Source organism: Patella vulgata, chromosome 8, assembly GCF_932274485.2.
Source record: "Patella vulgata chromosome 8, xgPatVulg1.2, whole genome shotgun sequence".
Classification (NCBI taxonomy): domain Eukaryota; kingdom Metazoa; phylum Mollusca; class Gastropoda; family Patellidae; genus Patella; species Patella vulgata.
In genome coordinates this window covers 6,036,707-6,177,500 of record NC_065886.2, presented here as the reverse complement: position 1 = coordinate 6,177,500, position 140,794 = coordinate 6,036,707, and the positions used below count along the sequence as shown (strand labels likewise).

Genomic DNA, 140,794 nt, shown 5'->3' with positions numbered 1-140,794 from the left:
GTTTGTCTGTTTGTGTTTTCCTAAGTATGATGTCTTGTCCGTGTATTTGTTTTTGTGTAAATGTTGTGTGGTGCAGTCCCCCTGCACTTACTATTAATGTTTTCGACTAGAATCGTCGAATTAGGACTTGAATGACCTGCGTGGCCAATACATCCGGGAATACAAACTAGAAACTGATATGTATATACATATAAGTATTGTTTAATGGTCGAGAGCGAGACATTAAGTAATATATTGTAACAACAAGAGGACCGTCAGGTCCGAGTGTTTTTACAATATATTACGCAATGTCTCAGCTCGAGACCATTAAACATCTTAAAATACAGACACTCCACACGTGCGTTTACAGTGAAATACGTCACTCGAGAGAGATGGGGTTTAACGTCCACTCGACACAAACTAGGTCATTTCGAGACTAACATATGGTTTAATTTTATTTCAATAATTCGCTTGCGCGTAGGAGTCTTTCGCAGTGGGAGGAAACCGGAGGTCCCGGAGAAAACCCACGAGGTTGGACAGGCGACCCTACTCCTTTTTACGTACAACCGGGGATTCGAAACCACGCCAGTTGACTCAATGACAGGCCTTATGATGCAGCACGCACGTGCTAACCATTTGGCCATCCACCCCCCTCCACGTGGTTGGACAGGTGACACTAATCCTAGTCACGTACAAGCAAGGAATCGAAACCACGCAAATGGACCCAATGGCAGACCTTGTGATCTAAGGCGCACGTGTTAAACCAATCGGCCTCCTCCCCCCCACTCCCCACACCAATATATTTAAAATACCGGCAATTTATTGGCCAAGAGCTAAGATTTGTATTATGGTTTTAACGCTCAACCAATGAAATGGTTGCATTCTGCCCCAGACCCTGTAGACTATTATAACCCTCCATTAGACTATCTTAAGATCAATCTGGTTAAAACACAGAGACTATTTCGTTTCGTTTTTATAGTTCAAAATTTCGTTTTACTTATCTTTACTACACTTGGATCTGGAAAAGACTTGTTATTTAACTTGTGTTCTGCTTGAAATGAGGGGTCAGACAATCAAATGGTCTGTCGAATCGAGTGTTTGACCTTTTTTGCCCGGAACTGTGGGTAATCCACTAGTAACATAAATGCTGATTGGTTATCAAATGTCTGACGTCATAGGTCAAAAGTCAGTCTTTTGACCCCTGACGTGACCTATCGCTACAACTTGTCAGATCTTCATGTAGTGTTGGCCATCGAAAGTATAAAAAAAAGAAACGAAATATAGATCTGTATTTTAATCTGATTGCCATAAGACAAAGATTATTGAAACTGCATTAACACAAATATGACGTCAAGTGTACAAAGACGCCATCTTTGGTCCCAAGTATTTGTTACTCACTAACTATTTTATGTCCTATCATACTGTTGTCGTAACTTTTCCTATACAGGGCTTTGCATTAACATACATTATGACGTCACATTAATAATGACGTCATTGTATTAATCATATTAAACATACATTATGCAAGAGCTAAATCTGCCTATTGCAGGTCTTTCTTTAGGCCTGAAATGTTATCTAAATTATTAATTAGACATTATGGGAGATTCGATAACGAGCTGGCAGTTCTCACTATAATAGTTAAAAACTAGAAAATGTAAAGGCAATTTGCTGAAAATTTCATTCAAATTGATCCACTATGAACCGAGAACTAAGCGATTGAAATTTCCACCCAGCCTCGATCATCATTACTAAAGTCAGTACGATAAACAACATAGTCTCGATTATCCATTTAATCGTTAAATCGTGAAGGAAAGTGATGCAGTAAATCGACTCATAATCCACTAAAGATCGCAGGCTAGCGATGCCATCTAGAGTTGATTATGGTCTGGATAAGTTAATTAATGTCTAAGTAATAATTTAGAAAACATTTCAGGCCTAAAGAAAGACCTGCAATAGACAGATTTAGCTCTTGCATAATGCATGTTTAATAAGACGTTAATTAACTTATCCAAACCATAATCAACTCTCGATACCATAATGGATTTGAATACGTTTTAGATAATTTAACGTAAAAATGGATAATCGAGACTTTGTTTATTACCATACCAACGGTAGTAATGACGATCGCGGCTATCCTTAAATTGGATCGCTAATATCTCGGTTCAGAGTGAAGCAATCTGACTGAAAATTTCAGCATATTCTGTTTTCATCCTCACTTTTTTAACTATTACAACAAGAACACTCAGCTATTAATCTAAATCTTACATAATGCATTTTTAATACTAAATGATAAATACAATAGCAAAAGACTGCAAATGCATTTCTCAAAACAAAAAAACAAAAAAAAAAATCAAAAAAAAGAATAAAAAAAAAAAGATTAAAAAAAAAATAGTAAATAAATTTAAAAAAAACAATTTGGTGTCAGGTTTTTTTTAATATTTATTTTGCTTGTGAAGTGGTTTCAGAAATGCAAACATAGTTTTAATTGACTCGCGAAATCCGTTTAGGGGATGGGTAAGGACCCTATCGTCACGTCAACGTAGTACTTGAAAGGGACATTTTTTCCGGATATTTTTTACGCGCTCGGTAATGTTTATAAGTGGTGTTAATAGAAAGGGAGTGAACCGGACAGCTGTACACTGAAGTGAAATAAATTCAAATTGGCTTTAACGTCCTACTTATTGGATCCGACTGGGCTAATGAAGACCGACATACGCCAACCCATCCCAACCCTAACTATGCCCAGAGAAAATGTTCCCGGCCAGTCGGTGCAGAACTGTGGGACGTTAAGCCTTATTTCATTTCTGATAAGGACAGCTGTCTAGTCGTTCGGATGGGACGAAAAACCGGGGTCCCATGCATACTTTGGCGTGCACGTAAAATATCCCTTGGCAGTTGGAATTCGATATAAAAGTAGCCCGTAGCGCCACTGTTCTGGGAAAATTTCTCTCATAACACACTGTATGGCGTATTGCCCGTCTTCATTAGCCTGTCGGAGCAGAACAGTCGAACGTTAAACCCCATTTCATTTCATTTCCCATTGCTGAAAAATTACACCACCGCTTTGTAAAACTGAAAATAAAATCACGTGGTTTCTATTTCCTGCTTGAACGTGACCAGGAGTAGGAACGCTTGTCCAACCTCGTGGGTTTTTCTCCGTGGGCTTTTCTCCGGCTCCTCGTACTGCCAAAGACCCCTACGCGCAAGCGAATTATTGAAATAAAATTGAACCATATGTTAGTCCCGAAATGACCTAGTTTGTGTCGAGTGGATGTTAAACCCCATTTCCCTGTCTCCATTTTATGTGTTAAACTTTAGGATTTATATCACGTAGTCATACAACTATAAAGTTGATAAATTTTTCTGACAAATAGACGACACTGTAATCCTTGGACCTGACACATCTACGATATAATAATAATACAAAATAAGATAAGATGTTTATTGCATCAAAACGTCCATTAAACATGCATTATGCAAGAGCAAAATCTGCTTATTACAAGTCTTTCTTTAGGCCTGAAATGTTATCTAAATTATCAATTAGACATTAATTAACTTATCCAGACCATAATAAACTCTCGATGTCAAGGCTAGCCTTCGATGTTGGCTGGATTAGATTACCATATGCCGTTACGGACTTCGCTACTTTAACTTATTGTTTAGAAGTTTTATCTCGTCTATTACAACAATTTCAATTAAATATCTATGTTTAGAATAGGTGGACACCTATCTTCCTGGTTCACATGTGATTTCCAAGTATCTATGTATAAAACGTCTTTTTAATTGTAGGAGTCGCGGTGATTCAGTGAGTAAAACGTTGGCTCACTAACCTGGAGGTCCCGTGTTCGGTCCGTGTGTTGGTCGAGAAAATTCGTCGGGGGTCTGGTAAGGCACAAGGTATAGTCGTTCGGATGGGACGAAAAACCGAGTGAGTGCACATTGACATGCACTCATTATTGCACACGTCGTGTCAAACTTTCAAAGACTAATATCTTCGCTCACAATAGAGTAATTTGGATGAAATTTTCAAATTATTCATTTTACATTATCTATGTTCGAACTATTATAGCAAGAATGACTAGCTCTTTATCTAAATCTTACATAATGTATCTTTAAAATTAACACTAGTGTTATAGATGGGGTTTTTTCCACCAATGTTAACACTGGTATTAAACTAGTTTAGACACTAATGTCAACACTAGTGCTAAATTGAGAGACTAGGGTTAAGGCACTACAAAGAACTCCAGTTATACACCACAACAACACAACCTTAACACAAGCCAGTCAACTGGCGTGGTTTCGATTCCCTGGTTGTACGTGACAAGGAGTAGTGTTGCCTGTCCAACCTCGTGGGTTTCCTCCCGGTTCCCCGGTATTCTCCCACTGCTAAAGACCCCTACTCGCAAGCGATTTATTGAAATAAAATTGAACCATATGCCCCCCCCCCCGTCTCTATCTCTGTCTGTCTGTCTCCCTCTCTCTCTCTCTCTCTGTAACACTATCGTTAGTGATAACAGTAGACCAGTTTAGTAAATACAGCATTTATTTACAACGGGAACAGAATATCAAACGTCTACATAAATACATCAACACTACAAAAACTAGACTATACTGGAACTATTACTACGACAGGAATACATCTAACCATATTGAATCTACCATTCCGCCCGTCTGCCAAGGCAGCGGCTGAACTCAGGTGAGTCCATACACTCGTCCAAGCCTTTCTTCTCCGCCCGGCTCCTCTCTGCTAACTGTCAGTGAACTCCTCAATATATACCCTTGCACACATGGTCATACATGCAATTGTCTATTTTATCTCGTCACGGCATGCCTACTGACCAATGCATATTCCTTTGAAGTAAAGCGGAGCGTGCACAAAGACCACACGTAGTTTGTAAAGATCATACTGAATCAATTACATGTTTAATAAGTTCGTGCTTAACAGAAGTTTATATAGAGGTGAAAGTCAAAATTCATATATTGTTCAAACTAGCAGAGTTCATTAAGTTCTATGTACCTAAATGATACTGTTCAATTTGGTGAGAAATATAAATCACTTTGTCACATCTCTCTCTCTCTCTCTCTCTCTCTCTCTAACTACATGAAAGACCTATCACAAATGTTCTACTTCTGTAAATCCAAACAAAGAATTTCGCAAAATATGCCAGAAGATACGACCTTTGGACTCCTCCACCGTTCGTTCACATCCTGGTACAGTGAAAGGTGATTCCCCCGTCGATTTCGGGAAATTAACCTAATGGTAATATAACAATAAATGATATGCGCTTTATCTTCAGTGTATAAAGTTGACTGATATAGTATCTTTGTATATATTTGATTATTATTTCATTGTAGCTAAAGTAACAATTGACCAATGGCCGAATTTATATGATATTTTACTAATCTTTTAAGTCGTTTAGCTGTTTTGGGGTTTATCATTACGGCATTATATAGTTACCATCCTATTTTTGCTATGTCCATATCTTCTGTATTTAAACATATGTTTCCTATGTGTAATTTTGTCATTTTCGCCAAATATTATTATATAATTATTTTAATCCGAAGAGGGTTAGCGTCCATTCGACACAAACTATGTCACTGAGGTTCTAACATATGATTCAATTACATTTCAAATATGTACTTCTCGTCACGTACAAGTTGGGCATCGGAATCACTGACAATGACAGGACACCCCCCCCCCCCACCTTCGAAATAAAGAAACACTGACATAAAACCTTGTGTAAACAGGGCTAGCACTAATCCCAACCCTAACTCTAACCCTTAACCTAGCCCTAACACCTACCCCAAAGAAATTTATAATTGCGATAGCTCAGTGGTAGAGCGCTGGACCGGCAACTGCGAGGCGAATGGGTGCCGTCATGGGTTCGATTCCCGTATGGGTTAGGAAACGTTAGACCCACGGCCCGTGCTTTCTGTGGGGGGATCTGTAAAGAACCCTCACCTCCCGATAACCCTAACCCTTAGTAAATAAAATCAACTAGATATAGGAATCCCTAGCCCTAACCCTGTGATGTGAAACAAACACATTTTAAGAAAATCCAATGTGTAGTAGATAACACACAATGTGGTTCTCCCCCGATAGCCTCAAATTTATTCTTTTTTCTTCAGAAACAAAAATACCATAATACTAAAAGCACCATCTAAGGAAGACCATCAGCGTCACCACCAACAAAAACAGTGAAATCGCCTTTGTTTGTGTATAAATCTAATGTATTGTATGTATTTTTTAATAAAACTAGGAAATATCACGAACTAATTTTTCATAATCCTAGGTCAGTGCTCTCCCCCAAATTATCCCCCAAATTCTTAAACCTAACCTACAATCTCGCCAACAATAAATAAACATCTCAGCGACCTTGACGAAATCTTGACAGCAAGTAAAACTGTGAATCACAGCCAAATGTCGAGTTAACCGTCCTTGAGCGCAGTTTTCATGTTGACAAGTTGACCAACATGCGATGGGTTTAATTTTAGAACGTCATACATAGGTACCACCCATCTATTTAAATCTGAACACCATTTAATATCCGGGTGTAAATATAGATATTACATCGTTTACTTTCATTATCTAATGAGGAAATATTCTGAGAGTGAGAGAGAGAGAGAGAGAGAGAGAGAGAGAGAGAGAGAGATTAACGCCCACTCAACACAAACCAGGTCATTTCGGGACTAACAATAGGTTCAATATTATTTCAATAATTCTCTTGCGCGTAGGGGGTCTTTTAGCAGTTGGAGGAAATCGGAGGACCCTGAGAAAACCCACGAGGTTGGAGAGGTCACTTGCACGAATCATTTGGGGGATCAAATTTGGGACCTTACGGTAAGCGAGTCTGAACGTTACTCACTGAGAGGGGATGGGTGGGGGGGGGGCGCAAACTGGGTCATTTCGGGACTAACATATAACACAATTCCATTTCACTAATTCGCTTGTTTACCAATGGGGGCGAAAGCCGGGTAAATTGGGTCAGTGCTAGGTCAGTGCTGATGTGGAGACTTAACCTCTCCCCCAAATTCTTTAACCTAACCCTGGACCTATTCCCATTGCTTACCCTAACCGTAACCTACAATCTCGCTAACAATCACGTGCCTTGACCTTATTTTCATCTGAACGAACTTGACAAAATTGAGCTGGCCTTAACAACTAGATTTAGCCATTAAATCAGAGATTGACCAACGTGGTTGGGGTATTTTGGGATAGAGATGATCTTTTCGTCAAGGTTAAAACAATCCCAAAATAAATACACAAAAAAAGATTGTATATGTTAAATATAGACATTGTGTATGTGAGAAAGAGAGAAATGGGTTTAACGTCCACTCGACACAAACGAGGTCATTTCGGGACTAACATATGGTTTAATTTTATTTCAATAATTCGCTTGCGCGTAGGGGTGTTTAGCAGTGGGAGGAAACCGGAGGACCCGGAGAAAACCCACGAGGTTGGACAGGCGACCCTACTCCTTGTCACGTACAACCGGGGATTCGAAACCACGCCAGTTGACTCAATGACAGGCCAGGCCTTATGATAAAGCACGTACGTGCTAACCGTTCGCCCCCCCCCCACTGTGTCGGTACATATATATCAGCAGTTTGTCTTTATCTGAAATGAAATGGGGTTTAACGACTGTTCTGCTCCGACTGGGCTAATGACGACAGGCATACACATACAGTGTGGTGCGAGGGAAATTTTGCCTGGGCTGGGCAGCGGCTCTTTGGCCAACACTTACATCGAATTCCAACTGCCAAGGGAGCCTTTACGTGCACATCAATGTATACACGGAACTTATCTAAAATTTTACATAAGTGTCACCTTTTGTTTTAAAATATTACAACTGGGGGGGGGGGGGGTCTACTATGAACTTAAACCTCCGTTACCCTGGAAGAGTTCCACGAGGGCGGCGACCGACAGGTACTGACCTATGATCCAAATTGCCGACTTCGCTCCGATCTAGTAGTGACATGGCCGTCTTAAAAGCATTACGCCCCGACACAGCAGTGCAAACCACTCACATTATATTAAAAAGTAAATGGTCGCTAAAAATAAATAATCTGCTTTCATTGAAATAGCAAGTGCATAAAGGGTGACATTTATATTTTGTTTTTGTCTGTCGTGCAGTCTGCACGTTTAGTCTGCTGTTGATGTAAGAGTACTCTAGTCTCGGTTGTACTTTAGATCTCATTATATCTGTCATTGAGTTTGGACGTTGGATGGCCGAATTGTTAGCACGTGCGCGTTGTATCATAAGGTCTGCCATTGAGTCAACTGGCGTGGTTTCGATTCCCCGGTTGTACGTGACAAGCTAATTATTGAAATAAAACTGAACCATGAGTTAGTCCCGAAATGACCCGGTTTGTGTCGAGTGGTCGTAAAACCTCATTTATAAGAGTAGGCCATAGTGCCGCTGCCCGGGCAAAAGTTCACTCATGGCGTATGTCCGTCTTTATTAGCCCAGTATAGCAACAAATCAGTAGGACATTAAAATCCATTTCATTTCATTGCATGTCATGGAGTTAGTTTTATTGTATTTATCGTGTCGATCCCAGGCGCCCAAAGCTAAAACTTAACTAAAGTTACAACAAATTATGTCCTGCAATGACCTTATTTGTGTCGTGTGGACGTTAAACCCGGTGTCTCTCTCTCGGATGGCCGAATGGTATCATAAGAACCCGGTTGTACGTGACAAGGAGTAGGGTTGCCTGTCCAACCTCATGGGTTTTCTCCGGGTCCTCCGGTTTCCTCCCACATCTAAAGACCCCACCGTGCGCAAGCGAATTATTGAAATAAAATTGAAGTATATGTTAGTCCAGGAATGACCTAGTTTGTGTCGTGCGGACGTTAAACCCTCTGTCTCTCTCTCTTTTGTCTATAAAAGAACAGATGGTTACCATCCACCTGATACAGGGTAGAAGTTTTACATACATGAATATACTTGGCTTAATTTACACATTGTCTACTACCACATGTGAACGTCTGACAAACCGCTATGGGGAACAGATTTCGGCTTAATTAAATAAGGATAAAAAAAACCCCAAAAAACAACAACCAATACCATATTTAGTCGTGGAATATTTGGGCCATTGATAATTCGCAATATCATTCAAATTTATGTCTCCATTGTGACACACGTACGTCTATATTCTAAGACAATATCCCTTAAACGAAATAATTGAACTCACGAATACAGGTCAACAGGTCAAGGACCCCACCCGCGAGTCCTGTAGTTATTTATGGAAATTTATAAATCGGAGCTGATCCACACCTTCATTACATTCACTATAGGCGAAACCGGTACAAATACGTAGCCTATTTTTTTTTTCTTAGAAACACCATTGCTAATGTCTATAATAGTAAGTGAAAACGAGGCGATTCCAACACTATGAATGAAATAATATCACGTGACTACAACTGCCATGCAATGGGAAGCGTGTATGGTTGAATCGAGAATTATATATAAATGTATCATACATTTCTGGTGAAAGACAGTTTAAATTGTTACTCAATAAGACAAGGCTGTTTGCTGGACTTGTTATATTGGTGCGGTGTTTGTGTGTGTGTGACTTGCCATATTAGATGTGTATTCACTACCTTAGTTAGACTATAATATATACGCGTATATATACCACAGTTGCCAGATATCTTTGTTAAACTATATATAATATATAATTGTATATACCACACTTACCAGAAAAATAAAGCACAGTTATTGATATATAACAAGGTAAGAATCTAAAAGTTTGAATTTCAATGCTAGGATATTTTTTTTTTTTTAAATAAAAACTTTTGTTATATTCCGTTAATAAACAACATGGTTTAAAGCATACTCGTTAAATCACAAGGTCTGTCGTTGAGTCGAGTGGTGCGGTTTCGACTCCCCGCTTCTACGTGACTAGGAGTAGGGGCGCCTGTCCAACCTTGCGTGATTACTCCGGGTCCTCCGGTTTCCTCCAACTGCTAAAGACCCCTACGCGCAAGCGAATTATTGTAATAAAATGGAACCATATGTTAGTCCCGAAACTCTATGTCTCCCTCAGCTGGGCGAGGATATTTATGAAAAAAAAATTTTTCTTGTGTTTAAAAAAGTAAAAGAATTCTGGTGACACCCTTTTGAAGCCGGCCCTCCAATTTAACTTACTGTCAAAGTATATTTGTTAGGACGGTCAAAGGCAATGAAAAGACCGAAAGGGAAAATACCCGACCCGAACCCACGCAACACTAAACAGTCATTGCCAGTTCCTCGGACAGTTACTGTCAAGCATACGTATGCAGTCACTGTTAAGCAGGGCCCATGAAAGCAGGGGGGCAGCTGGGACACTTGTCCAGGGGCCCGGGGGCTAGAGGAGCCCGAATGTATGCAGAGTAATCTTTTAAATATTAAATTTTGGTATAAATTAATAAAAAAAAAAAAAAAATACAATGTTACTTGATCGTGAAGTAGAAATAAACCGGTGACTTTTCTGAATGTGTGTACCTAGTGGCATGGGTAAGAATAGAATCGGATTCGGTCAGTTCACTTTTTTTGGGGGAAAAATTGGTCCGGGCCTGTAGAACTTCACAATGATTGCTCTAGGTAGGCTGACTGGTATTAGATCGTGTCATTAGGCGCTACAAAATCTCGATGTTTTGCGATATTTTGCCAGTTGCGGACCCGAACAATGCGTTTTTGCAAAGTGATCTTCAGTTACCTTAGATATACGCCAAATGACGCTAAGGACTATATAAGTCTCTCAAAACTTTCCTAGCCCGTACGGAGAGAACTATACTCCCTCGCCGAGTTATACCCAGGGCCCGTATATCTTTGTCGCGGACCCTGTTGTTACATGTAAGTAACCAGATAAAATTGTAAAGCCCAATCGAACAAGATATTAACATGATCAATCATTTTAAATACTGATTATGTAAGCTGTTTACAGATAGACCTTGGTATCAGACAAGGAGAATCCTTAACCCCATTCAACATATTTATATCAATAAAAATTTCAACGAAGGATGTCAACCAGTAAAATTATGCAATATATCATTATTCACGATGTTAAGTTCATAAATTTCAAAATTGTAATTTATAATTTCAAAATTGTAATTTATAATTTCAAAATTGTAATTTATAATTTCAAAATTGTAATTTATAATTTCAAAATTGTAATTTATAATTTCAAAATTGTAATTTATAATTTCAAAATTGTAATTTATAATTATTATACGCCCACATAGAAATGTGGACGTATATTGCCATCGTCCCCGTCCGTCCGTCCGTCCATCGTCCACAATTTCTTGTGAACGCTCTAACGCCAAAAGTTATCATCCAATTGTTTTAAAATTGATATATGTTGTTAACATTAGTGAGATGAAGAAGCCTTTTTAATTTCAATAATTTCCGTTTATAACGTCTAGAGTTATGGCCCTTGTTTCACTTTGTTGAACTTTGTGAACGCTCTAAAGCCAAAAGTTAACATCCGATTTTTGTGAAATTTATATGCAATAAATTTCAGCAATTTCCGTTTATTACTTCTAGAGTTATGGCCCTTGTTTCACTTTGTTTAAACTTGTGAACGCTTTAACCTCAAAAGTTATCATCTTATATTTCTGAAATGTATATGCATTATTTACATTAGTGAAACAAAGAAGCCTATTGAATTTCAACAATTTCTGTATATTACTTCTAGAGTTATTGCCCTTGTTTCACTTTATTGAACCCTGTGAACGCTCTAAGGCCAAAAGTTATCATTCGATCTTTGTGAAATTTATATGCATTATTTAAATTAGTGAAACGAAGAATCTTATTGAATTTCAGCAATTTACGTTTATAACGTCTAGAGTTATGGCCCTTGTTTCACTTTATTGAACCTTGGGAACGCTCTAATGCCAAAATTTATTATCCGATCTTTCATAATTTATATGCATTATTTAAATTAATGAAACGTAGAAGCCTTTTAAATTCCGGCGTTTACTACGTTTAGAGTTATGGCCCTTTTTTCACTTTATTGAACGTTGCGAACGCTCTAACGCCGAAAGTTATCATCCGATCTTTGTGTAATTTATATGCATTATTTAAATTAGTGAAACCACGAAGCCTATTGAATTTCAACAATTTACAATAATTACTTCTAAAGTTATGGCCCTTGTTTGGTGAAAGTTATCATCCGATATGTATGAAATTTATATGCATCATTAAAATTTGTGAAACAAAGGTCTATTGAATTTCAGAAATTTCCGTCAATTTTTTCTCGAGTTTTGGCCCTTGTTTTACTTTGTGAACCCTGTGAATGTTTGAATGACAAAATTGATCATCCGATCTGTATGAAATTTATGTACATTTTTTAAATTAATTAAACGAAAAAGCCTGTCAAGTTTCAACAATTTCTATAAACTACTTCCAAAGTTGTGAACCCTCAAACGACAAAATTTATAATCTGATCTGTATGGAACTGTCTTGTAAAGGCCCCCAATTACCTACAATGGAATAAATATGCGACAACCCTTGTCGAACGCCGGACGATTTAGCTGCTGTGGGCGTAAGTTTCGTTGCCTGGCAACCTATCTTACTTAAATGAACAGTATTATTTGTCGAATGCTCCAGTAGGCTATATATAAACATTATTTTTGACACTGTTTTGAATGTTTCTAATGCTCTTATGACCCGGTAAATGTCTTGAGGGCTTTTGTCTGAATTCAGTACATTATGTATACCGCCGTATCAGTCGTACAGACACGTGCCTCGATTGTACAGATTCACTGTTGGTTGATGCAGAAATTGTTTATCTGCAGATATAATAATATATAATATTTATTGTTTTAAAGAGAGAGTAAAATTGGGTTTAACGTCCACTCGACAAAACTAGGACATTTCGGGACTAACACATGGTTCAATTGTATTTCAACAATTCGCTTGCGGGTAGGGGTCTTTAGCTATGACAGGAAACCAGGAGATCCGGAGAAAACCCACGAGGTTGGACAGGCGACCCTACTCCTTGTCACGTACAACCGGGGAATCGAAACCACTCCAGTTGACTCAATGACAGACCTTATAATACAGCGTACGTGCTAACCAATCGGCCATCCAACCCCCAAATTGTTTTAAGACCATTGCACAATGGTCTCAGTAGTCTGTAAATATAACCTCCAGTATTATAAAAGGTAATTTATATAAAACATAAAAAACAATTTTAACAGCAAAAATGATTTTTAAAAATATAAGTTTTCAGGTTTGATTTAAAGGCGCTATATAAATCGCTAATATTTGGGTCGCAACACATATAATAATGTAATATGAATGTATATACACTGATTTACATTCAAACGTTTCTGTTTTTACTATAATTTCAAATCAGTTATGTTCGGCGAAATACGCCAAAAGTCTCAATTGAATGGCAATCTCTAGAATCTGGTTATTCCATTCTACACCGATAGTATTTATATAAGAATATGGTGTCATCGTTTGATATGACTTGTGGAATATGTCTAACCTCGTTCTTCGAGTCCCTTGTTACAGATGGAGCTGGAACGCATTATGGTTCACGATTCGTGTACCTATGGTAAAATGTTTATTATGTCTTAAATATTGGATATTAGAAGCCCATCTTTTGCCTGTAAGATCACAACATCAATGTTGATTTAAATTGACAAATAATTCGCGTTTTCAATGTTGAAGATTTTGGATGATATTGAGTAAGCGACTTGGCTATTTTAAAAGAGAAAGTTTCGTATAAGATCTCGTATCTGATGGTAAACTTGGCTACTCCATTTAATTGCTACTCCTAATACGATGTCATCCTTATCAGTGATTGTAGCGGCCTAGCGAATATTCACCGTTAGTCAGTATGTGCTACCCTAGTACGATCTGTCCAACCTCGTAAGTTTTGTCCAGGCCCTCCAGTTTCCTCCCACTGCTAAAGACCCCTACGCGCAAGCGAATTATTGAAATAAAATTTAACCATATGTTAGTCCTGAAATGACCTAGTCTGTGTCGAATGGACATTACCCCCCCCCCCCTCTCTCTCTCACTCTCTCTCTCTCTCAGTGATTGTAGCGGCCTAGCGAATATTCACCGCTAATCAGTGTGTGTTACTCCTAGTGCGATGTCATCCTTATCAGAGAGGGGAATCGGTGGCTAAATGGGTAAGACGCTGGCTCGCTAGCCTGGAGGTCGGATGTTCGATCCCTGCATTGGCCGAGAAAGTTTATCCAGGTTATTGCAGTGTGGTTCCCCCTTGTCAGTGATGCAGGACGGAGGGCCTGACAAGGATAGCTGTCTAGTCGTTCGGATGGGACGAAAATCCGGGCTACCGTGTACACAGTTGGAATTCGATCCGGGCAAAATTTACCTCATAGCACACTGTATTGCGTGTGCCCGTCTTCATTAGCCCAGTTCGCAGCACAACATTAGGACGTTAAACCCCATTTCATTTCATTTCATTTCATTTCCTTATCATTGAGTGTAGCGGCCTAGATATACTGGTTTACAAACATTAATAATGTCGGTGAGACAGATTTCTTGTTGATTTATATGGAGTGATCAAAACTTTGATATATTTTTTGACGATTGATCATGTGACACCTTAAATGACAACAGTAATATTTTAAACTTGATATCTGCTATCATGTCATTGCAATCAGGGTAGGTTTTTATTATATATATTTCCCATAAATTTCTATTTCGATTGCTGAGCATGGTTCTGGAAGAGAATGCCGAACCATACCGAACCGAGATGTAAGTGTTGGAAACGGGTGAGGGGGATATCTTCGGCCATATTTTGGGATAAAAATATTAAGCGTAAACATTGGTATTTTTTAAAACGTAAAATGGAATGCACGTAAATTGTATCGGAAGTTATTCGTTATGAAAGAATAAAAAATACCCATAAAAAAAAAAACTTTCAACCTAAAACTTCACCAGAATTGTATTCAAAGAAAATGAAAATGTGCACGCAGGGGAGCGCGTGGGATCTAAAGCTTTAACTTAATATTTTCCATAATATTTGAAATTAAAACACAAATTAAAGGTCAATATTGATCAATTTCAATCAATATTTATGTTGTTATCTTGCCGTGAACTATAGCATCCTAATATCCAATATTTAAGACACAATTAACATTTTATAATCAGTACACGAGTCGTGTATTCTGTGGTTTCGGGCGCCATTTGTAATGAACAAAGAAAGCATATTCTACAAGACAATGCTGAAGCAATTAGTAATTTCTGCTTCACGAACGACAAGATAATCCCAAGAAACTCTCTCGGTCAACCCCAGGAGCGAACCAGAGAATTCCAGGCTAGCAAGCCAACGTCTTTGTTTTCCCTTGAGAAACGTCTTACCCACTGAGCCACCGCAGCGCCTTTCTCAGTTAAGAGTCCTACAGAACATTAAGCTGTTTTAACTGAATGTACCCAAGCATTGTCCGCATAAATTTCAGCTTTTGCCGACAAAACAATAAAAAACGTGACTGCCGGGGCGATTAAGCTGCTATGTGCGTATGTTTTGTTGCCTGGCAATCTGTCTTGAACGAAAATGGTCCCTTTCTCGTCTCCATGGTTCCTCGTGATATTGGTGCAATTTGATAGACGGTTTATGAATTTTAACGACTTTACTCGCCTGAATGTGAGGACATTTATTTTAAATAATTTGAATAAAACTCTAGCTACCAATCAGTCCGTCTTAGAGGGTAAATTTCCATGAACATGACAACAACATTCACGTAATTTTTACGAGCGAGAAGACAATGAATTGTGTAGAGAAGCCTATTAAACTGTAAGTAATGTCTTTAGCTGTTTTGTATATTAAACTTTCTGTACTGTGACAAACACTTGCACATATTTTATTTAAAGAAAATGTTTTAAAGTGAATTCCGAAGTGTCAGTGGCTTTGCCAAGCATGCTCCTCGCAGTGTTTCGTTTGATTATACCTAATCCCACGAAACACTGCTTTAACGAAAGCAAATTTCTGTTCCAAATTATGACTGGTAAATGGTCCACCTAACAACCAATAGCTAACTGCGTTACAAAAGCATTACGCTTAAAACAGAGATTCAAATTGGACCAAATATGTTTACATAACGTTACGTCATGACTCACTATTTTATTATTGCCAATTAACCAGTGCATAGCAGAATATTGCAAAACAAACTAATTGCGTGACAAACGAGGCTATCAAATCGAAAAAAATGTAAACAATACTGTTTGGAAACGAACATACTTTCACTTTTTTTAATACCTTTAATCATTGTCCAAAGTTTTAGAGAAGACCCAGATTAAACGAAGGGCTGTCATGTTGCTGTGCTTGGGGATAGATTTGATTGAACGGGGAGAATACACGCACTCCCTCAAAAGCTCAAGTATCAGAAGCCAATCCAGCAATGGCCAGAGAGGGATTTTATCGGGCCATTGTTTCAGGAATATGTTGGCAAGAGGAGTGGATCCTTTCTTTATGAGCACAATTTCTAAGAGTAGCATCTTCCCAACAACTGTTTTAAACGACGTGAACTATTGTTTAACGTCCTACCTTTTTGCACCAACCGGGCGGGCTAATGAAGACGGGTATAAGTCATAACCACCAACAACTATTCGTAGAATTCCCACCAACTGTCAGGTTTTTTTGTTTCGTCCCACCCGAGCGACTAGACGGTGTTCCTTACCAGGAATGAAATGAAATAGGGTTTAACGTCCAACTGTTCTGCTCCTATGCTCCTATGAGGGAAATGTTGCCCGGATAGCGAGGTCACGGCCTACTGTTATATCGAATTCCAACTGTCAAGGTGTTTTTTTTTTACGCGCACGCCCATGTGTACATGGGACCTCGGTTTTCTGACCCATCCGAATGACTAGACAGCTGCTCTTTTCAGACCCTCCGTTCCTCGCCACTGAAAAGACGCCACCGAAAAATCCCAATGAACTATTGTTTCTTACCGGACCCACCGTCCTGCATCACTGACAGGGGGAGACCAATCTAGGGAATCCAGGGACACATCCTTGGCGTACCCTGCTACTCCTAGCAAGTGGCGCAACGCTTTAACTCACTGAGTTACTGTGACCACAAACCATTTTTCCCAAAATAAAAATTGGGTCAGGTCGCTTTAACATATATATATATATATATATATATATATATATATATATATATATATATATATATATATATATATGCTGCACACTTGTTTTTTGTTTCATTCATTTGTCAAGGTCGGTATGAGTGAGCACGCAACATAAAAACCAATTCAGTATTTTTTGTAAACCGTCATGGTGGATGGCACTACACCCTTAGGGGAAAGACATGTACTGGGACTGGTGTTGATTGAAATGGGGTTTAACGTCCTACTGTTTTGATCTGAATTGAGCTAATGAAGACGGGCATGCGCCACACAGTGTGCTATGAGGGAAATTTTGCCCGGACAGCGGCACTTTGGCCTACCCTTATGTCGAATTCCAACTATCAAGGAATCTTTTACGTGCACGCCAATATGTACACGAGACCTCGGTTGTCGTCCCATCTGAACGACTAGACAGCTGTCCTTGTCGGGCCCTCCGTTAATTAGACATAAATTAATTTAGCCAGACCATAATCAACTCTGGATGGCATCGCTAGCCTGCGATATTTACTGGATTAGGATCCCATTTGCTGCTCAACTTTCATTCATGATTTAATCATGAAATGGATAGTCGAGACTATGTTTTTTGTTGTACCGACCTTAGTAATGATGATGGAGACTAGGCCGAAAATTCAATCGCTAAAATTTCGGTTCGGAGTGGACCAATTTGACTGAAATTTTCAGCAAATTGCCTTTACATTATCTAGTTTGTAACTATTATAGTGAGAACTGCCAACTCTTTATCTAATCTCCTATAGTGTATCTTTAATATAATTGTTTGCGCTGTGAGCAAGCCCTAGTGCATGTGGTACTGGCGCTATATATAAATGTACATATTATTATTATTATTATATTGTGTTCTCAAGGTTTCTCTTGTGTAATTGTTTATGTGTGCTGGGGCGGGGGATGGTTAACACGTGCGCGTTGCATCATAATGTCTGCCATAAAGTATGGTGGCGTGGTTTCGATTCCCCGGTTTTCTCCGGGTCATCCAGTTTCCTCCCATTGCTAAAGACCACTACGCACAACCAACCTGTTTCCAAAAACCAAAAAGGAACTAGCCGATTGTTATTTTCCAAGTAATGATGAAATAAAATTGAACTATGTGTTAGTCCCGAAATGACCTAGTTTGTGTCGAGTGGACATCGTTAAACTCTCTCTCTCTCTCTCTCTCTCTCTGCACTTATTTAAAATGGGAACAATTTGAGCTGGTCTGACGAAGACTACAGACAACACTGAAGAGATCGAGACTACCAATAAATCTTTATTTTATTTTTTATCTGGTTGCTTCCTTGTTGCGGGGCAATCGCATTATTTTACCTTTGATCGACACCACCAATAAATCTCACATTTTTTAATTATGCGAAAATATGATTTTAATTGCGATCTATTTGACAGGTACAAGCATAGGCGGACGAGCCGGGGGGGGGGGGGGCGTCAGCTACCCACTAACTTTTCGGGCAGACGAATAAAGTGAGAGAAAAAATCTAGTTGGCAAAATAAAGTGCCCGAAATCTAATAAAACTAATTTTACTCTCTTTTTTAACTGAACACAACGAATTTGTACTGAATTGGTTATGGATTACAACATTTTGCTCAAAATATCATCTAGTTGACAAAATAAAAAGCCCGAAATCCAATACAACACTAGTCATTAAAACATTTTGTGATGAGTCTCACTGCTTTGTGCGAAATGTTTTTGGGCATTGATTATTATTTGTGAATGCAGCTCCAAGAGTCTGGCCTAGACTGTCGCGCTTTGAGCTCTATCTGGTCGGTCACCAATGGCTTCCCAGGTGTCAGCGTATGTGGCACCTTCTCAGCCTCGTGGGTTTACTCCGGGTACTCAGGTTCCCTCCTACAGGAAACACCCCTGCGCAAGCGCTCAGATAATAAAAAAAGACAATGTGTCTGCGATATCACCTACGGTGGAAGCGGAAATTAAACACTAATAGAAGAAGAAAAAGCGTGATCATAAAATTAAATCAGTGTCACCTTTTCAGCTATTTCAGCAACTTTTATTGAGTTCGCCTGGAGCGATAAAAAAATCGAATTGACATAGTTTTTTTTTTTTAAAAATGTTTTATTTAAATTTGTCATATCGGCCTCTTTACTGCCGCAGCGCATTGATTAAGTGCTCGACATATCTAATTTTAGAAAATAAAATATTTCAAAGTCGCAATATCCGATACAAGGTCAAGCAGCGTCCGTGAAAAGCGGGGTGGGGGAGGGGGCAGCTGGGACACTTGTCCAAAGACTCGGAGCCTAGAGTGGCCCGGAGGTATGTCGAGTGACGTAATGAAATTAAATCGGTTTTCGTCCCATCCTAACAACAAGACAGCTGTCCTTGACACGCCCACCCGTCCTACATCACTGACAAGGGAGAACCACGCCGGAAAAATCTGGATGAACCTTTTCGGCTAATGCAGGGATCGAACACCCGACCTTCAGGCTTGCGAGCCAGCGTCTTACCCACTTAGCCACCATGATCCTTGACCTAGAATGATGAAGATTCAGTTCGTGATAGTTCGTGGCTCGAGGGCGCGTGCATTGTTTACATAACGTCAACTAGTCCGGACAGAATGGCGCCTTTTACTATTTTATACTAAATTGGAAATATTTCTATCCAGATATACTTCAAAGTACCTTTTATGGTTTCGAATCCCCGGTTGTACGTGACAAGGAGTAGGGTCGCCTGTCCAACCTCGTGGGTTTTCTCCGGGTCCTCCGGTTTCCTCCCACTGCTAAAGACCCCTACGCGGAAGCGAATTATTGAAATAAAATTAAACCATATGTTAGTCCCGAAGTGACCTAGTTTGTGTCGAGTGGACGTTAAACCCCATTTCTCTCTCTCTCTCTCTCTAAAGTACCTTTATTTATTTTTCTAATACTTCAGATTTTTTAAAATAGAATTTAATTGGCAGAAAAAAGGGTGTAAATTTTGTGAGCTAATTAATCCGCACCGATGTCACTCCTCTCAGTGATTGTATCGGCCAGCGAATACTCGGAACACTGCTGATCTGTGTGGAACTTAAATTTCAAGATTTGTTTCGTGGTGAAGGGTAGACAACTCATTTATAGGTTGGATACAGACCACCAAATATCTCCCATAGACTCGTTAATTCTTCCTTCTTCGATCGGCTATAGCTTTTATACAAATGTTCGATAGGATAAACTTTCTCTGTCATAGACACAGAACAATTAATTACTCCATAAATTGCATGGGGTTGACCTTAGAAATTTTGAGATACACATTTTATAACAATCCGATGTGCACTCATCGTTTTCAACCCGTTGGCTCTTAAATATAGACTGGTTAACCTGCTCTAAATGACGGCAGACTTGTTCTATGCTGACCATAGAGGTGTATATATCAATATATACACCTCTATGATGCTGACTTCTATGCGAGTCAGAAAAGGAGTGACGTGGGAGCGAGTCTGACGTATTAGAGCAGGTTATCCAGTTTAGCTCTTATTTGGCTATTCCCGAACATCCAGACTATATATCTATGACGAAAATGAAATAGTTTAACGTCCTACTTTTCTGCTCCGACTGGGCTAATGAAGACGGACATCTATCGTACAGTGTGCTATGAGGGACATTTTGCCCGGACAGCTGTCTACAATCATATCGAATTCCGTCTGCCAAGGGATTTTGTACGTGCACGTCAGTGTGTAGGCCCTACAAAGGAAGTCGGTTTTTCGTCCCATCCGAACGACTATACGTTGTTCGTTGCCAGGACCCCTGTCCTGCACCACTTACAAGAATGATCACTGAAATGGATATCAGTCCAAAAATAAAATGCGTGAGTTCGATTCTCCGGTTGTACGTGACAAGGAGTAGGGTCACCTGTCCAACCTCGTGGGTTTTCTTCGGGTCCTCCGATTTCCTCCCACTGCTAAAGACACCTACGCGCAAGCGAATTATTAAAATAAAATTGAACCATAGTTTGTGTCGAGTGGATAATATTGGCATTAAAAGCTATTTTACGGTATGGCCGAATGGTATCATAAGAACCCGGTTGTACGTGACAAGGAGTAGGGTCGCCTGTCCAACCTCGTGGGTTTTCTCTGGGTCCTCCGGTTTCATCCCACTGCTAAAAAACCCTCCGTGCGCAAGCGAATTATTGAAATAAAATTAAACCATATGTTAGTCCAGAAATAACCTAGTTTGTGTCGAGTGGACGTTACCCCCCCCCCCCCTCTCTCTCTCTCTGTCTCTCTCTCATATAAGCTAGCTGTCGATCAAATCCAATAACCAGGGGACATAACTTGTAAATAGAATAAAATCAATACAAACAAAACCAGAAATTTAATCAAAATCATAGCGAAAAAGTACTTAAAATGCGCCATTTTCATTTTTCAGAAAATATTACATTTTCCACGACTGAATCCACGCGAAGTTGTACTCAAATGCATTATGTAAGATTTTAAAAAAAAAGCTGGCAGTTCTCGCTATAATAGATAACGTTAGTCGCTCTCTGTATACATGAATAACCATGACCTAAATACCATTATCTGCGATATCACCTCGATGGAAGCGGACGTTAAATAATACTATTTCACACACAACTAAATACCAGTTTTTAAATAGTCCCTGGGTGAAAGGAAATGAAATGAAATGGGGTTTAACGTCCTACTGTTCATCTCAGACTGATCTATATTGAAGGCGGGTGTTCCTGGAATGGCCACGTGGTGCAGAAAGAAGGGCCTGACAAGGACAGCTGTCTAGTCGTTCAGTTGGGACAAAAAAACGAGGTCCAGTGTGTACATTGGCGTGCACATAAAAGATCCCTTGGCATTTGGAATTCGATATTAGAGTAGGTCATAGTGCCGCCGCCCGGGCAAAATTTCCCTCATAGCACACTGTATGGCGCAGTCCAATCGGACGTACGTTTCCTGGAATAGCGAAATCATCAATATGGTGTTATTTATTTTCATATCAGTCACAGCACAAATTTTTTGCCCAACTTTACCGGCTAGATTTTGTAATTGTATAAATATATTTTACATTTTACATATTTATTTGTCAAACCGGCTAGATTGTTTATTCGTATGTTCTGTTTTACTTTACATATTTATAAGCATATATTTCACCATACGTTTTGTTCAATAAACATCGGTTGGTGCGGGCGTGCCATTAAACAACATGTGTTGCATTCGTTTTATTAAACATACATTATGCCAGAGCTAAATCTGTCTATTGCAAGTCTTTCTTTAGGCCTGAAATGTTATCTAAATTATTAATTAGACATTAATTTACTTACCCAGACCATAATCAACTTTCGATGGCATCGCTAGCATGTGATATTTAGTGGATTGGACTACATTTCGTGAAGCATGATAAAACGTAAAAATAGATGATCAAGACTTTTTTTTTTTTTGTCGTACCGACTTTAGTAATGATGCCCTAAAATTCAATAGCTAATAACTCGGTTAGCTGAAATTTTCAGCATATTCTATTTATGTTATCTATTTTTTACTATTATAACGAGAACTGTCAACTGTTTATCTGATGTCTCATAATAACCCTTTAATAATGAATTATCTTGCATTAATTCATGTAGCGTATTGTTGATCACACTGATCAGAGGTGAATATTCGCTTGCCGCTACAATCACTGATAAGGATGACATCGATGCGACTTAATGAGTCCCAAATATTAACATTTTTCTTCCGTCAAATTAAATTCTAAAACATTTTTTTCATTTATTAGAAAATTAAATAAAGATGCTTGAATTATTTGTAGGTCAAAATCATTTCCTAATTAGTGTAAATGTGTATTAAAATAAGTAAAATTCACCATTTAGCCCGAATCAGTAACGTCTTATGTAAACAATGCACGCGCTATTGAGCCAATGATTGACGCCGCGTGATGTGACGTCACGTGTCGAGACAGTCATCTGTTACAGAGAGATATTAGAAGATCTCTGTGAAACAGATTGATTGTTGATAGTTTGTGTCGAGTGGACGCTAAACCCCATCTCTCTATCTCTCTCTCTCTCTCTCTCTCACAACCATCACACATAAACATTACAATTTTAAATATGAAAGTCAATCAATAAAATATACAATATAATTTAAATTAGCGTAACAGGTGAAGCACATAAATAAATACATTATGAATCATATCAACGTAGCATTGAATACAAAATGAGAAAACAATCATTCAGTGATTCGTGAAAATGCAATGTGATTTGTAGTCCTTCTTTTCAGTCAGAGGGATGTACGTGACAAGGAGTAGGATCGCCTGTCCAACCCCGTGGGTTTTCTCCAGGTCATCCGGTTTCCTCCCACTGCTAAAGATCCCTACGAGCATGCGAAATATTGAAATAAAATTGAACCATGTGTTAGTCCCGAAATGACCTGGTTTGTGTCGATTGAACGTTAAACCCCATCTCTCTCTCTCTCTCTCTCTCTCTCTCTCTTTTCAGTCAGAACTCCAGATAGTGGGGGTGGGAGTAGGGGGTCTTTGTCCTGCATCACTGAAAAAGGGAAACTTCGCCAAGAAACCCGAGGAACTTTCTTCCGGCAAACAACGGGGTGGATCGATCCAGAGACTTCGCGGAGAGTCACTGCCTTACTCGCCGAGCCACTGAGGCTCCTGTCCCAGTCTTTCAACAACAAAAAAAAATAAAAATAAAAAATAAAACACAAAAAAACCCCATAAAATCGCTGAGCCACCGATGCATTCAGATCACTTATTGGACTGTTAAAAACTGGCATATAAATAATAACTGGGCTATATAGCACGGCAAACGCCAATGTCGATCTCAGAGATAAATTTACTCTTTCAAGCTAGCTTAAAAGTCTACAAATTTTCTCCTATATGGTATCAATTCATGCCAGGTATCTGGTGGTGTATGAACTTCGTACAGCAGTGTACCGTGCATCTTCGGGTATTACAAAAACACTCTGACAGACATTTCTAGTGGTGGGGTACTCCTGACAGAGCTTTGTAATTGCCAGACATTTGTACTGGTGGAGTATCCCTGACAAGAGTTATTTAATTTCCAGACCACAGCTAGGCAATAGATTAGCTGAAATCTGTCCCACCAAAAACAGCTTTGGAGTTGTACAGTACCACCGCGGGAATCATGAATGAGCACTGCCAGACGGTTTGTCCGGTGGGTTACCCCTAACAGACACGCCCAAAGATGGCACGGCCCCCAACTAATTTTTTTCTTGAATGGTTGCTGTTGATAGCCTTTTAGGACTCGGGTCATCGCCAAGGCTCACTCCACCACGCTTAAATTCCACAGCCCACTTCTTAAATGTGGAAAGGGAAGGGGCATCATCCCCCAGCGTGGAGACCATGTCGGCATGCATTTGTGTTGGGGTTAGTCCGTTCAGATGCAGGTACTAAATGACTGCTCTATTCCATTTCTTGTGATTTCAATGGGTAGGTTCACAAGATGATCTGGTACGAAGACAACAATAACACGAGCAGAACAGTAGGACGTTAAACCCAATTTCATTTCTTATGTCTATGATGCATTCAATGATTGTACTTGTTGGTGGCAAAAGTTTGTTTCAACCGAATCGATCTATCTTTTTCAGGCTTAGAACTTTCAGCCAGCCTTCGTGCTTTTCATGAAAACATTACATTCAAAACATGCAGAGTAGTCCGCCGTGACCCCAACTCCGAGGTTGGGAAGCCATGATACAGACAGAACACAAGTATTGACTTTAATTAAACCGGTTTTGCGTTAACGATTGGTTGTTCAGTCGGTTGTGTGTATCATGATGAAGTTGTTTAAAGAGGCAACGGTGTGCGTGTGTGTGTGATAATTTTATTTCACCGATTTTACTGTTAAAGTGGCACTATAATAGTTAAAAACTAGATAATGAAATGGGAATAATCTGAAAATTTCAATCAAATTGCTCCACTCTGAACCGAGATATTAGCATTTGAATTTTAGGCCTAGCCTCGATCATCATTACCATAGACTCGATTATGGGCATTGAGCAGCAAATCGGATTCAAATTCCAGTGAAAATCCGACACATAAGATGGCATTGAGAGTTGATTAAGGTCTTTTCATGTTAATTAATGTTTATTTAATACATAAGGTCTGTCATTGAATCAAGTGGGGTAGTTTAGATTTCCCGGTGATACCTGGCAAGGAGTTGGGTCGTCTGTCGTTTGTCCCCCAGTTACCTCCCACTTCTATAAACTCCCACGCGCAAGCGAGTTATTGAAATAAAATTTAGCCATGTGTTAGTCCCGAAATGACCTAGTTTGTGTCGAGTGGACATGAAACCCTATTTCTCTCTCAGTCGCTTTTTAACCGATTTTTGTCCATTTTTGGTATCAAAGAATGAAGCTTTAGCTTTTTTAAGGCGATTAATCCTCACGTTGTCCAATCTGATTAAACACAGATCCTATTTCGTTTCGATTTTTATAGTTCAAAATTTCGTTTTACTTGTCTTCACTACAACAGGATCTGCATTCTGAACATCTGAGACACGCTACTTGCGGAGAAGTATCTCAGACACAGTCAGTAGCCATGATATCCATATCACGTGATCGACACATCACAGGTCATGACATTGGCGTCAATGGGTCATGAGGTCAACATTGTAAACAATCGGTTTATCTTCAGCATTGTGTCCGTTGCACCCATAAAGACTCTATAATTCGTAGAGTCCTAACATGTTTCCTCTTCTTCCAATGATTTTTCACAAAAATAACATCTACAACTCATAGAATTGACGTTGTCTTCAATGACAGCGTCTGCGAGGGTTGTTCATAGAGGCCGCCATATTGCACTATTTTGTGCGTCGGTCGGGTCTATTTCAGATATACACAATCAATTCTGTTGATGTTTTTAGCGTTGGGATTGACTAATAGTTAAAGTGTTTCAGTTCTAAAACAAATATTTTAAACTTAAACGCAAATTTAGAAAATAGCCAAATTCTGGCTGGGATTACTGAGCAAAATGGCCATTCACTGTATACGTGCGAAAAAAAAGCTAGCCACCAATTAATTTTCGTACGTTAGTTACGTACGCAGGATCTGGAGAGACCAGTATAAAAAAAAAACGAAACGAAATATAAATCTGTATTTTAATCAGATTGGGTGTTATCTAATTATTCGCCATAATGTTTTTTGCATTGATTTACATCAAATGAAATGAAATGGGGTTTAACGTCCTACTGTTCTGCTCCTAACCCGGGCAAATGAAGACGGGCATACGCCATTCAGTGTACTATGAGGGAAATTTCGCCCGGGCAGCGGCACTATTGCCTACTCTTATATCGAATTCCAACTGCCAAGGGATCTTTTACGTGCATTCCAATGTATACACGGGACCTCGGTTTTTCGTCTCGTCCGAAGGACTAGACAGCTGTCTTTGGATTTACATCAAGTAAAACATGAAGTCCTAATTGCAATATCGATTGGGGATTTGATTACATTTTTCAGAAAACACCCTGATTATTCCAGTAACAGGTCGACACTGTGTCATCGCAACACAGGCCCACTATGGATTGAAAATCCGACTTTGAAAATCCGATGGGTGGCCTCGGAGGGCCTTGGAACGCCCGATCACTACCACTCTATAGCAGATGGAGTCCTCAGCTCACATCGCTTTTTGCGCAGCTGAGATTTTTCGTTGGGATCCCCCTTATCTGGTGTGTGTGTGTGGGGGGGGGGGGGGGGTCTGGGCGCCGTGGGTAATCCGGTGCTGTTGATAAATCACCTATTGTAGTTCTCTGTGAAAGCATAAATTATAACTTCTTTGTACAATTTTATGGAAACACAATTTCTGAGTTGAATACTACGCATCCAACCTCGTGGTATTTCTCCGTGTCCTCCGACTTCCTCCCACTGCTAAAGACCCCTACGCGCAAGCGAATTATTAAAATAAAATTGAAACAAACGTTAGCACCAAAATGACCTAGTTTGTGTCGAGTGGACGTTAAACCCCATTTCTAAACATATGTTAGTCCTGAAATGACCTAGTTTGTGTCGAGTGGACGTTACCGCGCCCCCTCCCTCTTTTTAATACTATGCAAGGTTTCCACGGAGATAGGCCTACTCATCTTTATCATTTGGATGACAAAGACGAGAATATTCTTGTCGAAACGTCGCATAGTATTAAACTCGGTAGGCCTATCCTTAAAATTGTACTTTGTGTTCAGGAATAAATACCTCAGAACTTATGATTTACTCTACATCCCCTCAAGTCATCCGCTATTAACCTTTTTAATATGATAACATCGCCCGAGGACATGTTTATATAACACGATCATATTGTTTATTTTTACAAAACGAAGAGCTGACGGCAAGATGCCACAGGGCCATTTTTGTCTGTTATTCATCATTATGTAAGATTTAGATAAAGACCTGGCCGTTCTCGCTATAGTATTTCAAAAATAGATAATGCAAAATAAATATACTGACAATTTCATTCAAATTATTTTATTTTGAGCGAAGTTATCAATGGTTGTAGTCTGGACAAGATGTGTGCTTTGGTCGTAATCACCGTACTGGTCATTCGAGTCTCAGTCTCGCTTTTCCACTTTTAAATTAAATCATTAAATCGTCGAACCGTTTTAATCTACTTAAATATCATTTAAAGCCCAAACATAGACCTGCAATAGGCAGATTTAGCTCATACATAATGCCATTTTAAATAAATTAATGAAGACGGATACGCCACACGTGTGCTATGGGGAAAAGCGGCAAGAATTATTTTACGTTCAACCCATACACGTGAACTCGGTGTTTCGTATCATCCTAATAACTAGACAATGTGCCTTGTTAGGTCCATGTGTTCAACTGTTGGTTTGGCATTGTGAGGCGAAACGGTTTTGGTCCGATGCATGAATATTTTACGTTTAGTCAGATAAAATGGGTAGCCTATCACCCATATGGAATCGGATACCCCACCTCTTTCTCTTTCTTCTATTTTTTTTTTAAATATTGTCACATAATTGTGGTAAATGTTATATCCCGTACTTGGTGGATAATTCAATAAAGAGGTTGAAAAATATTCAAAATATAAATTCAAATTATGAGATTTTATTCTAGAAATTGAAAATTAACGAAAGTATTTAGATAGTGGGATTCGGGGGAGCTTGATCCACAATCTATTTGATATGGCCAACTTCAAATTTGGTCAAAGGTCACGAGATGTAGGCTAAACGGGGCTAGCGTTAATCTCAATCCTAACCCTGGACCCAGCCCTAACGGTTACCCTAACCCTAATCTACAATCTTGCCCAGTTATTACGGGCAACCTTATTTACACCCAAGCGACCTTGACGAAATCTTGAGTTGGCCTTAAGCAATAGATCTCTAGGCCTAGTCATTCAAAATTCGGGTACTACTGTCGTCGATCATTAAAGGCTCAATACCACTCTTGTTGTAACTGAATAATATGTCCCAATCTTTATTCTGGTCAACAAATTGTACTATTTTACAATATTCCAATTAATTGATGATACAAATTTCATCTTAACACACCTTATTTAAAATTTTTGAAAAATTCAACATAATGGTTTGAAACGTCTAACGTAAACCTTTTCAAATGAAACTTCGATTTAAAAATATTTTCGAACCCTCTGGACAAGTAAAATAGGATGTAATGGATAATTTACACAACAGGTAGGACACTTAAACATCTAGTACTTAGATAGAGATATTATTTATTTTCTGGGGCTTTCAAGCCAGCAAGAGTGTTATTGTCCCTTTAATGCAGATTAGATCAACATACGGACCGTAATTTATTTATAGCCTACGGCTATAAAAATTCAAAATAAATCAAAACAATATGTTTTATAATTCTAATCAGCTTTATTAGATACATTTATAAACTATCGTAGTTATTTACCATATGACATCAACTTCATATAACAGGTGGTTTTGTGGGGGGGGGGGGGGGGCGAATGGTGAGCACATGCGCGCTGTTTCATAAGGCCTGTCGAATTGAGTCAACTGGCGTGGTTCGATTCCCCCGGTTGTACGTGAGAAGAAGTAGGTTCGTCTGTTCAACCTCGTGGGTTTTCTCCGGTTCCTCCGGTTTCCTAGACCTCACTGCTAAAAACCCCTACGCGCAATTAAGCGAATTATTGAAAAGAAAAAAAAAATTAAACCATATGTTAGTCCCGAAATGACCTAGTTTGTTTCGAGTGGACGTTAAACCCCATTTCTCGCTCTCTCATATAGCAGGCTATCTATCGCAGTTATTTACAATAACATCACAGAGATTTATCTAGGTTAAAACGACCTAATTCTAGAAAATACTTTCAGTTTGGAAAAATAGAAACGAAGTACGCATGCTCTGTAAAATAACTTCTCACACCTAGCTCGAGACACAAACAACAATGTCGGACGCCTGTCATCGTAGTGTAGTTTATCAGACGTTTGTGTTAAGTTCTTACCGTTAATTAACGATGACATCAGTCATGCTTTGTCCAGGTGCATTGGAGTAGGTTGGGAATCGATAAATTCGTTGACACTGTGATCAAATTATCGGGTTTTAAATGGAAAATGATCAGTTTAAGTTGTGCTTACACTAATGCTACTTACTCTGTGTCGCTATCTTTATCAAGTTATGGAATCGAATGCAAATGTGATAGTTAATTTATACGGAGCAGCATCATGTCTGAATTCTTCGCTGTCGCATTAGTTTAAAACAACAATAATCAAGTTAACGCGACGACGAATTCACTCATCCATTCGTTATTCTCTCAGCTATCATTCGGATCTTAGTCCCCTTCACCTCCAGCGACTGTAATAATAATAGGTGTCGCTAGTTATGACGAGGTGGCTATTTTTAGATTTACCGTAGATTCTAATCGGGAGTAGAATTGGGTTAGTCTTGTTCTGACATGGTCGCTGGATACCGCTGTTAACTGTTTTGTGACATAGATTCTTAGATGTTAATACATTACTGTGTCAAGGTGTCGAGTAAAATGGAGCACGATAGAAATATTAGAAATGGATTAATAGCGATGCCGCAGAAGAAGTAAGTGACTCAATTAAATTTCTTTGACAATAATTATTATTTTGTATTATATTAAATCTAGGACAAATAGTTTTTAAGAGAGAGAGAAAGAGAGAGAGATGGTGGGAGGGTTTAACGTCCACTCGACACAAACTAGGGCATTTCGAGACTATATATAACATATATGCTTCAATTTTTATTTCAATAATTCGCTTATGCTCGTAGGGGTCTTTAGCTGTAGAAGGAAACCAAGAGGACCCGGAGAAAACCCACGAGGTTGGTCAGGCGACCCTTCTTGTCAGGCGACCCTACTCCTGCAATCATTGACAAGTAGTGAAGTACAACCGGGAATCGAAAACACTCCAGTATACCAAATGACAGATCTTATGATCATTTGGCCATCCCCCCCACCCCCTCGTAAAATAGCTTTTAATAGCAAAGTATTTATATTGAAAGTCTCAATCAAATTTATTTTGTACATAAAAGTACGTATGATTTTGCTCATTAATTTATTTTTTTATGATTTTGCTCAATATTTTTTTTTTTTATTGTTATAATAATATTTAGATAAATATTACATGTACTTAATTTGTCAGAGGAGATTGTTCACCTGTTTTTTTTGCCAATGAAAAGCCTGTAATAGTGTCATAGAATGTAATAGTGGGCAACATGTATAACATTTTTGCAGGGTGCTGAGTGGACCTACATTTTTGAAGTCGTAAAATTGTTTATTTTAGAATGGATGTTTTTTAAGAGTGGGTGTGGCATGGTAGTTAAAGGGCCATCCATGTACAGTACAGTGCTGGAGTTTGGGAATAGAATCGCGGATTCTAGTTGGAGGGGAAGGGGGAATCTTGGCGAAGAATGCCAGTTAACTTGCCCACAAACAAACCCGTCCACACGAAAAGTCTATAATTGAGTTGTCCACTAGGCATTGGTTGAGTCGTCAACACGACATAGTTTAATTTCAGGATAATCTTCCCTGTGCTCAACAGCTACATTGAAGATGTCTGCCTAAAAAGTGATATTTATCTGTTTAAAGTCAATGCTCGTGTTTAAGATCATGCATGCTATTTTGTAAATGTGGTGTATTTAGTAAAACAGTTTTGGATTTTAGCAGTTTTGGATCATTTCATTTTCACTCTTATTAAAGCTCTTGTGAATGTGTTTAAATCAATTCTTGTGAATGTGTTTAAATCAATTCTTGTGAATGTGTTTAAATCAATTCTTTGGAATGTGTTTAAATCAATTTATTCTGACACTTCATCCAGTTATTTATAATAACTCTTAGATTTCTATACTCGCCAGCGATCCACCCTTCGTTCTTCAAGTGGTCCTAACATATTGAGGATTCCTAAATATAATAAACGTTCCCTGTTGAATATGCTTTCTACGTACATGTACATGTAAGAGCAGCTAAAATGTGAAATAATCTTCCAAAAACTATACGAGAGTCCTCTTCCATTTAGAGTTTTAAGACTAACTTAAAAACATTTATTTCAAAAATGTTTTTGAACTGTTTTGTTGTGAATACGCTTAGAAACACTCATGTGTAATGAAGCACTGTATAAATCAAACAATAATATTTGTGAACATTCTTCAATGAAAAGATAGTCATACCAGTGTTGGGGGGTTGGATGGCTGAATGGTTAGCGTGCGCGCGCTGTATCATAAAGTCTGTCATTGAGTCGACTGGCGTGGTTTCGAATCCCCGGTTGTACGTGGCAAGGAGTAGGGTCGCCTGTCCAACCTCGTGGGTTTTCTCCGGGTCCTCCGGTTTCCTCCCACTGCTAAAGACCCCTACGCGCAACCTAATTATGCAAATAAAATTAAACCATATGTTAGTCCCGAAATGACCTAGTTTGTGTCGAGTGGACGTTAAACCCCATTTCTCTCTCTCTCTCATACCAGTGTCATTGAACCATAATCGTGACAAGTTAGTTTAAGCAATGGTGATTATAGATTACCAACTCAACTATTCAACAGAGAGAGAGAGAGAGAGAGAGAGACTTAACTAGCTTGATTCACCTTGATTCACATTTTCCTCGCCTACTCATATGTATATATATAGAGAGAGAGGGTTTAACGTCTACTTGACACAAACTAGGTCATTTCGGGACTAACATATGGTTCAATCTTATTTCATTAATTCGCGTGCGCGTATGGGTCTTTAGCAGTGGGAGGAAATCGGAGGACCCAGAGAAAACCCACAAGGTTGGACAGCAGGTGACCCTACTCCTTGTCACGTACAAAGTGATAATGACAGAGTTTATGATTCAATGCACTCGCGCTATCCATTCGGTCATCCACTCAAAGCCCCCCCCCCCCCCCCCCCCCCCCCGCGTTAACTTGATGCTTGCATAATGTATGTTTAATAACAAGAAATATTGGATCTATTAGAAAATTGTTAAAGGAGCTAAATCGCTAACAATTGGGACCTAGAAATTGACAAAAGTGGGTCGCAACGCATATAATACTGTAATATGAATGTATATAAACTGATTTACATTCAATGGTTTCCATTTTTACTCCAATTTCAAATCAGTTATGTTTGGCGAAATAAGCCAGCAGTCTCAAGCGAGTGCAAATTTCTAGCATCTGGTTATTCCAGTCTACATACGCCGTTGGATTTGGTGCAATGTGTCTAGCCTCCTCCCTCGAGTCTCTTGATACAACTGGGGCTGAAGCGCATTATAGTACACGATTCGTGTACCAATGATAAAATGTTTATTTTGTCTTAAATATTGGATATCAAAAGCCCATCTTTTTCCTAGTAAAATCAATAAATGAATGTTGATTTAATTTGACAAAGAAATCGTGTTTTCAATGTTGAAGATTTTAGATGATGTTGAGTTAGAGACCTAGCTACTTTAATTACAGAATCATCTTTAATAATAACCTGCACATTATTACAGTACCAGTCTGGGGGGGGGGGGCACAGTGGGTGGCTGGAGGTCGGGTGTTCAATACCTGCATTGGCCGAGAATGTTCATCAGGATTTTTCGGCATGGTTTCCCCTTGTCAGTGGTGCAGGACGAAGGGCCTGACAAGTACAGCTGTCTAGTCATTCGGATGGGATGAAAAACCGAGGACCTGTGTATACATTGATGTGCACATAAAAGATCCCTTGGAATTCGATACAAGAGTAGACCACAGTGCCGCTGCCTGGGCAAAATTTCCCTCATGCCCGTCTTCATTAGCCCAGTATTAGCAGAACAGTAGGACGTTAAACCCCATTTCATTTCATGCCGCGATGCTCAAAACGGTGCGTTAAGTGGTCAAAAAACGCACCAAAACATTGAGTTGTTGGTGTCAACATGGGGACTACATTTATATTCTTACGCTGTGATACTTCGCAAAAAGTATTTAACAATTCTTGACAATTATCGGTGTATGATAATAATGTATTATGACGCATTAAAAGTTGTAAACTTGTAAGAAAGTCTACACGTTAGTTTTGTGATTGATACTGTCAAATAAATGAGCATATGTATTTTAAAATTAAAGTAATTAAGTCTCTAACTCAATATCATCCAAATATTAGCGATTTAGTTTCTTTAATACGAGTACAAATTATCAGCAAATGTTCTCTGATTCTAATTACTCCGATTTATGTTATATAAAACAAACGCTAATACTTCTCAACTACCAAGCTAACAGACAAAGGCTTTTGACAAATCTGCAGGAAGCCATTTCGCTCGATAAGGTTGACCAATTAACTTACCGTGTAATCTTCTTCTATCGTATACAATATGAATGTTCAGCAAGTTATTCTGTATAAAAACATAGTCGGCCTCCCTAATAAAACATATTTTTCCATAGTAACAGGCCTGCATAGTAATAAGGAGTAAATACAATTTAACACAAATGCTTTACTTTACTATTTCATAATTTAGTAAAAACTGAATCATGTTGCGTAGTGCTTTATTAATTAAAAATAGATTAATTAAATACGATGGGCTTTAAAGAGAGAGAGAGATGGGGTTTAACGTCCACTCGACACAAACTAGGTCATTTCGGGACAAACATATGGTTTTAATTTTATTTCAATAATTTGCATGCGCGTAGGGGTCTTTAGCAGTGGGAGGAAACCGGAGGACCCGGAGAAAACCCACAAGGTTGGACAGGCGACCCTACTCCTTGTCATGTACAACCGGGGATTAGAAACCACGCCAGTTGACTCAATGACAGGCTTTATGATACAGCACGCCCGTGCTAACCATTCAGCCATCCAACCCCCCAACGATGGGCTTTAAGATAATACAACGTTACACTCTTTATTTAAACAATTCACATCAAACATTACCCTGTATCATAAATCACAGGGGACATGTACATGTACATATGTGTGTCACCTGTCATATCAATCAAGAGTAAATAGAATTAAAAAACAAACTTGATAATTCCATAAATATAATCTCCCTCCCTAAGAAAATGTCCTTTTCCATAAATGAAATGAAATGAAATGAAATGGAGTTTAACGTCCTACTGTTCTGCTCCTAACCTGGGCTAATGAAGACGGGCATACGCCATACAGTGTGCTATGAGGGAAATTTTGCCCGGACAGCGGCACTATGGCCTACTCTTATATCGAATTCCAACTGCCAAGGGATCTTTTACGTGCACGCCAATGTGTACACGGGACCTCGGTTTTTCGTCCCATCCGAACGACTAGACAGCTTTCTTTGTCAGCCCCTCCGTCCTGCATCACTGACAAGGGAGAACCACGCCGGAAAATCTGGATGAACTTTCTCTGCCAATGCAGGGATCGAACACCCGACCTCCAGGCTAGCGAGCCAGCGTCTTACCCACTTAGCCACGTGATCTCCTCCTTTTCCATATTAGCCTATAATAAAGAGTAAATATATAATTAATCCCAGACTTTATTATTTCATAATTTAGCCTCAATTGATTAAATACGATGGGCTTGAATGTATTACTAAATTACACTCTTTATTTAAAGATAGATTATGGGAGATTACATAAAGAGCTGGCAGTTCTCACTATAATAGTTAAAACTTAGATAATGTAAAGGGAATTTGCTGAAAATTTCAATCAAATTGATCCACTATGAACCGAGAATTAAGCGATTGAAATTTGGGCCTAGCCTCGATCATCATTACTAAATGTCGGTACAATAAAAAACATAAGTCTCGATTATCCATTTGATGATTAAATTATGAATGGAAGACGAACAAGAGTTGATTATGGTCTGGATAAGTTAATTAATGCCTAATTAATAATTTAGATAACATTTCAGGCCTAAAGAAAGACCTGCTTTAGCTTTTGCATAATGCATGTTTAAAAAAAAAATTTGGGACTAACTGCTAGCGCTAATTTATGTTAATACTAACCCATAATTAATTCAACCATACATTGTACAGTGTAATATGATAGTCTCCAAATCACTTAATTTGTGTTTGTGGGGGTTAAATCCGGTTTCCCACATCCTACATTGTATACATGTATATATATATAGCTCGGTTGGCCAGATTCCTGCTTTCATCATATAATAATAGTTTAATAATAGTTTGTTTTTATGCTTCACTGGACTTAATACAGAAACAATTCTGGATGTAACAGGATTTAAATCGTGTTACATACATATACATGTACATGTACCTACATCAGTACATGTAGCCCAGCTTAAATGAGTGGGCCCAGGGTCAGACTAGAATCATGACAGCTATGAAAAGATTATTCGTAATTAGGTAACCTGATCAGCCACGTTCGCTTTGTGTAGTAGGGGGGTTGGATGGAGGAATGGTTAGCACATGTGCGCTGTATCATAAGGTCTGTCATTGAATCAACTGGCATGGTTTCGATTCCCTGGTTGTAGTGACAAGGAGTAGGGTCGTCTGTCCAATCTCATGGGTTTTCTCCGGTTTCCTCCCACTGATAAAGACCCCTACGCACAAGGGAATTATTGAAATAAAATTGAACCATATGTTAGTCCCGAAGTGACCTAGTGTGTGTTGAGTTGACGTTAAACCCCATTTCTCTCTCTCTCTCTCCCTTTTTTTTTAATACTATGCAAGGTTTCCACGGAGATAGGCCTACTCATCTTTATCATTTGGATGACAAAGACGAGAATATTCTTGTTGAAACGTCGCATAGTATTAAACTCGGTAGGCCTATCCTTAAAATTGTACTTTGTGTTCAGGAATAAATACATGTACCTTAGAACTTATGATTTAATCTACATCCCCTCAAGTCATCCGCTATTAACCTTTTTAATATGATAGCATTGCCTGAGGACATTTTTATATAACATGATCATATTGTTTATTTTTACAAAACGAAGAGCTGACGGCAAGATGCCACAGGGCTTTAGAATTAGAGTGGCCATATTTGTCTGTTTTTCATCATCTCTCTCTCTCTCTCTCTCTCTCTCTCTCTCTCTCTCTTCACCTACCCAAGTTATACTTGTACATGACAGGAGTAGGGTCGCGTCTGTCCACTCCAGGTCTTCCGATTTTCCTTCCACCGCTAAAGACCTCCACATACACATAGCAAATTATTGAAATAAAATTGACCCACACATTTGTCCCGGAATGACCCACATGTAGTTTTTCTCAAGTTGACAAGTCCTAGGATGGAGGGTCTGGCAAGGACAATGTACATATATAGTCCTTTGGATGGTACAAAAAAACGAGGTCCCATGTAAACTTTGGTGTGCCCGAAATAGAACCCTTAACTGTTGGAATTCGAAATAAGAGTAGGTCGTAGTGCCGCTTTACGGGCATGGTCTATTCCTTTTTTCATTAGCCAAGTAGGAGCAGAATAGTAGGAGGTTAAATCCCATTTCATACCATATGAGAACCTTGTCAGCTACATGTACTTATACATACATGTACAAAGTTGAATCTCTGATAGAAATATCGGCCTAAATCAAAATATTGTTCAATTATGTTTACAAAGGTATAATTAAAAATTTTGCGAGATTCACCACATGCCACATCCTTTGATGTGCATCTTTTTAATCTGATTTCTTCAAAGTGAGGAAATAATCTGCTGTTGTAATTATTGATTAAATGTTAAAGTATATGGCAGTGTATCTAGAGATTATCTGCTCTTTATATTTAATGCCTAATTAAATTTTCGATAATGAATTTGAGTCATGAAAAAATGGTTATGGAGAAAAAGGGAGAAAGACGGTGTAGGCGATAAGGGGAGGAGGGAGGGAAAAAGTCAAGAGGGCCTAGAGGGTTTAAGAGAGATGAGAGGGGGTAGAAAGATAGTGTGATGAGGGTGTAGGGAGAGGGGGGAGGAAGAGAGGGTGGAGGAAGAAAGGGCAGAGAGAGTGTAGAAAGAAAGGGTGGAGAGGATATACACGTAGGAAGAAAGGGTGGGAGGGTGTAGGAAGCGAGGGTATAGAACGAAATGGTGGAGAGGATATATGACAAAAGGGTGGAGAAGGTGGCAGAAGATAGGGTGTAGGAGGAGAGGGTTTAGGAAAAAAGTGTGGAGATGATGGAGGAAGAAAGGGTGGTGAGGGTGTGTAGGAGGCGAGGGTGGAGAGGTGTGTAGGAAGAAAGGGGAGAGAGGGTGGAGGAAGATAGGGTGGAGGTGTAGGAAGAAAGGGTAGAGAAAGAAAGGGTATAGAAAAAAAGAGTAGAGAAAGAAAGGGTGGAGAGGGTGTAGGAAGAAAGGGTGACGAGGGTGTAGGAAGAAAGGGTGGAGAGGGTTTAAGAAGACAGGGTGGAGAGGGTGTAGGAAGAAAGGGTGGAGAGGGTTTAAGAAGAAAGGGTGGAGAGGGTTTAAGAAGAAAGGGTGTAGGAAGAAAGGGTATAGAAAGATAGGGAGTAGTAAGAAAGTGTAGGCCTCTAGTGGTAGCTAACAAATTTTTATACTATCATATCTACATGTATGTGACCTAATCTGGTATGTGATTAATGTGAGATTAAGGTGTGATTTATGATGACAGTTGTCAATGTTTACATGATTTTACGCCTCACCTAAATTACTATCTATATTCAAGGAGCTAAATAGCTAATCTCATTAAAATACAGGGGCCTGTTTCACGAAATTTGAACTAAAGATAAAATCCAAATTTTAGTAGAAACTTCAATTTTGATTGGCTAAGCACTAAAATCTAAGTTAAAATTTCGTGAAACAGGCCCCAGATCTATATTTTGTTTCGGTTTTTTTATACCTTTGATGGCCTACACTACATGAAGATCTGACTAGTTGTATTGGGAGGTCACATCAGGGTTTGTATGACACTATGACATCAGACATTGATTAATCAATCAGCGTTGGCATTTCCAGTGGTTTACCCATAGTTCTGTTATAACACACGCCAAGAAGTCACTGTAACAGATGGTTTCATTGGCTTATCCTTCACGCCATCCAGAACCCCGGTAATATAACAACTCTTCCAGATCTTAGTCTAGTACAGACAAAATAAAACGAAATTTTGAACTGTAAAAAAAAAAACGAAACGAAGGATCTGTGATTTAATCAGATTGCTAAATTGCTAATATTTGGGACCTAAAAATGGACACAAATGGGTCGCAGCGCATATAATAATGTAATATGGTAATATATAAACTGATTTACGTTCAATCGTTTCCATTTTTACTGTAATTTCAAATCAGTTATGTTCAGCAAAATACTCCAGAAGTCTCAATCAAATGGCAAGGTCTGGTTATTCCAGTCTAAACTGATAGTATTTATTGCGCATGTTCTCCAGATAAGAATATGGTGTCACTGACATGACTTGTGGAATATGTCTAGCCTCGTTCTTCGAGTCCCATGATACAAATGGTGCTGAAACGCAGTCTGGTATATGATTCGTGTACCGATGGTAAAATCTTTATTTTGTATTAAATATTGGATATCAGAAGCCCATATTTTCCTGTTAAGATCACAACATCAATGTTGATTTAAATTGACAAAGAATTCGTGTTTGCAATGTCAAAGATTTTGAATGATATTGAGTTAGAGACTTACATGTAGCTACATGTACTTTAAACGCACTGGGGGTGGATGGCTGAATGGTTAGCGTGTGCGCTTTGTATCATATTAAGATTTGACATTGCGTCAACTGGCATGGTTTCGTTTCCCGGTTGTACGTGACAAGGAGTAGTGTCACCTGTCCAACCTCATGGGTTTTCTCCGGGTCCTCCGGTTTCATCCTACTGCTAAGACCCCTACACGCAAGCAAATTATTGAAATAAAATTGAACCATGCTAGTCCCAAAATGACCTAGTATGTGTCGAGTGGATCTCTGTTGTATAGAGAATCTACTACTCGTCTTTTTTCATATCAAAAAATATCAACACAAGACTTTTATTTTATCGATGAGTGTTGATATTTTTTTGATATAAAAGAAGACAAGTAGGAGATTTTATTTATCACACAACCCTTTTTTACATGCACAAATAAATAAATATAATTCTCTGCTATAGATTTAATTGTCGTAAACCTGATACATCATTTTTTAACAGCAAGTCAACCGTTGCAAAGTCCTATATAGTGACCCAGTGTTTCCTTTAAAGTTACGTTCCCAGAAAAGTATTTATAATCTATTACACATCTATTGTAGTAGCAATGATCATTGTGATAAAATTATACTTGGAATGTGTTTAACCAGTTCTATCACATCTATGATAATGACCGACACCAATATAGTGTCCTTTAAGATATCAAAATCAATGTTGATTTAAATTGACCAATAAGTCATGTTTGCTATGTCGAAGACTGTGGATGATAAAGAGTTAAGAGACCTACCTCCTTTAACCCACATTTATAAATGGGTTATGATATGACCAATGTCTAGGTCATTTGTTAATTTATTATTTTTTATTCTGTTTTCAATTCCAAATCTATATTTTGATATTTATGTAGTAGTTATGAATCATATTCTGTTCATAGATTCCATTTTTTATGCTTGGTTAGCCATTAGAGACTGACAGTACATGCAATTAACCTGTTAATTTCAATTATGACAGGCTGGCAAGTAAATTGATTTATCTGGGACGTATGTTTCTTTAACTATGTATTGTTTTATATACTGTCTTAAGACGGCTAAATCTATTTGTTAAGGCCAGCTCAATTTTTGTCCCGGTCGCTGAGATGTAAATACATGTAATGTTAGGGCACGTGATTGTTAGCGAGATTATAGGTTAGGCTTAGGTTAAGGATTGGGGCTAAGTCCAGGCTTAGGATAAGGTTTGGGATTAGCGCTAGCCTTGTTTACATCTTGTGACCGATGAAGAAAAATTGAGCTGGCCTTATTATTTAGCACTAACCGTCTTAAGACATAAAGTAGCTACATGTAAGTCTCTAACTTAGTATCACCCAAAGTCTTCAACATTGAAAACACAAATTATTTGTCAATTTAAATCAACATTGATGTTGTGATCTTACCGGGAAAAGATGGGGGTCTGATATCCAATATTTAAGACAAAATAAACATTTTATCATTGGTACACGATTCGTGTACCATAATGCGTTTCAGGCTAAATATATTCCACATGTCATGTCAAACGGTCACATCATATTCTTATCTGAGGAGCATGCGCAATAAATACTATCGGTGTAGACTGGAATAATCAGACGCTAGAGACTGCCATTCAATTGAGACGTCTGGCGTATTACGCCGAACATAACTGATTAGAAATTACAGTAAAAACAGAAATGATTGAATGTAAATCAGTTAATATACATTCATATAACATTATTATATGTGTTAATTGCGACCCATTTGTGTCAATTTCTAGGTCCCAAATATTAGCGAATTAGCTCCTTTAATCCTTAAATAATTATATGTTCATGTCAACACTTTCTTAGTAACTAATTTGATTCAAAAGACAAATTTATGTTAAACTATTACTCATTCAGATGTGAATATTTCGATTTCCCGTTTGTACGTGACAAGGAGTAGGGTCGTGACAAGGAGTAGGGTCGCCTGTCCAAACTCAGTAGTTTTCTCCGGGTCCTACGCGCAAATGAATTATTAAAATAAAATTGAACCATATGTTAGTTCCGAAATGACATAGTTTGCATTGAGTGGAGTTAAACTCTCTCTCTCTCTCTCTCTCTCTCTCAGATGTAAATAACTTAATTAAAACAACCTGTACATAATGTAATGTATATTGAACGTTGTAATTTGTAATAAACACCAACAACAATTAAATAAAGCATTAGTAATTCGAGAGACCAGCTTAAGGAACCATTATGACATTATAATATAATTATTATAATTGGCTCCAGAAATAAAGTGTTGAGTATCCATTCCAAGAATCTGTTTTCATTTCTGATACTTACAGAAGATATGTGGACGAGCTACAATCCCTGAAAGTCAAATGTAATAATATATATGTGAAATCGAATACACGTCTATCAAAGATCGACAAGTTAAATGAGTGTAATGATAAAAGTAATATGAAAACATGGCACGACTTAAATTTTATATTTTACGATACATAACAACGATACATACATGTGCTTGAAATGTAGGGGGGGGGGGTTGGATGGCCAATAGGTTAGCATGGTTGTACGTGACAAGAAGTAGGGTCGACTGTCCAACTTCGTGGGCTTTCTCCAGGTCGTCTGGTTTCCTCCCACTTCTAAAGACCCCTACGCGCAAGCGAATTATTGAAATAAAATAGAACCTTATGTTAGTCCTGAATTTACCTAGTTTGTGTCGAGTGGACGTTAACCCCACTTCCCTCGCTTTCTCTTGAAATGTATAATTAATGTCGTAAGAATATGATTAAAGATGCATTATGTTAGAGCTAAATCTACCTATTTATACATTGTATACATGTAGGTTTTTATTTTGACTTCAAATGTTATATAAACTTTTATTTAGACATTTATTCACATAACACTTTATAAAGGGCCAATCTTGATTATACATGTATTTTAGATCCTCTACCTTAGAGTCAAGCAACGAACTCAATATACATGTACATGATACCCTGTTTTCAAACAACTTAAACCTGTCAGTCTTCGTCTGAAAATGGAGACCGTTGTCCCAAGGGTATTATACAGTGTCTGTATAAAACCAGACTTTTATTTTATAAAAATAACGTGTAGGTGGAATTTACCATTTGTTATCAAGTACATCACTTGGATCATGCACTGTTTTGACCCCCAAAGGAACGGCAATAGATTATCAGGTCACACAATGAAAAAATTGACACGAAATCCTAAAAGGGTTATGTGTCTGGATAAGCGGTTTTGATGTTCACATTCAAACGAATCAATATTTTGAGATGAAATTTTGAGACAAGGTAAATACACCTTTCCCCTGTATTTTGGCACTTAAATTTCATACATCGACAGCCTTTTATTTATGAGACTTTGTTCAAATCGGGAAAGTCCCTTTAACTTTAAGCCTATGATCAACTCTCTAGGGTTATTGGAAGACGCAGATGTAAATGGATTAAAATACGATTGCCATTTAATGATTTAATTTAAAAATGGAGAAGCGAGACTGAGTCACAATTAACAAAAAAAATTTCTGCAATAAGAAACAATCTATGTCAAAACTTGAAGTTATAAAGTCGCTCAGAATAGAGTAATTTGAACGAAATTTTCAAACAGAATTTTAATTAGTAGATTTGAGTGACTGATAAATAGTACAGGTGCTTCAATGTAGAGAGTAAAAATAACAATGTGCCATTTGTATCAAATTTCCCATGACTTAAAGGAGCTAAATCGCTAATATTTGGGATATAGAATTTGACACAAATGGGTCGCAACACATATAATAATGTAATATGAATCAACGCCAATTAAATAAAAAATAATTCCTTTTTAATAAGAAAGAAGTTACTTTTAATAAAAAATGAACTGTTTTTTGAAAAAAAAAAGTAGTTCTTTTTTGATTGACCAATCAAATTCATGTAAGGAGATATCGCAGTAGATTATGAAATTTATCACACAAGCGATATATAGTAGAATGTATTATTGAGTGATAAGGCGCTATAATGGGGCATCACAACTTTAATTGAACATTAAAGTTCATATGTTAACTTATTATTGGATAGAAACCAGGAAGTGTCTCACGCCATTTAAACTGTCAATAAGTCCTCAAATTGTTATTAGTGTATATATACAATATTCAGTGTATATTTATTCTAAACGTAACGGGGCCCTTATTCACGAAAACTTAACTGAGATAAAATCCAAATTTTAGTAATTTGATTGGATAATATTAGATTGATTTTAGTGCTCAGCCAATCAAAATTGAGGTACATGTATCTACTAAAATTTGGATTTTATCTTAAGTTAAAATTTCGTGAATCAGGGCCCTGGTATATTAATTTAGACATTTAACTTCAGTACTTGAAAGGGGTGGAGGGGGAGGGGGATGGCCGAATGGATATCATGTGTGCGCTGTATCATAAGGTCTGTTAATGATGTAACTGCCGTGGTTTCGAATCCCCGGTTGTACGTGGCAAGGAGTAGGGTTGCCTGTCCAACCTCGTGGGTTTTCTCCGGATCCTCTGGTTTCCTCCCACTGCTAAAGACTCCTACGCGCAAGCAAATTATTGAAATAAATTTAATAGTCCCGAAATTACCTAGTTTGTGTCAAGTAGATTTTAAACCCCATCTCTCTCTCTCTCTCTCTCTCTCTCTCTCTCTCTGTAGAATCGTCCAGGTTTTTTCCCCATACATATTAGTCTGGAACAATATGCTCTTTATCTTCCTTTTTTAAAGAAATGTGGATGTTGTATTTTCAGATTGTCACGGAATGTATGTGAAAAGATTCGGAGAGATCGACTCAACGCGCTGATACAAGAGTTAGCGAAAGAAGTTCCTATTATTGCCTCCTGTCAGAAAAAACTTGACAAATCCAGTATTCTTCGTCTAACAGTGGCTCATTTAAAAATACATTTTGGTAAGTAGCCTTTTATGTGGTTTATACAGTTCTTCGGGCCTAAAATGAAAAAAATACAATATCAGTAAGTAGCCTTTTGTGGTGTTTTTAGAAATCATCAGGCTTAAAATTAGAAATACATTTCGGTCAGTGGCCTTTTATGCAAGTTTGTACAGTTCATCAGGCCTAAAATCAAAAATACAATGTCAGTAAGTAGCCTATTGTGTTGTTTGTAGAGTTCATCAGGCCTATAAAGGTAACAGCAAGAATGGTTGATATAATTGACATTAAAACCTTGCGCTGGATGAACAATAAAAAAAATGAAAATAACAAAACCTGAGACGGACAAGAAATGAAATGAAAATGAAATGGGGTTTAACGTCCTACTGTTCTGCTCCTAACCTGGACTAATGAAGACGGGCATACGCCATACAGTGTGCTATACACTGGATTCCAACTGCCTAGGGATCTTTACGTGCACGCCAATGTGTACATGGGACCTCTTTTTTTTTGTCCCATCCAAATGACTACACATTGTCCCTAGCCAGGCCCTCAGTCTTGCACCTCTGACAAAGGGGGACCACAGCAGAGAATCCTGATAAACATCCTCAGCCAACTCAGGGATCAAACACGGAACCTACAGAGAGAGAGAAATGGGGTTTAACGTCCACTTGACACAAACTAGGTCATTTCGGGACTAACATATGGTTTAATTTTAATTCAATAATTCGCTTGCGCATAGGGGTCTTTAGCAGTGGGAGGAAACCAGAGGACCCGGACAAAACCCACGAGGTTGGACGGAACCTACAGGTTAGCTAGCCAGCGTCTTACTCACTTTGTCACTGTTGGAAGATGTGCATTAAGGGCACATATGATCCCTTGGAGCTAGCCAGCGTCTTACTCACTTTGCCACTGTTGGAAGATGTGCATTAAGGGCACATATGATCCCTTGGAGCTAGCCAGCGTCTTACTCACTTTGCCACTGTTGGAAGATGGGCATTAAGGGCACATATGATCCCTTGGCAGTTGGAATTCGATATATGAGTAGGCAGCAGCGCCGCTGTCCCAGCAAATTTTCGTTCATGCTATAGCACACTGTATGCACGTCTTAATTATCCCATTCGGAGCAGAACAGTAGGACATTAAACTACATTTATTACGAATTAGGATTTCCATGCTGGTGTTGTGGAGTTTGAGATTGCACTAGAGAAACAATTGACCTTTTACAAATTACTATTTATATATCAGGTTGGTGGGTTGGATGGCCGAATGGTTAGCGCGTGCGTGCTGTATCATAAAGTCTGTCATTGAGTCAACTGGCGTGGTTCCAATTCCCCGGTTGTATGTGACAAGGAGTAGGGTCGCCTGTCCAACTTTGTGAGTTTTCTCCGAGTCCCCCCCGGTTTCCTCCCACTGCTAAAGACCCCTATGCGTAAACGAATTATTGAAATAAAATTAAACCACCTGTTAGTCCCGAAATGACCTAGTTTGTGTTCAGTGGAATTTAAACCTTATTTCTCTCTTATCTCTTGTATTTATATTATATAATTTTTTAGGTCTGAAAAAAATGAAAATGTCCCAAAATTCTTGGAGACCAGATACACAGGGAACGGATAACTGGGGTCAAGTCTTAGAGGAGGTAATTACATTAATTAATTTCCTCATGATTTATCTTACATACATCTCACTCTCTCATTGTGTATATAGACTATAATATGTTACTTATGGTTGGTGGGGAGTCAAAAGGTTGTATCTGGCATGATTTATCTTACAAACATCTCCCTCTCTCATTGTGTATATAGACTATAATATCTTACTTATGGTTGATGGGCAGTCAAAAGGTTGTATCTGGCATGATTTATCTTAAATACATCTCTCTCTTTCATTGTGTATATAGACTATAATATGTTACATACATCTCTCTCTCTCATTGTGTATATAGACTATAATATGTTACTTATGGTTGGTGGGCAGTCAAAAGGTTGTATCTGGCATGATTTATGAAATTCACTTTTGGGAATTTTCTTGTGCATCTTTTCATCTGGTTGTTGTATTTCTAAGCCAATAAAAAGAGGTTTTATATATTTTGTTTCAAAACATCAAATATGGGGTGTTCCAAAAAAACAAAAAAAAACATTAAGAGCGAAAATGTCACATTTCCTTGAAAAAAAAAACAACTTTGCGTCTAACCAAAGCATTACAATCAAACGAAATATAGCTAGTATTGTTTTATGGTTGAATACATATTATTGAAATTATTGTTGAGCCTCTACTGTGTGAAATCTATGAAACTGAAGCAGGTAAACAAGAATTTTTTCCAGAGATACGTCTTTGCTGTATAAAATTGCAAATAACTAGCTTTCACTTCTTATTTCTGCACTAGAGGTTTAGCTTTCTTGATACATGTATGTGCGGATAGTTACATACACAAACATTTTGTACAGAAATATTTGAGAAAATCTTCACAAATACGACATTTTACATATGACATTTTGACATGACGTTTTGATTCTTAACCTCGGACAATTTTTCAATACCCAGATACGACCTTTTAACACCAAACCAACGTTATGATGTTAGTCTATAATGATGTGATTCTATTGTCTATATAGATGGCGTGACAAAGATATATAAGGTGATTATTTAGTCTGGATGGAATTTCAGTTTCTCATCTTTAGTTTATTGATCTAATAATGAGTAAATTATGGTGTCAAGAGACACAATATTCTATTGACCTGGATATAACTAGAGTACACTTGAGGGAGAGGGAGAGAGAGAGAGAGGGAGAGAGAGAGTTTAACATCCACTGACACAAACTAGGTCATTTTGGGACTAACATATGGTTCAATTTTATTTCAATAATTCGCTTGTGCGTAGGGGTCTTTAGCAGTGGGAGGAAACCGGAGGACCCGGAGAAAACCCACGAGGCTGGACATGCGAGCCTACTCCTTGTCACGTACAATCGCGGAATCGAAACTTTCGTCATTCCTAACTCGGCAATAACGTGCTCCTCTCATGAGAGATGTGCACAACACTGGCAATATGTCGAACACCATGTCATGCACTTGGGTAATGTTTTCTTGAATGGTTGCTGTTGATGGCCTTCCAGGGCGTGGGTCATCATCGTCAAGGCTCTCTCTGTCACGCTTAAATTCCGCAGCCCACTTGTTAATGTTCTGTTAAATTTCATTATCCGTTAGCTAATGGACAGATTAAAGTTAATCCAAGGCTGAATTTTAATTATTCTAATTCAATGTACATGTATAACAACCTCGAGCTTATAGAAGTTAGTATTGACAAGAAACCGAAGACAGTGGGACAACTGTGCAATCTGTTCACAAAACTTGATTAAAGACAAAAAGATAACTGTAGAATTTACTACAGAAACCACTATAGAATAGTAGTAAAAATTATGGGATTTACACTGGTAATCTATGACTATTTGTTAAGGGTATACTTCGACTGACAGCTCACTAATGCCATCGTTAAACAGATAATGGAGCCTAACACTGCTGTTAAATGTACATGTAACAGCAAGTTAACAGGACTTCCATCAACAGACTTTTTCTCTGTTATAGATCACGATAACTCCATGTTAACGAGTCATTAAAAGTTAACAGAGCCTTGAGCAACCGGCCTCTGGGGTTTCTCCCGGATCCGCCACTTTCCTCCTTAGCTAATGGCCCTACGCGGAAGCGAATTATTGAAATATATAAATCTAACAATTGATATATCTCAATATATAGTACTTGGAGATATTCCCCCCTGCATAATTATAAACACATCTTCAGTCTCACCAAGAAAATTAATATTATTATAAATGTTATTATTGAAATCATACCCAAAATAGCATTAGATTCAACTAATTAGGGGGTTGAATGGCCGAATGGATAGTGCGTGAGCGTTTTATCTTAAGGTCTGTCATTGAGTCAACTGACGTGGTTTCAATTTTCCGGTCGTACATGACAAGGAGTAGGGTTGCCTGTCCAACCTCCTGGGTTTTATCTGGGTCCTCTGGTTTCCTCCCACTGCTAACACTGTAACCCAGGTATCATTTAATCTTGTGTATCTAGCACTAATTTTTTTCACATTTGTTTAATATCAAATCTTTCTTTAAAAATTCGTAGAAATTGTTTAAAATCACCAAAAATCATCTAATTTGTACTTGTGTCCAGTTTAAAGCTGACTGATTAATTTTGATAATGAGTATCCAATTTACAAGTATTTAATTTCCTGACCACTGTCCAAACATTAATTATTATACATCATTAATCAATTGAGTTGTTTATTTTTCAACAGTGATTGAGAAATTAAACACTTGTAAATTGGACACTCATTATCAAAATTGAATGGTCAGCTTTAAACTGGACACGAGTACAAATTAAATGATTTATGGTGATTTTAAACGTTTTTAAACATATGTGAAAGAAATTAGTACTAGATACACAAGATTAAATAATACCTGGGTTACAGTGTAAAGAACCCTACATGTATGTCCAAGCGAATTATTGAAATATATGTATATGTATATATACATGTATATCCAAAATTATTAGCACAACCACAAAGCTGCACTACTTTGTTTCACGATGAAAAGATAAAAGGTATGCCGACACAAATGGATTTCAACACTGGTTTAATAACATTTTAACATTTTAAAGTACTTTTCGTGGGTCTTGGGACTATTCATAAATAATGTCATTGTATAAAGATGGACAGTATACATGTAGTATATTTATACATATTTACATAGTTACACTCTGGTTTTAATTGGCTATAGTTACCGTTGTCTATGGTTACATAGTATATAGGTAACGAACAGAAAACATGTATACACGTGTGTTAATCTGTTGTATATTGGTACAATACAATTTAGAAACAATCAATGGAAGATAATAAAGGGATAGATTCAGAAAATTAATTAAATGAAATTAATGGTCAATTGTTGCTTATTTACTATTAAGTCGAGGAACGTATTTTTTAATAAAATGGTTCTTCATTAATTTTCTTTTCGCAATGTCATTGACTTTCATTTTATAAAAAGGGAAAATTGGAAATTTAACTTGTAGGTGTTTCGCACATCTGAAGATGTATCTACATGCATTTAAAAATAAGGGCCCATATTCATATTCAATATTACAAACACTTTTTATACGCCCACATTGAAATGTGGTCGTATATTGTCGTCGCCCCTGTCCGTCCGTCCGTCCGTCGGTCCGGCGTCCACAATTGCTTGTGGACGCTCTAGAGGCTAAAGTTAATATCTGATTGACTTTAAATTTATACACAGTGTTTAAGGTCTTGAGACAAAGAATCCTATTGATTTTCAGCGATTTCTGATAATTACTGCCAGAGTTATGGCCCTTGATCACTTTGAAAAATCTTGTGGACGCTCTAGAGGCCAAAGTTAATATCCAATTGACCTTAAATTTATACACAGTGTTTGAGATCATGAGACGAAGAAGCCTATTGATTTTCAACGATTTCCGGTAATTACTGCCAGAGTTATGCCCTTGATCACTTCAAAAAATCTTGTGGACGCTCTAGAAGCAAAAGTTAATATTCGATTGACTTTAAATTTATACACAGTGTTTAAGGTCATTAGACGAAGAAGCCTATTGATTTTCAGCGATTTCCAATATTTGCTGCCAGAGTTATGGCCCTTGATCACTTTGAAAAATCTTGTGGATGCTCTAGAGGCCAAAGTTAATATCCGATTGACTTTCAATTTATACACAGTGTTTAAGGTCATGAGACAAAGAAGCCTATTGATTTTCAGCGATTTCCGATAATTACTGCCAGAGTTATGGCCCTTGATCACTTCAAAGAATCTTATGGATGCTCTAGAGGCTAAAGTTAATATCCGATTGAGTTTAAATTTATACACAGTGTTTGAGGTCATGAGACGAAGATTCCTATTGATTTTCAACGATTTCCGATAATTACTGTTAAAGTTATGGCCCTTGATCACTTTGCAAAATCTTGTGATGCTCTAAAGGCTAAAGTTATAATCCGATTGACTTCAGATTGATACACAGAGTTTAAGATCTTGAGACGAACAAGTTAAATCCATGATATTAAAAGCTTTGCATACAAAACGTTAGCATGGGGCAGAACTTTATAAAAACCAAACAAATTCTAATAGTTTTCTGATAATTACTTCGTGAGTTGTTGCTCTTGATAAGATTTTAGTGTATTATAAATGTTTCATTACCGAAAAAAGTAAAAATATGCGACAACCCTTGTTGACTGCCCGGACGATTTAGTTGCTGTGGGCGTATGTTTCGTTGCCTGGCAACCTATCTTTGAAATGTTGGATATGTTTGTACGTCTGTATATTGTACCGCAGGACTGGTTTAGGAGATTCTCGTCAAGTGTATTGTAATATAATTATTTCACAATACAGTTTTTATTTGATTAGCCAGCAGTAAGAACAATTTTACATAAATTTTTTAACTTTTGTGAAAAGAAATAATGTAATTAGAATTCTCGATTATTTGCTATAAGGGAAGTTTTGGTACATTTAGTTATAACAAAATAGTCAGGTTGAAGATAAAGTGAATCAACCGATTTTATATTGCGATAAGAGACATCCATAGCAGCATATTAATTTTTTAAACAAACCTTATTATTTCATATAATATGATAGTTGAACAACACATTTTGTTCTAAATATTAAAAGAGACATACATCACAGCATAGTAATTTTGTAAACAGACCTTATTATTTCATATACTATGATAGGTGAACAACACATTTTGTCCCAAATATATAAAGTGGGGTATATTGTTATCTAGATATTTATCTTAGTGCACAAAGGACAACCTTGTTTACAGTGTAGTAACACTAACAATATTATCACACACTTGCACATTTTTGAATGTACAACCACTTACATGTAAGTGAGTGTGAGCTTTAACTTTATTTTTTTTTTCAATAAAAACAAAACGGTTTGTGAAATTGTCTAAGAATCCGTTTAGTACATTTGTCTACAAATTTTTATGTACATTTGTTTACATATTGGCGATCACGTGGCTAAGTGGGTAAGACGCTGGCTCGCTAGCCTGGAGGTCGGGTGTTCGATCCCTGCATTGACCGAGAAAGTTCATCCAGATTTTCTGGGGTGGTTTCACCATGTCAGTGATGCAGGACAGAGGGCCTGACAAGGACAGCTGTCTAGTCGTTCGGATGGGACAAAAACCGAGGTCCCGTGTACACATTGGCGGGCACGTAAAAGATCCCTTGGCAGTTGGTATTTGATATAAGAGTAGGCCGTAGCGCCGCTGCCCGGGCAAAATTTCCCTCATAGCACACTGTATGGCGTATGCCTGTCTTCATTAGCCCAGGTTAGGAGTAGGACGTTAAACCCCATTTAATTTCATTTCATTTCATTTGTTTACATATTGTTCTGTACATTTGTCTACAGGCTAATCTGTACAACCAGTCTGTACATTTGTCTGTAAACTAGTATGTGCATTTGTCAACGAACCGGTGTGCTGATTAGTGCATCTGCGGGAAATTCCTCCATAGTACAAAACATGATGTGGCTTAGTTGGGGTGGAATATAGAGTAGGATGTTACACTGTAACCAGGGTATCATTTAATCTTGTGTATCTAGCACTAATTTCTTTAACATTCGTTTAATATCAAATCTTTGTTTAAAAATTTGTAAATATCGTTTAAAATCACCAAATATCATCTAATTTGTACTTGTGTCCATTTTAAAGCTGACTGATTAATTTTGATAATGAGTGTCCAATTTACAAGTGTTTAATTTCCTGACCACTGTTTAAAAATTAATCATTATACCTCATTAATCAATTGGGTTATTTATTTTTTAACAGTGATTGATAAATTAAACACTTTTAAATTGGACACTCATTATCAAAATTGAATGGTCAGCTTTAAACTGGACACAAGTACAAATTAGATGATATTTGGTGATTTTAAATGATTTTTACAAATTTTTAAACATAGATTTGATATTAAACGAATGTTAAAGAAATTATGGTGATGTTAAACAGTTTTTATGAATTTTTAAACAAATATTGGATATTAAACGAATGTGAAAGAAATTAGTGCTAGATACACAAGATTAAACGATACCTGGGTTACAGTGAGTTGGGGTGGAATATAGAGTAGGAGGTTAAATACCATTTTATTTTATTTTTCTTGTCAACTACATATAAACAATTCTGTCAAGGACAGTGTCTAGTTGTTCGAATGGGACGAAAGTCCGAGGTCTGTGTACACATTGATTGGCGACTGGTGTGCAGGTAACACAAAACCTTGACAGATGGTATTCGAAATAACAGTAGGTTGTACTGCTGCTGTCTGGGCAAAATGTCTTATGTCTGTCTTAGGCCGCGGGGGGGGGGGGGGGGGGGGGGAATGGCTGAATGGTTAGCGTGCGCGCGCTGTATCATAAAGTCTGTCATTGAGTCGACTGGCGTGGTTTTGAATACCCGGTTGTATGTGACAAGGAGTAGGGTCGCCTGTCAAACCTCATGGGTTTTCTCCGGGTCCTTCGGTTTCCTCCCACTGCTAAAGACCCCTATGCGCAAGCGAATTATTGAAATAAAATTAAACCATATGTTAGTCCCGAAATGACCTAGTTTGTGTTGAGTGGAAGGTAAACCCCATTTCTTTCTCTCTCTGTCTTATGGCTGTCTGGGTAAAATGTTGCTCATAGCATACTGCCTGTCTTATGCCTGTCTTCCAGTCGGAGCAGAAAAGTAGGACGTTAAAAATCATTTCATTTCATCCTATTCTTAAAGGAAATGTGAATTACATGTATGTAAGGTTGAATCACTTCACATGACTTCAGTGCATGTGATTAGACTGACCTTGACACGTCTAGATTAAATATCAGGTTTACTGGTGCATGGATGAAATATTTCAAACAACCTTCTGACAAAACATCTAAAAACTGTCTCATAAACTCTATTTCATTTCTCATAAAAAAATTATATTAAAAAAATGTCAAAAGAGCTTGTCCTTAACTTAGTATTTTTTGTCGTCCTTAATAAGAATACTGCTAGTCTTCAAAAAGACGTATCAATCAAAAGTGGAGTTTTTTAACAATTTAATTTTATACACCCACATAGAAATGTAGTTGAATATTGCTGTCGTCCCCACCCGCACTTCCGTTCATACGTCCATACGTCCGTGCATACATATTTCTGCTAATCAAATTTGAAAATTTATCCGAGACCCTTGGCTTTAATGCATTTAAAAGTAGGGTATTGTCACCATGATCTGTCAAGACTTTATAATTACCTTTCTATAGTTGAGTTAATTATAGGTTACCTTAACATTGATATGACATCTTAGAGCATAGTCCTCTTAAAGATACATTATGGGAGATCAGATAAAGAGATGGCAGTTCTCACTATAATATTTAAAAGCTAGATGTGTAAAGGTAATTTGCTGAAAATTTCAGTCAAATTGATCCACTATGAGCCGAGAAAGAAGCCGGTGAAATTTTTGCATAGTCTCGGTCATCATTACTAAAATCATTAATATAAACAGCATAGTCTCGATTATCCACTTTTTCTGATTTAATTATCAATGGCCGTTAGCGGCATATAGGAATCTAATCCAGCCAACATCGAAGGCTAGCCTTGACATCGAGAGTTTATTATGGTCTGGATAAGTTAATTAATGTCTAATTAATAATTTAGATAACATTTCAGGCCTAAAGAAAGACCTGCAATAAACAGATTTTGCTCTTGCATAATGTATGTTTAACTAATAAGAATGAGACTGAATGGAATAATGTGTGCTAATAGTAACCCATAATTAATTCAACCATACATGTAATTATAAGGTCTTGTCCTTCAACAATTAGGTTGTAAACATGATGTAGGCTACAGTTTTTTAGAGATATATTTCAAATTTGATGTGAAGCACAGGGGACATGTATAATACGAAAAAACTGTAGATGCTACAGGTTTTAACACGTTTTTTTCAATCCAGTAAACACGCCAGCAATCAGATTTTTTAAAGTCATCTTTTTTTGAAAATTTGATCAAAATCTCAAGTTTCCGGATAAGCTGCATTGTAGACATAGCTGCTATGTGGACGTATTTTCGCACTTTACGTGGTGGCTATCTTATTATATTTTTAAATGTTTGTATTTTTTTCAGGCTGTTGATGGGTTTTTATTAGTAGTATGTAAAAAAGGAACTATTATATTATTATCAGAGGCTGTAGGACAGTTACTAGGCCATAATCAGGTAGGGTATTATTAATAATAATTATAACAATATTAATATGTCCATTTATAAAGCGCTATATCCACATGGTGCATATACTGGTAATTGTTCTATATTATTATCGAACAGGAAGCTATTCAAGCTAATGGCCGAGTGAAGGATTGTTTATGACACAAGGATTATTAATAAAAATATGAAAATAGAATGAGCAACAAGACTATGTACAGTTTCTGGTTTACCATATTCAAATGAAGAGCCCCGAGGGAAGAACGATCTAAGTCACTTTTTCAATGAAGCCCAGTTAATGGCGCCATCTGGCAGCTAATTGTATAGGCTTTCTGTGGCAATCAATTTCAGGTAGAAACGATCGGGGGTCACATCGAACCAAGGCCCTTCTGAAATGGCCTCCCGGACAAATACGTCCATTGTACCCGTTATTTGACCTTAATTTGGCTAAAAAGTGGAAGTCAGTTGTTGTACTGGTAATTATGAATCGTATGAAGCATCATTTTGAAGTTGTAATTAAACCCCCTCGAAGTTCTGTTCATGTCGAGCATTCTGCGAAAAGACAAAATTGTGACTTGGATCCTTCTTCCCCTGGACTCTTCATATTTTTAGATAATTTTAATTGATGTCTAGAAACTTATCGACTTGATGAAAAATTGTAGTAGAAGTATAATTACCGTCTGTGTCCTTTAATAATTGCTCAAACCTAGAATCTTGTCGCTTAACATTATATAATTACCGTCTGTGTCCTTTAATAATGGCTCAAACCTAGAATCTTGTCGCTTAACATTATATAATTACCGTCTGTGTCCTTTAATAATGGCTCAAACCTAGAATCTTGTCGCTTAACATTATATAATTACCGTCTGTGTCCTTTAATAATGGCGTAAACCTAGAATCTTGTCGCTTAACAATATGTAATGCGTGCAAGATCGGGGAAAGTCTGAAAGTTGTGGGTTAATATAAGAACAATAAATGTATCTGTCGGAAGAGATTATAACGTTCCTTTCAAACTAGCGTAGAATCCACACTATATGTCACTGTTAAAAATCATTTGATTTTTGGTTGTCACATGGGACGGGATGATTTATGTTGTGCTGATTTATAATGTCGTCATCAAAATCTGATCTATCTTTTTTTTTGCTAGTCTCAGGAGACAGAATTAACTGCTTTAAGAAATAAAAAAAATGAAATGAAATGGGGTTTAATTTCATATTGTTCTGCTCCTACTTGGCTAATGAAGATGGGTATACGCCATACAGTGCACTATGAGGGAAATTGTGCCCAGACAGCTGCGCTGCGACCTACTCTTATAATATCAAATTCCAACTGCCAAGGGATTTTTTACTTGCCTGCCAATGTGTACATTGGACCTTGGTTTTTCATCCCATCCAAATGAATAGACAGCTGCCCTTGTCAGGGCCTCCGTCCTGCACCACTGACAAGGGGGAAACTGCTTTAAAGAGGTAGGGAGGTTGGACGGCCAAATGGTTAGCGTGCGCGTACTGTATCATGAGGTCTGCCATCGAGTCAACTGGCATGGTTTCGATTCATCGGTTCTACTTGACAAGAAGTAGGGTCGTCTGTTTAACCTTGTGGGTTTTCTCCGGGTCCTCCAGTTTCCTCCCACTGCTAAAGACGGGCTGATGATATTAAAGTCAGCCATATTGACTATATAAATATAGAATTAAGAAATAAATTATGCATTCTTTAAATAAAATTTGAAAAAGAAATTAAAATATATATATCACTAGAAATTATATATGCTATCATATTTAATGTTAAAGTAAGGATGCATGACTTGCATTTTTCAGAAAATATCAAATTCCTGTCCATTCTGGTATTATGTAGATAAGTAGGATGTCGACCCCACTTCAAATGTCATTAAAAATTTTTATTTTTTTTTCAGTTTGATTTGATTGGAAAAGACATCGAGAGTATCATTCATCCAGACGACCGCAAATTATTTTTAGCTCAATTTTCTCCACGCTGCTCTTCCTCAGGTGAGTAAAATAATAAACCCGCTTAAAACTCTAGACATATCGACCATCCATTCTACATCGCCACACCCATCGAAACATAGGGGGGGGGGGGTGGATGGCCAAATGGTTAGCACATGTGCGCTGTATATAATAATTCGCTTGCGCGTAGGGGTCTTTAGCAGTGGGAGGAAACCGGAGGACCCGGAGAAAACCCACGAGGTTGGACAGGCAACCCTACTCCTTGTCACATACAACCAGGGATTCGAAACCACGCCAGTCGACTCAATAACAGACTTTATGATACAGCGCGCGCACACTAACCATTCAGCCATCCAACCCCCCAATACATAAAAGAACCGATAGCAGTTTGAATTCCATCACAACACACTGCCCTATCTTCATTAGCCCACGTGGTGCATAAAACCGTGACAATAAACCCTGAGAACACGTTCATACATATACTTAATATAAAAAGTCTGTGAGAAAGGCACATTGAACATTAATTACATATAATTGGTTTATTGATTGTGGATTATTTCTGTACTTACACTAGGTGTGGTCATCAGTATTCTTCTCGCGTCTCTTTCCTTTCACAGTTTATACCATCATCATATCTAGCATCGTTTTCTCCTAAAGGCAGCAGGCTTATTAATCGATTTCTAATAATTATTTAATGGATTTACTCTTAATCAGATTTTAGTGTGTTGTACATGTTTTCATTACGGACCAAGCATCCCTAGTTGACTTCATGATTGACTTTAATTGGCTGCTATGGGCGTTTATTTTGTTGCCTGACAATTTATCTTTTTTCTGTGACTGAAAATAGGGTGATACATGTTTTGACTTTACACTAACTTTCTAAAGAATTGATTTTAAAAAATATTAAATTCTGATTTTTTCTTTTCTTAAAGATACCTTCCCGCGTACAAACTGTGTGATTTGATGATATATTTGGACTAAAATCGTAATCAGACTAATTAATCTATCAATATTTTGTTTGGAATCTTTCTTAAAACTCTTCTCAACATTGTACTTGTGAAGGAATACTCCTGCTATAAATCACTGTACATTTATCATAAATATCGAAGCATGGCTTTTATCTCAGAAACTGTTGTACGTTTAAGCTCAAGATCAGGAATTTTCGTGTGCAACCTTTGACATCACTCGGGCAGACATCCCTAATTGTCGGGTTGCCGGTTAGGAAAACCCTTACACTTTTGTCCTGTATGCGCTCCATGGGTGTTTTTCAGGGAATCCCATATTTTTCTAGTAAGATTGGATGTTTCTACTTTCCGTATATACATGTACCAAAATTTGCATGCTTTTATTGGAAATGACCACCTAATAAATACTTTTGTTGGAACGTATCTTTAATAAATGGATTGAGCAATCTATCATTTATATCTGGTTTGACTTAAAGCTACATTCTCAGAAAAGTATTTATCGGGTCGTTATTTCCAATAAAAGTATGGCAATTTTGGTATATTATATATGGAAAGTAGAAATATCCAATCTTACTAGAAAAATAATGGATTCCCTGAAAAACACTCATGGAGCACATACAGGACAAAAATGTACGTGTTTCCCTAATCGACAGCCCGACGATTCGGAATGTCTGCACGCGTGACGTTGAAGGTTCCAACAGAGATTGAGTGCTTGATGTACATGTTGATAAACTTTATGAAGAGTTAGACGTACAACACTTTCTGAGATAAAAATCACAGAAAAAGACGCGGACAGTGGATAATCCAAGAATTTAATTATGCTTCAATATTTGTAATAAATAGTCAGCGATAAAGGCAACATCATCTTGTGTATGCAATGAATTCTCCTCCGACCTCGCACCCATTGTGTCACGTGACACAAACATGAACACATTTGATCGCTTTTTTATAGCTGGCTATTCCCTGACAATTGCAATGTTTTGAAAAGGATTTGAAGCAAAATTATAATAAATTAATTAGTTTGAATATGTTTTTAGTCCTAATATATCATCAAACACCCAGTTTGTACCCAAGAATGTATCTTTAAAGTCTGAAGTATTGATTTTAAACACCCATATTTTTCTAGTTTCAGATAATGGAGTGAGAACTTCATCATTTTGTGTTTGTTTGAACTTCACATTAAAGATATATACATGTATGACCATTTTCTTTACTAGGTTCAGATAATGGAGTTAGTACTCGATCGTTTTATGTACGTTTTTTAAACGTCAACTGTCGAGATGATGCTTCGTATACCATGATACACATCAAAGGGCAGTTACAGGAAATGTCATTATTAGCACGAGATTCAAGCACAGGTAAAACTAATCAATTCTTTTGGGTGAAGTGTAAATTAGTGTTATTATGTTGTAAGAGCCATTTATAAGATGGCACATGGCACGCAGGTAGACTAATTTCCGGAATATAAAGGAATACACAGATATGAAATTAAATGCAATGGGGTTTAAAGTCCTACTAAAGGACACTTCAATATCTGCGAAATATACCTCATGTCAATATATATATCGTATGTTAATGGAACTTTAGTAAATGACCTTTTGAGCATTTTATTATCTATATTGAATGAAATGAAATGAAATGGAGTTTAACGTCCTACTGTTCTGCTCCGACTGGACTAATGAAGACGGGCATACGCCATACAGTGTGCTATGAGGGAAATTTTGCTCGGGCACCGGCACTATCGCCTACTCTTATGTCGAATTCCAACTGCAAGGGGATCCTTTACATGCATGCCAATGTGTACACGGGTCCTCTATATTGAATGAGGTATTGTTTGAACTCATACACTTTAATGTATGTGAAATATACTTGAAATCAATAGAAATATCGCATGTAATGGAACTTTAGTAAATGATCTTTCAAGCGTTTCTGTATTGATTGAGGTGTTCTTTGATCTCATTTAGGTATATTCCCGTAATTACACTTATTGGAAATCAAATTTACAACAAGAAAAAATAAATGATCCAAAAAGAAAAAAATAAATTTTGATGCTTTTTAAGTGGATTTTGGTATTCTATTGGGAATAGTATGAGTAATGTTGTTTTGTGACGTGACTGGTATAAGTAATGTTGTTTTGTGACTTGACTGGTATAAGTAATGTTGTTTTGAGGGTTGACTGGTATAAGTAATGTTGTTTTGTGAATTAGATGGTATAAGTAATGTTGTTTTGTGAATTTGATGGTATAAGTAATGTTGTTTTGTGAATTAGGTGGTATAAGTAATGTTTTTTTGAGCGTTGAATGTTAAAAGTAATGTTTTTAATGTGTTGAATGGCACAAGTAATGTTGTTTTGTGAAATTTGTTGAATGGTATAAGTAATGTTGTTTTGAGCGTTGGATGGTATAAGTAACGTGGTTTGGTGTTGTTTTGTGAGTATATTTGAATTTTATAAATAATGTTATTTTGGGAGTTGAATGTTACAAGTAATGTTGTTGTCTTATATTTTATTAGGTAACGAGAAAGATGTGTGGTTAACAGGTTGCGGACGTTTAGTAAAAAACGAAACCATAACAAACATATCATTGATGGATCCCGCGAAAGATGAGTGGATAACTCAACATGCCTTAGATGGTAAAATACTGTACACTGATCCAAGGTTTGTATATGATGTTATTGTTTTAATCTAGGGAGAGAGTAATGGGGTTTAATATCCAATCTACACAAACTAGGTCATTTCGGGACTAACATACGGTTTCATTTTATTTCAATAATTCGCTTACACATATTGATCTTTAGCTGTGGGAGGGACCCAGAGAAAACCCATGAGGTTGGACAGACAACCCTACTCCTTGTCACGTACAAGTAGGGAATCAAAACCATGACAGATCTTATGGTTTCATGCACCTGCGTTAAACCACTAGACCACCCAACCCCGCTTTAAATCTTAGGGGGTGCTTGATAAAATACTTTACACAATCCGAGTGTGTTAAGGGAAATTTGACCTACTCTTATTTCGAATTCCAACTGGCGAGTTTTTTTTTTATCCCATTCGAACAACTAGACACTCTACTTAATTCATGTCTCAGAAGTGGAAACCACTGCTAAAGACCCTTACGTGCACCTGTCCAACCTCCTGGGTTTTCTCTTGGTCATAATCAGGTAGGGCATTATTATTAATAATAATAACAACTATAATATGTCCATTTATAAAGCACCTCGTGGGTTTTCTCCCGGTCCTCCAATTTCCTCCCACTGCTAAAGACCCCTACCTGCAAGCAAATTATTGAAATAAAATTGAACCATATGTTAGTCCCAAAATGACCTAGTTTGTGTCAAGTGGACCTTAAACTCCATTCTTTCTCTCTCTCTCCATTTGTATCAATTTCTAGGTCCCTAATATTGTTGATTTAGCTACTTTAAAATCTATTTATACTACTGTTGAGCAGGGATTTTTATATTTTTATTTATCAATAATATTAGTGGTGTGTTTTATACTTATATCTACTTTATCATGTCACGATTAGAATCATGAAATCCATAAACAAAAGATCAACACTTATCTATAATTGATCTAGGTGAAGCCATTTGGTTATGTACACAGGTATAAGTAGAGTTATTGACATTCTGTTTAAAGATGCCTACCCTCGTAAAAACTTGGAGAGTAGAAACAAAATCAAACTAATCTGTGTATCAATAGTTTGCTTCAAATAGTTTGCTTCAAATTTCCTGTCTGCATTAGTCCAGTCGGAGCAGAATAGTAGGACGTTGACCCCATTTCATTTCATTCCATTGCTTCAAATCCCCTACAAAACATTAAAATCTCAAGTAAACTACCACAAGCTGTAAAAGTCTATTTTCGTCATAGGATTTTATTGAGAGAGAATCCATTCAGCTTGTATATGTTGTTACTAGCTAATTCTGTCCATTTGTCATAAATAATGAAGAATAAGTAAATTCTTGGATTGCGGCAATTGATTTTTCCGCTGTCCAATGATATAGCCATTCGATCAATACATACGAAGCACGCAGTACGTCACTCAAGCCAGGCAACAAGCTGTTAGTTAGTGATACGGTGGCTGGATCGCCGATTGGTTAGTGCAAGTGCGTTGAATCATAAGATCTGTCATTGAGTCAAGTGGCATGGTTTCGATTCCCCAGTTGTACGTGACAAGGAGTAGGGTCACCTATCCAACCACATGGTTGTTCTCCGGGCTCTCTCTCTCTCTCTCTCTCTCTGTCTCTCTCTGGCGTGGTTTCCATTCCCCAGTTGTACGTGACAAGGAGTAGGGTCACCAATCCAACCACATGGTTGTTTTCCGGGCTCTCTCTCTCTCTTTTTCTCTCTCTCTCTCTCTCTCTCTGGCGTGGTTTCCATTCCCCAGTTGTACATGACAAGGAGTAGGGTCACCTATCCAACCACATGGTTGTTCTCCGGGCTCTCTCTCTCTCTCTCTCTCTCTGGCGTGGTTTCCATTCCCCAGTTGTACGTGACAAGGAGTAGGGTCATCTATCCAACCACATGGCTTTTCTCTGGTCTCTCTCTCTCTCTCTCTCTCTCTCTCTCTCTCTCTCTCTCTCTCTTTTCATTTACCCAATTGGTGGAGAGAAGTTAATCCCCATTTTATTTCATTTCACTTTAAATTTGTAATTTTATGTGTCATGTGTCAGTTATTAAAAAAGTTGAAATCTGGCAGTTGACAGCTGAAGATTTTATTAATTTGAGATTTCTAATTGTGGGGGGTTGGATGGCTGAATGGTTAGCGTGCGCGCGCTGTATCATAAAGTCTGTCATTGAGTCGACTGGCGTGGTTTTACGAATCCCCGGTTGTACGTGACAAGGAGTAGGGTCTCCTGTCGAACCTCGTGGGTTTTCTCTGGGTCCTCCGGTTTCCTCCCACTGCTAAAGACCCCTACGCGCAAGCGAATTATTGAAATAAAATTAAAACCATATGTTAGTCCCAAAATGACCTAGTTTGTGTCGAGTGGACGTTAAACCCCATTTGTCTCTCTCTCTCCTTGTTAAAACTATGTTTTCAGGGTGGAGTGACTTTAACGAAGGTTGTCCTTGTCATATTTATCAGTTTAATATCACCAGTAAAATGGTTCACATGCTATGACCCCTGTTTAATCTTTCTGGGTTGACACACCATTTATCTTACCACCCGATGTTAAAGGAGAATTGGCCGAGAAAAAGTTCATTCAGATTTACTGGCGTGGTTCCCCACTTGCAGTGATGCAGGACGGAGGGCCTGACAAGGACAGCTGTCTAGTCGTTCGGATGGTACGAAAAACCAAGGTCCCGTGTATACATTGGTGTGCACGTAAAAGATCCCTTGACAGTTGGAATTCGATATAAGAGTAAGCCGAAGTGCCCCTGTCTGGGCGAAATTTCCCTCATAGCACACTGTCATGTACAACCGGGGAATCGAAACCACACCAGCCAGTTGATTAAATGACTGATCTTATCATACAATGCGCACGTGCTAACCATTTGGCCACCCCACCCCCCCTTTATTCAATAAGATATATCATGAGTGTTATTCAGTAAAATATACATGTATCACTTTCCGCTCTTTTAAATGTTTGCAATCTCATTTCCTTTCGGTTTTTTTATAGTTCAAAATTTTGTTTTACTTGTCTTTACTACACTAGGATCTGGAAGAGTTGTTATATAACCCTCATTTCTGTTGATGTGAGGGATTAGGCAATGAAACGGTAAATAAAATAAAACCAAGTATGAACAATCCAAACTATTAGACAAAATTCGAAGTCCTAAAAAAACGGTATAGGTAAAATAGTGTAAAAAGGCAAAATAGTGTAATCAGCATATGGACTGTTCACCATATACAAAATACACGACAAACAGTGGTAACAGGTGTCCGGAAGAGTAAGCTTACGCTGCCTGTCGCCACACCCGCCATTGCTACATCCAAATTATTAGACGAAATCTCGGTAAAATAGCGTGATTGGCCAATGGACTATCCGTATGCAAAATGCGCGTGATGAACATTATTAACGATGTAGTAGACAGACACTATCAGGGAGATAGTATACGCGTCAATTAAATATATCTAGAATAATAACCGAGAGAGACATGTTATATTTACCAATCAAGTCAATATGACGGCCATAAAACTTTTTAAAGGTTTTAATAATTTTAGTTCGCAAGTAACCCTGTAGTTGAAGCTTAGATGACAAATGCCTCGATCTACTTAAAAAGTCAGAATAAAAGGAACAAGCTCTCGCGTAACGAATTAGCGGAGACACAAACACTCCATAAGCTGGTGATATTGGAATGTTGCTACTAATAAATGGAAAGTTAACAGGTCTGTTACGGCAAGTTTTTGGCGTGAGGTGCACAGAACTGTGGGTAACCCACAAAAATGCTGATTGGTTACTCAAATGTCTGACGTTATAGTGTCAAAAGCAACTCGTCTGACCTCTGATGCAACCTACCACTACAACTGGTCAGATCTTCATGTAGTAGAGACCATCGAAAGTATAAAAAAACGAAACGAAATATAGATCTGTATTTTAATCAGATTGAGCTTGGTGTTATAAGGTCATTTTCCATGTGCGTGTTTTTGTGGCATTTTCGCCAGCAAAAAAGTTGGTCTAATACAATTGTAATCTGATCGTTTCCATGTAACCGGCGAAATGTGCACGAAAAGAAGACAATTTTATTTTTAAAAAATATATCAAGGACCACTCCTTTAAATATTTGCTAGCTCAGTGCACTAGAAGTAAGTTATATTTATAGCACAGCTTTCATTCATTAACAGCTTTAACCACAGAGGACGTAGGCCGGGGTGTTAAACCTTTTAACGAATGAAACATGCTATAAATGACTTGTAACATTGACACCTGTTCAACAGGTGTTAAACCTGTTAATGAATTAAGCGTGCTATAAATGACTTGTAACATTGACACCTGTTCAACATGCTCGTTGTTATTACACAGAAAACCCACCCCACTCTATATGATTTTTACTAAAACTAGCGTAAACCAGCAAAAGTGTGCAATATAACATTAAAAATGTCTAGTTATTGCACGGTTAATCTCCACCCAATCTACTTGAGGAAAAACAATCTGCTTATTCAACGAAAATAACAAAGGAAGATTTCCTGTCCATGTTACAAAGAGTTTTATTCAATAAAATCAGAGGTATAGCTCCTTTAATGTTTGCTAACTCAGTGCACATAAATAATGAGTTCTAATGAGCTCCTTTAAATGTTTGCTGACTCATTGCACATAAATAATGAGTTCTATCAGAGCTACAGATCCTTTAAATGTTTGCTAACTCAGTGCAGAAAGTATGATAAGAGAAAATAGATCAGCCACCCAATAAATCAACAGTTACAAGTAGATTAAAGAGATTCTCTTTGTCTAAAGATATGTGATCATATTTTTATCTCTCCACCTGTAATTTGAACGATAGGATTGATCTTATCACTTATATATCTCTAGGTGTACGTACATCTAAAGATTTTTTGATCTGAGGCCAAAGAAATAAGGCATCTGTTTACACTTACATGGTAGTTGGCCTCACCAAATTAGAATTGAATTATTTATTCTGTGACGTTTGTGGCCTTAGGTTGGATAGAACTAATCAATTAATCTATTAATAACCTACATCGAAACCTACATTCTAAAGCTTTTGTCATGTCATTTCAAATACAGTATGGGATTTTTTTGTCAGTGTAGAATCTCAGGAACATCAAATTAAATGAAATGGGGTTAACGTCATATTGTTCTGCTCCAAACTGGGCTAATGAGGACGGGCATATGCCATACAGTGTGCTATGAGGGAAAGTTTGCCCGGACAGCGGCAATACGGCCTACTCTTATATCAAATTCCAACTTCCAAGGTATCTTTACGTGCACACCAATGTGTATATGGAACCTCGTTTTTTTTTGTCCCATCCAAACAACTATGCATTGTTTCTTGCCAGGCCCTCCGTCCTGCACCGTTGGCAAGGAGGGACCACGCCGGAAGATCTTGATGATCTTTCTTGGCCAACGAAGGGATTAAACATGGGACTTCCAGGTTAGCAAGCCAATGTCTTACTCACCGTGCCACCGTGGCCCCAGATGTCACAGACAGTCTGAATTATATAATGTGTGATTAGAGAAAATAAATTAATAAGTTTTATTTATATCTTTTTGTGGGGTAAATTAATCTTTAAATAATTTACATAATACTTTATTCTAATAATGTTGATTGGACTTTTGGTGTTGGAATTGTCTGCAGAAACTCACAGAAACACCGATTAAAAGGACTTTCTAAATGAGATTAGGGTCCGCGATTTGGGCTACTAAAACCTAATATAATACCTTTTTATTGTGGTATTTTCATAAATGTTTGATTGTTGTTTGTTTTAATAAAGGAAATAGAAATAGAAAGGTCTTAGATCATAGTCATTCATATTCGTAAACTTCAATGGACACACAGTCTCAGTAGATCCTGGTTGTGAGAGAGAGAGAGAGATTCTCACAAACTAGGTCATTTCGGGACTAACATACATATGGTTCAATTTTATTTCAATGATTCGCTAGTGCGTTGGAGTCTTTCGCAGTGGGAGGAAACCAGAGGTCCCGGAGAAAACCAACACTAGGTTGACTCTATGACAGCTACCCTTCTGATCAAATGTGCACATGTTAACCATTTGGCCACCCAACCCCCTGTCATGTTATTTAATTTCTCATCATTAATTATTCATCTTTATTTGTGTTTAATAAGGGGATCACGTGGCTAAGTGGTTAAGACGCTGGCTCGCTAGCCTGGAGGTCGGGTGTTCGATCCCTGCATTGGCCGAGAAAGTTCATCCAGATTTTCCGGCGTTGTCCCTCCTTGTCAGTGATGCAGGATGGAGGGCCTGACAAGGACAGCTGTCTAGTCCTTCAGATGAGACAAAAAACTGAGGTCCCGTGTATACATTGGAATGCACGTAAAAGATCCCTTAGTAGGTGGAATTCGATATAAGTAGGCGATAGTGCCGCTGCCCGGGCAAAATTTCCCTCATAGCACAGTGTATGGCGTATGCCCGTCTTCATTAGCCCAGTATAGGAGCAGAACAGTAGGACGTTAAACCTCATTTCATTTCATTTCATTTCATTTCATTTGCGTTTAATAACATTAAGAGAATATGTGAGTTGCTCCCACAAAACCAGACTCTTGGTTATTTTTATGAAAAATAGAGCTGGCAGTATAAGCTTCCTAAAAATGCAATTCTTTTTAAATTTGTCGTATCATCTGGAGTTCGGATCATTCACAGCAACAAGAAGGCATACGGTTCATGCTTTTGTGTAGGCAGTATAAAATGAAGATGTGAAGTTCACATACTTGTTGAAACGTCGTGCTATATGTATATAAACCAGTGATTGTATCCCATTTAAATTGTGTTGTGTTTTTTAATGTGCTCAATCTCTAAATGCCACTCAAGAGATGTACTTATAAATCATCTGCTAGACATCATTTGTTCTTGATAATGATAAGAGAATACTTGTCGAGGCATCATGGTAGTGATGGTTCCCCATATAAATTGTGTTTTTTTAATGTGCTCAATCGTTAAATGTCACTCAAGGATGATTATTTTATATTTGCAGAATTAGCCAAGTGACGGGATTAATGCCTGATGAACATTTTGGATCATCAGTTTACGTTCATATATTACCCGATGATCTCGATATAGTTGGACGTAGTCATCAGAAAAGTAAGTGTGGATGTTTACTTCTGTAATATTGAATTAGAGACAGATAAAATTATATTATATTTATCATGAAGCAAAATTTCCGTGCTACAAATAAATTCATTATCAATCTCATTATAACACAGATCCTATTTCGCTTCGTTTTTTATAGTTCAAAATTTTTATTTGACTGTACTACACTAGGATCTGGAAGAGTTGTTATATAACTTGCGTTTTGGATGGCGTGAGGGATTAGCCAGTGAAACTATCTGTTACGGCGAAAAGCGATAGAAATGTCAACGCTGATTGATTAATCAATGTCTGGCGTCAATGGGTCAAAAGCCGTTTGTATGACCTTAGACGCGACTTTCCAGTATAACTAGTCAGATGTTCATGTAGTGTAAGCCATGGAAAGTATAAAACACGAAACGAAATATAGATCTGTATTTTAAGGAGTTTGATTCATTGTTGAATTTACTCAACAATCATTCTTATTATGTTGGCTATTTGATCACAAACTGTTTAATACACACACCCTTTCTCTTCTTCTGGTGAGCCACAGTGGCTAAGTGTGTAGGACACTGACTCGCTAGGAATCCCCGGTTGTACGTGACAAGGAGTAGGGTCGCCTGTCCAACCTCGTGGGTTTTCTCCGGGTCCTCCGGTTTCCTCCCACTGCTAAAGACCCCTATGCGCAGGTGAATTATTGAAATGACCTAGTTGTGTCGAGTGGACGTTAAACCCCATTTCTCTCTCTCTCTCTGACTTGCTAGCCTAAAGGTCGCGTGTTTGATCCCTGCATTGGCAGAGAAAGTTTATCAGGATTTTCCAACGTGTTTTCCCTTGTCAGTAGTGCAGGACGGAGGGCCTGACAAAGACAGCTGTCTAGTCATTCGGATGGGACAAAAAACCAAGGTCCTGTGTATATATTGGCGTGCACGTGAAAGATCCCTTGGCAGTTGGAATGCGATATTATAAGAGTAAGCCATAGTCCCGCTGCCCGGGCAAAATTTTCATCATAGCACACTTTATAGCATATGCTCAGTATAGGAGAAGAACAGCAGGACGTTAAACTCCCATCCGATTAAAACACAGATCCTATTTTCAGCATACAACCAGTCATAGTGGAGTCCATCAAAAGAATAAATGAAATGAAATGGGGTTTAACGTCCTACAGTTTTGCTCCGAACTGGGCTAATAAAATGAAATGAAATGAAATGAAATGGAGTTTAACGTCCTACTGTTCTGCTCCTAACCTGGGCTAATGAAGACGGGCATACGCCATACAGTGTGCTATGAGGGAAATTTTTCCCAGACAGCGGCACTACGGCCTACTCTTATATCGAATTCCAACTGTCAAGGGATCTTTTACGTGCACGCCAATGTGTACACGGGACATAGGTTTTTCGTCTCATCCGAATGACGAGACAGCTGTCTTGTCAGGCCCTCCATCCTGCGTCATTGACAGGGGAAACCATGCCGGAAAATCTGGATGAACTTTCTCGGCCAATGCAGGGATCGAACACCCGACCTCCAGGCTAGCGAGCCAGCGCCTTACCCACTTAGCCACCGTGATCCCCCATCGAAAGAATTAAAAAAAAAAAAAATGAAATATAAATGTGTATCTTAATCAGATTGATTTGGTCACCAAGAGAACATCTCGTATTTTTTGTATTGTAGTTATGATAGAGGGGGAAATACCGAGTACTGTCTTCCGTCTCCATACCAAGTCTCAAGCAATAGAGTATGTTGAATCAAAGTCGTGTATGGCTCGGGATAAGTGGACCAATCAACCAAAGTTCATCGTCAGTCTTAACACTAAATTAAGGTAAGAAACAAAGAATACTTGTCCTCGTAATTTGAGGGCAGCAGTGGTGGAGAAAGTTCATCAGGAATTTCCCGGCGTGGTTTGCCCTTGTCATTGATGCAGAATGGAATGTTGGTATGTACACGGTGGTGTCCATGTAAAAGATCCCTTGACAGTTGATATGTGGCGTTGTTTCGAATCCCCGCTTGAATGTGACCAGGTTTATAGTCGCCTGTCCGACCTCATGGGTTTTCTCTGGCTCCCAGTTTTCCTCCCATTGCTGAAGTACGAGCGTATTATTACAATAAATTTAAACTATATGTTAGCCCCGAAATTACCCCGTTTTTCTCTCACTCTCTTATATTAAAAATGTGTTTAATTTTTATTTTCAGTCTGGAAGAAGGAATTCAGAAATTAGAAAGACAAAGACAGGCCTGTCCAGCGATAAGTTCCAGTGAAGCCGAGGAACTGTTGTCCGACATCATAAAAAATGCTTCTGATCTGACAAACGGTGATGCGACAAAGGAGGCAATCAGTGCATCGGCTTCGGACAATGTTAATTCCTTCGCGTTCACTGATCACGGTGATGTCTTAATGGGAACTATGAACCTGAATCAACCATATTTTAGCGAATATAATAGCGTAGATAGTCCAAATATGGCGCAAAATACCTCCTCCAATCAGCAGGATTCTGATCTAGTCCATCATCAAACCACGAACATGTCTTCAACTAGTTTAGTAGAATTTCCCGATCTCAGCAATATACGTTTAGCGACGATCAACGCGACAACACACATGGATATTACTACTCACAACGAATCAAACATGACCACATTTAACAACAACTCTTCATTTTTCCCCATCGACGAGTCCACTGATTTTTTGGACTGTGATCTAACAGACGTGTCTGTCGACAATATCTCAACCGATACCAGCATGCACAGCGCACCAGAAGACTTTCATATCGTGAAAAACTCAGTGGTTTCTAACTCTAGTGATATATATGCCACACCGCATTCTTTATCGTCAAATCAAAGGACCATGAGTAGCTTTTATCAAGCACCTGACGTACCTCCTATGAACTCTAGTCCTACATTTCAAGGTCGACCATCAATTTTGGCAGAAATTTTGAATAGAAAACCAGCGTCCCAACATTCCAGCATGGATTACACAACCGGTTCTTCTTCTTCATCTTACAACACGACAGGTTCATCTTCATCTTACAACACGACAGGTTCATCTTCATCTTACAACACGACTGGTTCATCTTCATCATACAACACGACTGGTTCAGCGACGATGTTTGGGTATCCCCAATCAGGTAATACCTGTGACACCCAATATTCTGGAGGTGCCTACTCGTCTGTTTGGTCCGACAGCAGTAGTTCAGGTGAGTGATTATAAATAATCTCTTAAACTAGATATCGAGAATGCCAAATGAAATGAAAATTGGGGAACAGGGACTTGCAGGGGCTTGGTGGGTTGGGACTTGCAGGGGCTTGGTGAGTTGGGACTTACAGGGGCTTGGTGATTTGGGACTTACAGGAGTTTGGTAGGTTGCAGAAGCTTGGTGAGTTGGGACTTGCAGGAGCTTGGTGAGTTGGGACTTACTGGAGCTTGGTGAGTTGGGACTTACAGGGGCTTGGTGGGTTGGGACTTACTGGAGCTTGGTGGGTTGGGACTTACTAGAGAGATTTCCTGGCGTGGTTTCGCTTGGTCAGTGGTGCAGGACGGAGAGCTGTCTAGTCATTCGGATGGAACGAAAATATGAGTAAGGGTAGGCCATAGTGGGGTTGGTCGGATGGGTTGAAAACGCTTACATGGGACATGGCCTAAAGTAATGTTATTTTATTCTACTTTCAGTTTCAGCTGGTTCACCTCAACCCAGTCTATATACAGTCTGTAGTTCACCATCCGTTTATACCATGGAAGTAAGTATATTTCTTATTGTATTATATTAGGGGGTTGGATGTATTTCTTATTGTATCATAAGTCGTCAACTGGCATGGTTTCGATTCTCCGGTTGTACATGACAAGGAATAGTGTCACCTATCCAACCTCGTGGGTTTTCTCTGGGTCCTCCGGGTTCCTCCCACTGCTTAAGACCCCTACACGCAAGCGAATTATTGAAATAAAATTGAACCATATGTTAGTCCCAATATGGCCCAGTTTGTGCCGAGTGGACGTTAAATCTCATTTCTCTTTCAAACCTTGCCATGTTAATATGTGTTCTAACATACATTATGCAAGAACTAAATCTGCCTATTGCAGGTCTTTCTTTAGGCCTGAAATGTTATCTAAATTATTAATTAGACATTAATTAACTTATCCAGACCATAATCAACCCTTGATGCCATCTTATGTGTCCAATTTTCATTGGATTTGAATCCGATCTGCTGTTCAAAGCCCATTGATGATTAACTGCAAAAATGGATAATCGAGACTTTGTTAATTATCGTGACGGCGGTAACAATGACAATCAAAACAACAGTGATTTTAAAATGAGGTTTCTCAGCTTAGTCTGAAGCAATTTGACTGAAATTTTCAGCATATTCCCTTAACATTACCTATTTTATAACTGTTATAGTGAGAACTGCCAGCTCTTGTATACTATTCCATAATGTATCTTTAAATGCCTATCAAAGAAATAATATTTTGTGATTTTAGCAATCACCCAGTGAGTCAGGCGACACCAATACCAGTAATGGACATTTTGATGAATTCCGAGTTTTTTCTGATCAATTACAACGTAAGCACGAAGAAATTGAGCATTGTTTGTTGATTCAAGCAGCAGAAATAACAAAGTTAGACACAATTCTACGAAACACAGCTCAGTATAAAGATTCCCCACCATATCAGAAATTACAGCAGCGCTTAATAGAAATCAAGGTAATGGATTATAATATACCTATCCGAGTCGTTTCAGTAAAGGGTCAACTTCTCCCTAGGTAATGTTTGACTCTGGATTCAGTTTCTCGTTTGTGGTGACCTGAGTTATGAAATTCTTAGCTGGTAAGGTTACTCCGCAGTGAGTGTAAAGAAAATTGGCAAGTAGCCGTCCTAGAGTAGTCACTCATAGATTTCTAATTGAAGCTAAGCATTAGATTTCTAATTGAAGCTAAGCAGAGATTAGCAATTTGATTAGTGGAGACTTTAGAATGCAATAACTCTGCTTCCAATTGTGGGTCGAGCGATGAAACTGAAGAGATCAGGGGAAGAACGATCTAAGTCACATTTTTGTCTTTTTGCATAAAAGGCAAAACAGACTTTTGGACGAGAATGCTTGACGCGAACAGAACAACGAGTGGGTTTAATTACAGCTTCAAAATGATGTTTGATACGAATCATAATTACCAGTACAACAACTGACTTCCACTTTTTAGCCAAATTAAGGTCAAATAAATACAATGGACTTGTATTTGTCCGGGAGGCCATTTAAGAAGGGCCTTGGTTCGATGTGACCTCGATCTTTTTTACCTGAAATTTATTGTTCCACAGAAAGCTTATACAGTTTGCTACCAGATGGCGCCATTAACTGAGGTTCATTAGATCGTTTTTCCCAGGTGCTCTTCATGTATGACTGTCATGTATTTATATTGAGATCAGCCTCACTGTTGGCTTTGGGGGGGTTGGATGGCTGAATGGTTAGCGTGTGCGCGCTGTATCATACAGTCTGTCATTGAGTCGACTGGCGTGGTTTCGAATCCCCGGTTGTACGTGGCAAGGAGTAGGGTCGCCTGTCCAACCTCGTGGGTTTTCTCCGGGTCCTCCGGTTTCCTCCCACTGCTCAAGACCCCTACGCGCAAGCGAATTATGTAAATAAAATTAAACCATATGTTAGTCCCGAAATGACCTAGTTTGTGTCGAGTGGACGTTAAACCCCATTTCTCTCTCTCTCTCTCACTGTTGGCTTTGGGTTTTTTTTGCGAGGAACTAATTTTATGATATATATATATATGTATATTTACAGGCTAATCAACGTGCTATGGAGATTGAACTTCTACAGTTGAAAAGGGATGTTAATGAAACTAACGAGCATTTACCACATTCCACCAATCAACATCTAGCACCCTTGTCTCCTGACAGCACCTCATTGATGTCAATCAGCGAATCAAATTCTATAAATGGTCACATGATTTCGTCGCCACGCACTCCAAGTAGTCCAGATTCCCTTCAATCGATCCCAAAAGGCAGCTCATCATCGTCAGATATACAGTGTGTTCCAGATGACCCGATATCGGCAGTGTGTGATGGATATCGTAAATTAACCGCTAAGGAGCGAGTCGAGCGTATTAAAAAAGCAATGGAAAAAATCCCCGCACCCGTGGAAGGCATTCAACCAAAACATAAACTGTTTTCATTGTGATTCATTGAAACATAGTGTGATACAACCGTTTTATACAGAGTTATGGCCCTTGAGTATTGAGCGTAATACAACTATTTTATACATAGTTATGACCCTTGATTAGATATTGAGTGTGAAGTGTGATATAATGGTTATACAGAGTTATGGCCCTTGATTAAGTAGATTCGAGTAAGATGTAGCTAGCTGTTTATTACAGAGTTGTGGCCCTTGATGTAGTAGTTTTGGGCAAAATGCGCTGTTTATTACAGAGTTGCAGCCCTTGATTAGGTAGTGACACAGCTGATTAATACAGTAGCATGAGTGTGATGTGACAGTTTACTACAATTGTGACTCTTGATTAAGTAGTGATACAGAGTAATGGCCCTTGATAAAGTAGTGATACAGTTGTGTTATACAGAGTTATGGCCCTTGATTAAACAGTGATACAACTGTTTTATACAGAGTTATGGCCCTTGATTAAGTAGTGATAAAGCTGTGTTATACAGAGTTACAACCCTTGATTTTGTAGTTTGAACAGATAATAAAAGTTTCAGTTGACTTGAAACAAAGAACAGGACCAAAATATAAACATGTGTTTTCAGTGTTTTGTATCTGTTTTAGTAAGAGTTACAGCCCTTGAAACAATAAAAGAAGTGACTGAAGTCCAGGACCAAAATATAAACTGTGTATATTCAGTGTGATATGACTGTTTTGTGCAGAGTTGCGGTTCTTGATTAAGTATTATAAGACTTATTATGAATGAAATAGTACCAGAACTAATACTTATTCACTATTCATAGATTGTTTTTTTTTTCATTAACTGTGGGCTCATTTGGAATAACTTCCATGACACTTTAATTATGAACAATCCCTGTGAAAAAAATATTTATTTGTGTTCGTGACAGAACTTTTGACCACAGAAGTAGGTCAGCCAAATGATTTAATGAAATGGGACGAAGGACAGAGTTTCCAATATCAGGGACATGCCTGGAAGTTTTAAAATTTGCGAGAGTGGTGTTTTGCTCTTGAGAAAGCTCAGATAATACTTGTGGAAGTTCTAGAGGCTGAAGTTGTCTCATCATACTGACTTTAAGTGGATGCACAGTGTCTATGTTAATGAGAGGTAGAATCCTATTGATTTTCAACAATGTTTGTAATTAACTATTTCTCATAATTACTTGATGGATTATTGCCCTTGACAGGTTTTAATGTCTTGTAAATGCTCCCATTACCTACAAAAGAAAAGAAAAGGGAGACAACATTGCTCAAATCACTTGTGTGTAATTTTTGTTGCCGGACAACCTATATTTTATATAAGCTGTGAATATTTACAGGGGTCAAAATCAAAATATTAAAAAAAACCTTAAATACCCATTTTGAATATCAAACCACATTTAATCAATGATTAAATACAATAGATCACATGTATTTATTAAAATTTGAAGAGCCCCGGGGAAGAACGATCTAAGTCACTTTTTCAACGAACTTCAGTTAATGGCGCCATCTGATAGCAAATTGTATAAGCTTTCTGTGGAACAATCAATTTCAGGTAAAAACGATCAGAGTCACATCAAACCAAGGCCCTTCTGAAATGGCCTCCCGGACAAATACAAGTCCATCGTATTTATTTGACCTTAATTTGGCTGAAAAGTGTAAGTCAGTTGTTGTACTGGTAATTATGATTCGTATTAAACATCATTTTGAAGTTGTAACTAAACCCACTCGTTGTTCTGTTCGCATCAAGCATTCTCGTCCAAAAGTCTGTTTTGCCTTTTATGCAAAAAGACAAAAATGTGACTTAGATCGTTCTTCCCCTGGACTCTTCATTTGTTTTTAAAATTTAATTTAATCTGAGAATAATAAAATTAAGGTCTTTATAAAGTTTAACTATAATAATTACCTACTTATAAGGTAAACATTTTTTTGTTTTTTTTAATTCTGAGAATCAAGGTCTTTTTATAATTTTAAACCAGTTCTTAAATTTAACCAGGATCTTATAATGGGGTCGATTTTCTAATCCACAAATATTTACTTAATCAGATTAAAATACAGATGTATATTTCGTTTCGTTTGTTTATACTTTAGATGGCCTACACTACATCAAGATCTGACCAGTTGTACTGGGAGGTCGTGTCAGGGAATCATACGGGTGGCGTTTTGCCCTTTGACGTCAGACATTTGTTTAACCAATTAGCATTGATGTTACTAGTGGATTTATCAGTTTCTTGCAAAACATGCCTGTAACTCGCTGTAGCAGACCATTTCATTGGCTAATCCCTCACACCATCCAGAACACGTCAATGATAACAACTCTTCCAGATCCTAGTGTAGTAAAGACAAGTAAAACGAAATTTTGAACTATAAAAACGAAACGAAATAGGATCTATATCTTGCTAATATTATTCTAAACATCACCCAAATAAATAAGTATGTGTTATAGTTTATTGCTCTTTCCAATTACTTAATGTCTTTATAATATTATTGATTAATTTACATCAAGTTTCATATTGATGCCTACACAAAAAGTTCTGGGTGCCTTAATCCAACAGAAAGAGCGTAATGGATGCCTTGAAACCAAAAGCCTTACCTGATATGGTTTTATAGCCAATGGTAGCCTTGAACACAAAATATTCCTTGTTTATATGATAACTACGGCCTTATAACCATATCTTAACGATACATTATAGGCGATTAGATAAAAAGAGCTGGTAGTTCTCACTATTATAGTTAAAAACTAAATAATGTAAGGGGAATTTGCTGAAAATTTCAGTCAAACTTATCCACTCTGAACCGAGTATTTAGCTATTGAATTTTTGGCCTAACCTCGATCATCATTACTAAAGTCGTTACGATAGAAAAACATAGTCTCGATTATCCATTTTTTGATTCAATCAGAAGTAGCAGACCACGTTCCAATCCAGTAAATATCGCAGGCTAGCGATGCCATCGAGAGATGCTTATGGTCTGGATAATTTAATAAATATCTAATTAATAATTTAGATAACATTTTAGACCTAAAGTTAGACCTGCAATTGTCAGATTTAGCTCTTGCATAATGTATGTTTAAAGATACATTATGGGAGATTAGATAAAGAGCTGACAGTTTTCACTATAATAGTTAAAAACTAGATGGTGTAAATGAATCATGCTGAAAATGTCAGTCAAATTGCTTCACTCTAAGCCGAGAAAACCCTATTTTAAAATCCTGTAGCCTCGATTGTCATTGTTACTGCTGTTACGATAATTAACAAAGTCTCGTCTCGATTATCCATTTTTGCGTTTAATCAATAACAGAAGTTGAGCAGCAGATCGGATTCAAATCCAAAGAAAATACGACACATAAGATGACAGGGAGATTTGATTATGGTCTTGTTTTGTTAATAAATGTCTAATTAATAGTTTATATATCATTTCCAGCCTAAAGAAAGACCTGCAATAGGCAGATTTACATCTTGCATAATATATGTTTAATATTTGAACAATAATTCAACATTTTCATTGGCCAAGAATTTAAATACTAATACAAGTTATACCTTTTAACCAATGAAAAGGCATCATTTGTTAAATATTTCAGTTGTAAATTTTGTGAGTATAGGGTTAATAAAGTGACTTCTTGGGTAAGTGTTCGCTCAATCCATTAATTTTCAGTGCACACTTCAAGGCACTATCCTAAATGATAAGGCCAGCTTAATGTTTCGTCATAGGTCACGAGATGTAAACAGGGCTATAGCGCTAATCCCAAACCTTATCCTAACCCTGGACTTAGCCCCAATGCTTACTTACATTGTACATGAACTCAAACCCTAACCTACAATCTCGCCAACAATCACGTTCCCTAACCTTATTTACATCTCAGTGACCTTGACAAAAATTGAACTGGCCTTAACAAATAGATTTAGCTGAAAAAGGACGTTACTCAGTTGTTGTCGTCGTTGAAGATGACGGATCCACGCCACCCGATTCTGAAATAACCTCGAGTCGAATCGGGAGTAATTACTGACAGCCCTAAACATCGTAACCACCTGTTATTATTAATATATATGTTGTTGATTAATATATAATAATGTCTCTTTGTTGTTAATTATAAGTGGCCTTAATGTTTGTCAAAATTTTTAAATGTTGTTTTTGTTGATTGTTTACTTTAAATTCTATAAATTGTATTAAAATATTCTATTTTATTTAATGAAATGTATCTTGTCTATCTCAGGCTATATCACGTAAACAAGTTTCACAAATTCTATAAATTTTATGTGAAATATTAAATCTAGTGTGTCTGAAAATCAATTATTTTAATTATTAAATGTTGATCGTTTAAAATTAATAGAGACTTTGGGCAATAGTAAATTCCTGGTCCGTATCATGTATCCATATCGATATTGTGTGTGACGTCATCAATACGTGTGTATTTCTCATACGTCATTCGACAGCACGTATCGAACAGCATTTATACAGAAAAGGTCCGTATAACATCGTCGTCTTTTTACCGTATTTTTGCTACTTTTAGAAGTTGAAATGTTGTATCATAGCGTTTGTATGAACCTATGTGTATCCAAGAACACGAAGGGTTATATTTTATATGATTTTAACCATGATAAAGACTGGAAGTTAATCATTATTTTTACGGAATTATCATATTTTTCTAGTTTGTCTACATGCTGGTTGATCAACATGCTAAATTTAGGGAGGTGGGACCTTGCAAATCTGTAAAAGGGGTATGTATATACTTTCTGAAATGATACATTAGTGAAACCAAAAGTTGCTGTCGAATGGAAGTCGACAATTTTTAATAAGATTCGACACTCCTTTCAGGAATTTGTAGGCTAGGCACTTGACTACTACTGATGTTGATCTTGGTAGATAACTGCCATAATGCTGTAATAGAACCATAAAGCTCAGCTCAGCTACCCATACGTATGCGACGCAAAAATCTGCCAATACTCAAAAAATACATTGACGCAACGTATCCATGACGATACGGATACGTGATATGGATGGGAAAAATTCCGCTTGCGAAAAGTCCCTAAGATCTCGTCTATCTCAGGCTGTTGCGTAAACAAGTTTCGTATTGAATTCTGTAAAATTTAATAAATATATTTAAGTCAATTATAATAATATTTAAATATTGAATTTATTTTAGTAATATATATATATTATCTTTTTATCAGGCTGAAAAATGTCTGCGATACCAGAGTTTAATCAGCCTAGAACCGATATTGCTGTAAGAGAGAGCGAAAGAGAAATGGGGTTGAAGGTCCATTCGACACAAACTAGATCATTTTGAGACTAACCTATGGTTCAGTTTTATTTCAATAATTCGCTTGCACGTGGTTTCTAATCCCCGGTTGTACGTGACAAGGAGTAGGGTCGCCTGTCCAACCTCGTGGGTTTTCTCCTGATCCTCCCACTGCTAAAGATCCCTACGCACAAGCGAATTATTGAAATAATTAGTCCCGAAATGACCGGGTTTGTGTCCAATGAAGGTTAAACCCATCTCTCTCTCTCTCTCTACCTCTCTCTTGCGCCATTTTGTTAATTTGCATAATATTTTGGATTTAGGCCCAAAACGGGTAGTTTTCTTGGAGACATAGTCTGTAATCCAGAATCTGACTATGGTTCTGTAGAAATGTTTGAGTTGGGAGAATTTTTTTGTAGAAATGTTTAGTGGGCGCCGAAGTAAATATTTTGAACTTTTAGAGCTTTTTTCGTGTTGTCACTTAAAAATTTGGTATTATTTTCATGAAAAATTAATAAAAGTTTAATAATAAATATATTTTTTGCTTTAGTACGCATAGACAGCTTCATTCTGACCTTTATTTCATAAACATTGATAGAAAACTAACAGGTAGAATAAAATTGAAATAACGTTGGTGGCCATCTTTGATGAAGTCAAAGGGGAATAACCTACGACGTGGTGAGTGTCCACTCAAGTCCAAATTACTGACTAAAGCCACCTACTATACATTTTTTCAAAAAAATTCTCCTTACTCAAACTTTCCTACATATCCATTGTCAGATCCAGGACTATTGGTCTATTAAGATACATGTATTAATTGGCTGTTTGTTTTGAATAGGGAGTGGGGTGGTCGAAGATCTTATATCAAATAAAATTTTACGTGGGGGATTTCGCGGATATTTTTTTGTTCAGGTAGATTTATATTTGCCAAAAAAGTTTACAAAATGAACTACGACAGATGATCAAGAATCAGATTTCCTATTTAAATAACAGTTGAAGGGTTCTTGTATTTTTTGCCTTGTAATTTAGACCAATAAAACAAAAAGAATATAGCTAGTTTACCTGTTCCTAGAGAGAAATGGCAGGAAATTAAAAATCATTGTTTGAAAAAAATAAAAAAGCCTTGTGAATTGATCAATTTTAACTAAGATTTTATTGTAAATGCTCTGAAAGTCTGTCATTGCCATCTATGATATACGCTCTGAAAGTCTGTCTTTACCATCTATGCTAGAGTATTGTATACGCTCTGAAAGTCTGTCATTGCCATCTATTCTAGAGCATTGTATATCCGCCGAAAGTCTATCTTTGCCATATATCCTCTGAAAGCCTGTCTGTCACATCGATTTTAGACTTTTGTGTTCGATCTGAAAGTCTGTCTTTGCCATCTATTCTAGAGTATTGTGTTTGGTCTGAAAGTCAGTTATTGCCCTCTATTCTAGAGTAATGGGCCTTTAAGTATTGTCATATGGTTTCTATGGTTACCACGTCATAATAATCTTGTATAAATCATACCAGAGACATTATAATTCATCATGAAATGTGATCATACATTGGGTAATTTATCCACATTCTGTTGTAAGTTATAAATATATTTAAAATATAAAAATAAAATCATTGTTTTTCTTTTATTGTGTTTGATTTGTCTGGATCAATGAAGAGAGAGAGAGGGAGGGGGTTCCATTCGGCACATACTAGGTCATTTCGGGACTAAAATACGGTTCAATTTTATTTCAATAATTCGCATTTGCTTGTAGGGGTCTTTAGATATGGGGGGGGGATCTGATAACCCAGAGAAGACCCCCGACGTGAGGCAGTTGACCCTACTCCGTGTCACGTTCATCCGGGCAATCAAAACCAGGCCACTTGACTCATTGGCAGACCTTCTGATCCAACGCGCACGCATTAACCATTCGGCCATCCAACTCCTCTGAGTATGAAGTATAAGATCATATCTGAACATCATACCAGTGCTTGTCAAAAAAGGACCAGTGATTAAGGCACTGGTTTGCTAACCTAGAGTTCCCTAACCTTTTGACCTCGGGATTTTCCGGCTTGGCTTCCCCTTGTCAGTGGTGGGGTTGGATGGCTGAATGGTTAGCGTGCGCACGCTGTATCATAAAGTCTGTCATTGAGTCGACTGGCGTGGTTTCGAATCCCCGGTTGTACGTGGCAAGGAGTAGGGTCGCCTGTCCAACCTCGTGGGTTTTCTCCGGGTCCTCCAGTTTCCTCCCACTGCTAAAGACCCCTACGCGCAAGCGAATTATGTAAATAAAATTAAACCATATGTTGGTCCCGAAATGACCTAGTTTGTGTCGAGTGGACGTTAAACCCCATTTCTCTCTCTCCCTTGTTAGTGCAGGACGGAGTGCTCGGTAAGGAACGTCTAGCCGTGTGGATGGGAAGGAAAATGGAGGTATCGTGCACACGTTAGCGTGTACTAAAAAGAACCCTTGACAGATGGAATACATGATTAGGCCTAGCTCCGCTGTCCGGGCACAATTTCCATCATAGCTCACGGTATGCCGCCCGTCTCCATTAGCCTTGTCAACAAATCTAGAGAGGACGCAAAAAATTTCGAACCCATGATGCTAAGCGTGTCATTTAGTCCCATTCACTTAGCCTCTGATTTAGCCCATTAGAATGAGATCATGAATTTGAGCCTACTTGATCTGTGATTTCGACAGGTGAAAACAGTGGCAAGCAGTGCCTGATTAAAGCTATGTTGAGCTCATTGCCAAAAGGAATTAAGTTAAATTTAGCAACAGAAAATTTATTACAAACAAATTCAGAATATTGACAGTACTTTATTTACTATAAGTAGCATACATATTCCCATTCACTGCCTAGCTAGATTACGACTTTGCTTGCTTTTGTGACTGCAAATTCGTCAGTTAGTTTTTTAAAGTCAATTTTATGAAGTAAATCACTTTCAATGCAGAGAAATGCCAGTATATCAAGACGTTTTTGACCCATCGTTGATCGTTTAACATCTTTAATTCTTTTTAGTTGCGAAAGAGAGCGTTCCCCTGAGCAGTTCGTAGCCATTAAAGATAAATAAATTTGGATGAAATTACTGTTAGTTAAAAGTGACATTAAACATACATTATACAAGAGCCAAATCTGCCTATCGCAGGTCTTTCTTTATTCCTCAGATGTTATAGAAATTATTAATTAGACCTTTATATACAGGACAAGCTCAAAATTAACTCTGTATAACCACGGACGGCTTGGGGGAATATCTGACAACTCATCCCAAAGACAACTCATCCCAAGATAGAAGACAACTCATCCCAAGATAAAAGACAACTCATCCCAACTTATTTTTGTTTGGTTTAATACACGAGTCGAGATATCAACAATTTATTAAATACATTTTATTACATCAACACATAATACATTTATGTGGATTTTTTTCATCATTTTCTTATTAAGTTTGTTCTTCAGTCAGTTTGTCGGTCCATAGATTCCCCCGCATCTTTTTAATAACTGGTTGTTGCTAACAGTTTGGTTTCTATAAGAATTCCACAGTTGGAATAGCTTGAACTGTGTGGATCTGGTCTGCTTCCTCTCAGACACCATTTTGGATTTAAACAGTTGTCCATTTAATAATTAAATCAATAAATGGCTGCCGATGAAAGGCCTGTTAATGGAGGGCACCGTAGCCATTCAGAATGTTACTTGATAATCGAGAATACTTTTGAATTATTATAGCAAGAATGGCCAACTCTTTACTTAACTCTTAAGTTATGTATTTTTAAATCTTGAGCTGATTGTATAGTAAAGTTTTCTTATATATAAATATTGGGTAGGGACGCCTGTACAACCTCGTGGGTTTTCCCTTGGTCCTCCGGTTTCCTCACACTAGACGCAAGCGAATTATTGAAATAAAGTTGAACCATGTGTTAGTCCCGAAATGATCTAGTTTGTGTCGAGTTGACGTTACTTAAACCCCATTTCTCTCTCTCTCCACGGGGGGTTGGATGGCTGAATGGTTAGCGTGCGCGTGCTGTATCATAAAGTCTGTCATTGAGTCGACTGGCGTGGTTTCGAATCCCCGGTTGTACGTGGCAAGGAGTAGGGTCGCCTGTCCAACCTCGTGGGTTTTCTCCGGGTCCTCCGGTTTCCTCCCACTGCTAAAGACACCTACGGTGCATTAATTCCTGGGTCGGTTCTAAGACTTGATCAGCTACTCACTCAATCAGATTTAAATACACATCTATATTTCGTTTCTTTTTTTTTATACTTTCGATGGCCTACACTACATGAAGATCTGACCGGTTGTAGTGATATGTCGTGTAAGAGGTCGTTCAAGCGGCTTTTGACCTATGACGTCAGACATTTGATTAACCAATCAGCATTGATGTTTCTAGTGGATTACCCACAGTTCCGTGCACCACAAGCCCAAATCTCGCTGTAACAGACTGTTTTATTTGCTAAACCCACACATCATCCAGAAGATGTCAATGGTAACATCTCTTCCAGTTCCTAATGTAGTAAAGACAAGTAAAACAACATTTTGAACTATAAACACGAAACGAAATAAGATCTGCAGTGTTTAAAACTTTTAACCAGATTGCTTCTGACTGTATCTCAACATTGGCTCAATCTATGAGCCTAAAACTTGAAATGTAAAGAGATATCAAAATTACAAAACAAATTAACATGTGAAAGTTTAATTGAAAGTTTTATTGCTTTAACCAAAACAGAGATCTATTGATGTTATAACTATTATGTTTCAAACAGAACCTTGACCAATATACCTTTCTCGTCACCACGGATACGGGTGTACGTGACAAGGAGTAGGGTCGCCTGTCCAACCTCGTGGGTTTTCACCAGGTCCTCTCTCTCTCTCTCTCTCTCTCTCTCTCTCTCTCTCTCTCCACGGATATCCGATTTTCTGGGAATAAACTTTACAACCCCATGAACACAATAGCCCAATCTGATTATTTTAAAGAAAGATTGTTTTGTGTCTGCGGCACATGCTCGATTTCAATTTCAATGGCGTTAAAACTACCGAAAATATATCAGACCTTAGGACTGTAGGGGTAATGCGGGTCAGTTATGTCATTCGCTAGATGCAGGATAGTTAAAACTCCATGGATTTAGGTGCCTTTAAAGATTGATACTAACCCAATGGGATTGATCCCCTGCCACCAACCAAGTGGTCCGTATTATAGAGTTCATTATTCACATTAATGTCTATCCATTAGCTCTGTTGTTAAACACCGTATTAGGCACCAGTAAACTAAATCAGTAATAAAGAATTTCTCGGTTTAAATCTGTAATTTTTATAGAGGAAAATCTTTCAGGTACATCCTTCAATGGGATTAATGTAAACCACGTGAGTTAATATTGTCAATTAAAATGATCAATACCAGATTGTTACGTCATTCATTTCTATTGGTTTTGACGTCAGCCTAGCTATAACGTCAATCTATTATTGCGAATGTTACGTCAATCTGGCTATAACGTCGCTCTATTATTGCGCGTTACGTCAATCTGGCTATAACGTCGCTCTACTCTTGCGTGTGTAACGTAACTCTAGTCTTGGTTGTAACGTCACTATGGCGATAACGTCAGCCTACCCATCTACTCTTGGTCGTAACGCCAGTCTGTCTATAACGTTACTCGCCCGTCTAACCTCGGGTTTTCTCCGGGTCCTCCGGTTTCCTCCCACTGCTAAAGACCCCTACAGCGAAGCGAATTATTGAAATAAAATTGAACCGTATGTTAGTCCCGAAATGAACTAGTTTGTTTCAAGTGGACGTTAAACTCTCTCTCTCTCTCTCTCTCTCTCTCTCTCTCTCTCTCTCTCTCTTCAATGTAATTCAAACATTATTTTTCGAGTTATCACCGGGCGGTCTCACAAACAGTATTTGACATGGAATCCTTAATTCTCCTGACACCCACCATGTTTCGTGTTTCGCACAATTAACAGGAAACATTTAAGACAAGAACATCATTAAAACAAATTCATTTTCCACTTCAAAATAGTTTTTAAAAAAATGTTTTGTCTTTGAGTAGTTCAATTTTTTAGTTTTTAGTGGATTATTGTATCTAAATGGTGTTTTACAAATCACTATATCCGCCGCCATTATTTTCTGTTTACTTCCCATCATGCACTTGGCGGTCTGTGGCCATTTTGAATTGGAGACGCTAGAACGGTTATGGATGTTTGAAGAGGGACGAGTCTTTTATAAACGATACCCATACCAATCAGGGCTAAAACCAAAACTCCACAGCAAGCACTGAAGGTCACCCTAGGTCCATAACCATCGTATATCTGAGTAACAAATATTGGTCCTACAGCCCTAGCAGCACTACCTGCTGCCGTTAACCATCCCATCCACACCGCCTGTAAATATACATTATATACAAGGTAATCAAGGAACATTTAATCCAGTCAATACATGGCTGGACATTAGAGAGAGAGAGAGAGAGAGAGAGAGAGAGAGAAAGAAAGAAATGGGGTTTAACATCCACTCGCACAAACTATGTCATTTTGGGACTAATTCATGGTTAAATTTTATTTCAATAATTCGCTTGCGCGTAGGGGTCTTTAGCCGTGGGAGGAAACCGGAGGACCCGGAAAAAACCCACGAGGTTGGAGGCTCGACATTAAACAAATTGCAATAAAAATAATTATTCGTTTTGTCTACACACAACACATTCCTTAAAGATACATTATAGGAGATTAGATAAATAGCTGGTAGTTCTCGCTATAATAGTTAAAAATTAGATAATGTAAAGGGAATATACTGAAAATCATTACTAAAGTCGGTACGATAAAAAAACAAAGTCTCGATTATTCACTTTTTGATTTAATTATCAATGAGCGTTGAGCAGCAGATAGGATTCTAATCCAGAAAATAGCGCAGGCTAGCGATGACATTGAGAGTTGATTATGGTCTGGATAAGTTCATTAATGTCTAATTAATTTAGAAAACATTTCAGGCCTAAAGAAAGACCTGCAATTGGCAGATTTAGCGCTTGCATAATGTATGTTTAATAAAATATTAAAAGTATAGAAACATCCACTAAACAAAAATTCGAATGTTATAAACAGATTCGAATAAAACGTAACTCGAATTCTGACGCGAATGGGTCACCGTAGATGAAACTAACGTCAACATGGCGGAATGACGTTTTTTTTTCTAATTATCGACAATGCGAGACACTAATCCTAAAACATCTTCGCCCATAGTCTTCATTATCCCGATTCATGCCCAACAGTAAGACGTTAAACCCCATTTCATTTTCAGATCACTTCAATCCAATACGCCATACACTCAAATATAATAAAAATGAAATGAAATGGAGTTTAATGTCCTACTGTTCAGCTCCGACTGGGCTGGGCTAATGAAGACAGACATACGCCATACAGTGTGCTATGAGGGAAATGTTGCCCGGACAGCAGCACTACGCCTACTCAAACTGCCAACTTATCTTTTACGTGCACGCCAATGTGTACACGGGACCTTGGTTTTTCGTGCCATCTGAACGACTAGACATTTTGTCAGTCCCTTCGTGGTGCACCCCTGACAAGGGGAAACCACGACGTAACATCACGATGAACTTTCTCAGCCAATGCAGGGATCGAACCCGCGACCTTCAGGCTAGCAAGCCTGCGTCTTACTCACTTAGCCACCGTGACTCCCTCGAATATAATAGAAGATCTCTATTTTATATTTGTTTTGTAAGTAATTAATACCACAAGCAATTTAAATCCCTGAGTATATCAATGGCCTAGGGGGGTTGGATGGCTGAATGGTTAGCGTGCGCGCGCTGTATCATACAGTCTGTCATTGAGTCGACTGGCGTGGTTTCGAATCCCCGGTTGTACGTGACAAGGAGTAGGGTCGCCTGTCCAACCTCGTGGGTTTTCTCCGGGTCCTCCGGTTTCCTCCCACTGCTAAAGACCCCTACGCGCAAGCGAATTATGTAAATAAAATTAAACCATATGTTAGTCCCGAAATGACCTAGTTTGTGTCGAGTGGACGTTAAACCCCATTTCTCTCTCTCTCTCTCTCATATCAATGGCCTACATCTGCAGCTAAAATGAAAATATTAGCATCTATTTTCACAATGTCTTATTTTTAGTATTAGTGTTTTATGAACTATTTTTTACCTGTGAAATATAACCAATTAGGCTTATTACCTGGATATTCGTGTTAACAAAGATATTTATATCATTAATTATTACATTAAAAAAAACCCAGTTATTTATATTAAATTATCAGAGTATATTCCCCGTGGGAGAGGACGACTTCCTTTTCGGTGTATGTTTTTATTTATTAAAGATACTTTATGGAAGATTAGATCCTATGATTAGATAAAGAGCTGGCAGTTCTCATTATAATAGTTAAAAACTAGATAATGTGAAGGGAATTTGCTGATTATCCATTTTTTGATGTAATCATGAATGAGCGTTAAGCAGCAGATCAGATTCCAATCCAGTAAATTTCGCAGGCTAACGATGGCATCGATAGTAGATTATGGTCTGGATAAGTTAAAAATACATTATGCAAGAGCTAAGTCTGCCTATTGCGTGTCTTTCTTTAGGCCTGAAATGTTTTCCAAATTATTAATTAGACAGGCTATAATCAACCCTTGATGGCATCGGATTTCTCCGATATTAAATAGATTAGAACAGTTAAGCCATAATTTTGTTTTAAGCTAAAAATGGAGGAGCGAGACTTAGCTTTGAACAACCAGTACGGCGGTTGAAATTATTGCACACGTCTTGTCAAACCTTCAAAGGCTAATATCTTCGCTCACAATAGAGTAATTTGAATGAAATTTTCAAATTATTCATTCTACATTATCTATGTTCGAACTATTATAGCAAGAATGGCTAGCTCTTTATCTAAATCTTACATAATGTATCTTTAATCAATGTCTAATTAATAATTTCTATAACATCTGAAGCCTAAATAAAGACTTGTAAAAGGCAGATTTAGCTCGTACATAATGTATGTTTATAGATAAAAAAATAGTTATTTATATTAGATTATTAGAGAAGCCATCTCGTGGGAAAAGAAGACGTTGTTTACTTCTTTTAGTTTTAAAACTACAATTGGTATTTATTTGGAGAATCCCGTAGAGAGTAAAACAAATGGATTGCAGTGACAATAAAAAATTGGTAATTATCTGGTGAATACGTTTAGGTTAGATTGGGACGTGGGCTATATTTATCATATTGCGAGCGTGCTCGGTTTGTAATACCTTGACGTATATTAGAACTTCTTATGCTGGGGTGCGTAGCTCTAATACGTCGAAGCACAGCACTCTCCTTGTCAGCGCTCAATGACTAAGATTTATGTTAAGTAATATTAAATTATTTTAAGATAGATGTTCAGAAAAGGTCAATAGATAAGACAGTGCGTTCATATTAGAACGATCAGGGCTTGGAGTAAAGATTAACTTTCCCACTTTAAATAAAAACAAAATGGCTATTTTTACAAAACCGTGATGAATATCATGTAGGCTATTTCTACGGACTTTCTGTCACACCTGCACAAAGGGAAAATATTCGACTTTGGGCGATTTGTAGGCTAGTCTCGGTCTCCCAGAACCTCCTGGGACCGTTGTCAATATTTGACGAAAAGTTTCATTGGCCATGCGTAACCGGGGGTTTGTAATTTTATGTGGTTGATTATCCAGTATCTTTAGCCAAGTCAAGTAAGAGTTGCACCCCTTCCCGCAATAAATCCCATTATTCTTGCATTATTATAAACAACAACATAGATATGGCCCTTAAAGGGGGACATTTCACAATATTTTTTTTAAGAATGTTGGATATTGAAATGGCAATGCAATTAAATGGATTTTCTGAAATTGCATTCTTAAATTAATTTTATCTTGTTTTAGGACCAGTTACCTCCCTTACACTTTGTTTATGGGGATGCTCGATTCAAAGTCCAGAACGTCCCGAATTGACAGAATTGCAATCGAGTAACGCGGAATTCAGTCCTGTAACAGTTCTGTCAGTCCTGACAACTGAGGTGGCGGGAGTAGAATCGTGACGTATTTTAAGTAACACATGTATATGTTTCAGCTGCCATGATTGGTTGAGATATTTTTTATACAGTCGGCACATGCGTTGTACTCCAAAATTCCCCTTTTCACTCGATTGACACTATTTTCTGAATTGAGAGAATTTCATTCTGGAACGTTCAATCGAGTATGCCCTATTGCTCTATAGCGAGAATTGGATGGGAGAATGGTATCATTATTTTTGATGATTTCGGATTCCGAATGACACGATCGTGACATGAGAATTGATTCGTGTCTTCTGTCTTCCAACCAACCACAAACGAGTGAAATACTGGTATAGAGCTCTTTGGCCATATTAAATTAATACCAATAGATTTAGTCCTACCTGTGGCATTGGTCCAAGTATTTTTGAATACAGTGTGTAGCTCATAATCTGAGATATAGGGTAACCTACTCCTATACATGCAACACCCGCTAAATACTGCTGGAAATAAACAACAGGCGTATACGAACACCAATCGTAATATTCTGGACATCCTTCCGGTTCCACCGTCGTCGTCACGTTGGTAACCATGGGAACTTGAGTTGACGTGGAATTAACGACGGTCCAATCATAAGACAGGAATCGGGTGTCGTCTCCCGTGCTAATATTTTTTAAAATGTATTCAGGTGTGACGCTGTTCAGACCTAAAGATGTGGTAACATTAAAAGATGGATTTAGAGCTGAAAAAATAAAAAGCGATGTATGAGAAAGATTTAGAGAGGGGCGGGGTTGTTTGATACTAATATGCATTATGTAAGAGATATTTTGACTTCAAATAGTATATAAACTACTATTTAGACATTTATTAACCTCCCAAACCGGTGTAACTTTATATAGAACATTCTAGAGGGTTGGGCGATGGCGTGCTATTCCATTTTCTATAGGATGAAATTCTATAGTATTCGACAGAATTTTGGGGGTCTGTAGGAGATAATGGCCAGAAATATTCAACAGTTTTTGTAGTGCAAATCCCATCATTTTTCCTACATATTTATGCTGAAACTCTAAAGGAAAATCTAAAGTATTCTATAGCTTTTTAATAGTGTTTTCGGTAGTAAATTCTACTGTTATCGTTTTGTCTTTAATCAAGTTTTGTGAGCAGACTGCACAGTTGTCCCACTGTCTTTAGTTTCTTGTTAATACTAACTTCTATGAAGTTTTAAAATTTTAAAATTCAGCCAATGAACAAACATTCTCTCGGATTAAATTTAATCAGTCCGTTACGGATAATGAAATTGACTTTCCAGCAACAGAAATTTAACAGACCGTTAACAAACGACACGTTAGCAAGATAAGGATCCGTAAGTGTTTAACAGATGGTTAAAATAACTTAGTTTTGAGAGAGAGAGAAAGAGAGAGCGAGAGAGATGGGGTTTAACGTTCACTCGACACAAACTAGGTCATTTCGGGACTAACACGTTGTTCAATTTTATTTTAATTTAATAATTCGTTTGCGCGTAGGGGTTGTTAGCAGTGGGACCCAGAGAAAACCTACGAGGTTGAACAGGCGACCCAACTCCTTGTCACGTAGAACCGGGGAATCGACACCACAACAGTCGACTCAATAACAGACATTATGATACAATGCGCACGTGCTAACCATTCGGCCATCCAACTCACCCCAGGATGTTAAACTCCATGTCATCATAATTTACAGTTTATTCTACAAGTATTGGACTTGGAAGATAAAAGTCGAACATCGCCTTCATTAATCGATTTACATTTACCAAATAATCCATAGCTTTCAGTAATGGAAAACCCCAGCCCATTTATTCTTAAGGGTGTATGGGGTGGAACTGGTGAATTAGTTCTATTCTAGATATCGTCCAGAAGTACTTCAGTCCAGAGTCATATGCGTCGCCATTTTGATACCCTTTGGCCTGACTCCATCTCTATATTTGGCCTGTCCCAGGGGTGGACCGAGAAGTGGATGTGGATATGGTAGACATCGACAAGGCTTGATGCATAATTTCCTCAAGGTCACGAGATGTAAACAGGGCTAGCGATACCTAACCCACAATCCTCGTCAAAAATCATGTGCCCTAACCCTATTCACATCTCGTGAACTCGTGAAATATGCATTTGGCCATGTCAAATAGATCTAGATCTAAAGAGGTTACGGTACCGAACACAAGCAAGCGACGCGTAAGTTTCACACACGAGTTTACCTAACATTTCCTCGGATTTTCGTACCATCCGAACGACTAGACAGCTGGCCTTGTCAGACCCTCCGTTCTGTATTACTGACAAGGGCGAAGTACGCCGAAAAAATCTGGATGAACTTTCTCGGTCAATGCAAGGATCGAACACGCGACCTCCAGGCTAGCGAGTCAGCGTCTTACCCACCGTGACCCCCAATAGACTTTAACAACAGTTTTAACTATAATGTATTCACTAGAACTTGTACACACACTTTAAAACATTGAAAAACATCGGTGAATAGATGTGACTTCTTACACACAAAAACACGAATTCAGTGCAGCCTGATCAATTAACGCGCCAGTCATCCATCTATTGACGACTGTTTGAATTTGATTTCGAACAATTAGTGCAGTGGGGATCGATTATATAATTTAACCGATCAATACAAACATACCTACATAACATCAAACGTTTTTCTTCAGATTTCTTCAGAATGTCATTATTCAAAAATAATCCCTATAGAATTTTATCGACAGGCATAACAATGGCGCTAACGGTTCTTTTGTACTGGGTTTCTGAGAAGTAAAACATGAAGCCATGCCCTACATCCTGGCCGCGGTGGCTCAGTGAGTAGGTCCGAGTGTTGGTCGAGAAAGTTCCAAGTTCCAAAGTATTTTCCAGTGTGGTTGATGCTAGGTTCCCACTATGACGATTCGCGCAACGATTGAAATCGTGGTTTTAATCGTGGTGTTCCTATCGGGTCTTATCATATATTGAGGTCAGTCGTAGCAATTGTATTCGAACGTATCTCCACGTAGCAGATCGTGAACTCAATAAGGTCAATCGTATCGTCCCGGATCGTAAGATAGTGGGAACCTAGTGGGAACCAAGTGGTCTTTAGTAGTGGGAGGAAACCGGAGGACACTCAGGAAACCCACGATGTTGGACAGGCAACCCTACTCCTTGTCACGTACAACCGGGGATTCGAAAACACGCCAGATGACTCAATGACAGGCCTTATGATACAGCGCGCACGTGCTAACCATTCGGCCATCCAACTCCCCATTCGTTTTAGAGATTTGCTGTTGACAATATTGTAGCTTACGAGGAATGATGTTGAGAAACATTTAACCTCGCCTAGCAAACCCACATTAAAGGCACCATCTCGAATTTTTACACAGTCTCAGAAATAAAAGTCCGTGTATGTGAATTTTAACCGCCAAATTATAAAGGTATGGTGTTTTTTCCTTGTCACAAAATTCCAGCTCAAAATATTAAGTCGTTTGGGCCTGAACGTCAAACCCGCTTACCATGACACGTAACCATTTTAAGACTTCGGGTCATTATTTTCGTTGGGTGAGCCGATAATCTATTGCCGTTCCTTTACAGTGCATGATCCCCCACGTGCTGTACTTGATAATAAAAGATAAATTTCACCTACACTTTATTTTTATAAAATAAAAGTCTAGTTTTATGCAGACGAAGACTGAGGGGTATCACGTATCACATATATTGAGTTAGTTGCTCGGCCCTAAGGTAGAGGATTTTAATTAAACAGTTTTATTCTCCAAAATATGATCGGGATTGGCCCTTTAAATCTGAGATGTCCAGGAGGTACTTCTATTAATATTAGCCATTTGGCACTGTAAAATACCCATTGTTTAACAGAATTCCCCTTAATTATCTATATAATACATATCAATTTGAAATTATGTTAAAACGGGGATTGTAATTTGATGTTATGCCACTATTTCCCCTTTAACTGATAAATCTACTGTTTGATATAACAAATAGCAATTTGATATTATGTTAAAACGGGGACGTTATTTGGATTAAGTTGATTTTATGCTACTGTACCCCTTTAACTGATAAATTTACTGTTTGATATAATAAACTGGAATTTGATATTATGTTAAAATGGGGATGTTATTTGGATTAATTTGATGTTATGCTACTATACCCCTTTAACTGATAAATCTACTGTTTGATATAACAAATAGCAATTTGATATTATGTTAAAATGGGCATGTCATCTGGATTAATTTGATGTTATGCCATTATTTCCCCCTTTAACTGATATTGTTTGGTATAAAACCTATTAATGTAATAAGATGTTGTACGGGTTGAAGTGTGGTATATTCACAACTAGAAAATCAATAGAGTCAACACTTGAACTAATTGTCAGCTATTCTGGTGCAGTTTATAATTTGATACGGCTTCAATTCAAGGCCAATATACTGGTATATTTCCACAGGCGACACGCAAATGTCAAGAGTGAGATAGAGAGAGAAATGACTTTACCGTTCATTCGACAAAAACTAGGTCATTTCGGGGACTAACATAAGTTGAATTTTAATTTCAATAATGCGCTTGCTCGTAGGGTTCTTTGGCAGTAGTGGGGGGGTCGGGGGCGGGGTCGGAGAAAAGCCACGCGGTTGGACACTACTCCTTGTCACGTGCAAGCGGTGAATAGAAACCACGAGACTTAGATTAAGTCGCGTTAAACATCACCCCCCCCCCCCCCCCGCCCCGCGCAAATGTCTATCTAGTTCACAAACTTCAACAAATACCGGGAGCCGCAGTGACTCAGTCAGGTTGCGGGTACGATCCCGGTGTTGGCCGAGAAAGTTATCCGGGATTTTCCAGGATGGTTTCCCCATGTTAGTGGTGCTGGGCCCAGGGCTTGGCGAGGACAGTGTAGTTGGAATTCGATATAAGAGTAGACCAAGTGCCACTGCACCGGCAAAATTTCTTCATTAGTCCAGTCGGAACAGAACAGCAGGACGTTAAACCCCATTTCATTTTATATCTTCTCTGGGATAAAATCTTTTGTGGTCTTTTTCCTAAATCGGGACGTTGGTATACACGTAATATAACCCTTGACAGTTGTAAAATTAGGCCGTAGCGCAGTTGTCCCCCCACAGCGTACACTCTTAGCCTAGTCGGTGCAAAAAGTCGGACGATAAACCCCATTTTAAAAATCGGTTAATCTATGTAGTTAAACCTCATTTGATTTCAACGAATAACACTAAAGAGGCTGTATAACGGCACTCTTGTCAAGACGTAACAAAGTGTCCTTCTAGAAAAATCAATAACTAGAATGCCTCGATTATCGAGTATTTTCAAAATCAAATCGACTTGTACACGCTAGAATTATCAAAGTTATTCTATGCCGAAAATCTTATAGGATGTAAATAATACTATACAGAGAAATAAGAGATCAGAGGGGGAATTAAAAAAAATAATAGATGTTTTGTCTTCGTCAAATACCTCGTGGAAAGCTTTTAAACAGATAAACAAAACCAAGGGTTTAAGTCGTATATTCTGTGGGTGTTTTCTCTAGCATGACAATACAAGTTGAGGAAATCAGAGATGTACTGTTTAAAGATACATTATGGGAGATTAGATAAAGAGCTGACAGCTCGCACTATAATAGTTAAAAACTAGATAATGTAAAGGCAATTTGCTGAAAATTTCAGTCAAATTGATCCACTATGAACTGAGATTTTAGCGATTGAATTTTCGGTCTAGCCTCGATTTTCATTACTAAAGTCCGTACGATACAAAACGTAGTCTCGATTATCCACTTCAGGATTAAATTATGAATGGAAGTCGAACAGGAAATCGGAACCTAATCCAATAAATATCGCAGGCTAGCTATGCCATCGAGAGTTGATTATGGCCTGGATAAGTTAATTAAGGTCTAATTAACAATTTAGATAAGATTTCAGGCCTAAAGAAAGACCTGCAATAGGCAGATTTAGCTCTTGCATAATGTATGTTTAAAGTTTCGTTTTGTTGTTATTTGATCCGGCCTTTATTCCCACGACTGTTGTGGTGATTGACCTCTCATAGAAAGTATGTTAGGTGACGTTTGTGGTGTTAAAGGAGGTAGGTCTCTTAACTCTATATCATCCACAGTCTTCGATACTGCAAACTTATTGGTCAATATAAATCTTACCGTGAACAGGTGGGCTTCCGATATCCGATATATATATATTTAACATAAAAAGAAAATTTTAGAATTGGCACACGAATCGCGTGCCAGAATACTTTTGAGTGCCATTGGTAATGAAGCGGCTCGATGAAAGAGCAAAACATATCCCCCAGAAGCCAAAGAGTGCCATTCAATTTGGACTCATCGCGTATTTCGCCGAACGTGACTGTTTAGAAATTACAGTGAAAACCGAAATGATTGAATGTAAATCAGTTTATATACATTCGTATTACATTATTGTATGCGTTACGACCCATTTGTGTCAATTGCAAGTTGCCAAAAAATAGCGTCATAGCTCCTTTAAAGCAACCGAATTAAACGTCCTACTTTTCCGCATTGACTGGACGAATGAAGACGGGCATACAGTGAGCTACCAGGAAAATTTGCCCGGAGATCGGCCCACTCTTCTTTATAATGCAAACTGTCAGGGGTTCTTGTACGTGCACGCAAATATCCCATCTGCACGACTAGATTCTGATCCTCACCAGGCCCTCAGTCCTGTTCCACTGAGAAGGAGAAACCATGCCGGAAATCTCAGTGGAACTTCCCCGGCCAAAATCGAGATAAAACGCTCTGAACCCACCTTTTTATATTGTATTATAATGGGGTTGAAGGTTCTGTTTTTCTGTACCAGCTGGGCTAAAGAAGAAGGGAACAGTGTGCCTAGACAATGGCGCTACGGCCTACTATTATTGCGAATTCCGGATGTCAAGAGATCTTTTACGTGCACACAAATGTGTAGACGGGACCTGATTAAAATACCTACTTGCTACAGCTCTGACTGGTAGTTCATGACCCCATGGAAGAAATATAAAATATCCACAAAGACACACGATAAAACCAAATATCAGGAGAATTCTTTCACTAAACCTGAAACACAAAACAAACCGTTTTTTATTCACACAGATTTTATTATTTTAACATTCTATCATCACAGATAAAATGGCGGTTTTATCATCATAGATAAAATGGCGGTTTTATCATCACAGATAGAATGGCGGTTTTATCATCACAGATAGCATTAGGGTTTTATCATCACAGATAGTATGCCGGTTTTATGATCACAGATAGTATGCCGGTTTTATGATCACAGATAGTATGGTGGTTTTATCATCACATATAGTATGGCGGTTTTATCATCACAAATAGTATGGTGGTTTTATCACAGATAGAATGGTGGTTTTATTATCACAGATAGAATGGCGGTTTTATCATCACAGATAGTATGGTGGTTTTATCATCACAGATAGAATTGCAGTTTTATCATCACAGATAGTATGGGTTTTTTTATCATCCCTGATAGCATGGCGGTTGCATCATCACAGATAGTATGGCGGTTTTATCATCACAGATAGAATGACGGTTTTATCATCACAGATAGTATGGTGGTTTTATAATAATAATATAATAATAAATGTTAGATAGCGCTATTCCACACAAAGAATATGTTCAAAGCGCCTGTGGTTCAGTTCTGAACAATAAAAGTTCAATACCAAGGCACCACTAAACATAACGTCTAAATAAATATGTCTTTGATAAGATTTTGGATGTTTGTGAGGTGGTTAGGAAGATTGTTCCAGTATATTTAAAAGATCGCGCACCAAAAGATTTCAAGTTGTAATTGGGAATCGTTAGAAGAGATTTATCATTTGATCGAAGGTTTCTAGATGAGAGAGAGAGAGAGAGAGAGAGAGAGAGAAATGGGGTTTAACGTCCACTCGATACAACTAGGTAATTTCGGGACTAACATGGTTTAATTTTATTTCAATAATTCGCTTGCGCATAGGGGTCTTTAGCAGTGGGAGGAAACCGGAGGACCCGGAGAAAACCCACGAGGTTGGACAGGCGACCCTTGTCACGTACAACCGGGGATTCGAAACCACGCTAGTCGACTCAATGACAGACTTTATGTTACAGCGCGCGCACGCTAACCATTCAGCCATCCAAACCCCCTGTTTCTAGATGAAGAATGGTGATGGATAAGCTCATGTAGATATGAAGGTGCTGTTCCATTCATTGATTGGTATGCAATTTGAATTCAATCCGCTCATTTATCCGAAGCGACGGTTTTATGATCAAAGATAGAATGGCGATTTTATGATCACAGATAGAATGCCGGTTTTATGATCACACATAGTGTGACGGTTTTATGATCACAGATAGTATGGTGGTTTAACATATCGGGATTATTTTTGAATAAGTCGGAGATACATTTACAGCAGAAGTACACACGGAATATACTCGCGAACCAAATTCTATGATAACAAACCATCTATTTGTACGTGCCTGTAAAATTTTTATTCAAATTATATTGCAACACTAATGTTTAGTTCCATTGTTGGGAGAATCGTAATTTTATTTTTATTAAAATTATAATAAAAACAATATACAATATTTTTATCTGTGAACTTTATACCTACAATACAGAAATAATTGCCAATCGTGATACTTTTATCTAATCTGTTATCGTGTAATCTTGTTCTACCAATCTGTTATAAAACAGGTCTACTAAAACTTTCTTTAATCTAAGATTTATTTGGATTCCATCATGTGGGGTATCTTACTGCTCATTGGTAAATTATCATTATCTTTCTTTTTTCCAAAATTTGTATTTATTATATGCGGATGGCCCAATGGTTAGCGCTTGCGCGTTGTATCACACGGTCTGTCATTGAGTCAACTGGCGTGGTTTCGATTCCTCGGATGTACGTGACAAGGAGTAGGGTCCTCGTTGGTTTTCTTCGCGTCCTCCGGTTTCCGTTTCCTCCCACTGCTAAAGACCCCTACGCGCAAGCGATTTATTGAAATGAAATTGAACCATATGTTGGTAACTAGTTGACGTTACCCCCCCTCTCTCTCTCTCCCTCCTTCTCTCTCTCTCTCTCTCATCTCAAGAATGTTTTTATGTATCTACTCATTGTTTTTTTTTCATTACTGCTGTGAATTAAAGAGAGAGAGAGAAATGGGGTTTAACGTCCACTCGACACAAACTAGGTCATTTCGGGACTAACATATGGTTTAATTTTATTTACATAATTCGCTTGCGCGTAGGGGTCTTTAGCAGTGGGAGGAAACCGGAGGACCCGGAGAAAACCCACGAGGTTGGACAGGCGACCCTACTCCTTGCCATGTACAACCGGGGATTCGAAACCACGCCAGTCGACTCAATGACAGACTTTATGATACAGCGCGCGCACGCTAACCATTCAGCCATCCAACCCCCCTTGCTGTGAATTAAAGCCGCCAGTGTATAATATCATGTGTAATATAGGTTAGATCTATTTGATGAGGTCACGTGTTCGATCCCTGCATTGGCCGAGAAAGTTCATTGGGATTTTCCGACATGGTTTCCATTTGTCAGTAGTGTAGGATGGGGGGGGGGGGGGCTGACAAGGACAGCTGTCTAGTCGTTCGGATGAGACGAAAAACCGAGGTCTTGTGTTTACATTGACGTGCACGTAAAGATCCTTTGCCAGTTCGAATTCGACATAAGAGTAGGACATAGTGTCGTTGACCTGGCAAAATTTTCCGCATAGCACACTGTATAGCGTATGGCCTTCTTCAATAGCCCAAGGAAGATCATCAGCGTCACCAACACCAAAAAACAGTGAAATCGCTTTTGTATATAAATCTAATGTATTGTATGTATTTTTAATAAAACTAGGAAATATCACGAACTAATTTTTTATCATCCTAGGTCAGTGTTTATGTGGAGACTTAACCTCTCCCTCAAATTCTTAAACCTAACCCTGCACCTAGCCCTAATGCTTACCCCAACCCTAACATACAATCTCGCCAATAATGACGTGCCCTAACATTATTTACATCTCAGCGACCTTGACGAAAATTGAGTTGGCCATAAAACAAATAGATTTAGCCGTGTTATGTATTCAACGTTTGATTTATAATAAACAACAACTTCATTAAGATTTATTGTCCACCATTTCCAATAAAAGAATTGCAAGTTGCTATCTTGGCAGTCGACCATGCGAGTTCTGAGAACAACGCAGGTGACCGACTCACAAGTTTTCGTATGCGTAAAATCAGACACCATTTTTGAGATTTTGTGGTTAATGAGAAAAAAGTCTGTCACCGTTCACAACCTTATGCGTGACTAACATTCGACATCTTAAGCTAAGAACGGAACTAAAATTAGTAAGCGGACCAATCTGATTAAAACACAGATCCTATTTCGTTTCGTTTTTTTATAGTTCAACATTTAGTTTTACTTGTCTTTACTACACTGGGATCTGGTTGAAGTGAGGGATTAGCCAATGAAACAGTCTGTTGCGGCGATTTCTTGGCGTGCGATTCACGGAACTGTGGGTAAACCACTCGAGGCGTCAACGCTGATTGATTACTCAATGTCTGACGTCATAGGGTCAAACGCCGCTCGTACGACCCTCAGACACGACCTTCCAGTACAACCGGTCAGATCTTCATGTAGTGTAGGACATCGAAAGTATAAAAAAAACGAAACGAAATATAGATCTGTATTTGAATCAGATTGTCAACGGACTGCAGGCCTAATCTCTCGAACGATGTTGTCCCATCTCTATTCTAAATAATCCATTAACTGTCTTGTTTTATTGAGGACCGCTCCCCATACCTCCTCACACCTAAACCCCAGGAACCCAAACCCTTTGCACCCAAACTCCAGGAACCCCAACCCGAGACCTCCTCGCACTCCAACCCCTCGCACCCAACCCCCTATCCACCCAACCCCAGACCTCCTCGCACCCCAACCCCACGTAGCCCCCCCTTGGACGACAGGGTCGTCTTAACGGTATAATTATGGACCCCTCGTGCCAGGCAGTGCATTGGGGCCTCTACCTATACAACCACTCTCATGAATCAAAATGTAAATGGTCGATAAAATATTTTTAAAAACTACAAACATTAATCACGTTTTTCTTCGGGTCCTCCGGTTTCCTCCCATTGCAAAAAACACCCTACGCGCAAGCGAATTATTGAAATAAAATTAAACCATATGTAAGTCCCGAAATGACCGAGTCTGTGTCGAGTGGACGTTAAACTCACTCTCTCTCTCTCTCTCTCTCTCTCTCTCTCTCTCATTAATCACCTTTCTGCACGTGATTGAAAAACACGAAATCATATTGTTGTCGTGTATAGGACACCAAAACAAACAGATTAGTTGACTCTTCTAGCCTTGACCAACATATATATGTACATTTCTTAGATCAATATTATTGATGTTAAAATAGTTTTAATATCTTTTAGCAGGATTCTTGCATCAAGCTCTGTCTGTATCTCAAGATGTTGTTTATACAACGGGAAAACTAAGGTATCTATCGGATTAAAGTACAGATCTATATTTCGTTTCGTTTACTTTAGATGGCCTACACTACATGAAGGTCGCTTTAGAAGTCATACGAGCGGCTTTTGACATATGACGTCATACATTTGAGTAACCAGTCAGCGTTGATGTTTCCTGTGGGTTACCCACAGTTCTGTGCACCTCACGCCAAAAACTCACAGTAACAGACCGTTTCATTAGCTAATCCCTCACATCAACCAGAACGCAGGTTATATAACAACTCTTCCAGATCCTAGTGTAGTAAAGACAGGTAAAACGAAATTTCGAACTATGAAAAACGAAACGAAATAGCATCTGTGTTGTAATCAGATTGAAGGTATATCTGTATCCAACTCAACCTGTGAAATGAAATTAAATGAAATGGGGTTTAGCGTCCGCCTTTTCTGCAGCAATCAACACAAACTGTGGTTGATTTCGGAAAGGTAGAGAAATACGTTTTAGCACCCACTCAAACGAGGCCAGTTTTATTTCAACAATTAACCTATTAGAAGTGGGCTAAACCCCGTGTAGTCGGACAGAACCTACGCCGTTAGACAGGCGACCCTTCTCCTCAAGTTTATTACGTAGCGGTAGACCAGACGCCAAATTTGAAAATTGTGTGACTTATTTTAGGTAATTTTCTAATCTGCTAATGACTACATCTAAACACCCATATTTCAACTTGCTAACGCTGTCTTTCAGTGCATGTTATTGTACGACTATCCACACCAAAACCACCACCTGACCCAAAACCAATAGAGTTATCCACCCTCCATACAGTTTCAGGGGATCTCTCCCTGGAACCTCTTACAGCAGAAGCGGTAGACCAAACGCCAAATTTGGAAATTTTGTGATTTAATTTAGGTCATTTTCTACGGATACATGGAATCTCTTCCAGGAACTTCTGTCTTTTTTTGCGAGTTCTATGCCGATGAAGTGGAGGAACATTAATTTACAAATCGTGATAGAAGCCATATTACTTTTTAATGTCTTGGTGTGGAGTGAAGGTAGCTTTTCACAGATAATTAAACAATGTTTATCGGTGAACTCGACTTCTTTTAAATGGTGAAATCTCAGTTAATCGATTTTATATTATTCCTAAATATATTCCGATTTTATTTTTTTTGTTATTTTAATATGTAAGTCCACAGGATTATGAATTTCTGAGAGGACTTCCGACACCTAGAGCATCCTCGAGTGGTTACAAGTATAAATACGTCAGCAGCGATGGTGCCATTCACACATCCAAACCAAGTTCCCGACACTCAGTACAGGTAGCTGCAACCCTGAGAACATCAGAGAAGGGGCATTATGAGGTATTTATATACACTGTCAATTATTTCTAACACGTTTACGTCGTAAGCCACGATAACCAGGGATAGATGGAGTCCAAAGGCCCCTTAGCCTGGCCCCGTTAACGGCCATGACTCTATGCGGCGCAACGTTTTTTTAAATACTGACTGTGAATGTTGCTTATGCACACATTATGGGTGTGGCAATCTTACTAATTCATCAAAAACGACATAAATTTAAGACTAAAAAGACCTCAGACCAACTATAAAGGGCCTCCAAACTAAAAAAAAAAAATGACCCTAACTGTATGAGCACATTAATGTCTTTAGGGAATACTGGATTAGATCTACTTGATAAGGTCAACTTAAAGTTTGATCAAAGATCACGAGATGTAAATAAGACTAGCGCTTACCCTAAACCAATTCAATACAATTTTGATCTAAAAATCAAAAACGTTTGTCATTTTTAAATCGGTGGCATAAGTCGACCAGTTTAGAGATAGTAGGGAAAGAGGGAGAGAAATGGGGTTTAATGTCCACTTCACACAAACTAGGTCATTTCGGGACTAACATATGGTTCAATTTTATTTCAATAATTGGCTTGCGCGTAGGGGTCTTTAGTAGTGCGAGGAAATCGGAGGACCTAGAGAAAACCCACGAGGTTGGACAGGCGACCCTACTCCTTGTCACGTTAAGATATAGTATAGTAGAATCCATGGTTGTTCATTGAATAAGCCTTCAGATTGCTAACCAGGCCCCTACTTCACAAAGCATCCTCAGACTTCAGTTAAGAATTTACTCAAAATTGTTTACCTTATTTTAACTAAAATATAGCCCTTTATAAAACTCTTGTTGTTTTAATGTATCAAATATATCAATAAGAAACTATGGGCAATTTTTCTGTGTCTCTGGATCAAAGATCTTTTTCATAAATAGGGATTGAAAGTTGAGTAAATTCTTAAATAAAGTCAGAGAATACTCTGTGAACTTCCGGCCAGATGACTGGGTTGATTCCCGGTGTTGACCAATCCTCGGGATTGACTAGCCTGGCCTTCCAGAACAGGATCTTAGTTTTTATCCATATTAAAGATACATTCCCGCGTACAAACTTTGTGATTTAATGATATATTTGGACTAAAAACATATTCAAAGTAACCAATCTATCAAAAATTTGCTTCAATTCTCTCTCAAAACTTTGTATTTACCAAGGATGCCTATAGCTATAGCTATAAGAATTAGATATTACTCAAACGATGCGACGACGACCAGCGACAACGACCAGCGACAACGACCAGCTACTTTCTTTGTTATTTATTACGTTTCAACTTTTTTTAGGCAGCTTTGATTTGTAGCTATATGGTACGTCACATGCCAAGTACTGTTTTTGAGCGATTAGCCACTCGTTCAAAAGGTATCGGAATCTTTGCCCATGGAGAAGGTTTATCGGCTTATCCTGAGATGGCCAACACTAAAGACAGTGCCGCTTGTAGAGGTTAGAATTTGGTTTGTCTTGGACCCGCGGTGGCATAACGAGTAAGACGCCAGCTCGCTAGCCGTAAGCTCTGGAATTCACTCCCTAGGAATTTTCCAACATTGTATCTCCTTGTCAGTGGTGCAGAGCGGTGGGCCTGACAAGGGCAGCTGTCTAGTCTTTCAGATGGGACAAAAAAAATGAAGTCCCATATACACATCAGCGTGCACGTAACAGAACACCTGACAGTTGGAATTTGATATAAGAGCAGCCCGTAGCGCCACTGTCTGAGCAAGATGTCCCTCATAGCACAATGCATGGTGTATGTCGATCTTCATTGCAGAACAGTCAAGACACGATTGTCATTGCTACCGTTGTTACGATAGTAAAAAAAGTCTCGATTATCCATTTTTTAAATTAAATCATTGGTCGCCAATCGGGTTTACATCCGTTGACAATCTCGAGCACCCGATGCCATCGATGGTTGATTATGATCTAGAAAAGTTAATTAATGTCTAATTAATAATTTATATAACATGTCAAGCCTAAAGAAAGACCTGTAATGACAGATTTAGCTCTTGCATAATGTATGGTTAAGAGGTATAATCATCCATGTCCTTTATTAAGTTCATCCAGATTTTCCGGCGTGGTTCTCCCTTGTCAGTGATGCAGGATGGAGGGGCTGACATAGAAAGCTGTCTAGTCGTTCGGATGGGACGAAAAACCGAGGTCCCGTGTACACATTGGCGTGCACGTAAAAGATCCCTTGGCAGTTGGAATTCGATATGAGAGTAGGCCGTAGTGCCGCTGTCCGGGCAAAATTTCCCACTGTATGGCGTATGCCCGTCTTCATTAGCCCAGGTTAGGAGCAGAACAGTAGGCCGTTAAACTCCATTTCATTTCAATTCATTTCATGTCCTTTATTAGCACCTACCCTGCATATAATTAGGCATGCTTTACCCACAGTTATCAGCTGCCTTTACCTTAAGTCTCCTTTTTTCTATGCCCCATGAGTGAAATTTCAAACGAAAATACACTAGCTTATATAATTCATCATAAATATGTGTTGTTTTATTTTTTCATAGGACGATGCGACGGATCGTGTAAGGTAACCTGTACGTTTGATGGTCGTAAATGGGATACGGTAGCCGGTTCCGGTGGCTCTAGAGCTCTGGTTCTAGAAGACAATGTTCTATGTTTAAGTAGCGATCCCTATCGACATAAATACAATGTTCTTATACACGAGTTCGGCCATAATATCAAATTCTACGGTGCCGAGTCAGCTTATAGATCGAAGGTACGTCTTTATGTCTTGTACCGGGAACTGATCCCTAACTTATCTTCTTGTACTTGTTGTTCTTGTTGCAACGGGAAATTGTCTGTCTAATGAAGACGGTCTAATGAAGACGGGCATACGCCATACAGTGTGCTGTGAGGGAAACTGTTCCCGGACAGCGGCACTATGGCCTACTCTTACACCCATTCCATTATTTTACGCACGCCCATACGTACACGGAGCCTCAGGTTTTCGTCCCACGCGAACGACTTAATAATTCAATTTGGAAATGGATAATCGAGACTTTGTTTATTATATTATCAACGGTAGCAATGACAATCAAAATAAAATGAAATGGGGTTTAACGTCCTACTGTTCTGCTCCTGTACTGGGCTAATGAAGACGGGCATACGCCATACAGTGTACTATGAGGGAAATTTGGCCCGGGCAGCGGCACTATCGCCTACTCTCATATCGAATTCCAACTGCCAAGGGATCTTTTACGTGCATTCCAAAGGGATGTATACACGGGACCTCGGTTTTTCGTCTCATCCGAAGGACTAGACAGCTGTCCTTGTCAGGCCCTCTGTTCTGCACCACTGACAAGGGGAAACCACGTCGGAAAATCAAGATGAACTTTCTCGGCCAATGCAGGGATCGAACACCCGACCTCCAGGCTAGCGAGCCAGCGTGTTAACCACCTAACCACCGTGGCTCCCCAATGACAATCAAGTGAAGTAATTTGAATGAAATTTTCAACATATTCCCTTTTCATTTTCTAATTTGTGATTATTAAAACGAGAACGGTCAGCTCATCATCTATATCTCACATAATGTGCCTTTAATGGACTGTTATTAATTTGATTAATTTCAGCTGACTGCGGCTTTTGCCAATGCAAAAAATCATCACATATACGGACCGTCATATGCTCTATCCAATGAAGACGAATATTTTGCTGAAGGAACTTCCGGTTGGTTCAACGTCAATCATCAGAATTATGATGGCGGGCTCACAGAGTAAGACATGAAATGAAATGGCGTTTAACGTCCTACTGATCTGCTCCGACTGGGCTAATGAAGACCAGCATAGACCATACAGTGTGCTATGAGGGAAATTTTGCCCGGACAGCGGCGCTACGGCCTACTCTTATATCGAATTTTAATTGCCATGGGATCTTTTCCGTGCACTTTAATGTGTAGGCTTACAGGACCTAGGTTTTTCGTCACATGCGAACGACTGCACGTTGTACCTTGCCAGGTCCTCGGTCCTGCATCAATTACAAGGGGGGGGGGGGACACGGCGAAAACTCCCAATGAACTGCAGGGATCGAACATGGGACTTACAGGTTAGCGAACCAACGTCTTACTCACTGAGCCACATGGTAAGAACACTGTAAGTATTCAGAACACCCCGGTTCATATTTAACAGGAATATAGCTCTATGGAAAATATTTTTGTTTTTACCATACAGATTTATGCATAGTAAGCTAATCGTTATGATGTTATGGGGAGGGGGGTAGATGGGGGGCGGGGCTAGCGGTTTAACGCTTGCGAGTCTGATGTGGTTTCAATTTTCCGCTCGTACCTGGCACGGAGTAGGGTCCACTGTCCAATCTCGTGGGTTTTCGCCGGGTCCTCCGGTTTCCTCCCACTGCTAAGGACCAATACGCGCAAGCGAATTATTGAAATAAAATTGAACCATATAACAGTATTAAAAGAACACGTGATATTTTTGTTTATTCTTTCAGATGTAATCATCGATATTGTAAAGATGAAATCGAGTCGAGGTTAAACATCAAACAACACACACCTGATCTGTTTGAGATATTGAATCATATTTATAATAATGGTAACATGAACCTGCGCAGTGGACTCAAGATCTGCCAGTCATTTTAACCACCGGAAACTGACTTAGACAAGATGACCCAGTCTGGTCATACACTGATATATAGTGTGTTTTTGTTTTCTGAATAAAAATATTAAAACAAAAATCCACAGTAAGTTTTAAACGTCCCACGCTGAAATCAACACGAGGCTTCCTGATCACGGAAATCACGCGCTCGTTATTTTATTATCCTTCCGCATGTCGAATGTATTCCGCTAAAATTGATATGAAGTAGGGTTTACGCTGGTAAGTTGATACCGTTGATTTATGAACCTTGTCATTAAATCAAATAAGTGATCAATTTTCAAAACTTATGTTTAGTATGTATAGAAAGTGTTTAGAAATTATACAGTTGTCATTAATTAGCAGGTGTGTAATTAGCTGTAAAAAGATGGCACTACTGGTGTAAAAAGTAAGCGTGACTATTTATAACACCCATACTATTTAGAGAGAGAGAGAGAGAGAGAGAGAGAGAGATGGGGTTTAACGTCCAATCGACACAAACTAGGTCATTTCGGGACTAACATATGGTGTAATTTTATTTCAATAATTCGCTTGCGCGTAGGGGTCTTTAGCAGTTGGAGGAAACCGGAGGACCTGGAGAAAACCCACGAGGTTGGACAGGTGACCCTACTCCTTGTCACGTACAACCAGGGATTCGAAACCACACCAGTCGACTCAATGACAGACTTTATGATACAGCGCGCGGACGCTAAACATTCAGCCCCCCCCCCCATACTATTGAATACACAAACCTAGACGAAAGTGGCATAACACCTATTAATGACTTCTGTCTGATTATTAACAATTTTAACTAACTAATACACATTATGTATATATTCATTTATAAAAAGTATTGCTTAGTCAACGATGTCAACAGTGTTAACGTCGGACTACTCTGCGCCTATTAGGCTAATGCAGAGATGGACACGCCGCGCAGTATGTCATGGGGTGGTGGTGGGGGGAGTTTTCCCGGAAGTCGGCGTTAAATTCTAACTGCGAAGGGTTGTTTACGGGTACGTCAACGACACGACACGTTTACCACCAGGAGCTCCTTCCTGCAGCATCCAGACGTGAAGAAATCCCCGGGCTTATTTTTAATATGGTTACCATAGTTTCAATGATGTACAGATCTGGGTAAATTGTACTCACCTTTTAGCGATTCTTTTGAGTAAGAGAGAAACTACAATGGCTTCACATCCGGCTCCTACTAATATTATACCCTGATATAACGTAGCTTTCTTTTTACTCCAACCATACATATCCATAGTTAATGGTGAACCTATTCTATATACAAAACGTATGTTATGTGTTAATGATGAACCTATTCTATATACACAAGGTATGTTATGTGTTAATGGTGAACCTATTCTATATACAAAACGTATGTTATGTGTTAATGGTGAACCTATTCTATATACAAAACGTATGTTATGTGTTAATGGTGAACCTATTCTATATACACAAGGTATGTGTTAATGGTGAACCTATTCTATATACAAAAGGTATGTTATGTGTTAATGGTGAACCTATTCTGTATACAAAAGGTATGTTATGTGTTAATGATGAACCATTAATCATTCCTATATAACCTCGGAGGTAATGGGGGGGGGGAATTTTCTTGCACGTTGCACGATAAAACGTCGGTGACCAGATACCTGCAACATGAAATCGATTAGTGTTTTGCTCGACAAAAATTCCGAAGGATTTAAAACTGTCCTTGCCAGACCCTCTGTCCAGCAACACTGACAAGTGGGGAACTAAGGATGGAGGAAATTCCTCGGCCAACACTAGGGTCCTGCACCATGAACAAGGAACCTTCTCGACCAGCACCGTGAGCAACCCGAAACCTCCTAGTTAGCGAGCCAGTGTCTTACCCTCTGATCAACCGCGGCTAACAGACCTTTAAACATACATTATGCAAGAGCTAAATCTGCCTACTGCAGGACTTTTGTAAGGCCTGAAATGTTATCTAAATTATTAATTAGACATTAATTAACTGATTCAGGTCATAATCAACTCTCGATGGCATCGGATGTCTCCGATATTAAATAGATTAGAACGGTTCATCCATATTTTGATTTAATTTAAATATGGAGGAGTGAGACTTAGCTTTGAACAACCAGTACGGTGGTTACAATTAATGCACACATCTTGTCAAACCTCCAAGGGCTAATATCTTCGCGCGCAATAGAGTAATTTGAATAAAATTTTCAAATTATTAATTTTGTATCATCTATTTTTGAATTATTATAGCAAGAATGGCCAACTCTTTATAAAACTCTTAACTAATGTATCTTTAAGTGACAGGGATAACAGATTGTCAACTTACGTTTCAAATATAGTAAAGATGAAGAGGACAACAAAGAAGATCATGATTGAACAAATAACAGCAAAATAATCCGGTTTGTTTTCCGTGTTTATATTCATAGATTCTGAAATAAAATAAAATAACACAATCACATTTCACAATACAGCCAACTCTTATTTTGGATTCAAACTATCAGGGGAAGAGTGAGAGAAATGGGGTTTAATTTCATCTCGACACAAACTAGGTTATTTCGGGACTAACATGTTTCAATTTTTTTTCAATAATTCGCTTGGGCGTAGGGGTCTTTAACGTATTGTCAACGGGGTAAACGGAACATCGGTTATTCAACCCCTCCGAACGAATACACTTTTCGTTCCCCAACCCTTTCATAGCGATTAATGTCACAAATAGATAATTACAAGTTTCCCACTTAAAACAGCGCTTTAATTACGTTTTAAGTGGAAGTGTTTACTTACAAGCACAGAATAAATAAACCTAAGTTTTAACGTCCTACTTTTCTGCACCAAGCCGCTCGGGCATTAGGCATGTAGTGTCCTATGAGAGGAACTGTCAAAGGTTATTAAACGTGCACGGCAACACGTACGACTAGTTCAAGTAGGAACGACTACAGAGGAAAATTCCTAGTAACGTGCACGACAAGGCGTACCCGGGGACGTGGTGTATCGTCGCACCCCAACGCCAGTTTGAAGTAAGAAAGACTGCTGTTTTAAATTGGCGAACGGGTCTACTAGGACTAGACGTCAGTGATAAAGCAAGAACAATTGATAGTTTAAACTCGTAGTTACGGTAAATACGACATAGTAACAGTACTCACCACTATCACCCCCTTGTATACTCAATGTTGTAAGTTCTGTAACTCTAGTTTCTTTAAATAACGTCACCAGTAATAATATATTAATAAAACCAGCTACAGCACTGAGAAAGGCAGGTGCTGTATACAGATCGAGATGAAACTCCAACTCAGATACTGGTCCAGGATATCCCAGTGGTACTAGGGCAGCTTGAAACGCTGTAAACAGATCATATAATTTGGAAACAACTTCTAAAATATTTATTTAAACATACACTATGCAAGAGCTAAATCTGTCTATTGCAGGTCTTTCTTTAGGCTTGAAATGTTATCAAAATTATTAATTAGACATTAATTAACCTATCCAGACCATAATCAACTCTAGATGGCATCGCTAGCCTGCGATTATTAGTGGATTATAAGCCGATTTACTGCATAACTTTCCTTCACGATTTGACGATTAAATGGATAATCGAGACTATACTGTTTATTGTACTGACTTTAGTAATGATGATCGAGGCTAGGCGGAAATTTCAATCGCTTAGTTCTCGGTTCATAGTGGATTAATTTGAATGAAATTTTCAGCAAGTTGCCTTTACATTATCTAGTTTTTAACTATTATAGTGAGAACTACCAACTTGTTATCGAATCTCCCATAATGTATCTTTAACATAAGTGATAAATGTAGAGAACGTGGTCTGTATTTAAAACCGGGCATCTATTTATATTTTCCTAAAAATCCAATGTTATACACAGATACTTGAAGTGGTTCTCCAAGTCTCAAGGAATCACTTGAAGCTCCCAGCCCAAGTTTCAGAAAACAAACCAACGTCACACAGAAATATTACGCTGTTTCTAAGTCTTAAGAAACATATTTATTGGTTTTTGGCTTTTCTCCCAATTCTATCCAGACTGTCGCTCTTGGTGCTGTAAATTTCTTGACGTTTTAACTCGTTACGTCAACTGGCAGATTGTCACTATTCCGGAAACGTCAACCTTGTGAATGATTGATTTGTTTTGTTTTCATTTTGAGTGGAGTCTGTATCACTACAAGCCCGGGACTGTACAGCTCGTCGGATGCTTACGGCTGCATTTATTGTTTATTATTTGCAATGTCTGTGTAGTTTGTCTTGTTTGCGTGTTTGTCTTGTCCGCGTGTTTGTCTTGTCCGCATGTTCGACTTGTCCGGAGGTTTGTCTTGTCCGCGTGTTTGTCTTGTCGATTTTGTTTGTGTGTAGTGCGGTCCTCCTGCACTTACTATATAAGTATGTAATCTAATGTAAGGGAAGGTGTTCTATATTTACCTGGTCCTAGAATAAATCCCACAGATTGGAATATACTGACATTAGCCATGACACCTGTCCTTTCTTCATTAGTTGTAGCACCTGCTACATACGATCGTACTACAGCTACGTTACCTGAAATACAAGATATTACCTTACTACGACTACGTTACCTGGAATACAAGATATTACCTTACTACGGCTACGTTACCTGAAATACATGGAAACATTCCCTATAACGACGTCATTCGGCTATATTTTGGCTGTCACTGTCCAATGCCTGGAATGAAATCTCGAAAGACTGTATTTTGGTTCACCTGATCGAAGGTCTGGTTCAAAAATCTTTTTTTTAAAAGTTGGCCAGTAAATAATATAATAGGGGTCAATTTATTGTAGCGTTCAAGGGTTTTATTCTTTAGATTTGAGCTGATAAGTGACATGGGGTGTTGGATAAAAAAAAAACGACATCATAAAACCAATTCGACATCTTCCGTTTCTATCTCAGACCTAAGTTAGTCGAGGGGAGGGGGTGGCCGAATGATTAGCGCGTGCGTGTTGTATCATAAGGTCTGTCGTTGAGTCAACTAGCGTGGTTTCGATTCCCCGGTTGTACGTGACAAGGAGTAGGGTCACCTGTCCAAACTCGAGGGTTTTCTCCGGGTCCTCCGGTTTCCTCCCAGAGACAGACACGATCACTTGGCACTAAAAAGTAAGTGATTGTGCACACATAACATACAAACAATATTTTGGAAATGAAATGAAATGGGGTTTAACGTCCTACTGTTCTGCTCCTATACTGGACTAATGAAGACGGGCATACACCATACAGTGTGCTATGAGGGGAATTTTGCCCGGGCAGCGGCGCTACGGCCTACTCTTATATCGAATTCCAACTGCCAAGGGATATTTTACGTGCACGCCATGTGTACACGGGACCTCGGTTTTTCGTCCCATCCGAACGACTAGACAGCTGTCCTTGTCAGGCCCTCCGTCCTGCATCACTGACAAGGGGAAACCACGTCGGAAAATCGGGATGAACTTTCTCGGCCAATGCAGGGATCGAACACCCGACCTCCAGGCTAGCGAGCCAGCGTCTTACCTACTTAGCCACGTGATCCCCCACAATATTTTGGACATTATAGTATTTTGGTTGTCGACATTATAGTATTTTGGTTGTCGTGCTCGATACCGATATGTGGATACTTCTAGAAACGGAGTGTATATAAAATAAACTAGTTATTGCTTTCCATAAAGAATATGTTCTGTTATTGACGCAATGCTATTTCTTGGCAGCTAATTAAATGTCTTTACAGAAGAAAGAAACTTGTTTTGTTACTATATTACCAGGAATTCTTCCGCCTGGCAGGTGCCCGGCGTCATTAGCAGAAACACATTAAATATCATTTCATTTATTTTAATCAAATGTGGCTATACTCCGCGATACTCTGGGAAAAGGCGCCAAAGAATTCGTGGGTTTCATTCCTATTATTGGAAACGCATACCTTAAAATGATGGACGTCATAACGGAAACCAGAACTAGTGACTGGACTGGCACCATTCTGATAAAAATGTCTGGTCACGAACTGTAATATATGGCATGGCCACACAAACATAGATACGTCACTATTTTGGTGGGGTTGGATGGCGGAATGGTTAGCACGTGCGCGCTGTATCATAAGGTCTGTCATTAAGGCAACTGGCGTGGTTTCGATTCCCTGGTGGTACGTGACATAGAGTAGGATCACCTGTCCAACTTCGTGGGTTTCCACCGGTTTCCACCCACCGCTAAAGACCCCTACGCGCGAGCAAATTAGTGAAAAAAATTGAACCATATGTTAGTCCCGAAATGACCTTGTTTGTGTCGAGTAGACGTTAATCTCCCTCTCTCTCTCTCTCTCTCTCTCTCTCTTCGGAATATTTATAAGAATATTTAAAGGGTATTTACCTGCACCGAACCCAACTAAAGCTCTAGCTAGTAATAGATAATATTGTCGTGTATCTGGAAAACTCTCTATATAAGCATACATTATATTAGCTACAATATTGATACCGATAGACAGTAGTAGCGGCCATCTTGTCGTATTAAATCTGTTGGACCAGAAACCAAACAACGGTGAAGCTACTAGCTGACCTAAACTATATCCAGCTACAATCCAACCAAAGAAATCAGCCGATGCCTTCCGATCCACCTGATGAAATAATAATAATAATAATAATGATAATAATTTATAGTTCCGTGGCGCTTGTAAATCTGTCCCGTTGCTCTGCTCTATGGCGCTTGTGAAGCTGCTCCGTGGCGCTTGTAAATCTGCTCCGTGGCGCTTGTAAATCTGATCCATGGCGATTGTAAATCTGCCCAGTGGCTCTGCTCTGTGGCGCTTGTAAAGCTGCTCTGTGGCGCTGCTTTGTACATACAACAATTACATGATTATAAACAGACATAATAAAAACTATAGAATATATATATTTAGACAGAGATGGGGTTTAACGTCCACTCGACACAAATTAGGTAATTTCGGGACTAACATATGGTTCAATTTTATTTCAATAGTTCGCTTGTGCGTAGGGATCTTTAGCAGTGGGCGGAAACCGTAGGACTCGCAAAAACCCATGAGGTTGGACCAGCGGGGAATAGAAACCACACCACTTGACTCAATGACAGACTTACTGATCCAACACAAACGCGTTAACCATTCGACCACCCAATCCCCATTACTGAATATACACCCAAAATATAGCAGAGTACAGATAGAATACCATAAAACAGAGTACAGATAGAATACTATAAAACAACTAAATATTGATTAGCGAGAAAGAAGGAGACCTTTTATACCACAATAAATATACTGGAAATATGATTAAATTTCTAATTAGTACTGTAATAAGTTAATACGTGTTCTCGGTTTCATAGAGAGTCATCTATCAGACACCGGAAATACAATAAGGAAGGAAGGGTTGTTCTAAGAGTTACCCATTAGACACAGGAAATACAATAAGGAAGCACAAGTTGTTCTAAGAGTTATCCATTAGACACCGGTAATACTATAAGGAAGCACAAGTTGTTCTAAGAGCGATTCATCAAACATACTCCGGAAATATAATAAGGAAGGACGGATGTGCGAATGGAACCCATTTCAATAGCCCTTCCTTTATTCGTTCGGCGCGGAATTATAATCATTGATAAGACTGTTCTGGTAAAATGGCATCCTGGAAACCATTTCGCGGCAGACGAGTTTGACATTTGATACATATTGCACACGTAAATATCAAGATTTTGATAATGGAATATACTGTGGGACTTTCATAAGAATCCTTGCCTTAATTTGCCATGTTATGTTGGGGGACATCTTTAAATATATGTACAATGTGTTATTTGTAGCCGAGATCGAAGCATTTGCATCTGTTATTAGCCAAGATCGAAGCCTTTGCAACTGTTATTATACGAGATCGAAGCCTTGGCATCTGTTATTAGCCGAGGTGGAAACCTTTCCATCAGTTATTAGCCGAGGTCGATCGAAGCCTTTGCATCTGTTATTAGCCGAGGTTGAAGTCTTGTCATCATCTGTTTACAAATCTAATACAATGCATGACTCACGATTTTACCATGAAATTTCACCAACCATTATTTTATCAAGTAATTATTCAAGGATGGATCCACGGCCATGTATGGTTTTCTGGACTTACCAGTTCCAAATAAGGCCATAATGATGCCATGGTGATAGTAAACGTCACACTGCTCAGAAACATTGTTAAATACATGATACGTATAGACCGCCATCTTGCTTTTTTTTTGTCTGGTGGTTCAAATATTCTTGGGTCTTCATTTACACTGAAAGAATTTGAAAGAATTTTAAAAATACCATCATCACCTTCTGTTTTCAACAACTGATGGCATAGAAGGACAATTGTGACGTTTAAATGGACAAAGGCCCAATCTTCCACGTATATGTTCGCGTCCACGTATAAGAAACCTGGGTAGTTGGCAGGAGCGTGTTAAAAAATTTCCGGAATTTCCCTCTTCCATATCACGATTGGACGTTAAACCTCATTGCATTTCGGTGTAAGATAACAAATAAAGGTTTTAGTTTTATCCCGTTAGGTTCAAACCGAGGTGAATTAATGCATACAGTATATTGTATACTACGGAAAACCTTTATCCCGAACCTTTTTCCCAAATTCCAACTGCAAGGGATATTTTACGTGCACACCAAAGTTTACACAGGATCTCCATTTTTCGTCCCATTCGAACGACTATACGTTGTTCCTTGCCAGGTCCTTTATCCGGACCCACTGACAAGGGGGAAACCACACCGGATAATCCTGATGATCTTTCTCGAACAACAGGTGTAAATAGAAGTATGGCCAGCAGAATACGGTACATCTTCAGTGGCCCCAAATCACTATACCATGGGTTCATAGAGGGGTTAACGCGTATTCAAATTGTCTGCCCTTGATCGTAGCTTGATTCTGCGAACTAATCAAAAAACAATTTACAAACCAGTCTTACGTTCAAAACAATATGGCAGCTTGTTCACTCGATTCTGAGAAATTTTGCAAGAAATTTAATACAAAGAAGTGACATGCACACAAACACAAGTCCTTGAACATCTTTTCAATAGGAAAGATGTTTTTACGCCAGTCAAAACAGGCAGGTATGCTATAAAGCTTATTGTTCGATAAAAATAGCACAATCTGGGGTCTGGGGATGCCGAGAATGAATACGGTCGTGATAGAAAGTTTGTTAGATAACGCCATAGATAAATGAAAGGATATAATTAGATATGAATGTTAGTATTACCTATATAAATATATTGATATATGTCACGTGATTACTTAGATTAAATGATATGTCAGTGTTAACTATAGATGTCACGCGATATATATGTCACGTGGATTACCAGTTGTTACACGTGACCTATCATATGATCTATATAGACAAGTATGTTATTATATATACGATAGATGTAACTTTAACTGTTATAACATGTGAACCATATTTAATCCTATTATAACCATTCGTATTATTACATATTTAAGTCTATAATAACCATTTGTATTATTACATATTTAAGTCTATAATAACCGTTCGTATTATTACATTTTTAAATCTATGATAACCGTTCGTATTATTACAAGTCTATAATAATCGTTCGTATTATTACAAGTCTATAATAACCATTCGTATTATTACATATTTAATCCTATGATAACCGTTCGTATTATTAAATATTCAAGCCTATAACAGCCGTTCGTATTATTATATATTCAAGCCTATAATAACCATTTTGTATTATTATATATTTAATCCTATATAGTAATAACCATTCGTATTATTACACATTCAAGCTTATATAGTAATAATCATTGAATTGTTAGATATTTTATCCTATATAGTAATAATCATTGAATTGTTAGATATTTTAGCCTATAATAACCGTTCGTTGTGTTACATATTTAACCATTCGGATTATTACATATATTACATATTTGAACCCTATGGTAATAACCATTGGTCTTATTACATATTAGGGGGGTTGGATGGCCGAATGGTTAGCACGTGCGCGTGCTGTATCATAAGGCCTGTCATTGAGTCAACTGGCGTGGTTTCGAATCCCAGGTTGTACGTGACAAAGAGTAGGGTCGCCTGTCCAACCTCGTGGGTTTTCTCCGGGTCCTCCGGTTTCCTCCCACTGCTAAACACCCCTACGCGCAAGCGAATTATTGAAATAAAATTAAACCATATATTAGTCCCGAAATGACCTAGTTTGTGTCGAGTGGACGATAAACCCCATTTCTCTCTCTCTCTCTCTCTCTCTCTCTCTCTCTCCTCTCTCTCTCTCTCTCTCTCTCTCTCTCTCTATTACGTATTCATATCTATATAGGAGGGTAGTAATAACCATTTGTATTATAACATATTTAAAGCCTATAATAATAACTTGCCGTATTATTTCATATTCAATAAGAAAGATCTAGCGATTTAGAGAAAGTGTTATTTTATCATGATCAGATAAGAAGTGACCTTTGTTCGCCAACCTATTGTTAGGGCGCTGATGTAACTATTTAAAGATACATTATGTAAGATTTAGATAAAGAACTAGCCATTCTTGCTATAATAGTTCGAAAGTAAATGATGTAAAATGAATAATTTGAAAATTTCATTCAAATTCCTCTATTGCAAGCGAAGCTATTAGCCTTTGAAGGTTTGACAGACGTGTGCAATATTTTCAACCACCGTACTGGTTGATCGAAGCTAAGTCTCGGTCCTCCATATTTGATTAAATCAAAGTATCGCTGAACCATTCTAATCTATTTAATATCGGAGAAATCTGATGCCATCGAGAGTTGATTAATGCCTAGATCAGTTAATTAATGTCTAATTAATACTTTAGAAAACATTCCAGGCCTAAAGAAAGACTTGCAATAGGCAGATTTAGCTCTTGCATAATGTATGTTTAAGGTTAGGTTGACAATCATAAACACAATCCCTGATGAGTAGAAACAAGAAACAACAATGTCTAACTTAATGAAACCTTCGGAAGCCAACATATTTAAATGTTCATTGTTCGGCTAAATCTTTTTGTTAAGGCCGGCTCAATTTCCCTCAAGGTCGCTGAGATGTAAATAATGTTAGGGCACGTGATTGTTGGCGAGATTGTAGGTTATGGTCAGGGTAAGCATTGGGGCTAGGTCTAGGGTTAGGGCTGGGATTAGTGCTAGCCCTGTTTACATATCGCGACCTATGACGAAATATTAGACAGGGCCCTTATTCACGAAAACTTAAACTAAATTACAACCGAAATTTTATGAAATACTGCAACTTCATTGGATATATGCAAATTGATTTTACTGGTCAGCCAATCGAATTGCAGTATTTCTTAAAATTTCGATTGTATCTTAGTTTAAGTTTTCGTGAATAAGGGCCCTGACCTTATCATTTAGCACTAATCTGATATTCCCATGAGGGGTGATGGGGGGGGGGGGCGGATGAGGGATTCGAGAAGTTGGATGGGAATGTTGATGCGGGATGCAGTGGGTATGTGTGTTTGTGTGTCGGGTGCGGGGCTACACTAATATTTATATAACTAATATTCGTTATGTTATGTCCTAATCAGGCCCCTGTGGCGGAAAATATTAGACAATGATTAAACAGTTGTTGAGTTCATACTATTGTTTTTTATACTGAGAGCTGAAATCTTTACTTTTATTCTAATATTTCTATGATATACATGTGTTAAATTCCACCAACGTCATTATATTTCATATATAGAGTACATAAATCATTCGTCATGCTCCAAGCTACTTTTATTGAATTACATATATGTGACATATACCACTGTCCTCTATGTTATTCACGTTATTATTCCATTTATAAACGTTTATACAATATAACAATGTTACTGCCCAAAATGCACTGCCGGAGTTATCTATGTGCATGGTAGGCTGAAGGCTAGGGCCTCAAGAACTAGGGATGGGGGAGGGGGCGCCAGTCAAAGGTTTATACTATTTTTGACACTGTCATAGGTCGTCTCATACTCACTGTAGTTTAAACATTCGTCATTATCCTCGACTCTGCTTAATTGATTTTAAAACGCCTCTTCATCTTCCTCTAGTCTAGAGGTTGGGGGATTATGTGTGGCCTAGGACCTTTCTTGGTCACAATCCGGCGTTTCTAATTGGTTTAACGAAGACCATTGGTATTATTGACTCTGGGATAAAGTTTAACATGCACCATCGTACTTTGAACCAGGAACTGAATATAAAGTCACCGCAGACATCTTGAAATGGGAAGTCCGTCAATCAATGCGCAATTGTCCAAGGAATAAGTATGCAAAGTCGATCGTACTTGAATTGTCGGAACCCTGGACTCTTTTCGAATCGCGTAGACCCATGCAAAAGAACAACAAGGTTAGTAGTGGTTGGGGCCCAGTTACTGGTCCAGCAACAACAAGACTAATAGTGGTTGGGGCCCAGTTACTGGTCCAGCAACAACAAGACTAATAGTGGTTGGGGCCCAGTTACTGGTCCAGCAACAACAAGACTAATAGTGGTTGGGGCCCAGTTACTGGTCCAGCAACAACAAGACTAATAGTGGTTGGGGCCCAGTTACTGGTCCAGCAACAACAAGACTAATAGTGGTTGTGGCCCAGTTTCTGGTCCAGCAACAACAAGACTAATAGTGGTTGGGGCCCAGTTACTGGTCCAGCAACAACAAGACTAATAGTGGTTGGGGCCCAGTTACTGGTCCAGCAACAACAAGACTAATAGTGGTTGGGGCCCAGTTACTGGTCCAGCAACAACAAGACTAATAGTGGTTGGGGCCCAGTTACTGGTCCAGCAACAACAAGACTAATAGTGGTTGGGGCCCAGTTACTGGTCCAGCAACAACAAGACTAATAGTGGTTGGGGCCCAGTTACTGGTCCAGCAACAAGAAGATTAGGTCCAGTTACTATCATTTAAAGTGTTATCAAAACAAATTATTATGCATGTTAAATACGCCATGCAGTGTGCTATGGGAGACATTTTGACACGACAGCGACGCTATACGACCTCCTCTTATGTCGACTCCCAGGAGATATCCAAAGTACTTACGTCAGATCAGCTAAATCTACGAGTACGTCTAGGTCACAGAAGTTTGATCTAATATCAATATATTATACAATTGTTGTATTCTAGTATTCTAGTTATAATATCTATAAATATATATGATGAGTCTTACCCCGAGGCGACAGACGGGGAATCGTGGTCTAAAAGATGTGTCCTTTCATTCGGAAGTTTATCATATCCATTACTCCCGTGCTTATTCATATTTCACGTATATTGGTCCAGACATGAAGTGATGCGGAGAACAGCCATAAGTACATGTATCATCATACTAATTATCATATATTCGCTATCAGGTCAAAGTTCAGAGTATATCAGTTTTACTGTATATACATGTATGGTCTATTATTCTCGTGGTTTGATAGACTAGGTAGATAAATTACTGATGCATAACTAAATGATATATAAGCTTAAAGGGGCGCAGACTCGATGATCTATGTAAACGTTATATTTTTAGATCTCGCGGCCGTTCTAATCCATGTAAATCACCTCCACCCGATGGTCTAGAGAGAGTTGATTATGAGAAAGAAAGAAATGGAGTTTAACGCCCACTCGACACAAACTAGGTCATTTCGGGACTAACATATGGTTTAATTTTATTTCAATAATTCGCTTGCGCGTAGGGGTCTTTAGCAGTGGGAGGACCCGGAGAAAACCCACGAGGTTGGACAGGCGACCCTACTCCTTATCATGTACAACCGGGGATTCGAAACCACGCCATATTGATATAATATTGATATTATCGAATATTATTGATAATATCGAATATTATTGATAATATCGAATATTATTGATAATATTGAGTTAGAGGTTAAGTTCCTTATAAAGGAGATCCCGTGTATACATTGGCGTACACGTAAAAGATTCCTTGACAGTTGGAATTCGATATAAGAGTAGGCCGTAGCGCCGCTGCCTGGGCAAAATTTCCCACATACACACAATATATGGCGTATGCCCGTCTTCATTAGCCTAGTTTAGGAGCAGAACAGTAGGACGATAAACCCCATTTCATTTCATTTTCATTTCCTTTAAAAGGACGCTATACGCTTGACTAACAATGCGAAGTTAAATAGGGTTCAAGGTCCAGTTCACACTTGACATTGATCAACATACGGTAATTGTTATTTCTATTATTACGTGCTCAGTACGAGGGAGAGAATGTTGCCCGTGCAGCGACGGATTTCTACTGCCGGGGCTTATTGTACGTTTAGTAATAATTTGTACACGAGGCCTCGCTGGACTAGAAACATACTTTTTGTGCTCAAAGGGACAATATTGGTGTCAGTCATTATCACGTTGTCAGATATCCCCCACAGTCTCATATAACAACTTTTGATCTTCGAAGGAATTATTGGTGAGCAGAAATCCGCCCGTGAATCTGTTATCACTCGTTATATAGAAGGATATGAAATGAAAAGAAATGAAATGGAGTTTAACGTCCTACTGTATAGAAGGATAACTCGTGTTTTCCTTTTGCGTTCGTCACTTCCCTTTTTTGAAAGCTTCATACCACGTCTATCGTAGCAATGATCGCTGTGTTAAAATTATATTTGGAACGTGTTTAACCAGTTCTATCACATATGTGATGATGACTGACACCAATATTGTCCTTTAAAGGGACAATAACACTCTTGCTGGCTTGACAGCTCCAGAAAATAAAAAATAGCATTATTCTAAGTACTAGATGTGTTAGTGTCCAACCTGTTGTGTAAATTATCCATTAAATCCTATTTTACTTGTCCAGAGGGTTCAAAAATATTTTTAAATCCAAGTCACATTTGAAAAGCTTTACGTCAGGCTTTTCAAATCATTTAGTTGAATTTTTCCAATTTTTTAAATTAGGTGTGTTAAGATGAAATTTGTATCATCAATTAATTGGAATATTGTAAAATAGTGCAATTTGTTGACCAGAATAAAGATTGGGATATATTATTCAGTTACAACAAGAGTGGTATTGAGCCTTTAATTAAGTAATTAAGTAATTCATCTATTGTGAACACATATGGTGCTTACTTTCATCATAATATTCTCCATTATTATTATTATTTATAAATAAAACCATGCGGGGATCGGTTGTAAGATGGTCTAACGCGTGCGCTTTAGATCATACGGTCTGTGATTGAGTCAAGTGGCGTGGCTCGATTCTCAGTGTGTACCGTACACGGGTTAGGCTCGCCTGTCCAACCTCAGAGGGGAATTTATCCCGGCTTTCCTCCTAGTCTTTATCTAATTCCAACTGTCAAGGATTATTTTACGTGTCCGCCAAAGTGTACACTAGACCCCGGATTTCCTTCCAATCGACTAAGTAGACAAGACCGAGATCGAACCGGGGACCCCTGGTTATTCAGCCACCAGTGCTTTTATCACTGGGCCACCACCACTATGGCCCCCATTAAATCTATTCCAGGTATAATATGAACCAGGTGGAAACTTACGTGTATTTATTAGAGTTGTTAGTCTCAGGTATATCATCCGAGGTTTTCTCTCTGAAAAAAAAAGAAGCAGATTGAAGTAACGATGTGTTATTTTCAATTTTCGCTAAAATATAAAATTTCTCACGGTTTAATGCATGTTAATATCTACTTAGATTGATTATGTAACATCTAAGGAAGAAAACATAATCACAATACCAACATTAGACAACCTCCCTGCTCGGTGTCAATCCAATTTATAAAGGCCTATCGTTTTGGTTCGCGTACAACAAAATAGCAGTGGGCTTAATACATAGCGAACGGCATAGATCGATGACATTTCTATTCACTATAACTTTGTTAAATACGGAACGGAATTTAACCCCCTTTGGGCCGATTCATTTTCACAATATTACGAAGGGATTTCAATTGCTTAAAGATGCGGTCTGTAAGTGCCCATTCTGCCTATTGCAAGTCTTTATTTTGGCTTCAAATGTTATATAAACTGTTATGATTAGACATTTATTCACATAACAAGCCTATAATCAACTCTCTAGATCATCGCATGTCAGAGATATAAATGGATTAAAAGATAAACTGAATAATCGAGACTTAGTCTCGATTGTCAAGTGCCGAGAGAGAAATGGGGTTTAACGTCCACTCGACACAAACTAGGTCATTTCGTGAGTAACACAGTTTTTTATTTCAATAATTCATTTGCGCGTAGGGGTCTTTAGAAGTGGTAGGCCCGGAGAAAACCCACGAGGTTGGACAAGCGACCCTACTCCTTGTCACCGACAACTGGGGAATTTAAACCCCGTTAGTTGACTCAATGACAAACCGTATGATACAACGCGCACGAGCTAACCATTTAGCCATCCAACCCCCTTTATTTTGATACTATTATAGCAAGAACGGTCAGCTTTTTATCTAAATCTTGCATAATGTATCTTTAATTTTGAATTATCTTTATTTGAAGTAGTATAGCAAGAACGATCAGCTTACATAATGCATCTTTAAAATAGCTCATCGAGACTTTAACAACAGAAGGTCGCAGAAATTATTCGTTAGATATTTCCATTATGAAATAGGGCTTCACTATAGGGCTTTATTATTATCTCAAAATACTCCACATACAAGTCGAATAGAAATAAAATCTCGCTTAACTATCCTATTATATAGTGTCATTATGGAAGATTAGAAAAAGAGTTGACAGTTCTCGCAATAATAGTTATTAAAAAATAGATAAATAGAATATGCTAAAAAAAATTGCTCCTCTCTGAACCGAGATATTAGCCTTTGAATTTGAGGCTAACCTCGATTATCATTACTGAAGTCGATACGATCAAAAAACAAAGTCTCGATTATCCATTTTTGTGTTTAATCATCCGTCACAAAATGTATTCAAATCCAGTAAATATCACTGGCTAACGATGACATCGCGAGTTGATTATGGCCTGGATAAGTTATATAATGTCTAATTAATAATTTAGAAAACATTACAGGCCTAAATTGACAATGGGTGAGCCAGAATCATACACAACTTACGCTGTCTGTCTACAATTAGCTTTCTTAAAAACAGACACGAGAGGAGGAGAGAAATGGGGTTTAACGTCCACTCGACACAAACTAGGTCATTTCGGGACTAACATAATGGTTTGATTTTATTTCAATAATTCGCTTGCGCGTAGGGGTCTTTAGCAGTGGGGGGAAAACGGAGGACCCGGAGAAAACCCACGAGGTTCGACAGGCAACCCTACTTCATGTGACGTACAACCGGGGAAACAAAACCACGCCAGTTGACTCAATGACAGACCTTATGATACAGCGCGCACGTGCTAACCATTCGACCATCCCCCCCCCCCCCCTAAACAGACTCGAAGCAAGTTGACCGATATTTTAAATATTCCAACATTCACGATTTCAGTCGAAACACTAAGTTACTTCTAGTATTTATTCTGCTTTAAGTTTAATGAAATTGGAATATGTTTATTTAGTCTATAATGTTTTCTGTTTTCAACATGGCGACCACTCAGGACAGAGCTCCAATCTCATAGTAAATAGTTCTCCGTGTGCATAATGGGTCAGAATGGGTCTGAACAAAAAAGGTAGTGACAGTAGAACTAACCAGGGTCACTTTATCCGCCTTCAGATTAACCCTGTGGATTAATTAACATATATATGTATTCTAAACAGCAAAAAAAACACCCCAAAACCGTCAGTACGATTTCAAAATCAGAGAGGCACTTTAACCAAATCATTCTAGAAAGCGACTTACTAAATGGATCAAAGCAATTTTTTCTGAACAGTATGTTGACATATTAGTGATTATTTGACCACAATTCCAAGACATTACGAGAAGGTTTAGAGTCTGTACACAGTCTATATATCAGTGTCTAGTGTGTCCACCGTGAGTGTCAATAACAGCAGCGCAGCGTCTGCACATGGAGCGGACCAGACGATTGATGACCGCCATTGGCACCTGGAACCACACTCTCAGAAATGCCTGTCGCAATCCATCGGCTGTTTGCCTCGGTACAATGTTATTAAGTCACCTCTGAATTCCATCCCAAAGATGTTTAATTAAGTTTAAGTCCGGACTAATAGTCTGGAGGCTCGGTGTGTGTGTGTGTGTATGTGTGGGGGGGGGGGGGTCCATCAAATGGGCACAAAACCAGACCCAACTTTTCTAGAGTAGAATTTTGCGTAGAATGCGCTGCCGAGTGGTAATCCGTCCGCTGTTGGGGCGTTTTAGAGACATTCGGGGTCAAGGTCAAACGAGGTCATTTGCACTGAAAGTGAATGCGCAGCTATTCTTATATATCATGAAAACATGCTGAAAAGGATCGAAAGTAATCATTCTTTCAATAAAAATGTTAACTTGCTACATTCATCTTTGTTCTTTGTGACCCCGGAGGTCAAAAAGGTCACATTTTCCAAGAATTTAATAACTTAAAGGACAATATTGGTGTCAGCCATTATCACATATGTGATAGAACTGGTTAAACACATTCCAAGTATAATTTTAACATAGAGATCATTGCTACGGTAGATGCGGTACGAAGGTTTCAAGAAACGGAAAGGACGAAAGAAAAAGGAAAACACGAGTTATTCTTCTATATAACTGACTGAAGTGACGAGTGACAACAGATACACGGGCGAATTTCTGCTCACTGATAATTCCTTCGAAGATCAAAAGTTGTTATATTATGAGACTGTGAGAGGATATCTGACAATTTATAAAAATAATTGACTGTCACTAGTTAAGAGAAAATGAAATAAATAGAAAAAGTCCCTGCATCACCATGTTTTTATTAAGTATAGTATGAATAAAAACAAGGGAATGTACGCACTATTTCTATCTTTCTCATTCTCTTATCTAGTGACATTCAATTATTTTTACAGAAATACCGGGAACTACCAGTTCTTGTTTCCTGGTGTTAACAAGAGAGAGAGAGAGAGAGAGAGAGAGAGAGAATGGGGTTTAACCTCCACTCGAGACCGGAGGACCCTACGCCTTGCCACGTACAACCGGGGAATCGAAACCACGCAGCGCGCACGGACTAACCAGTTGGCCACCCCAACCCCACCTCCGCCTGTTGTCCGATACCCTGGATATCAAATACATCGCTAAAACGCCGAGTTGCTGGACGGTCTGGCTTATCGATTACATGCCTACAATTTATGTAACTTTATTTCCAAAATTTTATCTAAGCAATGCCCTGATTATCTGTTCAATCTTTTGTCTTTCTATGAAACTCCCTACACCAACATTAATAACAAACTAATCTCTCTGCGACCAAAGCTTAATATTGTAAAAAAACAAAACAGCATCCGTTTTAAAGGCTTAAATCTATGGAATTCATTACCATCTTACTTAAAACTGACCACTAACTTAAATTCTTTCACGAGACAACTTTTTAAATATCTTAACTGTCAAAGAATAATACTGATACCCTGATGTCCGTTTATATACAAATAATGTAAAGGTAAATTTTCCTTGGTTCACATTTTTATGCCTTTTGCTATTGTAAGTTATATGTTTTATTATGTGTTATTATATCAGTCTCTTTTGGTGCTGTCATCTTTTGTATTATAATTTCATTCTGATTATTTTATACTCCTATTCACCCCTCTCGTTTATATGTTATTCTATCATCTATTGTATTATATGTTTTCATGAAGGGCAGGATGGTAGAAAGGCTTCTACAGTTTAATTATTATTATTATTAAGTCGCCCATAATCAGAAGATCACACCGGCAAATGCGAGTTTTCGTACAACCAGGGGCCATAATCTCTGAACGTCGAGTCCGAAACATGTGTGGTTTCCCCTTGTCAGTGGTGCAGGGCAAGGAGTCTGACACAAAAACAGCTATCTAATCGTTCGGATGGAACGGACAAAAACGAGGTCTCGTGAACACATTGACTTACACGTAAAAGATCCAATGGTAGTTTCAGTTCGAAATAGGAGTATGCTGTCGTGTCGCTGTATGGACAAACTTGCCTCATAGCACACTGTATGGCGTGTGTCCGTCTTCATTTTGCAAGTCTAACTAAAAGCAAGAATTTTCGTTTACGGTAACATCCCATTCCTAAATTTTGAATATTGGCTGCGCACAGATGTGACTTTCACAATGGCGGATCATTTCAAATGAATTTTTAGAGTTGGATTATTATAAATTTGTGTCGGATGTGGCAATAAATGAGTCCATTTGGCGAACAAAGAAGAATAACGTTGAATCACGGTAAGGATTCCAAAATAGCCTTAGAACCGAGATGAGGGAAAAGCCTTATTTTCATATTACTTGTGTATAGGAGCCGTCAGTAACGAAGGAGAGCATCAGCTCTCAAAGAATTCGTTAATAAAGTAACTACAGACAGCCAAACCGTTTGAACTAGTTCTCGATCTGTACTACTCGGTTCTTATCTTCTTCCACAGCTGGAACCCGACATAGTTCTAGTCTCTAATCAGACGACAGTTTTTAAACAAGTTCTACACTATCTGTCTACTATTAGCTCAGCTTGAGAAAAGTCACGGAGCTGGTTAACCGACATTTTAAGTCCTATATAAATCGACGAATTTAGTAGAAAACACTAATAAAGTATGCTTCGAGAATTTTGAAAAGTATTTTTTTACGCTCCCATTTACTAAAATCTAAAAGGTTTATTAAGGCTCAATGCATCATTTAGCGCTATTAAGAAAGGTTAAACGCAACTAGAAATACAAGTCCAGCTTGACAACGGTAAATTGAAATTTCATCAATCTATGCAACTTTAGCTTAACAAGACGCTGGTGGGGTTTAATCTTACTGTGCCCCCCAATCAACTGGTGTTATAGGGTAGTGGCGTGAAAATTTAAGTAAACAAAGGATTATAGACTGTATCCTTATTAGTACTGTTCCCCTAGTTAAAATTTTATTATTTTAATGATTAAAATATATAAGTTAAGTTCACGTGTCATTGGTTAACGAGTATCTTAAATATTATTCACCTACCTTTCATTCAGACAGTACTCATAAATCAATCAAATATATGATTAGAAACTCACTATCATTATATAAGGATAGTTGTCACCCCCAATTACATTATATCTTTTAAATTGGCTCAAGTTCGCATAGGGTTTATTCCTAATTCTCAAGGAGGTCAAAATTTAGTTAATTTGGGGTATAAGTACAGAGTAAGATATACGAAACCCAATAGCACCAGCAGACTTTTACTGAAAATACAATACTTCAATTGGATAACGGGGGACGATTGCCCCCTAAAAGACGACAATATAAAAGAGTAGAAGAATCTATTAATGATCTAAAAATTAAACTGTTAAATGGAGTAAAAAGTGCAATTGAATATACTGACGCCATATCACATTTAGTAGGGTTATGATTTATGTTTGATACATGCATTTGTTGTTACTTTTATGAAATTTATTGTGAATAAAGTTGTTAATTAGTTTAAACCTAGTAGTTTAAAAAAAAACAGACTATACTTTTAACACCATTGTATTCGATAATCCCCTTGCTTGATTAATCCCCTCATGAGAACAATAGCAGGGGGCACAGTGAGATGTCCCCGCTGGTGGGCCTAGTTTAATTCCGGTTGAATCCAAGCCAGGCGATTATGTGGTATTGTTATTTACATTTTGTTTCCTTAATTAAATGTTCAATAATCAGAGAGAAAGAGAGAGAGAGAGAGAGAGAGAGAGAGAGGAATAAAAACAAGGGAATGTACGCACTATTTCTATTTTTCTCATTTTCTCTTATTTAGTGACATTCAATTATTTTTCTGGTGTTAATCAGGTTCAGGATGTTGGTTTAACATGATGTTGTTCAAGAGAGAGAGAGAGAGAGGGAGAGAGGAAGAGAGAGAGGGGGGGAGGTCGTCCACTCGACACAAACTAGGTTATTTCGGGACGAACATTTTTTTTTATTTCAATAATTCGCTTTCGCGTAGGGGTCTTTATTAGTTGGAGGAAACCAGAGGACACGGAGAAAACCCACGAGGTTGGACAGGCGACCCTACTCCTTGTCACATACTACCGGGGAATCGAAACCACGCCAGTTGACTCAATGACACACCTTATGATACAGCGCGCACGTGCTAACCATTCGGCCATCCAACCCCAAAATAGTGACGTATCTATGTTTGTTTGACCATGACATATATTAGCCTGCAGTTCGTGACCAGACATCGTTATCAGAACGGTGCCAGTCCCATCACTAATTCTGGTTTCCGTTATGACGTCCATCAATTTAAGGTATGTGTTCCAATAATAGGAATGAACCCACGACTGTTTTGGCGCCTTTTCCCAGAGTATCGCGGAGTATAGCCACATTTGATTAAAATAAATGAAATGATATTTAATGTGTTTCTGCTAATGACGCCGGGCACCTGCCAGGCGGAAGAATTCCTGGTAATATAGTAACAAAACAAGTTTCTTTCTTCTGTAAAGACATTTAATTAGCTGCCAAGAAATAGCATTGCGTCAACAACAGAACATATTCTTTATGGAAAGCAATAACTAGTTTATTTTATATACACCACGTTTCTATAAGTATCTATATCAAGCATTACAACCAAAATACATTGACAGTAGAAAGGTTAGTGCTAAATGATAAGGTCAGCTCAATTTTTCGTCATAGTCACGAGATGTAAACAGGGCTAGCGCTAATCCCAACCCTAACCCTGACCCTGGACCTAGCCCCAATGCTTACCCAAGGTCAATGCTTTTGTGTAGACTTAACCTCTCCCCCAAATTCTTAAACCTAACCTACAATCTTGCCAATAATCACGTGCCCTAACCTTATTTACATCTCGGCGACCTTGACGAAAATTGAGCTGGCCTTAACAAATAGATTTAGCCCAGTAAAAGAGGAGTAGGCTAAAACGTCACTTTCCGCCCCGCCCCTCCGACACACCCCTCACTAGACACGCAAACTTACATTACCATATCTATGTCTCAAAATGACGGAAATATTGTGTTGAGGAAATGAAATGAATTGTCTGGACAACGGTGCTACGGTGTACTCTTATATCGAATTCCACCTCCCAAGGGTTCTTTTACGTGCACTACCCATCGTCCCGGCAGAACCATTAAACACACTTTCCATGTCAGACGGAGGGTCTGGTAAGTGTAACGTTCGGATGGGACGAAGAACCGAGGTCCTGTGTACACATTGGCGTGCACGTAAAAGATCCCTTGGCAGTTGGAATTCGATATAAGAGTAGGCCGTAGGGCCGCTGTCCGGGCAAAATTCTCCTCATAGCTCACTGTATGGCGTATGCCCGTCTTCGTTAGACCGGTCAGGAGCAGAACAGTAGGACGTAAAACCCCATTACATTTCATTTCCATATATAGGTGGTGGGGGGGGGGTGACTTGATCTTCTATATCAAAATGAAGAAATAAAAATGGTTGATTATTTTTAACTGGAAAATTTTTTATTTCTATTTTATCTTTAATCGATATACGTTTGTGGTTTCTTGTTTTAAAGAGCTAATTCCGTCTATTGAAGGTCTTCAAATATTATATAAATTTTTAAATAATATGAGAAGTCAAATCTCTAGGCTGTCGGGTGGCTTAAATATTTAATGGGGTAGAACCATCTCGCAATTTTAAATTAAGCGATAAAATTCGATAGAGACACTGTTTATTTTCGTGACAATCTTACTCAACAATCGAGACTATCTTGTTAAAGCTTCAAACACTTGTTGTAAATGAGGGTTTTTATAGAGGTCACGTGATTAGTGTGACGTAACTGATGTTAAATGAGTCACTTATTATACAGCTACCAAACTATCAACACGTCACTACTACAGCTCGTCTGCTTGAGTGTTTGGTGGTTCAACATAGTAAGTCAAGAAATATCACACACTCATAACTTGGACCATAATGAAGTGTTTTGATTGAAATGTTCAATATATTTATTTCTCGTTATCTTTTATTGAACTATTATAGCAAGAACGACCAGCATTTTTATTACCTAAATCTCTCATTTAAAAAATGTGAGTAAATCAATGTCACCATGACAGTCCAAAGGACTGTGGGTACAAAGGTACAAGGGTCCAAAATACGTGCTAACATATGTATTTTTAGGGTAATTAATAAAGGGCTCTTGACAATGTTAATATGTCTAATATAGAAGTGTAAGTTACACGAGATCCTCTAATGAGAAGTGGTACCATGTGTTCTAGAAAGAGTCATAAAGTTATTCAGACTAAGGATGTGTGTAAACTTCCCTTATAAATAATTATTAGAATACGAGAGAGAGCGAGAGATAGAGAGAGAGAGAGATGGGGGAAGAGAGAGAGGGGGTGGAGAAATGGGGTTTAACGTCAACTCGACACAAACTAGGTTATTTCAACAATTCGCTTGCGCGTAGGGCTCTTTAGCAGTGGGAGGAAACCTGAGGAAACTGGAGGACCCGGAGAAAACCAACGAAGTTGGACAGACGACCCCACTCCTTGTCACGTACAACCGGGGAATCGAAACCACGCCAGTTGACTCAATGACAGGCCTTATGATACGGCGCGCTCGCGCAAACCATTCGGCCATCCAACCCCCCGTTAGAATACGGAACATATATACGTTGAAATATAGATCAAGTATTCGGTGTATACGGCATTCTGCACGCAGAGAGCCATCTACTTAGATAATGGATCTCTGTCATAAATGGCCGACATATTGAATAAATATATATCTTATTATTGCAGAAATATAGAACACTTATGTCAGTGTATACGGCATCCTACACACAGAGAACTACATACTTTGAGAATAGAGCTCGGCCCAGAATGCCCGCCATATTAAAGAATAAAATATATTATTATGTGATATGGTTCTGATCGGTTTTCAATTTTTCATACACCACACAAAGACTAAATGATCATGTTCGATTTTATTAAATCGAAGCAGAAGAAATACTTAGGATTTAGGATTTAAAATGTCCGCCCATTACCTTCGTGTCTGTTCTCGAGCCGGGCTAATTGTAGACAGACATCGTAAGTTTCGTATTGTTCTTACCTCAATATCATGTTTCCCAGCTCGTGCAGAAGAAATAGGACGTTAAGTCATCTCTCTCTCTCTCTCTCTCTCTCTCTCTCTCTCTCTCTCTCACCCTCTCCCCCATCTCTCTCTCTCTCTCTCTCTCACCCTCTCCCCTCCCTCTCTCTCTCTCTCTCTCTCTCTCTCAGTCTCACACCCTCTCTCCCCCATCTCTCTCTCTCTCTCTCTCTCAGTCTCACACCCTCTCCCCATCTCTCTCTCTCTCTCTCTCTCTCTCTCTCAGTCTCACACCCTCTCCCCATCTCTCTCTCTCTTCTCTCTCTCTCACCCTCTCCCCTCCCTCTCTCTCTCTCTCTCTCTCTCTCTCTTGTGTTAAGTGGACGTTAAACCCCATCTCTCTCTCTGGCAACACGACAGTAGGAATATTACATATTACAATTGTTGAAGCCATTGTTGAACAACATGATAATCGCAAGTCATCCATTTATTTAGGCATTTTTAATATCAATTTTTATATTTGAATCGATAAGATTATGTTATCACATTAGTTTTGTTATAAAAAACAAGGTTATGCACTATTAATATCAGGCAACAAACTCTTATTATACTGATATCACCTGATGTATGATCCTCCATATCCGGCACTATGGGCGTGAGTTTAGAATATATACATCATTAGGAATTTTACAAAAGTGGTGAGAGAGAGAGAGAGAGAGAAAAATGGGGTTTAACGTTCACTCGACACAAACTAGGTCATTTCGGGACCAACCCATGGTTCTTTAGCAGTGGGAGGAAACCTGAAACCTGGAGCAAACTCACGAGGTTGGACAGGCGACCCTACTCCTTGTCACGTTCTTGACACGCACTTGACTCAATGGCAACCATTGATGCAACGCGCACGCGTTAACCATTCGCCCCACCACACGAATCGTTTATGGTATTGTTCACTGCTTCTCAAAATGAAACTAATTGGGATTTAACGTCCTACTGTTCTGCTCCGATTGGGCTAATGAAGACGGACATACGCCATACAGTGTGCCATGAGGGAAATTTTGCAGGGACATCGGCGCTACGACCTACTCTTATATCGAATTCCATTTGTCAGGGCGTGTTTCACGTGCACGCCAATCTTTAAACAGGACCCCTGTTTTTCGTCCCATCAGAATGACTGGACACTATTTCTGCACCAGAACTTCGGGGGGTGATCAATCCCGGCGTTGACTGAAAATGTTCCCGGGGTCAGTGGCTCAGATGGGACGAAGAACCAAGGCCCGGTGTACACGTAGACGCGCCCTTAAACAAGAATCTTTAATCATTAAACCCCATTTCATTTACACAGAATCAAGATGTTAGCACCCATTTTAATTTCTATTAATAAGGGGTCAAATCAGACCCAGGATCTTCAGACGGGGTTTCCAACTGGTTAATCTATTTGTTAAAGCCAGCTCTGTTTTTGTCAAGGTCGCTGAAATGTAAATAAGGTTAGGGCACGTGATTGTTGGCGAGATTGTAGGTAAGGGTTAGTGTAAGCATGGGGGCTAGGTCCAGGGTTAGAGTTAGGGTTGGGATTAGCGCTAGCCCTGTTTACATACATCTCGTGACCTATGGCGAAAAATTGAGCTGGCCTTATTATATCATTTAGCCCTAACCGAGTTGAACCCTTGACATTAAGCGGAAACGCCACTCTTGGGTCCGCCACAGCACACTGCATTACGTATGTCCTTCTTCATTAACTGTAACGTTGGCACGTTAAACGACATTTCATTTCCAATAATAGTAATGAAAAGTCAAAGCAACCTGTCATTAATGATAAACGCAAAAGTTACAATAATATTAATGAAAAGTCAAAGCAACCTGCCATTAAGAATAAACAAATAAAATGAAAACAATACTTACCCTATTTGACCCTTCAATGAAATATGATAAATGCCATTTGATTGTTTAGAATCCGAGTTGAGTTTTATAGCACAAGTATCCATACATCGATTTAATAATACGTCCAAATGGATTAAAGTATGTGGGTTTTTATCTTTTATATAATCCGTCATTGATAAAGCAGAAAACTCGCTAATGTAGGTATGTGTGGCTTGTTGGTGTTCAAGGGACATTTCATCGAACAGATAACGTCTTTATTTTTATTATTATTATTATTATTACAGCATATTTATAGTGCACCCTTTCATATAACATGTTCAGGGGCACTTTACAAAGTGACAATGTAAATCACACATAAACAACAAGATTATGGGCATGTTAACGATTGTATACAGAGTCAGTTAAAAGCCTGATTAAATAAATGTGTTTTAAGTTGTTTTTTAAAAGAATACAGAGATGTACAACATCTTAAACTAAATGGTAGATTATTCCATAAAACAGGTGCTTGATAACTAAAAGTGCGCTGACCATAGGAGACTAGTTGAACAGTTTTGGGCTTTAAAAGTAGTTTATCTGATGTACGTAATGTTCGGCCAGGTGTAGCAATCTGATTAGAATACAGATCTATATTTCGTTTCGTTTTTTATACTTTCGATGGTATAGGCCTACACTACATGAAGATCTGATCAGTTTTTTGGGGGGAGGTCGCGTCAGAGGTCACACGAGTGACTTTTGACCCTATGACGTCAGATATTTGATTAACCAATCAGTATTGATGTTTCTAGTGGATCACCCACAGTTCCGTGCACCTCACGCCAAAAGCTCACTGTAACAGACTGTTTCATTGGCTAATCCATCACATAATCCAAAATACGTCAATGATAACAACTCTTCCAGATGCTAGTGTAGTAAAGACAAGTAACAACAAGTGATAACGTCCCCGAAGCATACGTGTTGGTGATGAAGTACAAATGAGATAGCGGTCCATGATATATGTAGGCTGTCGATTTTGTTATATTTTTTTTTATCTCAAATCGTATCAATTATTACCCAGCTCTCCTTTCAGTATTTGCGACACCTGACGCCAGGATCACCCCCCCCCCCCTCCCGCTACTCAAAGTCCCACTTTGACAGATTTTTGTTTCAGTGATAATATAACCGTTTCTTAATACCATTCTTTTACTGACGCTTCGCCCCACACCTTCCCCCTGCTACCCAAACTATTGAACGTAAAGCAAACGTTATCCTCTACATGTATTTTGATTAAAGCCATGTATTAAAGGAGCTAAATCGCTAATATTTGGGACCTCTAAATTGACACAAATGGGCTGCAACTCATATACTAATTCAATCGTTTCGGTTTTTACTGTAATTTCTAATCATTTATATTCGACAAATAGTCCAAATTGAATGACAGTCGTTGGCGTCTCGTTATTCCACACTAGTGGTATTCCCCTATGGGATATTTTTAGCCCCGTCCATCGAGTCGCTTCATTACAAATGACATTCTAAAGCATCCTGGTACGATATTCCTGTGCCAATTTTATTTTCATTGTGTCTTAAATATTGGATATCAGAAGCCCACCTTTTCACGGTAAGATAACATCATTGTTGATTTAAATTAACCAATAAACAGTGTTGGCAATGTCTAAGACTGTGGATGATATTGAGTTAGAAACTTGCCTCCTTCAACATAAATAACAACATATAAAACTGTTTAAACTTCATCAGCAGGTGCCCCTTTTATATTAGATAAAACACAGTATTATGTTATCTCCGGTTCGATCCCGGTGTTGGCCGAGAACAATCATCGGGATTTTCCGGAGTGGTTTCTCCTTGTCAGTGCCTAGCAAGAACAGTTTCTAGTAGTTCGAATGAGTCGAAATCCGAGGTCCCGATTACACATTGGCGTGGACGTAAACAAAACCTTGACCGTTGGAATACGATATAAGAGTAGGCCATAACACGCTGTCCGAACAAAATGTCCCTCACAGCACATGCATGGTGCAGAAAGATAGGATGTTTAACCCTCATTTCATTTCATATATTTATATATTAAATATATTTCTTGGTGAAATGTCTATTTAAATGTATTATAGATATGACTATAATTGACATACTGTATCAATATGTTGTTGACATTCTAACGTGTTCAGGTAAATCTTGTTTATCATTGCACAATTAGTAGATAAATTATAGATACCTGTTGCTGATAATCACCGTGTTCATTTCAATATCAAGGATAGTCCCGAAATGACCCCCCCCCCTCTCTCTCACCCACCTCCCTCTCTCTGTGCATCAAGGAACGTCATCAATTTTATTCTGTGTAGCACATATTTATGGCCCTCACAAGCATATGTGGCGCAACAGGGCACAAAGTTTCAGTAATTTAAGTCGAAGGATTTATGGGGACCTTAATGGAAATTTTAGTAGCGGAAGTGGACGGAAATCTGGGGAACTTGGTGGACCTTTCAGTGGAGGTAGAGGTCAGAATTCAAGAGATCCTTAATGGACCTTTTACTAGCGTGGTGGGTGGCGGGGTCTTTTAGTAGTGGAAGCAGGTTGAATTCGGAGGACCTAGAGGGGTCTTTTAGTAATGGAAGTGGGCGAAATTCTGATGACCTTGAGGGGACTTTTAGTAATGGAAGTGGGCGGAAATCTGAGGACCTTGAGGGGATTTTTAGTAATGGAAGTGGGCGGAATTCGGTGAACTCTATCGGGCTTTTAGTTGAGTCGACGGAATTTGGGGGACTTTGTTGGACTTTTTAGTGGTGGACGTAGACGGAATTCGGAGGATTTTGGAAGTGCCGGGCAACATCGTGGTAGACCGTTGACGTTGCGTGAAATTTGCCTTATTACACTATTTTGCCTATACCGTTTTTTTTTTAGGACTTCGAATTTTGTCTAATGGTTTGGATTGTTCGTACTTGGTTTTATTTTATTCGAAAAAAAAAGTTCATAAATGCAAACTCAATATATAATGATGATATATATAAACTAAAATGTGTCGGTCGCAAATTGACCCATAGCAACATTTCCTCAATTCTGATCAAGTGCGCATGTCAAAATAAAAATTACAAATATTTCCTGTTTTAAATATATGTAGCTCTACTTTTAAAAACTACATAAAAAAGATATTAATCTCTAATTGGTTTAGTGTAGACGACCTTCTTTAAGGTTACGTGTAAAATAACACGTGATAATATATAACGTTATACAAGAAAGAGACTATGTTTATATGTGTGTTAGAAGTATATTTGTCTCTGAAACACCTGTTTTAATACATCACGTGATTATTCTATAATCTAATCCACCGGTAAAATAGTAGGAATATCAGATAAAAATAAGATTAGTGGGTCGTTTAGATGACCTCATTATATTCGAACGGTTACATGTTTAATATTAATTGGTGTGCCGTTTAAATGACCGCATTATGTTTTAAGGAATATATTTTTAATATCAATTAGTGGGTCGTTTAAATGACCTCATTATATTCGAAGGAATACATGTTTAATATTAATTGGTGGGTCGTATAGATGACCTCATTATGCTTGAAGCTATGAGGGAAATTTTGTCCGTCCCTACTCTTATATCGAATTCCAACTGCCAATGGATCTTTTACGTGCACGCCAATGTATACACAGGAGCTCAGTTTTTCGTCTCATCCGAATGATTAGACAGCTGCTGTCCTTGCCAGGTACTCCGTTCTGCACCACTGACAAGGGGAAACCACGTCGGTAAATCCCGATAAACTTTCTCGGGCCAATGCAAGGATCGAACACGTGACCTCCTAGCTAGCGAGCCAGCGTCTTACCCACTTAGCCACCATGGTTCCCGAGTACATTAAAGCGATAATTTCATATTTTCTAAGAAAGTCAAAACATAATTATTTCTATGTCTTTTGCTCAATAGGTGATCAACTCACTATTATACGACCATGGGCATTATTTCCCACCCTTAAAATCATTGACACAGGAAATAATAACACAATTACCTCCCTTGTTTTCCTATTGCCTCCATGCATTAGCTACCTTCAAACGTTGGAATTTGAAGTTGAAAATGATATTTTTGCCAATTTCTTAGCTGGCAATAGAGACTTATAGGATTAATAGGATTATTCTTTAACAAGGTAGGACGGTTTATGTATACCATCTATTTTAAGTCTTTATTTTAATAAATTTTTAAAATATAACTTAAAAATATGAAATTGCAGCTTTAAATTGGCAATCTGTTTCACAGAGGATTACGAAAGTAATCCAATATCTCTGTAAAAGATGACTTCTTTTAACAAGTGACGTCTCATCACGCGGTGTCAATCATTGGCTCAATGGCGCCTGCATTGTTTACATAAGACGTTACTGATTCGGGCAAGGTGTCTTTTACTCATTTTAACGCCCATTTACACTAATTAGGAAATAATTTTACCTACAAATATACCAAACGTCTTTAATTATTTTTCTAATACATAAAAAAAAATGTTTTAGAAGTTAATATGTCGAATGAAAAAAGTTAATATGTGTGGTTCATTAAGTCGCATCTATGTCATCCTTATCAGTGATTGTAGCGGCCTAGCGAATATTCACTGCTGATCAGTGTGATTAAATGGAAGTAGGTTGAACATCTAATATCTATGCTAAATAATAAGAACAACTAAAATAATAAAGAAAAGGAAAGGGTGGTGAACTGTATTTAAAATGGGTGATTGTAAAAGGAATAGTGTCTAGTCACTCGGATGGGACTGAAAATCGAGGTTCCGTGTACACATGTCCGTTCACGTAAACGAACCCTTGAAAGTTTGAATTCGAAATAAGAATAGGCTGTAGTGCCGCTGTCCGGGCAAAATGTCCCTAATAGAACACTGTGTATGTCCATCTTCATATGACACAGAAACGGCGTTTCGTCAATCTAATTAAAACACAGGTCCTATTTCGTTTCGTTTTTTTATGGTTCAAAATTTCATTTTACTTGTCTTCACAACCCTAAGATCTGGAAGAGTTGTTATATATAAGCCACGTTCTGAATGATGTAGGGGATTAGCCAATGAAACGGTCTGTTGCGGCAAGTTTTTGGCGTTAGTTGCACGCAACTTTGGGTAAACCACTAGAAACGTCAACGCTGGTTGATTAATCAATGTCTAGCGACATAGGGTAAAAAGCCGCTCGTATGACCTCTGACGCGACCTCCCATTACAACCGATCAGATCATTATGTAGTGTTGGCCATCGAAAGTATAAAAAAGCGAAACGAAATATAGATCTGTATTATAATCAGATAGGGCGTTACGTTAAATATTCTCTTATCGCTATCAAGCTCAAAATGGCGATTAGTAGTAGTGTTTGGTGGTTTTAGACCTGTTTCCCGTGTACTCGTTTTCATGGCGTCTCCGCTCTTGTTTTTGTCGGCGAAAAAGTCGCTCTAATGCAATGGGAACGTTTTAAAAATGAAATGAAATGAAATGGAATGGGGTTTAACGTCCTACTGTTCTGCTCTGCTCGCCATTTTGGTTACGCCTAGTCAGTGATGCAGGATGGAGGGCCTGACAAGGGCAGCTGTCTAGTCGTTCGGATGTGACGAAAAACCGAAGTTCTGTGTACACATTGACGTGCACGGAAAAGATCCCTTGGCAGATGGAATTCGATATAAGAGTAGGCCGTAGTGCTGCTGTCCGGGCAAAATTTCCCTCATAACACACTGTATGGCATATGCCCGTCTTCATTAGCCCAGTTCGGAGCAGAACAGTAGGACGTTAAACCTCATTTCATTTCTGTTATAGTTATTTTTTTTCCTTTTGTATTTTGGGTGGTTGGATGGCTGAATGGTTAGCGTGAGCGCGCTGTATCATAAAGTCTGTCATTGAGTCGACTGGCGTGGTTTCGAATCCCCAGTTGTACGTGGCAAGGAGTAGGGTCGCCTGTCCAACCTCGTGGGTTTTCTCCGGGGCCTCCGGTTTCCTCCCACTGCTAAAGACCCCTACGCGCAAGCGAATTATTGAAATAAAATTAAACCATATGTTAGTCCCGAAATGACCTAGTTTGTGTCGAGTGGACGTTAATCTCCCTCTCTCTCTCTCTCTCTCTCTCTCTCTCTCTTCGGAATATTTATAAGAATATTTAAAGGGTATTTACCTGCACCGAACCCAACTAAAGCTCTAGCTAGTAATAGATAATATTGTCGTGTATCGTGTATCGTGTATTTCTCTCTCTCTCCTTTTGTATTCACGGTACTATTGTTATATTGCTATGGTGTATTACTAATTATGTTAACATAGCAATTGAGGATGCTAGGGCAAAAAAGTCGACAAGTATTTCACACATTCCGCCAAAAATAGTATTTTTTTATATTTTTAGACCAGATCATTAAAATTGACATATACTGTGATAAAAATAATGAAATTATAAAAATGAACAAGTTGTTAAGAAAATCTACTAAAATAGATTTATTTGAAAAAGGTATTAATTGTTGTGTTAATTTAACAAATGTTTTGACATTTGTATATTTCTAGACCAGAAATATATACTGTGATAAAAATGATAAAATGTTAAAAATGAACAAGTTTTTAAGAAAATCTGCTAAAAATAGATTTATTTGAAAAAGGTATTAATTGCCGTGTCTCGACAAACTTAATTTTTTTTTTTATGTTTTTGAATGTATATCAAATTCAGTTCAGTTATAGTAATGGGGCCAATAAGAAAATCAATGGAGTGTGGGTTATGATGTGTTATAGGGGAGATAACTGCATTTAAGAATAAAGGTGACCAACGCATTTTAAAGGAAATAAAAAGGGGTTTAAGTCCTACTTTTCGGGCCAATAAGGACGAGCGAGCACCAAGCAGATGCTGTGAGGGACATCACAGCGGCGTTTCCCGTCTACTCTTATATCGAATTCTCACTAAGGGTTCTTTTACGTGAACGCCACAACGAGTATATCCCAGCGAATGGATTTTTTGTCCGATCCGAATTACTAGACACTGTGTCTTAAACATACATTATACAAGAGCTATATCTGCCTACTGCAGGTCTTTCTTTAGGCCTGAAATGTTATCTAAATTATTAATTAGAAATTAATTAACTTATCCAGACCATAATCAACTCTAAATGCCATCGCTAGCCTGCGATATTTAGCGGATTGGAATACATTTTTTGAGATTTTTTTTTTATCGTACCGATTTGAGTAATGATGATCAAGGCTAGCATAAAATTCAATAGCTAATATCTCGGTTCAGAGTGGATCCATTTGACTGAAATTTTCAGCATATTCTCTTTAATTATCTAATTTTTAACTATTATAGCGAGAACTGTCAACTCATTATCTTATCTCCCATACAGCCCCTTTAATTAATACAGTCTCTCAGTTTTGCACCACAATGGGAAATCACGCTACAAAATCCTGCAGAACTTCCTCGGCAAATTTCGAGATCGAAATCCGGACCTCCTGGTTATAGAGCCAGCGCTAAATTTGCTCACCAGGGCGGGTGGGGAGGGGTGTGTGATGGATGGCCGAATGGTTAGCGCGTGCTCGCGGTATCATAAGGTATGTCATTGAGTCAACTAGGGTGCTTTCGATTCCCTACGTGTACGTGACATAGAGTACCGGTCCATTAACCTCGTGGGTTTTCTCCGGGTCCTCCGGTTTCCTCCCACTGCTAAAAGTCGCCTACGCGCTTGCGAATTAATGACATAAAATTGAACCATATGTTATTCCCGAAATGACCTAGTTTGTGTCGAGTGGACGTTAAACCCCATCTCTCTCTCTCTCTCTCTCTCTCGCTTTGCTAACCGAGTAATCTTGCATTCTTGCATTGCAACAAGGAAATAAACAAGGAAATATAGTTTGTCAAATAATTTGAACAACATTTCCGTTTTCTATTAATTCTCAGTAGTATAGTTTTAATTGGCAATAAATTAAATTATGTTCCTTGTTGTAAACGACAGATCAGGAAATGGAATGAAATGATGTTTAACATTCTACTGTTCTGCTCCGACTGGGCTATTACAGTCTGTGCAATTACAGAAATTTGCCCGGAACTATACGGCCTACTCTTATTTCGAATTTTTTATACATCCGTACAGCAAAATTTATTTCTTTTGCAATTTGTTTGGGTAAATACTGATATCTCCTAGACTCTAAAATAGGGTCGCCTGTCCAAGCGAATTATTGAAATATAAATTGAATCATATCATAGTCCCGAAATGACCTAGTTTGTGTTGCGTGAACGTTAAACCCCCATACTCTATCTCTTTTTCTACTTGTAAATTCGAGAATAAGTTAGTCCCGATATGTGTCGAGTGGGCGTTAAACTCTCCCCTTCTCCTTCGCTCTTAGAAATGGTTCCACTATACCGGTATTGTCTTCCGCCTCACCCCAAACACAGTTTAGCGCTACAACAACTGTAGCTATCTCTCTCTGTGTCCCATATCTTTTTCATCGTTTAAATATTTGAATGTATACACTTTTTATGTAGGCCTACGGTATCTTACAGATAACGTATTCT

At 38.3% G+C, this 140,794-nt stretch overlaps 3 protein-coding genes across 4 annotated transcripts; 2 read left to right on the top strand and 1 right to left on the bottom strand.

The window, feature by feature from the left end:
• The first annotated feature begins 29,404 nt into the window (after positions 1-29,404).
• On the top strand, positions 29,405-79,713 carry LOC126829673 (neuronal PAS domain-containing protein 2). The gene is made up of 13 exons (XM_050559698.2): positions 29,405-30,051; positions 43,731-43,888; positions 45,424-45,506; positions 54,016-54,105; positions 56,000-56,093; positions 58,234-58,374; positions 59,528-59,672; positions 66,623-66,729; positions 68,386-68,533; positions 68,905-69,902; positions 70,376-70,443; positions 71,180-71,401; positions 72,483-79,713. The coding sequence occupies exons 1-13, from the start codon at positions 29,963-29,965 to the stop codon at positions 72,876-72,878; spliced, it is 2,739 nt and encodes a 912-aa protein (XP_050415655.1). The 5' UTR covers positions 29,405-29,962; the 3' UTR covers positions 72,879-79,713.
• A 3,044-nt stretch (positions 79,714-82,757) lies between these two features.
• On the bottom strand, positions 82,758-132,412 carry LOC126829678 (major facilitator superfamily domain-containing protein 8). 2 transcript variants are annotated; one of them, XM_050559759.2, is made up of 10 exons: positions 118,632-118,772; positions 113,599-113,743; positions 111,860-112,103; positions 109,936-110,049; positions 108,656-108,850; positions 107,842-107,944; positions 106,662-106,796; positions 95,035-95,138; positions 88,472-88,809; positions 82,758-84,445 (listed from the first exon to the last, which is right to left on the bottom strand). In XM_050559759.2, the coding sequence occupies exons 1-10, from the start codon at positions 118,718-118,720 to the stop codon at positions 84,206-84,208; spliced, it is 1,707 nt and encodes a 568-aa protein (XP_050415716.1). In that variant the 5' UTR covers positions 118,721-118,772; the 3' UTR covers positions 82,758-84,205. The 2 variants fall into 2 exon arrangements, with proteins under 2 accessions (XP_050415716.1, XP_050415718.1); XM_050559761.1 differs by lacking the exons at positions 82,758-84,445; positions 88,472-88,809; positions 95,035-95,138; positions 118,632-118,772 and adding exons at positions 120,952-121,002; positions 132,325-132,412 and having other exon boundaries at positions 106,658-106,796.
• On the top strand, positions 96,812-105,562 carry LOC126829683 (uncharacterized). The gene is made up of 7 exons (XM_050559768.2): positions 96,812-96,841; positions 99,513-99,573; positions 100,730-100,901; positions 102,213-102,369; positions 103,434-103,645; positions 104,499-104,641; positions 105,373-105,562. Exons 1-7 carry the CDS (start codon positions 96,817-96,819, stop codon positions 105,518-105,520), a joined length of 918 nt encoding a protein of 305 aa, XP_050415725.1. The 5' UTR covers positions 96,812-96,816; the 3' UTR covers positions 105,521-105,562.
• Positions 132,413-140,794: the final 8,382 nt, after the last annotated feature.

Coding starts and splice junctions, on each gene's coding strand:
- LOC126829673 (XM_050559698.2), top strand. CDS start 29,963: ATGTTAATACATTACTGTGTCAAGGTGTCGAGTAAAATGGAGCACGAT. Junction 66,730..68,385: donor TGGACGTAGTCATCAGAAAA/GTAAGTGTGGAT, acceptor TTTGTATTGTAG/TTATGATAGAGGGGGAAATA. Junction 71,402..72,482: donor AGCGCTTAATAGAAATCAAG/GTAATGGATTAT, acceptor GTATATTTACAG/GCTAATCAACGTGCTATGGA.
- LOC126829683 (XM_050559768.2), top strand. CDS start 96,817: ATGTGGGGTATCTTACTGCTCATTG. Junction 96,842..99,512: donor GGGTATCTTACTGCTCATTG/GTAAATTATCAT, acceptor ATCTTTTAGCAG/GATTCTTGCATCAAGCTCTG. Junction 100,902..102,212: donor CAGAGAAGGGGCATTATGAG/GTATTTATATAC, acceptor AACTTTTTTTAG/GCAGCTTTGATTTGTAGCTA.
- LOC126829678 (XM_050559759.2), bottom strand. CDS start 118,720: ATGAATAAGCACGGGAGTAATGGATATGATAAACTTCCGAATGAAAGG. Junction 112,104..113,598: donor TATGGCCTTATTTGGAACTG/GTAAGTCCAGAA, acceptor TTATTTCATCAG/GTGGATCGGAAGGCATCGGC. Junction 84,446..88,471: donor TACTTGGACCAATGCCACAG/GTAGGACTAAAT, acceptor GTATATTTACAG/GCGGTGTGGATGGGATGGTT.